Genomic DNA, 135,669 nt, shown 5'->3' on the forward strand with positions numbered 1-135,669 from the left:
ACCCCAGAGCTTAGGGACAGACATATCCCTGGAGTCCACACTGGCAACTGCTGATGTAGTCTGTAATTCCCCATCTGTTTGTAATCCTTCCCCAGATTCCACACTGGGAACTGCTGGTGGCAGGTGCAGTTCCCCTTCTGTTTGGAATCAGTCCTCAGTTCCCATTCTCTGGGACCTACAGGTTCAGTGCATTCCTCACTGTAGCTCCGGGGAGGAAGCGTGTTCCCAGCCCAGGGCTAATAAACCAGGGTGACCGAAAACAGCCAAGGGAAAGGTCAGTTTGGGAAGAAACCCTTTTATTGCTCACAGCGTGACCCGGCTCCATCCGTCCCCTCTGGCTGCGGCTCTCGCTCTGCCCCCACGGCGCGCTTTCTCCTTTCTCCCGGGTCCCAGCTAGCTTAAAGTCCTCTTGGCGCTCTCCGTTCCCTGCAGCCACGGCAGTCAAGGCGCCCGCTGGCCTCTCCACGGGCGCGGGTCCCAGCGAATGACAGGCGCCAGACCAATTATGCAACAGAGGGGAAGAGTGGCAGCCTCTCTCCATCCATTGCCCCGAGGCTGCTGGAAGCAGCGGTAAATGGAAATGGACTAAGGCCAGGTGGGACATTCTGGAAAGTTACTCCGCACCCACTCCTCAGATTATTAGTGTACGTTTGGGAAACTGAAAGGCCTAGCTAAACAAACAAAAACCGGGATCCTTTATATCCAGGGAGTTGAACGTGCCACCTTCCAACATACCTGCTTATTTAATGTATATAAACTATAATACTGGAAGTTGCAGGTGTCTAGAAAGATGGCAAGATTTTACTAAAACCAAGCTGGAGTCCAATGGCTACTAAGGGAAATGTTCCAAGTAAATAAAATCATTTTAAAAGTGTACTTAAAAGCAAGGGCTCCCAAATCAAACAAACAGAATGGGATGCCTATTTTAATTAGTACGGAGAAGCTTCCCAAAGGTTTGGAATTCCAAAATACCTTCATTGAATGATTCATTGCAAAAGGCTAATGAAAAATTAATGAGATAAAAGGTACCTAAAACAAAAGCTACAACAACTGGGGATTTGGAAACAACTGTCTTTGTCTTGCAAATCTCTGCAAGTCTGAAGGTGTGGCTCCAGGAGTTCAAAGTTTACCTGCCCTTTTTGCCAATCCCCCAAATCTCACGTGTTCTTTACAAAATGCTTGGAAAGATCAGGGCATTGGAAACAGAACTGTCTTGCACTTAATCTGTGCCTTGATGTAAATTTTCTGTCTTCATCATCTCTAGAATCTAAGAGCCATTCTTTGAAATGCAAACTTCAGGGAGATAAAAGTAATACCAGGCCTTCTTTATGTTATGTTTGTGTAGGTATCTAAGTGTCCTAGAAATTATATGAAATTCCTAGAAATTGGAAATGTCCTGGTATATTTCTAGTTATTATCTTAAAACAATATCTTAATATCTTTAATGTCTTCAAACTGTGTGACATCCTCTGGGATCCCAATTAAATATGAGCAACAAGTACATGATTTTCTTACTGCTATTCTCTTACCTTCTGAAATTGCTGACATCACAATCAAGGCCCACGCTAAAAGGACTGAACTTGAGCCTCAGGGAAAGACCCCTGCTGACGTTCATGCAAAAGCATGAAATCCTTTCAAGCAGTAGAATCTGTAAAGTCTGGGGCACATCTGGATGAAGTCCATTCTGAAAAAAAATGGCCCCTCATTGCCAGTCTTCTGTCATCCTGATGGCCTAGTAACATGGCAACCATCTGCTCCTAAATCAGAGAATTAGGATAGGTAAACAATGGCTGTAAGTAAAAGAACAGTCTGGGCTATGGCAAACCCAGGATGGCTACTTGGTTCTTCCCAGCTGCCTGGTAAACCCCATTCTGTGGTTTTTGCATGCCTTTTGACTACCACAGTGCATTTAAGATGACTCAAATTATGAGCAGACATTGGTGGGGAAACTTCTGTAAGATTGCAGAAACAGTCTACCAGTAGTGTCTGACCTAGTGGGTCCATAATCCTGGAAAAATAATTTTTGTCCCCAGAGACCTCAGACCTCCTTCCTCTGGACCCTTTGAACATCTGCAGTTTGGACTTCATTCACCTACTGCTTAGTGTGGATTATCACCATGTTCTTGTTACTGTATGTGTGTGTTTTCCAGATGGATTGGTGCTTCCTCCACCCCAAGGCTGATGCCCTCACAATGGCACAGGAATTATTAGAAAATGTGTTTCCCACTGGGGTATACCTTCCATAATCTCCAGTGATTCTGGCACCCATTTCACTGGGCAGATCACATAAGCCTTAACAAAAACCTTATAAACTTCTTGGAATTATTACTGTCCCTATCACCCTCAATCATCAGACAAGGTTAAAAAATCAGTGGGATCCTTAAACTTGCCAAAACTACTGGACTTCCTAGACCTAAGATACTGCCATTCATTTTGTGGTACTCCCTTTGGGAAGCATAAACTCACTCCACACTAGATAGTCACTGACAGACCATTGTCTGTTGGTGTACAACCTTCTGCTGATGCTTCATTGTCTTATGCTCGTATGACCAGGTACTGTAAGTCCGTAATATTTTATGATCAAGCCTATCCTCAGCAGGTTAAAGCCTAATTTAAAGGATCCTCTTGGTCACAGCCAAGAGCCTGGTGACTAGGTATTCTGGAAACATCAGAGGAGAACAGTTTTTGAGCCCTGCTGATAGGACTTTACCAAATGCTCCTGACCACTGACACTACTGCAAAACTAGAAGGAAAGCTAAAGAAAACTCCATCTGAGACCTGGTCCTGTATAGATGCTGGAAACCTCCAAATGAAACTGGCAAGGAAGACAAGTAGCTGACAGCAAGATGGACTGCTTCCACCCAAAACAATGGATTAAGACTTCATACTTTAATTAAACATGAAACCCTTTCTCCTGCTTTTCCTTTCCTTTACTCTGACACTGATATTTACACAAATGAGTTGAAAACATATCCACACAAAAAGCTGCCCACAGATGTTTATAGAAGGTTTATTTATAACTGCTAAAATTTGGAAACAGCCAAGAAGTTCTTCAGTAAGTGAATGGATAAATAAACTGTAGTACATCCAGGTACCAAACCATATAAAGACATGAAGGAACCTTACATGACTATTACTAGTGAAAGAAGTCAGTCTGAAAAGGCTATCTGCTATATGATTCCTACATTATTATATTTGGAAAAGGCAGAACTATGGAAACAGGAAAAACATTAATGGTTCCCAGAGGTTAGAGGGAAAGAAGGGAGGAAAGACAGAACATGGAGGATATTTAGGGCAGTGGAAGTATTCTGTATGATACCATGATGGCAGATACATGTCATTATACCTTTTCCAAAACCCATAGAATGTACAACACCAAGAGTGAAACCTACTACAAACTGTGGACTTACAGTGAAAATGACGTGTCAGTGCAGGTTCATAGATTATAACACATATACCCCTTTGGTGGGAATGTGGATAGTGGGGGAGTCTGTGCATGTACGGAATCAGAGGGTATGTGAGAACTCTCTGTACTTTCTGCTCAGCTTTGCTGTGAACCTAAAACTGCTCTAAAAAATAGAGTCGATTTGTTTTATATACTTTTAGTTCTTTATTTTTGAAAAAAATTCACTAGTCATAGAATTCTAGGTTAACAGCTTTTTCTAGCACTTGAAAAATAACATTCTGCTGTGACCAGACTTCCATATTTTGCTGTTGAGAAATCTGCTCTCAGTCTAAGTGAATTTTCTTTGTAACCAATCTGTCTTTTCTCTCTGGCTGCTCTTAAGATTTTTTCTTTGGTGTTCCTCATTTTTACTATGCTATATCTAGGTATGGGTTTCTATTACTTTATCCTACTTGGAGTTCACTAGATGTCCTGAATCCACGGATTAGTGTTTTCATCAATATTGGAAAATTCTCAGCCATTATCTCCTCAACTATTGCCTCTTCCCCATTCTCTTCGCTCTCTCTAGAACTCTGACTAGATTCCTGTTAGATGTTCTTGTTTTATCCTCTGTATATCTTACGGATTTTTCCTATGGGATTGCGGAGCCAGAAAAGATTTTGCAGAAGAATGACATGCTTAGCTCTATTTTAGTAAAATCACCCTAACAGGAACACTGAGGGTGGGTTCGGGCACAGAAGGATGGGAAGACCCATCCGGAAGTGGTCTGGCATTTCCCTTGGCCTTTGTTTGGGGTCACCTATAACAGGGAGTTTTCTCGGTGAGGAATATTCACCCAGGGCTTGGGCTCTCCCTGATGGGCCTGTGCAGGAGTGGTGCTGCTGGCTTCGGGTCAGACATGCACCAGGATCCCAGGAGGTCCAAGGACCTGCCTAAGTGGTCGTGGCCGAGGCCACTTTGTGTGAATATCCATGCTGTGCTATGGAAGAAAAGCCCCAAGGCCTTCCATATTGGTTGTTCCACATATGCCCGCATTTTATTTTCCAGATATTCAGCCTATTGTTTCGATCTCTGGTGGGTTCCTAAAATGGAGGGGAAACGTGATCTGTCTGCTCCTGATGGAGGGGGGCCCCCCTGCATCATTACAGATGCCAGAAGAAAATGCTTCCTTTCAGTGTGTATAGTGGACGGAATTATCTTCTCCCCAAATTCATGTAATGAAGCCCTTCCCCCTGGTTCCTCAGAAAGGGACTGTATTTGGGGATAGAGTTTTTAAATAGGCAAATAAGTTAAAATGAGGATATTAGGGCAAACCCTAATCCAATCTGACTTGTGTCCTTATAAGAAAAGGTTAGTCCTTATAGAGAGATACAAGGCTGCGTGCACAGGGGGATGACCAAGTGAGGACACAACAAGGAGACAACTGTCTGCAAGCCAAGGAGAGAGACTCCAGAGGAAACCAGCACTGCTGGCACCTTGGTCTTGGACTTCCAGCTTCCCAAACGGTGAGAAAATAAATTTCTGTTGTTAAAGCTATCCAATCTGTAGTATTTCATCGTGACAGCCCTAACAAATTAATACAACGTGCACCGTACTTCAGCCCTGGGCGTGAAGCAATTTGCTCTTTGAAGGCCCTGGAGGGACTTTTGCAGTCACACAATGGTGCTGAGTGACGGGGTCTTTCCCATGCGAAAGTGACCCAGTCAAATGGCTCCATCTCACTGTTTGTTCAGATTTCAGAGGCTCCTGAGCCATTTCCTTCTGGGGCTCTGAGCATGATTTCTCTGCTCAGAGGTAGCTAGGCACACAGAAATCTTTGGCTTCTATATCTGACTGTACAAAAGTGTTTGGAGGAAGATTGCTTAATAAACACCTGCCTGGTTGCCTGAGTATCTGTGGTGTATCATTTGGGTCTAATTTATTAAGGACCAGTTGTCAGTACTCTGGCCACAGCCCTGAACATTTCATGTTGAAGACGTTGATTGTGTTGGCTCTTCCTGGCTGAGGTCAGGAAGGGGCAGGGTCTGTCCGTAAGGAAAGCAAGCTTTCTTGGTTCCGGACAAAGCCACAGCACTGGCTACAGAGGTAAGTAAAATATAGGTGCAGCGTCTGTGGGTGAACTGGATGAGGTTCCTGTCTCTGCCGGTCTATTCTTATGCACCCGGAGTAGCCTCCTCTTACTTCCTGGGTCAGGTGGACAGGTTGGAAGAAAACAGACCCCATGATTTAGTGAACTGATAAGACAAGGTCAAAACCAAGGAAACATGCCTGTGCTTCCTCTAACTCACAGTGGAATGTGAAAATAGGCAACAAAGACAGACTTCTACCAAGAAGTACACTCTATCTTCCTCCACCCTTGCTCACCCTCCTTTCCTCTTATCTACTTACCTGATTTCTTAAAGCCAAGAAAGTGAGACTGACTCAGAGATTATGGGAGGTTAGGGATAAGACATACCAAGGATTCAATCCCAGCTGTATCATGTATTAGCTGTGTGAACTTGGCCAATAATTTAAACTCTTTGAGTCTTTGATTCTGTATTATAAAAAAGAATAGTATCTCACATTAGCTTGTGATGAGAATTAATTGAGATAGCGATATAAAGTGTGCAGGAAATCCTAACCTGGAGTAGATAGTAAACAGGGAGCAGTTTGCTCCGCTCTTTTGGCAAAACACTGGAACATTGTGAATGTTTGTTGAAAGTCTATTGTGCCAGATATTTAGTGTCATATGCAATGTGTCTGATTCTCCTCTTTTCCCGAGCACATGGGATAACTGTATTTCCCTGCCCCTTCAAGTTATTCATAGCAGTGTGCCTGGCTCTAACCAACGTGCTGTGAGTGGAAGGAACTGATGTGTGGTTCTCCATGCCTGTTGTTCTCTGCCAAGGGAATTACAAAAGCAACCGTTGGAGGCACCATGAGATGGTACAATTACCCAACACACGGAGGACAGCTGCTCTGAAGGGTTCCCCCACAACCACACCTACACCCACAGTAGACTCTATGTGATTAAGAAGTAAAGTTTTGTTGTGGCCTGCCACTGGCATTCCTGGATGATTTATTACCGCAGCATCACACTGACTCTTTTGACTGATACATATACAGACATGTGTCAAAGGATCTGAAAATGCTGCCACATAAGAACAAGAACTCAGAGAAATGCTCAAAGTAATGTAGGACACTGGGAAGGGAGCAACTAATACTGCTGGGCTAGGCAGGGAAAGAATCAAAGAAGGGGTAGCATTTGAGCTACACTGGGAGAGCCAAGAGAGAACAATGAATGAAGACATCTAAAGGACAATTACGTATGCTCTTCATGGGATAAGACAGATGCACTGAGGCAGTGTGGGCAAAGGCCCAGAGATGTGAAGGTGCATGGGGTATTCTGGGAAGAATAAGAGATACTATTCTCTATAGAACATCTGGCTAATTTATGTTTTCTACATAGAACATATGTGCTTTTCAACATGATGCTTTTCTACCAATAATTATATAGGAAAATAATTATATTTATGTCCCCCCAAATTGATACATTTTTAACAAAATAATGGTGGTGGGGGTGAACAGAGAAAGTCATTACACTCACTCCAATTACAATTGGTAGCACCAGATAATCGGAAAGTCTCTGAATGTCAACTGAGGGGACAGGTAGTATGTTATACAGACAAAGCAGCTGTATTAGTGTTATAGTGACCAGAACATATGGTTTTAAATATTTTATATTCTTATTTTCCTACAACTTGTTCAATAAATACAAAGATAAGTTTAAAAATATTTTACCACCTGACCTGTTAGCTTGTTGCTTATGTGCAGGCATTTTACTATGTTTTATGTTTTTGAAAAGAGGTTGACAATTTGGATTGAGATGGAATGCGCTAAAATTTTTCCCATTTAAAATAATGGGAATGAGGCTTCTGGTTAGAGTTTTCTTGCAAATAATGTTAAAGGACAGAGGCCTGTTTCTGCATGGCAGGGCTTAGAGTGGGCTGAGGTCTGACCTGTAAAGTAGCCTGGACCTGAAATAGTAGTAAGCCTGAGGTTTTTATGCGCAGTAGTGACATGTGAACGTGAATGTTTTCATCAGCAGCCCTGATGAAAGGCCCAGGAGAGCCTGTAGTAGGGAGCTGGTGATGGTTGAGTCTAGGTGAGAGGCACTGGCCTCAGCTGGGGAGTCGGGGTGGGGAGGGGGAGGCAGAGATACACTTCAGAGGCTGAATGGCAGGTGGAAGGTACAGTCAGTGGACATCAGGGAGTTGTCCAGAGAGGTGATGAGGAGGTCGTCCTGGTTGTATTAGTTCGAGCAGAGAGCCTCTAAGAAGAGAAAAGAGGGCCAGGAAGAGCAGCAGCCGCAGGGTTCAGGGGATGAGGAGAGCTGACCAAACGGCTAGTTTTGAGTGCGTTATGTCGAGGTGCTCTCTGGGAAGGTTCCCTGTGACCCTCCCAAAGCCAGCCTAACAGCTCCACTGGCTCTTCCCATTGCACAGTAACAGTGACGTTACTAAGACAGAGGGAAAATAGATGCTCTGTTTGGTAATATGTTTTGAGAGGAAAAGAAAGGTTCACAAAAGCATTCCTATAATCTGGAGTCTGCCAAACACCCCTCCCCTGATGCCCTGGATTTGGGGTCCCACAGTGGGGAGGCCTGGGTGAGGTGGCAGTTGATGTGACTTCCAGGAACCCTACTTCCTCTGGCCAGGGGCCATCCGAATGACTTTGCTTCTACAGGGAAAGTAGAATCATAATCTGGAGAATCATAGTCTGTATCTTAAAAATCCGTGACACATCTAAGAAGTCCTATTTTGGGTCACTGCATACAGCTCTGATTGCTTTTAGCTTTTCTGAGACCTGGTTAATTGGTAAGAGCTCACTAGTGGGTCTTTAGATAGGACATTCCAGTCCTAAAGCCACACATTAACTATATTGAAACTTGATAAAGAAGCGGGGAAAGGATCTTTTTTGAGAGATAATATAAGACTATGAGGTAGGAATTTTTGTCTGTTTTATTCCCTGTTGGATCCTAGTCCCTAGAACAATCCTGGAACATATGGCAGATGAATAAATATTTGCTGAATTGAATTAAACTGATAGTCAGTCTCCTCGAAAATTGAGTTTCCCGTGAGTTTCCATGTCAGCATGGTGCTGTAATGATCCATTTTCCTCATCATTGGCTCAGCTCCAGCCCTTAGGCCTTGGTGCCCAAGTTGGAGGCCTGAGCCACAGCAGAGTGCTGACCACCGTACCTGGGGTTGTGCTTGGAAGGATAACACTTCTTATACAGAAGGTCTTGCATTGTCCCTCCTGGGAATCTGGATTCCCTGGCCCCTGTCCCATGCCCAGGAGCAGCAGGAGTGCAGATTATCCACACAGATAATGCCCAGAGTAATGGCCCCCATCTGTAAGGGCCTCCAGCACAACAGCCTGAACACATGCAGTGGAAAGCCTAGATCAGTAAATGAATGAAGGAATCAATGGCGTAGATGATATTGCTACTGGGTCTCTTCTCCAAATCTATCTCAGTTTTAAAATATATTTTAAAGAACATACACCATGGGTCCCTGAGGAATTTTCTCAAGCAGAGCAGCTTCCAATTAAGGTACTGATAGTCATAGCAGGCAGGCTGGAGCAGGGTTCTGCCCAATGCTGTTGTGCCCCTGGAACCCAGCCTTCTGAGCATAACCGCCTACCAGCTCCTCTGCCTCCTTTGTTACCCACAGTGACAGGTGAGGTAAGGGGGGACTCGCCCAGGCCACAGTGCTCTGGCTCCGCAAGGAAGGTTCTTGGCTCCTTCCCTGAAGCGGCAGTGGGATTGGTCGGTGAATGCTTCTCAGAGGCTGGGAACAGACCGAGTTACAGATTCCTTCATTGCCCTCCTCCCAGGAGGAGACTTGAAACTCTTGAAATTCATTTTAATTGTGTGGCCAGTTCTCAAGACTCCTTCTTCCCTCCCTCCCTCCCTCTGTCCTTCCCTCCTCCTGTCTTCCTTTCTTCCATTTACCCTTCACAAGCCATTAAGCATCCTAGGTGTTGGGTATACCATGGGGAGTCAGCCAGGCTGAGCCCCTGCCCACCTCCTGGATCACTTCCACATTGATATGCCCAGCAACCCCGTGGCTTCTGCTACCAGAGTAATGGGCATGCTCAGCCAGCACAGACGCACACCTCCTCTAACTCAGCACGTTCTCAGACAGGGCTCACTTCAAGCCTAAGGCAGAGGCCGCAACAAACTGAATCAGAGTTGTCTATTTTTGTTTTATTGGAACATAGCCTAACATGAAATAAATATTAATTTACCAAATTCTTAATCATTTCATAAATAATATTAACGGACATTTTACAGAATGTTACATGAATTAAGAGAAAAGTACATATTTATTTTGTCTGGAGCATACTGGAGGAATATACTTCATTGATTCTGATCTCTCAGATATATCTCAAATATTTATTTTTATGCCTTCTGCCCATGTGAGGTGGTAAAGTATCAGTATGCCTGGAATGTTTACTTTACCTCTTAAGTTTAATTACACTGAGTTTAATTATTAGGCCCCACTCTTGGTTGGCCCTAAATCTCACTGCAATAAAACATCCTCTTCTCCTCCAAATTCTTCCACTCCAATAAGCCAATTTAGTCTCAACTTTCCGTTATCCACTCAGTATTTATTACCCCGAGGAACACTTGCAGGTAGTCTAGGAATTGTTTTACTCTCCATCTTTCTCCTCCACACTTGTTCTGTGAAAACAACAGACAACAGATATTGGAGGAGCCTGTCGATTCCTGTAAAAAGATTCACAGCCAGACAAATATACTTAAGTTTCCACTAAATGTCTGTAACTTACTTTTTGGAGCTCAATGTATTCTTTTATTAAAGACAAGTTTTGGAATAATTTTTCCACAGCATCTCCTTGTGCAGTTTGATTCTTCAGTGTGTCTATTCCCCGAAACACTTCATCAATGCACAGTTGGTGCTAAATGAGGAAGATTTTAAAAAGAGAAATAATCAACACAAAGAATAAAGATGTGGTTCAAAAAAGTAGACTTTGTTTTGTTGTATACATGAGTTTCCTTCTTCAAAGAGCTTTTAACTTGTTCTTTTTCCAGGTGCAAACCGCCTCTTACTGAGGTAGTAGAAAGTAGAGGAAGTTTAGGTAATTACTGAGATGTACAAATGGTATAAATTAAGTACTTAACCAAAAATAAAATGTTTACACTACTGATTGACCTTGTATCAGAGTTTTCTTATATAGTTCTAGCTGGTAACTTTATCTATTTAGACTATTGAAATCACATATTTTATATTTTAATATGACCATGACATACATCTTATACAGTTCCATTATGTAGTCATAATCCTTTAAATATGTGGAAATGACCATCAATATAGGGCATTCATTGTATATTTTAATGTCTACTGACCATGATTTTAAAACTATGACTCTAAGTTGCTAATACTTTCAGAGAAACATTAATGTAAGGAAAGCCATAGATGATCAGAATTGGGTGGAGACTAGGAGGCATCTCTCTCACTCAGTGTGGAATTCTTCTAGAAAGAATGCCTGATATGAGGCTCTTTGAGATTAAGAACTGACATCACCAAGGGCCTGCTCCACCTGTTTAATAGATTCTACTTGTTGTAGTCATTCCTAATATTATAAGTACATACATTCACAGCCACAGACATAAAAATGAAAGAGAGAAAATTGCATAGTTCCAATGATAACTAATGCTTTATGGGTTAAAATACAAAATTTACTTATCTATGCATGATTTTACCAAATCATAATTTAACTTACATTTTGATGTTCAGGAGTAGGGATCATCAGATTCTGAAAAGGAAAGGAAATACATTAATTTGTAAGGCACTCTCAGATTCCTAACTTTTAATGTAAGGTTTGCTAATGAGAGGTTGTCAGTTATGTATTACTAACACTCTCAAATTTCATTATTAATAACAGATCTTTAAAACTTAACCACCACCAATGATTGCCTATGCACTTCAAAGACTGCAGAAATCAAAAAGAAAATTACCCCGTCGCCTATAAGCAGAGTTCGATGAGTAGAGAGCAACGTCAAGGTTTCTGCTACCAGTCTATTCATGGGACTTTCTCCTGCAATAGCACAAATAGAGGCTGCTGCAAAAGTTAGAAAATACAAATGCAGAAGCATTCTCATGGCTCTGAAATGTTCAGTTTTGCCTTGGGCAAAGAAAATGCATAGAACAAGATTGTATCCCCAACCAATATATTCTCTCCCTTTGAGGAAATGAATAATTTCTAACAATCAGATAGAGATGCCTAACAATGGCATATCATAAAACTAAATATTTCCAATGCCTTGTAGCTTAAAAAAATAATTTTACTTTATCTTTCAATAATTATAAAAATACCTTTTTTCCCCCTTTAAAAACATTTTCTGTTACAAAAGAAAATCTTGGGGTTGATATGTCATTGCCCCACACTGCCCACATTTGCATTTCTTAAAAATCAGAAGACGGAATATCCTCTTAAAAGATGTGTGCAGGAAGGAGAAGCATAATGGAAATTACTAAATGGAATTTTATCCAAAAATACATAAATATTGGGAATTTTTTTTCAGGTCAACTGAATTCTATCATGGTTGTAGCTAGGTTGATCTGTCTTAAGAGGAACTGGAAAGACTGCTGAGAAGATGGTGATTAGAGCAAAGGCCTTCAAAATTTAGCAAAGTCAGTGTGTTCCCTGGGGGCTTGGTTAGGATCCTTTTCTGTTGCCAGAGACGAAAACCTAACCCAAACTGGCTGAAGCCAGAAAGGGAATTTATTAGCTCATGTAACCAAATGGTCTGATGTGGTAGCTCCTTTGTGTCTTGCTTGCCTCAGGGACTCCGCCCTGGCTCCATTCCCAGGCAGCTCTCCCACTGTGCTCCCAAGATGATGCCAAAACTCCTGGATCTGTATATATCCTATTCAAGAGCAGCAGAAAGCAACTTGTGCACCCAATCAAAAATCCTAGCATTCAGCTTCCTTGTGACAAGAGATCACATGTTCATCCTTGAACTGTGGCAAGCGGTTTGGGATGGGCTCTCCTTGTAGCTGAAAGTGGCTTTCATGCCACTGGAATTGCAAACCTGAGGAATTCGCGGCCCCAGGTAGTAGGAAGAGGGACACGGTTGTTAGGAAGGCAACCAATAAATATCATCATAGCCATGTGACATATGGGCATGGCCTCTCCTTTATGCCCCATAAAGGTGAGGGTTCCTTTTGCACCCTGGGTGGGCCATGTATGAATATGTGTGATCATGTATGAATATGTGTGATCAGGGCAATCAGCCTTTGTGCTCCTTAGACTCAGACCTGTAATCCCCAGAAGGGGCAAATAAAGCCCCTTCCAGATCACACACTTCTTTTTTTCTTGGCCTCAGCACACATAACAGAGGTGTAAATCATTGTCCTTAAGAGGGTTCAGTGAGCATCCCAAAATGATTCTGACTATTGATGGCCTGGAAGCCTGATTTTGGGACTATCTTTAGCATCTAGGACAAATGGTATCAAACACTGATTGCTACCCAGACCTATTTTCCAAAGCTGGATAGAGTTCATATGTGTAGTGGAGGGCTCCAGTGGCGTTCTTCCTGTACCATGTCTAGTTTTGTTTGTGCTGGGGTTTTGGACTCTTAGACATGATTTGAACCCTTAAAGACCTTTTCCTTGAGACTGCAAGAGATATACTGGGTGAGTTCAGGGGTGAGATAGGAATCACAGTAGACTTAGATCAAGATACCCCTAAAATGGTGCTTTCAAACCAGAACTGACTTCTGGCAGGTGCCTCCTCTCCCTAGAGGATTTCATCTGAGAGTATTTACTCTGGTTCTCCTTGGACCCCTTTGGGCTACAGTAAGGAAATGTGGACTTAGATGAAGATTTCAGAGGAACTGACAAGTGACGGGTTATTTTAGTACCTTAACTACACAAGGTTCTGAGTTTTTAACTCTTCTCTATTAATTTTTCTCTATGATAGGGCTATTAGAGGTTATCTAGCTGATGGAGGATAGAGATACCACTGTGTTAGCCTTCACTAAGCAGGAGAAAACTCACCAATCATTCACTATTTTTAGGGGAGTCATATTGGCTGGCTATGAAAATGAATGAAATGTGCCAGGTGTAATACAACAGATGTGATGGGGTTACAGTAAGCTGCAGCATGCATGACATATGCAAAATTGTCAGATGCTGCTCAGCTTTCAGCTGACTGTCACCATGGGACATACTTGGACTTATGTTGCCAGATCATCCAATTATCCAAAGAAGCCAGGAGTCCTCATTATTATGTATAGTCTCCTGATTTTCAAATGCTGACAATTCATTTTTTTAAAAACCATAAGTGGGGGTCATTTTGCAGCCCATGGTTTATGGCAGAACTGTGGGTCCCTGTTGGAGGGCTGGCTATAAAAGAATTCCTCCTATTCAAAACTGTATTTCTTGAAGAAATTTTCTTTTAATTATGGCAAAATACACATAAAACTTAACATCCTAACCATTTTTAAGTGTTTGGTTCAGTAGTGATAAGCACATTCACATTGTTGGAATTCTTTTCACCTTGCAAAACTGAAATTCTGTATCTATTAAACAACTCTTCATTGCCCCCTCAACATAGCCCCTGGCAACCACACATCTACTTTGTCTCTGAATTTGACTAGTCTAGGTAACTCATATAAATGGAGTCATATGGCATTTGTCTTTTTGTAACTGGCTTATTTCACTTAGTATAGTTTCTTGGAGGTTCTTCCATGTTGTAGCATGTGACAGAATTTCTTTCCTTTTTAAAGTGGAGTAATATTCCATTGTATGAATATACCACATTTTGTCTAACGCTAATCTGTCAAGGGACATCTGGGTTGCTTCCATTTTTTGGCTCTTGTGAATAATGCCACCTATGAATGTGGGTGCACAAAATTGTATTTCTTATAACGTTGTAAGTCATTAACTTTTCCTCTGAGGCTGATCTCTCAAATCTGATTACAAACTCTCTCAAGACAGAAACTATAAAATAATGTTCTTGAAAGAGCTTTAGTAATGCAAAACTCCAAAAAAAAGTTGATGATTTTCATCTCTTTTGTAGAAGAATTCCAAGTAATTCATATAGATATTGCATACTTAAGGAAGTGGAACATAATCTCCCTTAAGTTACTTCATTTTAAAGAGTACCATATGGAAAGGTGATTAATAGAAGAGTAACTTTGCAATGGAGAAAACTGACAAACCTCAGCCAGGTGATCCTAGCTAGCCTCAACAATGATAAGTCATTTTAATAGCGTGTATCCCTAATATGACGTGATGAGAATGGCATTTTTTTTCTGTGCTCTTCCTCTCCCAAACCCAAACCTCTAACCATGAGAAAAACATCACCCATATCCCAATGAAAGGACAAAATACCTAACCAGGACTCCTTAAAACTGTCAAAGCAGCCAAAAACAAGCAGAGTCTGAGAAACTGTCATAGCCCAGTAGAATCTAAGAAGACATGACTAATTGCAATGTGGTGTCCTGGATGAAATCCAGGAGTAGGAAAGCGACAATGGGTAAAATTAAGGAAACCCACAAAAAACCGTGGAGTCTAATAGCAAGCCCATGTTGTTTCCTCAGTTGTGACAAACATACCAGAGTAACGTGAATAGAGGACACTGGGGCAGGGTACATAGGAACTCTCCATGATTTTCAGGCAACTTTCCTGCAAATCTGGTATTATTTAAAATGAAAAGTTCATTTAAAATAAGATTGCAAATTGAAAGTTCACGCTTGTTTTTACTGTTATCATTAAAAAGACTTTGTAGCCCATAAATGTCATGCACTTTGGGAACTTTCCACTTCACCACTAGACTGGGAGCTCCTTGAGAATGAGGGCTTTATTTAATCGACCTCTTTATCCTCAAGGACTAGCTTATTATAGGCACTAAATGTTTGTTGAATAAATAACTGAACGAAGAAGCAGGTACTTGGTTCTATTAGTTGAACAAATTAATGTGAATACTGTGCAAACCTAGGCCCCGAGGTTTCTTGGGAGCCCAAAGTAAGAGAAACAACTGTGACAGGACTCCTGGAAGAGAGAGAGCAAAGCTTTAAGGCTCAGCTACAGAGAACAAGCCAATGTGAACTACCACAGCATTTTTAAAAATCTACCTTATTTTAGGAGAATAGAAAGAAATTAGCAATTGACATATGAATTTTTAAGAATTATTAATTACGTAATTTAGAAAAAAGACCTTGAATAGTGTTGAAAAGTTGGATTAGTGGGTAACATCCATCCTTTTGCCCTAAAATCTTTATCTGTATTAATGGCTTCCAAATAGGCAACATATTTTTTAAAACTGATAATTGTGGTTTTTACTGTGTAGTCATTTAAGGTCAAATGACTTTTCTGTGAACTGATTCTAATCAATCAACTGGGCAAATGCCACAATTTTTTTTCGGTGACTAAATGTAAAATGATAGCATCTCTTTCTTCTCCTGACTCTATTCTTACCTCCATCCTTTCAATCCCCAAGTATTGCTTTAAAATAATTCTTTTTATTGAATAAATAACATTGTAGGAAATTAAACACAGAATTTCTTCCCCTTTGCATAGCAACTACCCATTTTTGATGACCTCTTCCAATCTTTATTAATATAGACAGCTTTATAGAGTTGTAATCATGAATATGATTTGTGTTTATGTTTTTTGCTTATTAATACTTGTTCACGTATTTACTATTTTAAAGGTTACCTGCTATTTGATGAAATTGATGTACCGCAGGCTACTCCACCATTTGAGTTGTTTCTAGTATTCCACAATAATAAACAATGCTACCAGAAAGCTTTGTATAATTTTAAAAATTTTGCATAATTTCTTAAAATGTGTATAACTTAAAAAGTATTTCCTTATTCTAATATTAAATGCATAAAATTAACATATTTTTAGAATGTACAATTTATAAATTACTTTCACAAAAATAATTTTAGTGCTAACATCAGCACTATGGGATAGATGTCTTTCCCTGAAGGTTCTTTGGCACCATGGTTTAATAGTTTTGCTAACATAAAGAGTGAAATGAACCCTGAAGGAAGGAACATGTAATGCAAGAAGCAGTGGAAATCAAAGAGGCTGATAAATATGTTGGTAAATCTAAATAAGTCATGCTGGTTTAAAAAATAACTTATTTAGGGATTTCAAGACAAGGAGGAACAAAAATACTAAGCATGATAATGTGGGAGATGGAAGTACTGATCAGTTGGTGCATTTTATGGCTCTTATACTGTTTGGAAGATGCTAAATATACTCACTCTAGACTTCAAAATAAGCACTTGAAAAATTTAAGAGTAACCACTAAAAGAACAGAAATAGAATGTGCAACTTCCAAATCACCAGAATAAACAAGAGAATAAAGAAACTTACATCAATCTTGAAACCAGGAAAGGAGAAAAAGAAGCAAAGAAAAGATATGAGAAATACACCTAAATTATCAGAAATTACAATGAGTGAAAACAGATTAAAGTCACTTATTAAGAGGCAGATACTATAAAATTATGTCAAAAATCATGTAACAGTTATTTTAAAGAGAGACATTTCACACAAAATGACATTAAAAGGTTGATAATCAAGGGATACAAAGATGCACTGGACAAATATTTATCAAAAGAAAGCTGATGTATAAGATAGTATGTCATAGTAGTTTAAAGTGAAACAAAACACTTTCATTAATGATTTACTGAGAAATGGGGTCTTGACTAATTTGCTGGTGTAGTCCTATTTTATTATAAGGATTAATAATTTTTATTGGAAATCTTTTCTACATCCTTCCTTGAATCATTATTTTAGTTTTTAATTTCCTATTGTTATAAAGTTGAACATTTTTGTAATGGAATCTGGCTATCCTGTCATGTCCATTTTTCCCTTCAACTTACTATTTTTTTCTGAAGTATTCTGAAGTAAATTACACAAAGCATGACATTCTATCTTAACACGTCCATCCGTTTCTCAAAAAAAAGGATCATTTTCTTATATATTACACATCTAATATAACAAAATTAACAATTACTTTTTTAGCATTTAGTTTCCAGGCTTCATTCAAATTTCCCCATCTGTAAGCAAAATTTCCTTCACATCACTATGTCCAAACTGGGATCCAATTTAAGACTATGTGTTGCATCTAGGTGACATGAAACTCAAACCTCCTAATTTGCAACAGTCCTTTAAACCAAGTTTTTTAGACTCTACAACGGTCCTTGTTTTACTGACACTTATCTGAGAACTTGGGCCAATGTCTTGTTGACACATCCCACCTTCCAGATTTGCCTTTTCCTTTTTTGTGGTGCTATTATCGTAATCATGAATTCCTGTTAACTGGAATTTAAATCCAAAGGTGTGATTAGATTCAGATTAAACTTTTTTTTTAAAGTAAACTGAATAAGAGAGAAATGCTGGGTACTTTGTGTTAACATCACAGCAGGAGACATATGTCTGGTTGTCCCAGTCATTGCTAATTTCTTATGCTACTTTGAGTCATAAAAATCTCCTTTAAAAGAAGGGTAATTACATTTCTGGACTTTTCTTTTATTGCTTTCAGAAATATCTAGGTCTTCATCCACCTAGAATTTAAGAGTGTTGGGTGAAATAAGGTACGGATTTGCTTTTTTCTTCCTACTGATAATCAAGTACCCAAGCATTTATTTAAGCGGTGGTGGTGGGAAAAAAATGGTCTTGGTGGTTACATACTTGTTTACATTTATCGAAACTCATTGAACTGTACCCTGGAAAAGGGTTAATTTTATGTTTGTAAATTATGCTTTAATAAACCTGACTTTAAAAAATGGGCTTTAATTTTTAAAATATTTGGTTTGTCACATAAGGTCTTACTGTATAATTTCAATCTGTTTTGTTCCATTGGTAATTTTTAAAATGTATTGTAAATTGACACTTTCATGTTTCTTAACTTGGTACGGCAGAGACTACTCACTGGTCTCCTCCACTTGCATCCTTTGACATGTGAATTTTAGTTTAGGTATTAAATTCTGTAAATGATTATCTTGGTATTGTGTGACTGGAGGGCATTTCCTACATTTTTCTACCTCAGTAATCCAAAGTTTTTGTTTTGATTTTAATGTCTTCCACTATTGTTTGTAATTTTTCATGTAGGTCCTTGTATGTGATATTAAGTTGGTGTCCAAAAATCAGTATTTTAAGTAATTTTCCGTAATTTCTCTTTTCCTTGTTTTATTACTTTCTCTTAACATACAGACAGCTGTATGTACTTGAAGTATAGAACCTGATTACTTTGGAGGTGAGTACACACCAGTGAAACCATGACCACAATCAGTGCCATTGCATATTCCATCGCCTCCAAGTTTCCTCTTACCGTTTTTATTACTTTTGGGTGTGTGTGGTAAGAACACAATGATAACGGGGTTCTTGTTCATAAACACTCAAGATAGGGGAATAAGGTACAGGCTTTTATTTAGAGATAAAGTGAAAGGTCACGCCAGGAGGGGACAAAAGAGTCCAGGGTGGTGCATTGTCTAGGGATTTTATAGGCAGTTGAGGATTTTGGTGAACATGAAAAAAGCTTAGGGGTGTGTACTTATTAAGTGGTTCCTGAATATTTAGAATTAACTTAGCACATGCAACTTCCTGCTCTAATGATTTCTCCCTGAGATACCAGCATCCTGGTCTGGGAGCATATCAAACAAGGCCACCTGCCCAGCCCTCAAGGTGGGCTGAGGTATTGTTTGCTAAAGAGTTAAGTTAAAAATTTCTAACTTCTTAACTTCTTGGGTATTAAAATGCAATCTTATCTTTAAGGTGGAATCCTTCTTGCCTTTTACTATGTTATTTATGCCTGGGCTTGCTAAATTAGTTGCCCAGTTTGCAAAATCACCTCATCAGATCTGAAGGAGGGAAGACTGCACATAGGCTTGGGCCTTTTAGCAAGCTAAAGTGAATCTTACACATGATTACAAATGATTAGCATAATAAAAGCATGTGCTACTCTTCTTTATCTGGGGAATATTAATTGATCTCACTGAAGAATGACTCTATAGCTGAATGTTCAACACAGTTTTGGCAGGGGGTTTCCTTGCATGTAGTTACATTGCTCTGACTGCAAATATCCTGCCTTTCTTTTTCCGCAGGCCCTCACTCTACTCTGACTACACCCAAGATCCCTGTCTCAACAAGATGTACCGTTTAGGAAATTTTTAAGAACATAAAATAGTGTTAACTATAGGCACCATGGTGTACCGTAGGTCTCTATCTTGCATAACTGAACCTTTGTTATTTTAAAGGTACCTATTGGTATATTGTGGTAGTACTTATAGGAGTGGATTTCCTTCACACATTTGCGTAACATTTTATAGTTTTATAAAAGCAGCTCCTAAACTTTTGGTCCTAAATACCTCTCTACAGTCTTAAAAATTGCTGAGGACCCCAAAAGAGCTTTTATTTGAATTATAACTCAATATGTACTCAATTAGAAATTAAAACAGATTTTTAAAAATATACAAGCATACATCCATTAGCCGTCACTGAGACGCCGTCATCATGTCATGTGACCACTAGAAAACACTACCTCAGGGAGCGATTAAAAGTGAAAAAGGCAAATAATGTATTAGTATTGTTAGAAAGTAGTTTCGACATCAGCGGATACCGCACCCCTCTCCATTCCAGGAGTCCCGAGGTGCCACTCTGAGAATCGCTGTCCGTCACAATTCTTTGTAATTCCTTACTGCAATTCGTTCCTCTCGGCGCCGCCCTACCCCCAGCTGGATCCGCTACCCAACAGTCTCCGGTGATACTGCTCCCGGAAGCCGGAGATGCGCGCGCACCGCGAGCCTCCGCCTTCCCGGCGTGCCCCGGGCCTGCGGCGTAAACGCGCGCGGGCCGTAGTGGCCCACTTGACCCGTGGGGCCGCCGAGGCGGGAATCTGTGAGTGTGCGCGGGCGCGGGGTGCCGCGGTCGGCGTTCCGCGGGCAGCCCCGGGCCGGTCCCCACCCCCGCTCTCGCCCGCCAGCCGGGAAGGAAGTTGGTGTAGGAGGAAGGGTTCCAGCCAGAGCCTTCGCTCCCACCTGGAGACTCCCGACCGCGAGACCCGCGAGTCCTCACGTCCCGCGCTCGCCTTGCGCTCCTAACCCTTGCTGGGCCTCGGGCTCTGGGTCCCTGGTGTTGAGAAAAGAAACATTTGCAAATATGTCCCGGATCGAAAAGATGAGCATTCTGGGCGTGCGGAGTTTTGGCATAGAGGACAAAGATAAGCAAATTATCACTTTTTTCAGTCCTCTCACAATTTTGGTTGGACCCAATGGGGCGGGGAAGACGGTAAGTCCTGAGTAGCCGCCTTCAGTTTCCGGGTCGCCACATATTACGCATCTGGAGAATAACACATCTGGGGAGTTTAGAACGCTGGTTAGAACGAGAGGCGTCTCTATGGCTTTTAGGACCCCAGGAAGTGCATGGGCCTCCGGGTGGCTCCCCAGCCCCGGGGCATGGCTCGGTGTGACCTTCAGGTCACAGCGACTTTAGATGTCGACCCGTTTTCAGCCTCGGAAGGGTATCCATACCTGTCCGGTGGAAAACGATTTCCCTGAGAATTCCAAGAGCTACCAATGCGTATGCGGAGGGTGCTCAGGTCCTTCGTACAAGAAGCCTTTTTGTCTGCGTTGATGTTTTCTTTTAATGTTCTTGTTCCCAAAGCATAGCGTTCACTTCCTCGTACTTGTCCAATACAGGAATTTCTATAAAAGTTGTAAAGTATAAACATGTAGTCTAAGAAGAATTCTGAGTATGCCGACTGTCCAAGCATAATAAATGGGAAATAATTTATTATTTTTAAGTAATTATTAAAATGAGACTTAATTTTCAAATGAAACTGTTGGGTGGGGCTTTAAATGGAAAGCTTTTGTTGTTAGGATGCTCTTACCTAGACAAGATAAAAAATTGGAGCACAATATAGTTACCGTGACTTTTTAAAACCCTAAGAATGAAACTTGAGCCCTTAAATGATACGCAGTTACAGGAAAAGCATAGCAGCGAAGAGACTGTCTAGTCTGAAAGAGATTGAGAAAAAGCAATGCAATGATACCAGTGTAACAGGGGAGAAGAGTAAATTAAATGAAAAAGGTAGAGAAAGAGATAAGGTTTAACGTTGCGAGTTGAATGCTAGATCCTTGCCTACTTTTATTTGTTAATGAAAAAATGCAATTTATTGAATGCCTATTCTGTACCTAGCATGTATTAAGTGCCCTACTGGGAGACCAGTATCATTTTTTTTTAGTGCTATCTGCCTGAATTTTTTGCTTCACCATTAGTTAGCTGTGTGACTGGGCAAGAGTAACCTAAATGCTTTCGTCTTAGCATTCTCATTTATAAAGTGGAGGTAAAAATAGTTTCTACAGCTTAGGACTAATTTGAAAATTAACTTTAATATATGTAAAAGTGATTAATACAATACCTGGCACATAGTAAGATAGGCACATTAGCATTGTTTTTTAAAATTAAATCTAATTTAATTTAATTTTTTATTTTGCTATCATTAATATACAATTACATGAGCAACATTGTGGTTACTAGATACCCCCCATTTTCAAGTCCCCACCACATACCCCATTACAGTCACTGTCTACCAGTGTAGTAAGATACATTAGTGTTTTTTGCTAACTTTTTAACTTCTTAAAAAATGTAAGCTTTATTGAAGTATATAATTAACATACAATTGTAAGATATTTGAAGTATACATCGTGGTGATTATAAAAGCATTCCCCCATCTAGGTCACACACCCATAAGCTCACAAATTTATCTTTTTTTTTTTTTTTTAGAGGGCATCTCTCATATTTGTTGATCAAATGGTTCTTAACAACAATAAAATTCTGTATAGGGGACTCAATGCTCAATGCACAATCATTAATCCATCTCAAGCCTAATTCTCATCAGTCTCCAATCTTCTGAAGCATAAGGAACAAGTTCTTACATGGTGAACAAATTCTTACATAGTGAATAAGTTCTTACATGGTGAACAGTGCAAGGGCAGTCATCACAAACTTTCGGTTTTGATCACGCATTATGAACTATAAACAATCAGGTCAAATATGAATATCTGTTTGATTTTTATACTTGATTTATATGTGGATCCCACATTTCTCCCTTTATTATTATTATTTTTATTTTTAATAAAATGCTGAAGTGGTAGGTAGACGCAAGATAAAGGTAGAAAACATAGTTTAGTGTTGTAAGAGAGCAATTGTAGATGATCAGGTGTGTGCCTGTAGACTATGTGTTAATCCAGGCTTGACAAGGGCATTAAAACATCCACGGATGCAGAAGATTTCTCTCAAAACAGGGGGGGTGAGGTTCTAAGCTTCACCACTGTTGATCCCCAATTTCTCACCTGATGGCCCCCCTGTGACTGTGCCTGTCTTAGGTTGTTCCTCCCTTGAGGAATCTTACCCGTCTCTGGCTAACCAGTCATCTTCCAGGGCCATACAGGGAGATGTAAAGTTGGTAAGTGAGAGAGAAGCCATATTGTTTGAAAAGGTTAGCTTTTTACTTTGCAGATTTATGCCCTGTGGCTTCTATGCCCAGCATTTGTCTTGAGGTATCTTTACCACTTGGAAGAATTATGATACTCAGTAAATTCAATATGAGGCACGAATTCTATTTAAGGGTTGTAGTTAGGAAGGAAGAAGAAAAGCTATAGAGGTAGCAGATGGAAGAAAACATGGGAGGATTGATTATTTCTTTGAGATATCTTCTTGTAGAGTAACTTAAGCATGTATAGATTTTAAACTACTAACTAAATTGGTGCACACACATTAACATAATAGAAATACAGTTACATAACCAAAGCAGATCTATAGTTACCAGCCATCTCCAGTGAAGCCAAGAAAACTAGTTAGGCACCCTAGGCATTTGTGAAAATTTGTCTATGATATGATGGATATTGTCCAACTGTACTTGAACAGTCTGAGAGAAATCAGACAAATTAAAACAACCCATTCCTGGGAACTGTTCACATCCCATATGTTCTTTTAACCGTAAATACTCTGTAGTCGTAAGATTTTGGAGGGCTACAACTTGCACTTCTCCTAATTCTTGGCTGAGTTCCAACAGTATAGATCCAGTCAAATTTGTTGTTTTACTGTATGCACCAGCCAGCTTAGATATTTCCTTCTTCATTCCAATGGCAAGTCCAGGAAATGGTGGGATGGATGCAGCTACAACTGCCATATCGCCTGGATCTTTGTGGAGGTTTTTTGATGATCATCTTCTGGTATGAGTCTTCCAGAGAGTGCTGATGTTGGAAGTTCTTCTTCATATCGTATCTTGGTTCATTTTCTGGGTAGCCAAATTAGGCTTTGATCTTCTGTATAAACACAAACAGACCCTTTGCCCACACTTTGATATGCCCTTTATACCATTGTGTAGAACTCGTTGGAGGTCTGTTAGTCCATTTTTGGGTTCTGTAATTCCGCTGCTGTTTTGTTCCTTCAGTTTTTCCTTTGTTCTTATACTCCACAGATGAGTGAAATCATTTGGTATTTCTCTTTCTCCGCTTGGCTTATTTCACTGAGCATAAGACCCTCCAGCTCCATCCATGTTGCTGCAAATGGTAGGATTTTTCCTCTTCTTATGGCTGAGTAGTATTCCATTGTGTATATGTACCACATCTTCTTTATCCATTCATCTACCGATGGACATTTAGGTTGCTTCCAATTCTTGGCTATTGTAAATAGTGCTGCAATAAACATAGGGGTGCTCTGTCTTTCTCAAACTTGATTGCTGCGTTCTTAGGGTAAATTCCTAGGAGTGGAATTCCTGGGTCAAATAGTAGGTCTGTTTTGAGCATTTTGATGAACCTCCATACTGCTTTCCACAATGGTTGAACTAATTTACATTCCCACCAGCAGTGTAGGAGGGTTCCCCTTTCTCCACAGCCTCACCAACATTTGTTGTTGTTTGTCTTTTGGATGGCAGCCATCCTTACTGCTGTGAGGTGATATCTCGTAGTTTTAATTTGCATTTCTCTGATAATTAGCAATGTGGAACATCTTTTCATGTGTCTGTTGGCCATCTGTATTTCTTTTTTGGAGAACTGTCTGTTCAGTTCCTCTGCCCATTTTTTAATTGGATTATTTGATTTTTGTTGAGGCGTGTGAGCTCTTTATATATTTTGGACGTCAAGCCTTTATCGGATCTGTCATTTACAAATATATTCTCCCATACTGTAGGGTCCCTTTTTGTTCTATTGATGGTGTCTTGCTACAGAAGCTTTTCAGCTTAATATAGTCCCACTTGTTCATCTTTGCTGTTGTTTTCCTTGCCTGGGGAGATATGTTCAAGAAGACGTCGCTCCTGTTTATGTCTAAAAGGTTTTTGCCTATGTTTTTTTCTAAGAGTTTTATGGTTTCATGACTTACATTCAGGTCTTTGATCCATTTTGAATTTACTTTTGTGTATGGGGTTAGACAATGGTCCAGTTTCATTCTCCTACATGTAGCTGTCCAGTTTTGCCAGCACCATCTGTTGAAGAGACTGTCATTTCACCATTGTATGTCCATGGCTCCTTTATCAAATATTAATTGACCATATATGTTTGGGTTAATTTCTGGAGTCTCTAATAATCTGTTCCACTGGTCTGTGGCTCTGTTCTTGTGCCAGTACCAAATTGTCTTGATTGCTATGGCTTTGTAGTAGAGCTTGAAGTTGGGGAGTGAGACCCTCCCTACTTTATTCTTCTTTTTCTGGATTCCTTTGGCTATTCGGGGTCTTTGGTGTTTCCATATGAATTTTTGAATTATTTGCTCCAGTTCATTGAAGAATGTTGCTGGTAATTTGAGAGGGATTGCATCAAATCTGTATATTGCTTTGGGCAGGATGGCCATTTTGACGATATTAATTCTTCCTAGCCATGAGCATGGGATGAGTTTCCATTTCAAATTAATCTTTTATGTGTGTGAAAACATTTAAAATGTGTGAGCAAATTTTAGTTATACAATACAGTATTACCAACAATGGTAACCATATTTTACATTAGCCATTGTTGTTATTAACTTAGTTTAGGGGTTTTATTTGAAAACAGATTTTAAAAATAAATTATAATTAATTTTAGTCCACTTTTTAAATTATGTAGCTTTTCTATGAACTTACAACAAATTATCCTTTAATATTGCAGATTTCATAATGTCAAATTTTATCTGATGGTTTCTTTTATAGTCCGTATGGTAAACAGTATTTTTATTTTATTTTATTTTATTTATTTTATTTTATTTTATTTTATTTTATTTTATTTTATTTTATTTTATTTTATTTTATTTTATTATTTTGTTATCATTAATCTACAGTTACATGAAGAACATTATGTTTACTAGGGTCCCCCCTTCACCAAGTCCCCCCCACAAACCCCATCAGTCACTGCCCATCAGTGTAGTAAGATGTTGTAGAATCACTACTTGTCTTCTCTGTGTTGCACAGCCCTCCCGTGCCCCCCACCACATTATACCTGCTAATCATAATATCCCCTTTCTTTTTACCTGCCCTTATGCTCCCTTCCCTCCCATTTTCCCCAGTCCCTTTCCCTTTGGTAACTGTTAGTCCATTCTTGGGTTCTGTGATTCTGCTACTGTTTTGTTCCTTCAGTTTTTCTTTGTTCTTATACTCCACATATGAGTGAAATCATTTGGCATTTGTCTTTCTCTGCATGGCTTATTTCACTGAGCATAATACCCGCCAGCTCCATCCATGTTGTTGCAAATGGTAGGATTTGTTTTCTTATAGCTGAATAATATTCCATTGTGTATATTACCACATCTTCTTCATCCATTCATCTACAGTAAACAGTATTTTTTAAATGAATTAACATTTCATGGTAAACGTCTGCAGTTCTCCTACAACTAAATAATATAATTTTCTGTTTCTTTAGACCATTATTGAATGTCTGAAATATGTTTGTACTGGAGATTTCCCTCCTGGAACCAAAGGAAATACATTTGTTCACGATCCTAAGGTAATGGTACTAGTAAAACTTTGTATTTTTATAATCATAAAAGTGACAATAATTTACTATAGAAAACCTGGCAAAGTATAAAGCATTTCCAAAAACGTTGGAAAAGTATAAAGAAATGTGAATGGTCACCCACACAGTCTTAGCACCCAGTGACAACCATTGGACATTTTCATGTATTTTTGTATTGTCTTACATAACTGAAGTCATACTCTAATTTTGTATCCTGTGGTTTCTTCCCCATTTAATATTATCATAAAGTCCCATATCATATAAAACTGTATTAAATTCTTAATCTGGGTGTTTAGTACAAGGGTGCTTCTTTTAATCTTTATGCTTTTTTGTACATCAAATATTTCCTACTTAAAATGTAGCCTTTTATGAACAGTTTTAATAATTGCATGATTTTCTCAATGTTTATATTGGTTTTAGTTTTTCATTAAAATGTACCATGATTTAAATCTTTTTGCGGGAATCTTTGAATCATGGTATTTATACTCTTAGTTTGTGCAAAGGGCATAGAACTTTGTATACGGGTATTGTCCACTGTTTGAATGTTCCCATTGCACCACTTTCCTTTTATGAAAGACCTGTGTCAGTACCTGTTTTCGCTAACTGAAAATTCCAAAGAGGATTTTTGCTTTTACCAAAAAAGGTCAAAAGTGAAAATAGCACCTTCAGCATTTGTTTTGTAGAAGCTGTTGTAGAGGCAGCATGCACCCTGAGCAACAAGAGTAGCACTGCCGTGCTCCTTCCCGGGAACCACACTCAGCATCTAAATATAAAAGCAGCCATAGCTTTGAACTGTTTGTGAGCATCTGTGCTTTATCTTGACTTCTGTGTGCATCTGTTAGCAAGATGTGCCCTCAATTATCAGATAAAACTAAGATGATTTTTTGGCTCTGGGAAAGCTCAGAAAGTTTTCCATGTAAATAAATGGTAATTGCTTCTTTGATTTACTCCATTTTAGTTTATAAAGGTTTTTATAAGAATGCTCTACTTTGGATAGTGGGGGAATCCTGTACACATTTCAGCCTATAGGTTTTCTTGTTTCATATATGTATATACAGTGGTATCATGTGCCTCTCTGAATTATTCCCCACGTCCCCCCAGAATTTGTTGTATATGTTTTCCAGGCTTTTTTCTGTGTTCATAAAAACATACCTGTGTGTGTATATAAGTACACTCACATAAATATTTTAACACATCAAAAGAATTTTATTATACCACTGTACAAATCAAATACTCAGTGACATACTGCAGATATGCTTTTATATATATATATATATACCTACCTTTATATATATATACCTACCTTTATTGTTTTTAATAACTAAGTAGTAGTCCATTGAGTTTATATTCTGTGGTTAATTTAACTGACCCTCTATTGATACTCATTTAAGTTGCTTCCACTTTTATGTGACTAAAGAAAATTCTGTAATTATGAAAGTATTTATTTTTCTCTTAGAAGTAGTGAAATCTTTTAGTACATTTACTGAGCTCTCTTTACAATGACTGTCACACCTCTCTCTTTAAACCTATAATCTCTGCTCAGTTGATGACCTTGCCTTGTATTTTATTGAGGAAACAGGTCCCTCATTTTCCAGTCATAATATCAACCAAACTACCCTGCATATGTACCCATACTATGTTTTCTTTCCTGTATTAAGGGTAAATTGTTTATTGTTTTACCTAAAAATCAACCAACTCCTCTTGGAGACTGGATCCAGTCAGTCCCCTTTATCAATTCCAGCATTAGCTTTTTTGCTTGTTCCTTCTTGCTGCTGCATTAACAGTTTCCCCCTCTTTATAGGATCATTCACATTAGCATATGAACAAGTTTCTGGGTAGGTTCCATCTACAAACAAAAAACTTCCTTACTGCAGATCACCCTCTGGCTACTCCCTCTTTGTCTCAGTTTATAGCAAAACTCACAGGAGTTTTACATACTCATGGCCTTCACCTCCTTTTCTCTCATTTTCACCTCAGCCAACTCTGTTCAGATTTTCTTCTTTTTCCGCACTAAAATTGCTCTTGTGAGGTCACCAGTAATCTCTTTGTTGCCAGATAAAGAGGCCATTTTCTAATTCTCAGTAACTTCTCTGCAGATTTGATGTAGTTGGTGTAGGATAAATTCTAACCAAAATAAGTAGGCAATGAGAGGCAACAAAGGGCCAGGCAGTTTATTTGAGCACAATCCCAGGCGATGTTCCCCGGTCTGGCTAGTCACAGGCTGGGGAAGTCACACTCAGCAGGGCAGGCAGCGAGTTTTTAAAGAAGGTAGGGGGAGGCAGAGCTTAGATTTACCGTGGTGTGAGGATCGGCTAGCCTAAGGCACATTTTTCAGGTTGGGAGGGGGCAGCAGACGGGGACTTTGGCGTGTCATCAGTGTCTGATGTGCTCACCCCTCCCTCCAGTGCCTCCAACCTTACAGTTGGTTTTCCCCTTTTCAGAAAACATTGCTGTCTGCTTCTATGACACCGTAATATCATACCTCCTTTCTCACTGGCCATACCTTAGTCTCCTTTGCTTAGTCTGCTTTTGCTTGACTCTTCTTGGGTGATCTTATTCACAGTCTCTTGGCTTTAAGTTCTGGTTACATGTTGATGACTCCCAAGTTTATATATTTAACCCAAATTTCTTTCCTAAATTCTAGACACATAGGTCCAGCTGTTCATATATTTAATGGGCATCTCAAAAAAAATGTTCAAAACAGAACTCATGGTCCTCTGTCTTCCTCATCCCCCTTGCACATCCCCAAGGCTGTTACTACCTCAGTATTCTCCAATTGAATAAATGATGTCATTTTCCACACATATGTTCATGCCAAAACCTTAGTTTCATCCTTTGATTCCTTCATCTCACCCTGTTCCCAATTCTTAAGTAATTATTAGCTACTCTTTTAAAACATATCCAGAATTTTTCCCTTCATTCCATCTTCATTGCTCCTTTTCTGGTTCGAGCTACCATCCTGTTCCTTTTGAACTATTCTAGTAGTCTCCAAACTTGTTTTCCTGCCCTCATTCTTGAAGTTCTCTCTTTTTCACACAGCAGTGAGTTATATTTTAAACATTTAATCATTCAGTGAGGGAGTGGGTCATTCAGAATCTCGGGCAAGAACATTCCAGTCAGTTTTAATCCCCCAAGTGCAGAGTTCCTGAGGGGGGAGCATGCTTGGTGTGTCCAAAGAATTACAAAGAGCAGCAAAGTGGTGGGGGAAAAAATGGTAGAAAATTAAGTCAGAGAGATAGAAGGGACTAGTTCCTGTAGGCCCTTGCGTTCTACTGTTACTCAAGTAGGAATCTACCGGAAATTTTTAAGCAGGAAAAGGGCATGTTATACATTTTAAAGCAATCAGTTTGGTTGCTCAGACAAGACTACCTGTAACTGGCAAGGATAGAAGGGTGGAGGTAGAAATGATGAGAAAAGCTTGGATTTAAGATGTGTTTTAAAACCAACAGATTAGCTAGTGATTTAGATAATGGTGTGTAAGAGAAGTAGGAGCATCAAGCATAACTCCAAGGTTATTGATTTGGGCAACTAGATAAAGTAGTGTTGTCTTTACTGTAATTAGGAAAATCAGGAAAAGGGGACTTGGGTGGCTCTGGTTTAAGTATGTAAATTTGGGATGCATGTTCAGTATCCAAAGGAGATGTCCAGTAGGCAAATAGAAATATGTCTGGGGGAGAGGTTCAAGCTCAAGAAAGGAAAATTGGGAATCATTTCTATACAGTTAGTTTTACATATAGTTAGTTTTAAAGCCTGATGGAATTGTGCAGATGCGAATATATGTGTGAATATGAGGAACAGATCCAAGACCTGAACCTAAAGCACATTAACATTTAGAAGTAGGTGAAAGAGGGGCCAACAAAAGATGCTAAAAGAACAGTTAGTAAAATGAAGAAAACTGGGAAAGTGGTGTCTGGGAGGACAAGTGAATAAAGTATTACAAGAAGGAAGGTGTCATCAACTGTGTCAAATATGTCGATAGCTCAGTTAAGAGGAAGGTTTGGCTGTGTGGAAACCATTGGTGATCTTGACAAAACCACTTGGAGTAATCTGAGAAAACAGGAGGTAAGGAAGTGAAACAGAATTGTTATGAATTTGCTGTAAGTGGAGAAAGAAGACAGTTGCTAAAAAGGTTTGCAGGATCAAGGAGAGTTTTGTTGGTTATTCTTGTTTTGTTTTCAGTTTTTTCTGGATGTTTCCATGTTGGTTGATGATCTAGTATCTCTCTCAGTCTATCACCCACTCCCCCCTTCAAATGGTTTCATTCATGTATAGCTGTTTTTCTGAGCTGTCTGCTCATGTTCTCCCTGTAGTTCTTGCATTTGTGGTTTGGCTCTCTTCATTTACTACCCACTTTTAGGCTGCTCTCATTTCCCAGGTTTAAGCTCCCACCCACAGTGTTTTATCCATTAACTTTTTCCTGAGTTGCTCACGCCTCCTTCTGTGGTTGGAGACATTCCCTTCATCTTATGGTCCACATCCCCTTAGTTTTCCCAGTCTGCTATGTTCTCATCATTTCAGTTCCCCCCACCCTCTTGTACCTTCAGCTTTTGTCTTTCCTTTTCCCTGTTTTAATTTGTCCCTGTATCTAGTAGTATTTACCTTGACTTAAACACGTGAGTTTCTCTGCTGCTCCTCACCGATCTTTGTTACCTATCTTAGATAGTTGTTTCTATCTTAGGAATTTTAATTTTCATGTTGTTCCATTTGCCTAACGTTCCCCCTTTCTCCCCTACCTCTTTAAAATTTCAGGCTACTTCAGTCCTTCCCATTCTTCCTCTGACTTTACTTGCATTGCCTCAGTCGACCTGAACCCTCAGAAGCGTTTTTCCCTGTTGTCCACAACTCATCAGTTTTGTCTTGCTTCTTGCTGATACTGTAAATGACCTGGGTGCTGATTTCCTCAGTTTTTCTTATCTCACATTGCTCCCATACGTTGTTTTTTTAAACATTATTTAAACTGTGGGGTAAGTATGAGATAAAGCACATATATATATATATATATATATATATATGGGTATCTCGCCTGAGGGTTTCAGCAACAGGCTAGTCACTCAGGACTTGGTGAGACTGAAAAATAACTGAATGTTATGGGTTAAAGGGTTTATACCCAGCTTTATTCTTGTGGTGGCAGGTCAGGAGCTAGAATCCCATCCGCCTCAAGGTCAGTTTACATGCAGCAAGCAGATCTCCGCCTCTGGACCTCTCCAATGTCTCATAGCCCCAGATCACTGGGCAGAGCTCCTTATATAGAGTCAGTAGTAGCTCACTGCCAATACATGTGCAAGCATGCACTTGCGAGCATTACATGTATGCAGTGGGCAAGTAATCGGGCAGGTGAGGATCCTGGCCATAGGAACTTCCATTTTCCCTACAATGGGATAAAGCATTTACAGACTGATAGGAATGACCTTGGAGAGAGGGCAGAGTTGATTAAAGAGCAAGGATAATTGTGGAGCAAAATCCTTGAGTAGGCAAGAAGAGATAGGCTCCATCTACTGAGTTAAAAAGCGTGCCCTATTTATGTCCTATTTATATATAAGAGTATGGCAGAATATGTAATTGGTAAATTTAGTGGTGAGAGAATAAGTTTTATTTTTATTGTTTCTATATTCTCAGAGGAAAAAGGAAGTGAAATTATTAGCTGATGGTGAGAGAAGGAGTTGATAGAGGGCTAGAAAAAGTGTAAAGTAGTTTCTACCTCAGAGAGTAAGTTGATTAGGGAAGTGTTGTAGGGTTATATGACAATGTCATGGGGTCACTTGAGGTTTGTGGGTTAAAATTTTTTTGGGTGCCAGTCATCATGGTTGTGTTTCTTTAGTGTTGTTCAGCTGTTCATTGGGTAGGCACTGAGTAAGTTGGGAAGTTGGATGTAATCAAGGTTGGGGGTTTGCCTAGTAATACACAGTGAAGGGAATGAGAAGCAAGGAACTGACTGTATTCTTAATATATTTATTTGACCAATACCCTTTGTATGTAATGAATCTCCCATCACTGCACTGGGGCTTCACTATCTCACATTGGACTGACTCCATTCCCATGTGCAAACCCTTCTCACCCTTCTTGGGCTCTGACTCCTCATGATGGTTTCCTCACATGGATGTTGTCCCATTCTGTTTGTGCTCTGACTTCCATGCGGGACCACCTCCCCATTCCCTACCCAGGATCACCTGAGTCAGCCTGCTCAGTCTGATGCTCTTTATCAGATGGCCTCTTGTATGGATGCCCTCCCTAATCTGGGGATCTGAATTCCCCTGGTAGACTTCCCCCTCATGTGATTTCCTCCTCCTGAGTTGGGTCATCCCTGCTGCCAGATGCCTTTTCATCCTCTTTGAACTCTTAACACTTTTGGATGCTTGAAACCCTGTGCCAAGCTGTCTCCCTACCCTCCTCAGCCTACTGAGCTCAGGTTTTCTACTCTAGGCTGAGCTTCCACATACTCCCACCTCCAGCCATCATGAACATGTACGTTCTTCTCCATCTAAAGGTTTTATGACTAGATTGTTTGGAAAGGGAAAGGCTTATTTTATTTTTTATTGTTTTATTCTTCTGAATAGAAACTGTTCTAAAGTATACTATGTATTTCTCTGCCTTAATAAATTAATGCAATCTAGATTACTCTTTGAAATGATTTTTTCTCAATAAGAGCATCAACAACAATGTTGTTATTGAAATGCTACAACATATACCCTGTGCTTGAGCTCCATTTACTAATTTGGTATTTGCTGACTAGCTAAGTCCTGCAAAAGTAGATGCCATGGAGAATGAATATGTGTATTTGGCCTGGTAGTTAGGCATATTGTGAACAAGTTAATTCATTTTCTGGTACATACATGTATAACTCCTTTGTTTAACTACTGTGGATTAAGACCTCAGCAGTTGCTTTCCTTGGGGTAAATGATAAAATCAAGTCCCTGAGCTTTCAAAGCTGAATATCAGTATCTAGCCACCTCCTCCCTGAGAAGTCTATTTAATCTTCAGAGGCTACTTCTGAGCAACCAGTACAACTTTTCCCTCTTTAGCTCCGTCTTCAGTGCTAAACTGCTTGTGCAGGCTTTCTGACTGTTTCCCTGGATTACTCCCTGCTTGCTATTTTGCCTCATTCAGTTTGTGTACCCTAAAGACAAAATACTCTTCTAAAATGCATATCTGGTGCATGCCTTTCCCCTGGATTAAACCCTTTAGTGGCTTTCTGTTCCCTTAAGTCCAAAACTCTTACCATGTTTCAAAAGGCTCTTAATTACCAGAACCATTTTTTATCTTCATTCCCCTTTCCCCTACTTTTTGCACCAAACATTCTGAAATTACTTTAGCCATTCAGTGACTCAGATCTTTTTATCTGGTTAACACCTGCTCATTGTCAGGTCTCAGTTTAAACATTCACTTCCTGTAGAAAACTTTCCCAGAGCTCTCCTAGACAGGTTAGATGCCCTTACTTTGTGCTTCCAGAGCACCCTGTACTTCTCTATGATGATGTTTAATACCTTTCTCTACTCTTTTGTTTAAACTATCTTCCATGCTCCAAAGGAAAAAAGTTATCAGTTATTTTCAAACTAAAGCAACACATGAATGCTATAAGTGCTTAATAAATATTTGTTGAACAAGTTGATGAATTAATATCAAAGCTAAATTTATGCCAAAAAGTCATTAAAAGGTGTTCTATGATTTTTAAAAAAACAACAGAATCCAGGACTTGTGATTTTGGAACAGCAGGGTAATGAGTAACAGCTTCAAATATCAAGTTCAACTTGTGTTCCCAAGATGAATAACTATAAAACTGGAAAAAAATATTTGAAGCAACTGTTTTTGGGCATTGTGCAACAGATGATACAGGGCTGTGATCTTTGAGAAAAAAAATACATGAGGTGATTATACATTCACTCTAGTTTTACACCTAGGAACATTTTGTAGACTTTGGTATGTGGAATTAGAACCCAATAGAGAACAGTGGCATCAGTAGGTAGATAAAAACAAAGATAGAAGTTTGGGTTTGCTGAGGCGCCAATAAATTGTGGGGCAGGGTATAGGAGTGGAGTTGCTGCTGTACAGAGATGGGGCACCGGAAATCCACATATGGAACTCTTGAGTCTTTGGCCAATTACTAGGTGACATGTGTCCAGGATGAGATTCATTGAGGGCTAGGGGAGAACAACTACTGGGGTACAAGAGTGGAACCATGAACTGAATGGAGATGCTTGAGCTTACACAATGCTCGGAGACATGAGTCCTGACATTCGAGAGTAGGGAGACCTTGTGAGACCCATCAGCATTCTGTTGAGACCTTGGAAGAACCGTACTCGGCTTTGAGACAATCAAGCTGAGTTTCTAGTGAATTAACTCCTCCTAGAACAAAACTCAATACTTTTTAATGAAAGTCAACACAATCCAAACTTTCAGTCTAGCACCTACAATGGCCAGGATATAATAAAAAATTCATGGATGCGTAAAGAAACAAATGTGACCCATAATGAGAAGGAAAAAGGTGACTAGAAACAGATCCAGAGATGATATATTTTAGAGTTAGAAGATAAGGATCTTAAAAGTTCAAGAATTTAAAGGAAAAGATGGCAATAGTGGGTGGCAAAAGATCTCAACAGACAAATAAAATTTAAAAAATACCCAAAAAGCTCAACGCTTCCCAAGTAGTACAAATACACTTTTGTTGGACATTGTATTTAAATTGCTGAAAGCCAAAGACAAAAATCTCAGAAGCAGACTGAGGAAAAAGTAACACATTCTGCAGAGAGGAAAATAATGACTGCTGACCTCTCGTCAAGAACCATCCAAGCCAGAAGATAGTGAGATGACATCTTCTGAAAGTGCCAGGGAATTAAAGGTAACCTGAAATTCTGTATCCAGGAAATAATATCCTTCAGCAATTGATGATGAAATGGAGAACATCAGATATTTTTTAAAGACAGGTATTTGTCACCAGCAGACTTGCATGAAAGAAAATATAAAGGAGGTTCTTGAGGCTAAGGGGGAATAGTAATAAGTCCTTGAGCAAAGGTTGTTTTGACCCCTCTTTCACAAACCTTAAAAACGAAGGTTCAAAAGGAGTATATCTCAAGAAACCTGTAATGCCTGAGCCAAGTTCCTCATTTGTTAAAGGAGTAAAACAAAATTCTTTACTCAACAATGTAACATTCACACTCAAAAGTTACCAGCCATGCAAAAAGCAGGGAACTAGGAGAAAACAGTCAAAGAAAGATCCAAAATGAAAGAAGTGATGAAGTAGCAGACAACCTTAAAACATTAAAAATCTTATAAATGTGGAAAGATGTAAAGGAAAACATAAGCATGATAAGAGAAATGGAAAATTCTTACAAAAAAAGTACCCAAATAAAGCAAAAGGAATAACAGTGTTTTTAAATGTAAAACAGGTTAAAACTGAATGAATGGAAAAATATGCTAAAATATGCCAACTATAAAAATAAAGTGGAGGTGGCTGTATTAATATCAGTATACTTCAGAACTAGGATTATTACTGGGATAAAAGGAGATATAATGAAGATAAAGGGGTCAATTGACCAAGAGGATCTACAATTCTAAAAGTAGAGCTTCAAGATAGAAGAGGCAAAAATCTGTGAAGTGGAAAGGAGAAATATGCAAATTTACAGCTACAGTTAGAGAGGTCTTAAACCTCTCTCAGTAGAGACAAGATACCAGTAAGGATATGGAAAACTTTAACACTGCTAACCAAATCAAATTAACCCAGTTGACACTTACATGAAATTGCACCAGTGAACAGATTACACATTATTTTCAAGTACCTTTGGAATGCCCACAAATATTATGACCATAAATCTAGTGTAAATCAATTTTAAAGGATTAAAGACATACCGTGTGTTCTCTGACCACACCAGAATAAAACTAGCAATCAGTAACAGGAAAACAACCAGAAAATCTCCAGATATTTTAAAATTAAGCATCACACTTCTAAATCCATGGATCAAAAAAATGAAAAGGGAAATTAGAAAAATATTTAAATTAAATAAAAGCATAGCATATGAAAATTTGCAGGCAGGTGGCAGAGGAACAGATGACAGAGTAGTAAGGCAAGGCAGAAGTCTTCTCCCAAAAACACACAAAACACAAAAGTACAGCAAATACAACTAAACCTGAAGACTGAAGAACTGACTAACTACATCTGGGGAAGAAGAGAAGACCTTATAGAAAGGGGTAAAGTGGCAAAGCTGAGATCCAGTGGTACTGAAGCCACCCCCTCCAACCCACCGTGCAGCCCACAGGCAGGAGAAAAAGGAATGGAGTGGGGAGGGGGTCAGAGTCCTGGACCACTGCACACCTGGCCCTGGCCATCTGCTCCGGGAGCATGAGCCCCCATGACATGGCGCTCTGGTCATTAGTGGGCCTGGAATACAAAGACAGGTGGAACACTCAGCGAGGCTGAGATTCCAGCTGCTTGTGGAGAACAGGCACACTCTACCAGTCCGCCTGAGACAAAAGCAAAGTGGGCAGTTTAAAAGGCTTCCCAGCAGCAGAAGGGGCACCAGAGGGGCAAGTGTTGGACAGAGCTCTCTTCTCAGGAGAAAGAGCAGGTGGATGATACCTACCCAGCTGCCCTCGGCCCAACAGGTTGGAAACTCTTGGGAGCCCCAGATGCTCTATCTGCCTTGCTGACAATGCAGCCCCAAGGCTTCTCCCTGTATGCGTGGCTGACAGACAACCCTCTTAGCCTGGTGGTAGTGTCAGACTTTGCTGCTGGGTAGGCAAAGGGAGCCCTCCCAGCTTTCTCAGCTCCTTTTTGGCCCAGCCAGGTAGGTGCCTGCTGGAGCCAGACCTGGGAGCTCCTTCCACCCCGTGGGTGCCAGGACCTGCCCACCTGCAGCTCCTGCCTTTGCTGTAGGCCAGGCGGAGGGCAGCCCCATCCCCAGCAGTTCCACTGGCCCAGACACAAGGCTTCTCCTTGTACGCCCATGACCAGGGGACAGCCTACTTGGTCTGGCAGTGGTGTCAGACTTTGCTGACGGGTAGACAGAGGGAGACCCTCCCAGCTTTCTCACCTCCATTTCAGCCCAGTTGGGGAAGTGCCTGCGGGACCCAGCCCCAGGAACGCCTTTCCCACCACCAGTACTGGGACCTAAGTACCTGCAGCCCCCACCATTGCTGGAGGACCGGCAGAGGGTGCCCCCACTCCAGCAGAGACTTCTGCGCTGATCACAAAGGCACAGTAAAAAGTCTTGGAGCTTCTGAACGCTAGAGGGCAACCCCTTCATAAAGCTATTACTCCATACAAAAACAAAGAAGAACTGACAAATAAGGAATGAGAGGAATATATTCCAAACAGAACTACAAGGCAAAACACCAGAAAGAAGGCTGAATGAAACAAATCACCAATCTTGATAAAGGCTTCAAAGTAAAAGTCATAAACATCCTCATGGATCTACTGAAAAATATTCAAGATCTCGTGGAGGACCTCAACAAAATGAGAGAAGACCTGCAAAAGAGCCAGAGTTGAAGAATACAGTATCTGAAATGGAAAATACAATGGAAGGATTTAATAGCAGATTATTACAGGTTGAAGAAGTTGTAAATGACGTGGAAATTAGGGAACAAGAAAACAAGCCAAAAAACAGAGACAAAAGGATCTCTAGGAATGAAAGAATAATAAGAAAGCTGTGTGACTGATCCAAATGGAATAATATTTGCATAATAGGGATCCTGGAAGGAGAAGGGGGAGACAAAGGGATAGAAAGTCTCTTTGATAAAATAATTGTGAAAACTTCCCCAGTCTAGGGAAGGAAATAGACACTCAAGTCATGGAAACGTGGAGAGCCCCTAACAAAAGGAACCCCAGGAAGGCAACACCAAGACATACAATAATTAAAATGGCAAAGATCAAGGATAAGGAGAGAATACTGAAGGCAGCCAGAGAGAGAAAAAACATTACTTTTAAAGGAAACCCCATCAGGCTATCAGCAGACTTCTTTTGTGTGTGTGTGTGTGTATGTGTGGACTTATTTTTACTTTATTTTTTAAAATTTTGGTATCATTAATCTACAATTACATGAAGAACATTATGTTTACTAGGCTCCCCCCTTCCCCAAGTCCCCCCCACATACCCCTTCACAGTCACTGTCCATCTGCGTAGTAAGATGCTGTAAAATCACTACTTGTCTTCTCTCTGTTGCACAGCCCTCCCCGTGCCTCCTACGCACTATACACGCTAATCATAATGTGCCCTCTTTCTTTTTCCCCGCCCTTATCCCTCCCTTCCCACCCATCCTCCCCAGTCCCTTTCCCTTTGGTAACTGTTAGTCCATTCTTGGGTTCTGTGATTCTGCTGCTGTTTTGTTTCTTCAGTTTTCCTTTGTTCTTATACTCCACATATGAGTGAGACCATTTGGTACTTGTCTTTCTCCGCCTGGCTTATTTCACTGAGCATAATACCCTCTAGCTCCATCCATGTTGTTGCGAATGGTAGGATTTGTTTTCTTATTATGGCTGCGTAATATTCCATTGTGTATATGTACCACATCTTCTTTATCCACTCATCTACTGATGGCCATTTAGGTTGCTTCCATATCTTGGCTATTGTAAATAGTGCAGCAATAAACATAGGGGTGCATCTGTCTTTTTCAAACTGGAGTGCTGCATTCTTAGGGTAAATCCCTAGAAGTGGAATTCCTGGGTCAAATGGTATTTCTATTTTGAGCATTCTGAGGAACCTCCATACTATCAGCAGACTTCTTAGCTGAAACTCTACAGGTCAGAAGGGAGTGGCATGATATATTTAATGTAATGAAACAGAAGGCCCTCCAACCAAGATTCCTCTACCTGGCAAGATTATCATTTAAATTTGAAGCAGGAATTAAACAGTTTTCAGATAAACAAAAGTTGAAGGAATTCACCACCACACATATGTTAAAAGGACTGTTGTAGATGGAGGTGTTCCTAAGGCTAAATAGCTTTCACCAGTGAAAATAAACCCATAGTAAAGGTAGTAAACCAATTAATTACCAAGCAAATATGAAATTAAAACAAAAGAAGCAAAATCAACTACTCACAAAATCATTCAAGGGATACATAAAAAGTGCAGATTATGACATCTAATACCTAAAGTATGGAGGAAGAAGAAATAGAGTAATCAGCAATTTAAGATAGACTTATAGTGTAAGGAACCTATCCTTGGACCTTTGGTAACCACAAAACTAAAGCCCACAATAGATACACTGGAAGAAAAAGGAAGGAAGGCAGGGAAGGAGGAAGGAAGAAAAGAGGGAAGGAAGGATTGAGCCAATTACAACACTAAAGAAATCTATCAAAAAACAGAGTATAAGAGAGGAAAAAAGGAACAGAGAGGAGATATAAAAACACTGGAAAACAATTACTAAAATGGCAGTAAGTACATATCTATCAATATTCACATTGAATGTAAATGGACTGAATGCACCAATCAAAACACATACATTGGCAGAATAGATTAAAAAAACAAGACCCATCTGTATGCTGCCTACAAGAGACTCATTTCAGACCCAAAGACATGCACAGACTAAAAGTGAAGGGATGGAGACAGATATTCATGCAAATAATAGGAGAAAAAAGCAGGAGTAGTGGTACTTATATTAGACAAAACTGATTGCAAAACAAAGAAAGTAACAAGAGACAAAGAAGGACATTACATAATGATACAGGGGGCAGTTCAACAAGAGGATACAACCATTATAAATGTCAATGTACCCAATATAGAAGCACCTAAATATGTAAAGCAAATACAGAATAAAACAGGGAAATAGTTTGCAGCACATTACTTTTAGGAGACTTACAGACCACTCAGATCAGCAGATGAACCAATCAGAAAAGTAATGAAACAGACATTGAACAATACATTAAATAAGGTGGACCTAGCACATGCCAACAGAACATTCCACACAAAAGCAGCAGGATACACATTTTTCTCAAGTGTACATGAAATGTTCTCCAGAAAAGATCACATACTAGGCCACAAAAAGAGCCTCAGTAAATTTAAAAAGGTTGAAATTGTATGAATCAGCTTCTCAGACCACACCGGTATGAAACAAGAAATAAGTTACACAAAGAAAACAAAAAAACCTACAAACACATGGAGGTTAACAAACATGCTTCTAAATAATCAGTGGGTCAGTGACCAAATAAAAACAAAAATTAAGCAATACATGGAGACAAATGAAAATAACTCAACAGCCCAAATCCTGTGGGATGCAGCAAAGGCAGTTCTAAGAGGAAAGTACATAGCAATACAGGCTCACCTCAAGAAACAAAAACAATCCCAAATGAACAGTTTAAACACACAGTTTAAAAAATTAGAAAAAGAGCAAATGAAGCCTAAAGTCACTAGAAGAAGGGACATAATAAAGATCAGAGCAGAAATAAAATACAGAATAAAACGGTTGAAAGAATCAATGAAACCAGAGCTGGTTCTTTGAGAAAATAAACAAAATAGGTAAACCCCTACCCAGACTTACCAAGAAAAATAATGTACACAAACAGAATCAGAAATAAAAAAGGAATAATTACAACGATACCACAGAAGTGCAAAGAATTATTAGAAAATACTATGGAAGATTATATGCTACTAAATTGGGCTACCTAAAAGAAATGGACAACTTTCTAGAAAAAATACAAACTTCCAAGACTGACCCAGTAAGAAACAGAAAATCTGGACAGACCAATTACCAGCAATGAAATTGAACTGGTAATAAAAAAACTACCTAAAAACAAAATTCCCGGTCCAGATGGCTTCACAGCTGAATTTTACCAAATATTTAAAGAAGAGCTAATACCCATCTTTCTTAAAGTATTCCAAAAAAGTAGAAGAGGAGGGAATACTTCCAAAATCATTCTATGAGGCCAGCATCACTCTAATGCCAAAATAGAGAAAGACACCACAAAAAAAGAAAATTTTATAGAGTAATATCCCTGATGAACATAGATGCAAATATCTTCAACAAATTATTAGCAAATCAAATTCAAAAATACACTAAAAAGATCATCCATTGTGACCAAGTGGGATTTATTCCAGGGGTGCAAGGATGGTACAATATTCATAATACCATACATCACATCAACAAAAGGACAAAAATCACGATTATCTCAAGAGATGCTGAAAAAGCATTGGACAAAATTCAACATCCATTCATTATAAAAAGTTAACAAAATAGGTATAGAGGGTTGCATACCTCAACATAATGAAGGCTATATGTGACAAATCCACAGCCAACATCATAGTTAATAGTGAAAGCTGAAAGATTTTCTTCTAAGATTGGGAACAAGACAAGGATGCCCACTCTCAACACTTTTATTCAACATGGTACCATGGCAGTCAGACAACAGAAGGAGATAAAAAGGCATCCAAATTGGTAAGGAAGAACTTAAACTGTCACTGTTTGCAGATGACATGATACTGTACATAGAAAACCCTAAAGACTCCACCAAAAAACTACTAGAACTAATAACTGAATGCAGCAAAGATGTAGGATGCAAAATTTATATCTGTCACATTCCTGTATACTAACCACAAATTAGCAGAAAGAGAAATCAGGAAAACAATTCCATTTATAATTGCATCAAAAAGAATAAAATACCTAGGAATAAACCTAACCAAGGAGGTAAAAGACCTTTACCCTGAAAACTACAAGACACTCATGAGACAATTCAAAAAAGATGCCAGCCACTAAGTGAAATCTATTCCATGTTCATGAATAGAAAGAATTAATATTGTCAAAATGGCCATCCTGCCTAAAGCAGTCTAGAAATTAAGTGCAGTCCTATCAAAATGCCAACAGCATTCTTCAATAAACCAGAACAAATAGTTCTAAAATTCATATGGAACCACAAAAGATCCCAAATAGCCAAAGCAACCCTGTGAAAGAAAAACAAAGCTGGGGGAATTATGCTCCCTGACTTCAAGCTCTACTACAAAGCCACAGTAATAAAAACAATTTGGTACTGGCAAAAGAACAAACTCATAGATCAATGGAACATAATAGAGAGCCCAGATATAAAGCCATGCATATTGGTCAATTAATATATGATAAAGAAGCCATGAATATACAACAGGGAAAAGACAGCCTTTTCAATGACTGGTGTTGGCAAGACTTAACAGTTACATGTAAGAGAATGAAACTAGCTCATTGTCCTATTCCATACACAAAATGTTAACTCGAAATGGATCAAAGACCTGAATGTAAGTAAAACTCTTAAAAGAAAACGTAGGCAAAAATCTCTTGAATATAAATGTGAGTAACTTTTTTCTGGACAAATCTCCTTGGGGAAGGGAAACAAATTAAAAAATGAACAAATGGACTACATCATCAAACTAAAAAGCTATACATCAAAGGACACCATCAGCAGAACAAAAAGGCATCCTACAGTATGGGAGAATATATTCATAAATGATTTATCCAATGAGGGGTTAACATCCACAATGTATAAAGAACTCATATGCCTCAATACCCAAGAAACAAATAACCCGATTGAAAAATGGGTAGAGGAACAGACACTTCTCCAAAGAAGAACTAGAGATGGCCAACAGGCACATGAAAAGATGCTCCATATCACTAATCAGGGAAATGCAAATTAAAGCCACAGTAAGATACCACCTCATACACATTGGATAGAATGGCCACTACCCAAAAGACAAGAAACAACAAATGCTGGTGAGGGTGCAGAGAAATGGGAACCCACCTACACTATTGGTGGGAATGTAAATTGGTGCAACCATTGTGGAAAGCAATATGGAGTTTCCTCAAAAAACTAAAAATAGAAATACCATTTGACCCAGTAATTCCACTTCTAGGAATCTACCTGAAGAAAACAAGATCCCTGATTCAAAAAGACATATGCACCCCTATGTTTATTGCAGCACGGTTTGCAGTAGCCAAGATACGGAAGCAACCTAAGTGTCCAGTAAGAGATGAATGAATCAAGAAGATGTACATATATACAATCAAATATTCAGCCATAAAAGGAAAAGAAATCCTGCCATTTGCAACAACATGGATGGATCTAGAGGGTATTATGCTCAGTGAAATAAGCCAGGCAGAGAAAGACAAATACCAAGTGATTTCACTCATTTGTGGAGTATAAAATCAAGGTGAAACAGAAGGAATAAAGCAGTAGACTCATACTTACCAAGAAGGGACTAGTGGTTACTAAAGGGGAGTGGTTGGGAAGGTTAGTGGGAGAGGGAGGTGATTAACGGGCATAATATTTCACAGTCACAATATAGATTCGTCATGGGGATGGTAGTACAGCACAGAAAATATAGTTAATGATTCTGTGACATCTTACTATGTTGATGGACAGTGACTGCACTGAAGGGGGTGAGGACTTTATAACATGGGTAAATGTTGAACCATTGTGTTGTGTATTTGAAACCAACATAAGATAGTGTATCAGTGGTACTTAAAAAAAAAATTGACAACTTAGATGAAATGGACAAATTCTTTTAAGGCCTGAGCTAACAAAGCTTACTCAAGAAGAAATATATCTATTAACGAAATTGAGTCATAGTTAAAAACCTCACAATGAGAACTGAAGGCCCTGATGATTTTAGTGAATTCTACCAAACATTTTAGGAAGAAGAATGTCAGATCTACACAAACCCTTTCAGAAAAGCAAGGAAATACATCACAACTCACTTTAGGAAGATGACATTCACAAAACCAGACCAAGACATTACAAAGAAATTACAGATGGATACTTCTCATGAAAATAAATGCAAAAATCCTTAGCAAAATATTAGCAAATCAAATTCAGCAATATACAGATGAAGATAATACACCATTGCTAAATTGTATTTATCTCAGGAATGCAAGGTTTTTTTAATTAAAAAACCAATCGCTGTAGTTTGGCACATTAGTGAATAAAGAAGAAAAATTATATAAGCATCAGTATGTACAGAAAAAGCATTTAAATTCAATATTCATGTATAATAACTCACCACCTTCCTGTGAAATTCAATCCAAAAGCTAACAGGTGAGGCTGAGGGTGGAAAGCATTCATAAAAGCTAGCTGTGACAACCAGATTGGGAATTGGAGCCCAGATGAGGAATGTGTGAGTCCACAGTGATATGTAAAGAATGGATAAAATAAATACATAAATAAATGGGGAAAGGACAAAGCCCTTCCTTAACTAATAAAAGTGGATGGAACAATGGAACTAGAAAATTACTATTTGGTAGCTCTCATAGTAATAATTCAAAATAGAAACATTAATAAGTTGCTAAAACGGTAGAGGAAAACTAGATGAGGTCTGAGATATTTATGTGGCCTCAATGTATCTCTCCCCCAATTATTTATTAATAACAAAGCAGAAAAAGTAGCTCTATGGTAGAGAAACCTGGCAGATACCATCTTTGTCAAGAGATTGAAGTTAACATCCCCAGTAATAAGATAAATTGCCATCATGTCCCATCTCATAAGTTGCAATGAAAGGAGCACATCCCTTCTGTAATATTCCTGCCAAAAAAGATACATAATATTATTCTAGTCATGAGGAAATATTAGACAAACCCAAAATTTGGACAGTCTTTAACATTCTGTAATTTTCAAAATAATCAGTTAGGAAAGTCTGAGGAACTGTTCCATACTAAAACTGAAGAGACATGACAATATATCATTCTGAACTGGATCCTTTTGTTGTTAAGGACATAGGAACAATTGACAGAGATTGAATGGATCTGAGGACCATATGGTAGTAATATATTACTCTCAATTCCCCGGTTTTTATGACTGAAAATGTCTTTATTTTATAGGAAATATTGACAATGAGACATCAGATCAGCAACTTTTGTTTCAGGGAGAAAAAGTTACATAAACTGTATTTCTATTTTGCTGTAAGCTTGTGAGTGATTTATAAAATACATTTTAAAACCCTTTGGTACTTAAAAAGATAAAATTCATTTATTTGAAAAATCCACATTCCTGATCTCCTAATGATGCCAAATAATAGAGGTGGATAAGATAAAATTTCAGTAAATCAATTAAGCAGTATTTTTCCTCCTATATTTTTAATAACATATGGAAATGTCACCCATTTTGGATATTTATGTTTTTCTATTTTCTCTCATGTTCAGTAAGATTGCTTATATCTTTTTTTTCCGAACTAATGTTCTGATGCTTATTAAGGTAGCATAATTTTTCTCTATTTACTTTCAAAGGTTGCTCAAGAAACAGATGTTAGAGCCCAGATTCGTCTGCAGTTTCGTGATGTCAATGGAGAACTTATAGCTGTTCAGAGGTCTATGGTTTGTACTCAGAAAAGCAAAAAGACAGAATTTAAAACGTTGGAAGGAGTCATTACTAGAACGAAGTAGGTGTTTGTTTTATACTTCTTTATTTTCTAGTTTTTAGGTCTGTAAGACTATGGTTTTTTCCTACTACTTTTTTACTTCAGTGGAACATATCATTTTTTTTAACAGGCTTTATTTTTAGAGCAGTTTTAGGTTTTTAGGAAAATTGAGCAGAAAGTAGAGTTCCTTCATACTTCCTGCCCCTACACATACACAGCCTCACCCATCTATCAACATTAAATTTTATATTTGATCTATTTGTTAGTTAAACAGAATGATCCCATTAGTGGTCTAGTGATAGTACTCCATTCCTTTGAGTAATTTATGAACAGTTGCTGACCTGAAGGTACGTAATCTGTCAAATATAGATGGAATAAATGAAAAATGCTAGTTTCGAGTGTGGTGATGGGTGAAATGAGAAGTAGACAAATAGGAAAGAGTTTCCCTTTCAACTGTTATTATTCTGTTAGAGGCAGGTATCATCTTGTAATGGATATGGATTTTGGAATTAGGCTGCCTTAGATTTAAGGCAGAATTGGGCTGCCCTGGATTTAAGGCTTTATTCTTGTTCAGCAAATTACTTTAGCTATCACCTTACTCCTTCCTTTTTAAATGTATTTATTTATCAAACTAATAATTCCTTTATTAAGCTAATGAAATCCTTTATTTAATTAGCAATGTTTAATGTCTATTTTAAATGTGCTTCAGGCACTCTACTAGCTACTGGCTTCCATGCACGTTCTTCTCACAGCTTTTAAAAAAGCTCAGGTCACTCCACATCTCAGATTTCATTCCACTCCCGTTACTGTATGTCTCCATCTTTCCCTTTACAGCCAATTTTCCCAAAAGAGTTGTAGATACTCATTGTCTCTGTTTCTTCACTGCCTCCTCACTCCTCTAGTCCCACTTCCCCCACTGCAACAGTTCCAACTAAGGTCACAAATAGCCTTGGAATAATTTGGATAATGCTATTGTTATATGCTGTACAAAACAGAATTCATAGTGAGCCTCTCTTTTTTTCATTTATAAAGTAGAGGTTCATTATCACTGCACATATCTTAGAAAGATGTTAAGGTTTGAGCTCTGCATATAAAATGTTAAATATATAGTTAGAGCTCATGTATTAGTCTTCTATGACTGCTACAACAAACAAGAAACTTAGTGACTTAAAACAATACAAATTCAAAAAAATATTTTTTATTAGGGTATGATTGATATACACTCTTATGAAGTTTTCACAGGAAAAAACAATGTGGCTACTACATTCACCCATATCATCAAGTCCCCACCCATACCCCAATGTATTCACTGACCATCAGTGTAGTAAGATGCCACAGATCCACTATGTCCCTTCTCTGTGCTATGCTGTCTTCCCCGTGATCACCCACACCATGTGTACTAAACATAATACCCCTCAATCCCCTTCTCCCTCCCTCCCTACCCGACCTCCCACACCCCTCCCCTTTGGTAACCACTAGTCCCTTCTTGGAGTCTCTGAGTCTGCTGCTATTTTGTTCCTTCAGTTTTGCTTCATTGTTATGCTCCACAAATGAGAAAAATCATTTGGCATTTGTCTTTCTCTGCCTGGCTTATTTCACTCAGCATAATGTCCTCCAGCTCCATCCACGTTGTTCAACACAAATTTTTTAACTTATAATTTTGTAGTTTAAAGTCCAAATTGGATCTCACTGGCTTAAAATCAAGGTGTTGGCAGGGCTGCATTCCTTTGTGGAAGCTGTAGGGGAGAATCTTTTTCCTTGCCCTTTCCGTCTTTTAGAAGCCATCCGCATTCCTTGGCTTATGGCCTTCTTCATCCATCTTAAAAGCCAGCAACAGTGGGCAGAGTTTTAACATTGCCTCACTCTGACCTCCTCTTCTGCCTCCCTGTCCCACATCTAAGGACCCCTGTGATCACTTGGCTTTATCCAGATAATCCAGGATAATCTCTCTACTTCGAGTTAGGTTATGAGCAAGCTTAATTCCATCTGTAATCTTAATTCCCTTTGCTCTGTAACCTAACAAATTCGAGGGATTAGAACGTAGGTATCTTTGGAGGGCCATTTTCTATGTACTATAACCTAGTAAATGGTAACTGTTAGTAACTTTTTACTTAAAACTTTATTTTCTAGACTTTCATGACTGTTCCTTCACAGCCACATCAGACCCAGGCAGTAAATGTTAGGATTACATAGGCTTAGTCCTAGATTGTCTCCCGTTTCTGCTCTGTATTTTCTTCCTAAATAATCTTATTCATGTCCATTGCTCAAATTGCTGTGTATTCGTAGATAACTCACAGCTTTACGTCTCTAAACCAGAACTCTTTTTCCAGACCCATGTACCCAAGTGTCTTTCACATTTTCTGCCAACTGTTTCAAAGACTCCTCAGATTCAGTATGTTCAAAATCAAGCTCATGAACCTTTACCCCTGAGTCCCCTTAAAAACCCTCCTGTACCCCGATCCTCTTGCAGTGCTCCTCATCTCAGTGAATGACACCCTCATGTGTCCAGTGACACAAGCTGAGAACCTAAATCCATCTTGATACCTTCCTCGCCCTCCGTATTCGCTCCACTACCAAGTCTTATGGATTTAACCTAAATGTCTCTTGAGTTGATTTCTCTTCATCTCTACAACCACCATTGTAGATCAAGTTACCATCATCTATCCCTGGTCTAATGTGATAACCTCCTGGTCTATATGTATTCATTTGGTCACCCTACATTACATTCTCAGTACATTGTGTGTAATATTTTCAAAATATGTACTGAAATATATAAGTGACAATAAAGACAGATGCTGCCTCTGCCCACCTAATCTAGTTAATTCACAGATACCGGGCAGAAGATAGGAAAGAAAATGGAGAATTTGTCATTCTCATGAAGGATATTGAGTGATCTCTTGGAATTCAGGGGCAGAGATGTTCCTTGGTATAGTGATGTAGTGAACATTAAAAAGACCCTGAAGCAGTTCTCTCTGTTGGATTCCATTGTCACTGTGACCCTAGAATTTGAGGTCTACTGATTAAGAATTCTCCCTGGATTTGCATAGTTGGGTACCACCAAGGTTTGCCTTTACTCTTATTTTACTGTGTGCTGTTACTGAGTAACTCCATATCTAAGCTACACAGTCTTCAGATGTTTTCATTTAAGACATCTTTGCCTATCTGCTGTGGATCTTGTGTTGTTTTATTAAGTCTCTTATTTTCCTTATTTTTAACTTGTGGGGATGGAACGTAGTTTGTTTTCCTCTGTGTGTTACTTATAAGTATTTTAAATATTATATTTAAAGGTATAAATATGTAAAAAAATTTCTCGTCTCTTGCATCACCCTGTTTCACATACTTGCTCATCAGTGAACTGTCTACTCATTTAGGGGTATACATTTTAGCATGAGGAACCATTGTAATGGGTTGGATTAGGGGGCTTTTTTTTTATTACAAGTACAGCATGAAGGATTGATTAGTAGAACAGGTACAACTGGAGGTTATTTTATGTACATGCTTTTCATTTTCTGTAGGCATGGTGAAAAGGTCAGTCTCAGCAGTAAGTGTGCAGAAATCGACCGAGAGATGATAAGCTCCCTTGGGGTTTCCAAGTCTGTGCTAAATAATGTCATTTTCTGTCACCAAGAAGAGTCTAATTGGCCTTTAAGTGAAGGAAAGGCTTTGAAGCAAAAATTTGATGAGATTTTTTCAGCAACAAGGTTTGTAACCTTTAATTAGACTTCAGCTTATTAAGTTATTGAGCCATGTTTGCAGTTTGGATGTTGCTTTTTTTAAAAGCAAGCAAGTTGTGAATTATTACCTCTTTGTCCAGTAGCAGCCAGTGGGCATACTTCCTTTCAGTTTTCTTTCTGTATGTATTTGCCTGGTTGATAGTATGTAACTATTATATCATAAACATTTTCTAGGTTATTAAAATCTCTGTTACTTTAATCTTAATGATTGCATAATATCCTTTTGTTTGAATGTACTATAATATACTTAGCTAGGAATTTGTTTTTTATTTAATATCTTCAAAGGTACATTAAAGCCTTGGAAACACTTCGGCAGGTGCGGCAGACACAAGCTCAAAAAGTAAAGGAATGTCAGACAGAACTAAAATATTTGAAACAAAATAAGGAAAAGGCTTGTGAAATTCGTGATCAGATAACTAGTAAGGAAGCCCAGTTAACATCATCAAAGGAAATTGTCAAATCCTATGAGAATGAACTTGATCCACTGAAGGTAATTTGATTTCTTGTATGCTAAGGAGGTCACATTTACCAGGGTAGCACTGACTCCTCAAACACTTTATTTTTATATGAATTTGAATGGTGCATATATTGAAAAAATTATCAGAGACTATATAATGTTATGGTTAATGTCTTAGGTCTATTTCAGGTGGTTAATCTCAAAGTTCCCAAAGAGCTTGGATTTGAGAGTAAAGAAATCTGTAATATTATACTAAGTTAGTAATGGAGATCACTAGTTGTTAAATAAAGTGAGTGTAATGACTCAACCTTACTTTCCTGTATTTCTAAGGAGTTTTTTTTTAATTGACAGATCTTTCTAGGGAATTTTTATAATTTCCAGGATGTTCTTTACATTGCACAAAATTTGGAATTGATGCATGGAATGTTGATATATTTGCAAATGAGTACAGCTTTCTAAACTCTTTGATTTTAAAGAAATCCCATTTGTTCATTTCACAAGCATATTATTTCCTATTTGCCAGGGTATACTATACTTAGGGCTACAAGTACAGGGAGGACTACAGCCGTGTTCTTGCCCATTTGGGATTCTTAGTCTAAACAAATAAGAACAGTCTTGAAAATGTCATTTTATAGGTTTCAGCTAGTAGATTTTTTTTTAGAAAATTTAAAAATTATTGATTGGGCTTTCAAAAATTCACCTAGAAATACTGGTATAGATCTTTGAATTGTAAACTCTAAAAGCCTTGGTCTTGGTTTAGTTTAAATGCCCACTGTCATTAGTACATCCTTTAGTAAATATCTATTGTTTTGTGCATAGCACTGTGCCAGGTGCTCTTGGAGATAAGGAAGTTAGTCAGACCTTCCTTTCAAAGAACTTAAAATCTGGGTGAAGAAACAAGGAAACTCGTTTAAAGATAGGATTGTAAAGTAAATTAAAGAGCTACACAAATGAAATAGTTTAGAACATAGATTCTTAAGGTGCTAAAATACAGTGGCTGTAGCACAAGTGAGAAGAGGAAAAAGATATAAATTGGACTTCATCAAAATAAAAAACTCTTGTTCTACAAACTGTACCATCAAGAAAGCAAAAACACAGGTGGTAGAAAATATTTGCAAGTCATAAATGTGGTAAGGGACTTCTATCTGGAATATGTAAAGAACTCATAACTTTTTTGGTATTCTTTTTTTTTTATTACAGTATTACTGACATACAATCTTATGAACATTTCACATGAGCAACATTGTGGTTACTACATTCACCCATATTATCAGGTTCCCCCAACATACCCCATTGCAGTCACTGTCCATCAGCGTAGTAAGATGTTACAGTTACTACTTGTCTTCTCTGTGCTATACTGCCTTCCCCGTGCCCCTCCTGCATTATGTGTGCTGATGATAATAGCCCTTAATCCCCTTCTCCCTCCCTCCCCGCCTGTTCTCCCCATGCCCTTTCCCTTTGGTAACCACTAGTCCCTTCTTGGGGTCTGTGAGTCTGCTGCTGCTTTGTTCCTTCAGTTTTGCTTTGTTGTTAGACTCCACAAATGAGGGAAATCACTTGGTACTTGTCTTTCTCCGCCTGGCTTATTTCACTGAGCATAATACCCTCTAGCTCCATCCATGTTGTTACAAATGGTAGGATTTGTTTTCTTCTTACAGCTGAATAATATTCCATTGTGTATATGTACCACATCTTCTTTATCCATTCATCTACTGATGGTCACTTAGGCTGCTTCCATGTCTTGGGTATTATAAATAGTGCTGCAGTATACATAGGGGTGCATATGGTTTTTGGAATCTGTGATCTTGTTTTCTTCAAGTAAATTCTTAGGAGTGGAATTCATGGGTCAAATGGTATTTCTATTTTTAGTTTTTTGGGGAACCTCCGTATTGCTTTCCACAGTGGTTGAACTAATTTACGTTCCCACCAGCAGTGTAGGAGGGTTGCTCTTTCTACACATCCTCACCAGCATTTGTTGTTCCCTGTCATTTGGATATTCGCCATCCTAACTGGTGTGAGGTGATATCTCATCATGGTTTTAATTTGCATTTCCCTGATGATTAGGGATATGGAGCATCTTTTCATGTGCCTATTGGCCATTTGAATTTCTTTTTTGGAGAAGTGTCTGTTCAGATCCTGTGCGCATTTTTTAATTGGGTTATTTGCTTTTTGGATGTTGAGGCATGTGAGTTCTTTATATATTTTGGATGTTAATGCCTTATTGGATATGTCTTTTACAAATATATTCTCCCATACTGTAGGATGCCTTTTTGTTCTACAGATAGTGTCCTTTGCTGTACAAAAGCTTTTTAGTTTGATGTAGCCCCATTTGAAAAACTCTTGTAACTCTTATAAAAATATATAAAGAACTCATAACTCATAAAAATGTATAAAGAACTCTTATAACTTACAAAATAAATCACATATTTTGAAAATGGAGAAAGGATCTGAATAGATATTTCTCCAAAGAAGATAATATGTGTCCAGTAAGCACATGAAAAGATGCTTAATATCATTATTCGTCAAGAAAATGGAAGTGTAAACCACAAGTACTACTTGACATTCACGAACATGGCTATAAATCAAAAGGACAGATAATAAGTGTTGATGAGAATGTGGAGAAATTGGAACCCTGATATTTGTTGGTGGGACTGTAAAATATTGTAGTCACTTTGGAAAACAGTTCAGCAGTTCTTCAAAATGTTTAATAGAGGCATCTTATTACCCAGCATTTTACTCCTAGGTATCTTATACCCAAGAGAAATTTACACAAAAACTTGAAAAGAAATTAAATAACATTATTCATTCATAGTAGCCAGAAAGTGGATACAACTCCAGTGTCCATGAACTGATCAGTAAAATTTGATCTATCCATACTTTGGAGTATATTCAGCCATGAAAAGGAATGAAGTTCTGGTACATGCTAAACAGGCAAGAACCTTGAAAACATGCTAAGTGAAAGGAGCCAATCACAAAAGATCACATACTGTATGATTCCATTTATTCAAAATGTCCAGAATAAGTAAATCTATATATAGAGAAAATGCTCTAGTGATTGCTGAGGCTAAGCAGTAGAGAGCAATGAATAATGTCTGCTGATGAGTACAGGTTTCTTTTTGGAAGTTCAAAATGTCGTATGATTAGATTATAGTGATGGTTGCACAACTCTGTGAATATTCTAAAAAATGTTGAAATGTGTATTTTAAACAGGTGAATTGTATAGTATGTGAATGATATCTCAGTAAAACTTTTTTAAAAATGATGGCCTGAGTAGAAGTCTATCACCAGGCCTTCATGGAAGAAGGCAGGGCTGACCTGTGCCTTAAAGAATGGGAAAAAATCAAGTTGACAGCTAAATGGTATTTTGTGTATGTTTGTATTTATTTTTCATTTTTCTTTTAAAAGTTGATAGATACTCAGTGAAAAAAATTATAGAAGAATATTATTTGAAAAGTAAAATACACTCTTCTCACTCATCTCTGAGGTCCCAGATATATCCTACCAGTAGGGTTTTTGTTTGTTTGTTTGCATATATACAACACATACATGTATACAAATACTCACATGTATATATATTCACACTATGAGTGTATCAAAACAGGATTGTGTGAGGAAGAACTTGGGTTAAAGGAGGGATAAGAAGTGCAGTCAGATTTTTGGAGAGCTAATGGACTTAGAATTTAGTTCAATAGAAGAATAACAAAGTATTTTATTTTTAGGATAAGATGTCCTGATAATGGTGTGTAGGTCCTGTAGTAATTACCAAGATATTGGAACACATTTGATTTTCTTCAAGAATGGCCTGGTTTGGTGTCCATCAGTAGATGAATGGATAAAGAAGATGTGGTACATACATACAATGGAATATTATTCAGCCATAAGACGAAAACAAATCCTACCATTTGTGGCATCCTGGATGGAGCTGGAGGGTGTTGTGCCCAGTGAGGTGGGCTGGGCAGAGAGGGATGGGTACCAGATGATTTCACTCATCTGTGGAGCATAAGAACAAAGCAAAAACTGAAGGAACAAAACAGCAGCAGACTCACAGAACCCAAGAATGGACTAACAGTTGCCAAAGGGAAAGGGACTGGGGAGGGTGGGAAGGGAGGGAGAAGGGGAATAAGGGGAATTATGATTAGCACACATATCATGGGGGAGGTACAAGGGGAAGGCATTATCACACAGAGAAGACAGGTAGTAACTCTATAGCATCCTACTGTAATGCTGATGGACAGTGACTGTAATGAAGTATGTGGTGGGGACTTGATAATGGGGAGAATCTGGTAACCACAGTGTTGCTCATGTGATTGTATATTAATGATACTGAAAAAAAAATGCTCTACATCGTTAATCACTAGGGAAATGGAAATCAAAACCACTATGAGGTATCACCTCACACCAGTTAGGATGGCTTCTATCCAAAAGATAAGAAATAAGTGTTGCTAAGGATGTGGAGAAAAGAGAACCCTCCTACACTGTTGGTGGGAATGTCAGTTTGTGCAGTCACTGTTGAAGGCAGTGTGGAGGTTCTTCAAAAAACTCCAAATAGAAATACCATATAACCCAGTACCTCTGCTTCTAGGAATTTACCCAAAGGAAAAAAATCTCTGACTCAAAAAGATACATGCACTATGTTTATTGCCACATTATTTACAGTAGCCCAGACATGGAAGCAACAGTAGTGTCCTTCAATAGATGAATGGATAAAGAAGAAGTGATACATATACACAATGGAATATTATTCAGCTATACAAAAGAAAGAAATCTTACCTTTTGCAACAACGTGGATGGACCTAAAGGGTATTATGCCATATGAAAAAGCCAGGTGGAGAAAGACAAATACCCTATGATTTTACTTACATGTGCATTCAAAAAAGATAAAATAAAACGGAACAAAATGAACAAAACAGCAGTAGACTCATAGACATTGAGAAGTTACTGATGGTTCTGGATATGTTGGATTGTGTGGTTAGGTTGGATGAGGGGGATAAAGAGATACAAGATCTCTATCATAATATGTTATAGGAATGGAAATACAGCATGGAGAATATAGTCAGTGGTTCGGTAACATCTTTCTATGTTGACAGATAGTAACTGCACTAGTGGGGGCAAAGATTTAATAATGTGTGTAACTTTTGAATCAATGTATACTTGAAACCAATATATAGTATATCAACTATACTTCAATAAAAAAAGAATTAGATTGAATGTTGAGCACTTTGTACAATGTCTGCAATACAGTAGGCATTCAATGATAGCTATGACTTAATGTTGGTAAAATTACTTTTCTGAAATCTTTCATTCAGGTAACATACTGAATACCTATTACATGCTGAGGGATACATTAGTGAAAAAAGTTCCTACTTTTGCAGTGATCATGTGCTATTAATGTACAAATCACAAGATATGGTATCAGTATAATTTTATTAAATGACATTAAAATTGATGCATTTTGATGCAGCTATACAAGCTTGCAGTTGATATCTAAGCACTCTGTTACTATGTTAGTTTAAAAGTTAGGTTCTAAAATTGTTTTAGAGCAATTGGTCAGCCTTGGAATCATAAAGGCAAACCCTAGAAAACTATCCCCAACATCATTCAAGGACAGAGTACTCTTTCTAGACATACGCAACCAGCTGTCCCTGAAAGCAGGCCACTGAGATCATTTGTCATATTTCACTTGTGCAAAGTCCTCTATGCTTGAGCAAATTTTTAATCAAAGTATAGCTTTACATATAAATTTGCCCATAGGCTCATAATGTACTGGTGACTCACCATGAGTTTCTAGCCCACTCAGTAGTTGTAATTTTTTTTATAAATTAAATAGACTTTTAAGTATTAAGTTCTTAGAATGTTGTATTTTACATAATGTGGCTTCAAGTCCCCAGTGAATGAATGACTTCTGTGGTAGGTGATGAGAGGAGGGCATAAGTTTGGAGTTAGAGGTGGAGTTTTATTCATGCTTTTCTTTACAGAGTTGGGTGAGTAATTGTCTTTGATCTCCCTTTTATAACATTGTTAGCATTAAATGAAATCACTTCTAAGTGTCTGGCCTGGGATATCTTATTTCTGTTCATTCATCTGCAGTGTAAATTATAGTGAATTTTATTTATGGAGAGTATTTATTTTCAGAATCGTCTAAAAGAAATTGAACAAAATCTCTCTAAAATAATGAGACTTGACAATGAAATTAAAGCTTTGGAGAGCCGAAAGAAGCAAATGGAGAAAGATAATAGTGAACTGGAACAGAAAATGGAAAAGGTCTGTGGTGGTAGAATTTTGTTTTACTTCAAAAATTTGAAATTATTTAAATGAACCTCATTAGAATCCATTTTACCACTCATATTTTGAAAAAACATACAAATCTCAATGTTTGTGTTATTTCCATGTATATTATAAGAAAGTATATCTGAATAAGCTTTCATATTTTGTACCTCAGAGTGATACCTTCTTACATGTATTCAGTAAAGCTCTTTTTTTTCTACACAGGTTTTTCAAGGGACTGATGAGCAACTAAATGATTTATATCACAATCACCAGAGAACAGTAAGGGAGAAAGAAAGGAGATTAGTAGACTGTCAGCGTGAACTGGAAAAATTAAATAAAGAATCTAGGCTTCTCAATCAAGAAAAATCAGAACTACTTGTTGAACAGGGTAGGACAAAGCGTTATTAGGTCTTTTTTTCCTATTACATTATTAAGCATTTTCTGTGTGAATGATTAATATCCAGGGAATTATGCTGAGTGAAAAAAAACAATTTCATAATATTATATACAGTATGTTTCTAATTATATAACATTTTTGAAATGCCAAAATTTTAGAAATGGAGGAAAGATTAGAGGTTGCCAGGGTTACTGAGTCGGAAGAGGAACAGGAGGAAGTTTAGTGTGGTTATGGTTGTAAAAGCAACGAAAGAATTCTTGTGCTATTCGATGTGTTTGGCATCTTGAATGTTGTGGTTGATATATGAACCTACACATTTGATAAAATTATACAGAACTTAATACACACAAATGGGTACAAGTAAAACTGGGGAAATCTGCAGAAGATTGATGGATTTATCAATGTTAATATCTTGGTTGTGATATCACACTAGTTTTGCAGAATGTCACTAAAAGAAAACACTGTTTTTCGATTCACAATAATTCTGACAGCAGGTGTGGTGGGTTTTTCCATGCCCAGCAATTCTCTAATTCTCAGTGGACATCTACTGGGTGTCCTGTAATTTTTCTGACACTAGCTGGCCAGAGTTAGTGCAGACCCCACAGAATCCCACAAGACTACCCCCAACTTCAGATGCCAGTATCAAGTCCCAAGTTGTCACCTGTACTTCTGACCAACTGGCTATAAATCAGGTTCCCACAACTCCTTCTTCAGATTCAATAATTGCTATAATGGCTCATAGAACTCATGGGAACATTTACTATTACCAGTTCATTCTAAAGGATGCAGCTCAGGAACAGCCAAATGGAAGAGAGGCACAGGACGAGGTATCAGAAAAGGGCAGTGAATTTACATGCCATCTCCATGTGCAGCACTCGCCCAGCACCTCCATGTGTTCACCATCCTGGCAGCTCTCTGAATACCAGTGTTTAGGGTTTTTATGGAAATTCTGTTATTTAGGCCTGAATAGTTAAATCATTGGCCTTTAGTGGCCAATCCTCAGCACCTCCCAGAGTTGCAGGGGTGAGGGTACTGAAATCTATTCTAATTCCACAGTTGGTGCTTCTCACTGCCAGCTCCCATCCTCTTAAGAGCCACCTCATTAGAAGAAACTCACACGTGGTTGAAAGGGACTTAGAATGAATAACAAAAGGTGCTTCTCTCACCCCTCTTACTCAGAAATTCTGAGTTTTAGGAACTCTGCCAGGAACCGGGGACAAAGACCAAATATGTATTTCTTATTACATCACAATATATAGTTACCACTGGGAGAAGTTAGACAAAGGATGTAAGAGATCTTGCTCTATTATTTTTGGAACTGCTGAAAAAACAGTGGGCTGAAAAAAGAATTAATTATGGATGTGTTTTTTTAAAGGTCGTCTACAGCTACAAGCAGATCGCCATCAAGAACATATCCGAGCCAGAGATTCATTAATTCAGTCTTTGGCAACACAGCTGGAATTGGATGGCTTTGAGCGTGGCCCATTCAGTGAAAGACATATTAAAAATTTTCACAAACTTGTGAGAGAGAGGCAAGAAAGGGAAGCTGAAATTGCCAGCCAGCTGATGGTGAATGTTGTTGTTTTCTTTTGTTTAAGATTCTCTAGTTGAATTATTTTTTAATTTTTGGATGGACATTATTTTGTTATAGTTTGGGATTAATGTTTGGAAGAATCTTACAAGGTGGAAAAAACCTTTACTGAAGCAAATTTTTTAAAGTTTTAAGAACAAAAATATGAAGAAAATATAGACGTATGTTTTTTATTAGATTATAAGTAAAATTTGTTTTTTTTTCAGTTTTATTGAAAACAGCATACATCACTGTAAGTGTAAGGTGTACAGCATAATGATTTGATTGACATACACTGTGAATTGATCACCACAGTAGGTTCGCTAACATCTGTCTTTGCATGTAGATGCAGCAACAGGAAAAGGAAAAAAGCTTTTTTCTTGTGATGAGAACTCTTTGGATTTATGCTTTTAACAGTCTTCCTGTATATGGTAGTAGTGTTAGCTATAGTCATGTTGTATGTTACACCCCTGGAACTTATTTATCTTATTACTAGAAATTTGTACCTTTTGACTACCTTCCTTCAACTCCCTTTCCCCCCATTCTCCACCTCTAGTAACCACAAGTTTGATCTCTTTTTCTGAGTTTTGTCTTTTTGTTTTATATGTTTCACATATAGGTGAGATATACAGTATTTGTCTTTCGAAAATTTTTTTTTCTAATAAGGAATAATTGATACACAATCTTATGCTCAAGTTTCGCATGAACAGCATTGTGGTTGCTACCTTCCCCCCTGTTATCAAGTCCCCACCACAAACCCTGTAACAGTCACTGTCCATCAGCATAGTAAGATGTTATAGAGTCACTACTTATCTTCTCTGTGCTATACTGCCTTCCCTGTGCCTCCCTACTTATGTGTGCTAAGCCTAATACCCCTTATTCCCCTTATCCCTCCCTTCCCACCCACCCTCCCCAACTTGAAATTTATTTTTAAAGCTAATCAAGAAGAAAAAGTTTTGTCAAACTCAATGATTATCTTTAGGTGCTGGTCATTACATTTTTTAATACTTTCCTATATTTCCCTCATTGTATATGTGTTACTTTTGCAGTGAAGAAGCTTTTTCTTAGTGGATTATTTTGTGAAAAAATTGTTAATGCTCATTTGTCTCATATTTGTTTAGAATGACTTTGCAGAAAAAGAGAATATGAAGCAAAAACAAATAGATGAGATAAGGGATAAGAAGATTGGACTGGGAAGAATAATTGAGCTAAAATCAGAAATCCTAAATAAGAAGGAGAATGAGATGAAAAATGTAAAGTATGAATTACAGCAGTTGGAAGGATCTTCAGACAGGATTCTTGAACTGGACCGGGAACTCACAAAAGCTGTAAGATACTACTTGAGTAAATTAATAAATTTAAGGTATAAGACATTTATAATCTTGTATTCTAAAATATTTTATCTGTTGATAATTCTAAGATTATGGCATTTTCGTTAAAATGTCAACCTTGTCTACCAATCTCCTATAAAATGAATTCATCTGAATATTGTAATCACCCAACTTTTGGGTTCTGCAATCTGGTAGATTGAAAATTAGAATCACCTAGGAAGCTTTTTAAAAATACTTGTATTTAGACCTTACCTCAGATTTTCCTAATCAAAATCTCAAATAATGGTCATGGAAATGTGTGTTCCAAACAAAACTAGGTGATTCTTACGAACACCTTGGTTAAGAACCTCTTACTAAGGTAAAAAAGGAATTTTTTTTCTCTCTAGGTATCAAACACCATAGATTTTATATAATTTTTTGCCGTGTTTACCACATTTTCTATGGTAGAAGCTTTCTTATCCCATCTCTTCTTTTCATGAATTTCCACATTTTCTTCCTTGTTCCTATATGTTCCTTTCCTTTATATCTCCGTAACAAAAGCATCCCAGACTTGGTGAATCACCCTCTCAGATCCCATCTTGGTAATTTAAACACTTTTTTTTGCTCCCTAACTCACCATGTAGTATACATTTTTGTCAATTTAGCACTTTATCACAGTACCGCTGTGTTGTGATTGGGGAGACACTGGTCTGGGACCATATCACAGGATTTTATAGTTTCCATGTACCAGGCATTGTAGTGAATTACATGGGTACTTGATAAATTAATACTTAATTCTTGACTAAAGAGTCACTAAACTGTATGCTTAGACATAGTTCTCTTAATTTTTCACTAATTCTCGTTTTTCCCTCCTCTAAGGTAACTATGTAAGATCTTCCTTAAGCAAACAGTAGTATTTCGACCATTCTGAGAAGCTGTTGATTTCTAATACACTCATTATTTTTTAACCTATGCATTTGTTTTGAACTATTGATAAGGAACATGAGCTAAGTAAAGCTGAGAAAAACAGCAGTGTAGAAACTCTAAAAACGGAAGTAATAAGCCTTCAAAATGAGAAAGCAGACCTAGACAGGACCCTGCGTAAATTGGACCAGGAGATGGAACAATTAAACCATCATACAACAGCACGCACCCAGATGGAGATGCTGACCAAAGATAAAGTATGGCCTTTCTTTTTGTTCCAATTATACTTCCTAGTATTTAAACAGCTTATCTTACATTCATAATTAATAAACAGTGATATATCTATCAGTATTTGCATTATATTTAGGGATTAAGTGTTTATAAAAACTTTCAAGCTTAAAAACTTTTCTAATTACAAAAACTAATGAAACAGACATACATATGCACATATCTGACATATCTGACAAGGGGTTACCAGACTTGTTCCTCTTTTCTCTTAAGTGTAGAATTTTAATTAGTCTAGAATTTGTCTTCGTTCTTGATGTAGTGTGGAGATATTGAACATTATTTTTAAAAGTTTTTTTTTCCTTTAGGCTGACAAAGATGAACAAATCAGAAAAATAAAATCCAGGCACAGTGATGAATTAACTTCATTGTTAGGGTATTTTCCCAACAAAAAACAGCTTGAAGACTGGCTTCATAGTAAATCAAAAGAAATTAATCATACCAGGGACAGACTTGCCAAACTGAAGTAAGTAGTTGCAGCATTTGGAGGTGTAACAGAAATCTCTTTATTTTTAATTAAAAAATAATAATTTGTTGTTCTGAAATGGTATGTTGTATTAATTGACCTTGGTTCTATATTTTACAAATTAAGTAAAATAATAACAGAGTGATTTGGGGCTCTCATTCCCTGGAATTTTGAATAACTTAGTGAGAGGATTAAAATTGTCCTTATAAAAAAGGAGACTTGGAAACTATAAAACTCCTAGAAGAAAACTTAGTTGAAAAGCTTCATTAAATTGAAATTGGCAATGATTTCTTGGGTATAACCACAAAAGCAAAAACAGACAAATGAGACTATATCAATGTTAAAAACTTTTACACAGCATGAACACATCTACTCGGGCAAGGGAAACAATATAAAAAATGAACAAATGGGACTACATCATGCTAAAAAGCTTCTGTACAGCAAAGAACACCATCAGCAAAACAAAAGGCATACTACAGTATGGGAGAATATATTTGTAAATGACATATCTGACAAGGGGTTAACATCCAAAATACATAAAGAACTCACACACCTCAACACCCAAAAAGCAAATAAGCCAATTAAAAAATGGGCACAGAACCAAGCCAGAGCCATGGCCAGTACAGTGGTAGCAGTGGGACTGACCATTGCTGCTGCAGGATTTGCAGGCTGTTGTGTTTTGCAAGCCATGAAGCATATGGAGCCTCAAGTAAAATAAGTTTTTCAAAGTCTGCCAAAATCTGCCTTCAGTGATGCCTATTACAGAGGTGGATTTGAACCCAAAATGACAAAAAGAGAAGCAGCATTAATACTAGGTGTAAGCCCTACTGCCAATAAAGAAAAAATAAGAGATGCTCATCAACGAATTATGCTTCTGAATCACCCAGACAAGGGAGAATCTCCTTATATAGCAGCCAAAATCAATGAAGCTAAAGATTTACTAGAAGGTCAAGCTAAAAAATGAGGTAAATTTGTGAATTTTAAGTTCTTACTAGTTAATGTGTATGAGTACCAGCTTTTTGTAATAAATACTCAAAGCTATGAGTTTTAAAAATGATTTAGCACAGGCTAAATCAAAACCTTCATTTTCTTATAAATCAGATTATAGAATATTTGGCAATTAATACTCCCTGGATAAATACCATTTAAATAGAAAAAAAAATGGGCACAGGATCTGAACAGACACTTCTCCAAAAAAAATTCAGATGACCAACAGGCACATGAAAAGATTCTCCACATCGCTAATTATCAAGGAAATGCAAATTAAAACCACAATGAGATATCATCTCACACCAGTTAGGATGGCCAACATAGAAAAGACTAGGAACAACAAATGCTGGCGAGGATTTGGAGAAAGGGGAGCCCTCCTACACTGCTGGTGGGAATGTAAACTAGTTCAACCATTGTGGAAAGCAGTATGGAAGTTCCTCAAAAAATCAAAATACCACTTGACCCAGGAATTCCACTCCTAGGAATTTACCCTAAGAATGCAGGATCCCAGTTTGAAAAAGACATACGCACCCCTATGTCTCTCGCAGCACTATTTACAATAGCCAAGAAATGGAAGCAACCTAAGTGTCCATCAGTAGATGAATGGATAAAGAAGATGTGGTACATACACACAATGGAATATTACTCAGCTATAAGAAGAAAACAAATCCTACCATTTGCAACAACGTGGATGGAGCTGGAGGGTATTATGCTCAGTGAAATAAGCCAGATGGAGAAATACAAGAACCAAATGATTTTACTCATCTGTGTAATATAAGAACAAAGGAAAAACTGAAGGAACAAAACAGCAGTAGACTCACAAAACCCAAGAATGGACTAACAGTTACCAAAGGGAAAGGGACTGGAGAGGGTGGGTAGGAAGAGAGGGAGAAGGAGAATAAGGGGCATTACAATTAGCACACATAACATAGGAGGGTCATGGAAAAGGCAGTATAGCACAGAAAAGACAAGTAGTGACTCTATAGCATCTTACTGTAACCCTAATGGACAGTGATTGTAATGGGGTATGTGGTGGGGACTTGATAATGGGGGGAATCTAGTAACCACAGTGTTGCTCATGTGATTGTATATCAATGATACCAAAATAAAAAAATTAAAAAACTTTTACACAGCAAAGGAAACAATCCACAGAGGGAAAACCCCATGAAGAGAAAGTATTTATATGGGAGAAAATATCTATAAACCATATATTTGTAAGGGGTAATAGCCAGAATATATAAAGAACTAGAATTCAACAATAGAAAAATAACCAGATTTAAAAGAGGACAAAAGACTTGAATAGACACTTCTCCAAGTAAGTTATACAAATGTCCAACAAACAAAAGATGCTCAACATTACTTACTAATCATCAGGAAAATGTAAATCAAAACCACAATGATACTATCACTTTACACAGGTAAGAATGGCCACTATCAACAAAAGAAAATCACAAGTGTTGGTGAGGTTGTTGAGAAGTTGGAACCCATGTGGCGCTGTTAGTGGGAATGTGAAATGGTACAGCTGCTATAGAAAACACTATGGAGGTTCTTCAACAAATGAAAACTAGAATTGCCAGATGATCCTGAAATTCCACTTGAGTATGTATTCAAAAGAATTGAAAACATGATCTCAGAGATTTGCAATCCATGTTCATTGCAGTATTGCTTTGAATAGCCAAGAGGTGGAAGCAACCTAAATATTTTTTTAAATCACTTTTGGATCAACCTGGAGGATATGCTGAGTGAAATAAGCTAGTCACAAAAAGACAAACACTGCCTGATTTCACTTGTATTTTTACCCGTCAGAATGCTATTTTTTTCCCAGGATCATGTCTTGGGGGCAACAAAGAATGGAACCAGCAGATGAGAGTATGGAGCAACCAACAAAGCTCTTTTAATAAGTGAAAAGAGAAAGCAAGAACTACGAGCCATGAGGAACTCCAAGAGAGGAGGCTGTCAGGGCTCAGTGCCTGGGGTTTATATTGCCTCCTGAGAGGATAAAGTCCCACCCCCTAATGACATCACAACACACTCCTGATTGGCTGAAAGTAAATGCCTCATCTGCATACAGCATAACCCATCAGAGCCGCTGAGGTCTATCTAATTAAGTGTACTTTTAAATGGTTGAGCTTCATTTGCTTAGGACACAACCAGAGAGCAGCTGAGGTCTAAGTGGCTGAATTTGGACTGGGACTTTTTACAAGGGTCCTGAACTTTTATCTGCCTGCATCCCCCACCACCTGCCTCAGTATGAAGTAGCCAAAGTAGTCACAATTGTAGAAACAGAAAATAGAATGGTGGTTGCAGGAGAGAAAGAGAAAGGCATTTGCCGTTCAATGGTTATAGAGTTTAGAGTCTTGCAAAATAAAAAAGTTTTGGAGATAGGTTAAACAACAGTGTGCATATAGTTAACACTACTGTACTGCATACTTAGAAATGGTTAAGATGGTAAATTTTTTGTTACTTTTACCACAATAAAAAGGGGATCACTTTTTTCTAATGTCACCTTGAGTAGTGGTTGGGTAAGAGTCAAAAAATCCACACTAATTTTCGGGGACAATAATGGATTTGGTTTTGGCTGTGTTAAATTTGTGTGTCTTGTGGAAGTGTGGTAGGGAATATAATATTGGTGTTTGAAATTTAGAAGACAAAGTTGTTGCTCTGTGTAAGTGATAATTGGCGTCATTAGTATGGCCATATCACCTTATGCAAAGAAAAGAGAAAACGTTATAGTCAGATTCCTGGGAAACACCATTTAAACTGTTGGCAGGCGAAGGAAGAGTTGCAAGTGAAGGAAACTGTAACATGTCCGGAACCAGGGTGAGAGCCACACAGGAGTGGTATCTGCGATGCCTTGAGAAAATAGCCCGTCCACAGTGTTTGGTGTTACTAGGATGGTGATCTTGATGAGAAGTGCTCAGGGGGCAGGAAAATGAAAGCATCTTCTATACCAGTTATTTTTTTCCAGATTATTACTGTGATTCAAAATGGGAACTATCAAGATGAAGTACATGTGTGCTCATGTATATCTGAAAAAAATTTCTCAAAATAGTACCTGTTGTAACTATGCACAATCTATTCCAATATATTCTCCTCCGTTTCATTTTCTTAAATATGCTGAATATAATGCATTAAATAGGTTACATGACTTACCTAGTGCATCATAATGTGCAAATTGAAAAATCTTGATCTTTGAGGGCACAGAGGTTAGCTAGGATACTTAAGAGTTGGAATAGAGATAAATTGTACTAGTGAGCAAATTCTTTGATGCATGAGAGCAAGTGAATGATCAGGACTTTAGTAGATAATATCAACAGGGAGAGGACCAAGAAGTTTTTAGAGGAGGAGAGGGAAGTGATACTGTGAAAGGTCCAAATGGAATTAGGAGAATGTTCTCCTTTGTTCTTCTCTTTCTCCAGTAGAAGCTCCAGCAGGCATGTTCTCCTTGCTGAGGCTCTTGAGCCAAGGTCTAAGACCATGAACCCCACAACACTAGGCAGAATTTTGCCTATACAGATTTTTCTGGGAGTAGGCCTGTGACCAGGGTTGGCAGGTGAGTCAGTGTCCTAGGGGGAAAGTTCAAGTAGAGGTGGACTACTGCCAAGACTTCTAAAAGAAGTACTTGGTCACAGCAAACCTTTGTAACATTTGTTGGCAGAATTTGTCTTTTATGTACCTACTCAAATTCTTCAAACTCAATTCTCATGTTTTAAAATTGTAATCTGTATTTGTCCTTATTTTAGCAAGGAACTAGCTTCAGCTGAGCAAAATAAAAATCATATAAATAATGAGCTAAAAAGGAAGGAAGAGCAGTTGTCCAGTTATGAAGACAAACTGTTTGATGTTTGTGGTAGCCAAGATTTTGAAAGTGATTTAGACAGGCTTAAAGAAGAAATTGAAAAATCCTCAAAACAACGAGGTAAGTTACCTACTTTATATTATCAAGGTGCTTTGACAGTTTTAAATTCTCATTCACAGTACACTTGTAAGGATGGGAGATTTTGAAAACTTGGTCCTAGAGCTAGATGGCTTAAGTTTTTCAGTTTTAGTTCTACAACTTAATTGCTGTGTGACTTAAGGGAAATTATTAAAACCTTCCTATACTTCAGATTCATTATCTGAGGACATAATTACCCACCACCTAGGATGTTAGGAAAGAGTAAGCGAGATCATAGGTGTAAAGCTCTTAGAATGGTTTCTGGCACATAATAAGCTTTAAAATTTTGTTAAACTTCCTGTGTGTTACCAGAAAATAATGTATTGTGCCCTTTGAAAGAAGATTTAAATATCAGATAATTTTTATTTCTTTCATAATGTGTTTATAAAGCAAGAATTATATTTACAGAAAAAGAATATAACCATATTGATGAACTTTTTGTTTTATATTCTTCTCACTGGAAATATATGTGTTTTCTTAACATAGCCATGCTCGCTGGAGCCACAGCAGTTTATTCCCAGTTCATTACTCAGCTAACAGATGAAAACCAGTCATGTTGCCCCGTCTGTCAGAGAGTTTTTCAGACAGAAGCTGAATTACAAGAAGTCATCAGTGATTTGCAGTCGAAATTGCGGCTTGCTCCTGATAAACTCAAGTCAACAGAATCAGAGCTAAAGAAAAAAGAAAAGCGGCGTGATGAAATGCTGGGCCTTGTGCCCATGAGGTGAGACTAGGGATTTGCAGTTGCTGTGCATGTAGCAGCAGCCCTGGAAAGGTGCTCATCCAGTGCCTGGCCTCTAGTAGGTACTCAGTAAGCATGTGTTGAATGAATAAAAGTTAAAAGTCAGGATTCTGAGCCAGTGTGCCCCATCTCATGTTATTTATATGGTAAGAAAAAACAGTTACTTTGTTTAAAGGTAAGCTTGCTTCTTAAACCAGTCACAGGGCAGAAATAATCTTTCCCTTTTTTTATTTGTGTGTTTATTAATTCCTGAGGCTTGGTTTGAGGGCAGAAATTTTGGCAGATTTAGAACTGTTTGCTGGTGTGTTACTTTCTAAATACACCCTAAGAAGTAAAGTACTAAAAAGTCTCCCAAGAAATTTCAAACTATATTTTCATGTCTTTCCTACTTTCAAAAAGAATGAATCATAGTGATTTCTGTTGCTTATTTTTCCCCTCACTTGTATGAGAAATTTAAATGATCGTCTGTCTGTAAATAAAATTGTGTCAGAAAGTATGTGATGCTTGCATAGGTGTTTCCCAGAATATAGAGCACAAAGCTGGTCAATGAGACTAGTAAAACAGTATCTAAGTAAGGGGACAAGCTCTCAAAATTGGACATTTAGGAAGTTGGGCTTAATAAAGTACTTAATTCATTTTAAAATGCATTAATTAAGAAGAGAGAAGCCGTAAATTACAGAATAATAAGGATTTTGAGAATAAGGTAGGAGGGGGAATGTAAGATATAGGGAAATTGATTCTGCCCAGTTAAGAGAAGAAAAGGGGAGAGGGGAACTCGAACTGTGTGAAAAGGGAAGGAGAGTATGACCTTTGCTTCAGTAAAAGGGATCTGGAGTTCAGGGAATTACTTGTAGGCGTTGATTCCCATTAAGTTGGAAATACAGGGCTATATTATGTTCAAGCCTAGTTACAACTCTCTCTGGTAGGCAAATGAGGGATTTAATGAAAGGTGTATTTTAGGAAAATTAATGTTAGTATAGTGAATGGATGACACGAAAACTCTGGAAGCAGAAAGAACCAGGACCAAAGAGGAGTTTTAGGAAAAGAAGAGGAAAAGTTTAAGAAGATGTGCTTTGTGGGAGCCAGCCTCCATGATGGTCCCCAGTGATCCTGCCTCCTGGTATTCACACTCTTGTACGGTCTTCGCTCATGTTTCAGGATTGGTCTGTGTAACCAATAAAACAGGACAGAGGAGACAGCATGTCCCTTCCGGCATTAGGTTAAATAAGGCTCTGTACTTTCCTGTTCTCCTTTCTCCCTTGGATCTAGGGGAAGCCAGCTGCCATGTTGTGAGCAGCCCTGTGGAGGGACTCACTTGGTGAGAACCTGAGGCTTCTTGAACACCCATGTGAGTGAGCATGCCACTTGGAAACAGAGTCTTCAGCAGTCAAGCCTTGAGGTGATTGCAGCCCTGGCTGACAATCTGACTGCAACTCCAGTGAGACACCCTGAGTCAGAAGTACTATGCAGAAAGCTGTTCCTCATCCTGAAATAAATGCTGTTGCTTTAAGTTACTGTGTTTTGGAGTGTTTAATAGGCAACAGTACAGAACTACTGTAATCATCAAGGGTGAAAACCAGATAATTGGGGGCTACCAAGAGTGATAAGGAAACATAAGCAGTTTGAGAAGGAAAAGGAAGGAGAGGAATAAGGAAGTATCTTGAAAAAAATCAAGTGAAAGATAAAATCTGAAGTTGGTGGAAAGTACATGTAGAGGAAAAAGGAAAAATAAGCTTAGTTTTGTGGCATACTGATATAAATAGCAGAAATCAACATTGTATTATATTTTAGGACCCTTTCCATCACAGGTTCCCTTCTCTGAGTGAAGTACATGCCTTATTCATTGTTTTACCTCCATAATTCCTTGTGTATTGTAACTTTGGTAACTACTTGCTGAATGAACAGAACTGTATGAGTTCCAGTCATTTATTCTTAAAACTTAGTGCCTTCTAACGATTTATTATTTCCGGGTTCTGTGTGGTGATTGGCTTTAGTGGGGTGACCCTCCTATGGGGTCTTGCATGTGGTGGCATTCAGAGGTTGGCTGCAGTCATCTCAAGGCTTTTCTGTGCTAGATGTTCAAAATAGCTCACTCCTGTGACTAGCAGTGGCACTGACTGCTGGCTGCGAGCTCAGCTAGGCTGTAAGCAGAATGCCTTCACATGGCCCCCACGTGCGTTTCGGGCTCATGGCAGTAGAGTGTGGCTGGATTACCAAAGGAAGTGTCCTAAAACCAAGAATTCCAAGAGGTAAGAAGTAGAAGCTGCAGGTCTCTTAAAGCGTAGGCTGGAAGGCTGGCGCTGTGCTACTTGTGCTGTTTTCTATTTGTCAGCATAGTCACAGAGCCTGCCAGTATTCAGTGAGAGAACAGACTCTGCCTCTTTATGGGGGGGAATGTTAAAGTATTTGTAGCCACCTTTAGTGCAGATAGTAACCCCAGTATCTGGAATGGCCCCTGTGTTCCATCCTGGTCACCACACATGAAGTAAAATAGCCTGGCTCTAGAAAAGTCAAGTGTGCAGTCTGACAGGTGGTGATCAGTACTGTGCTGTAGGGAAATACACAGGAGGGTAATGAAACAGAGTACCTAGGGGGCGGCGGCAGCGCAACTGCTGATGAACGTGGCATTTGAGCAGAGATCTGAGAGAAGTAAGGGAGCTCACCATGCAGCTGTCCAGGAGAAGGGCATTCCAGACAGAACAAAACCCCTCAGGCATATTTGACGTGAAGGCCAAAGGGGAAAGTGAGTGAAGATGAGCCCAGAGAGGTAGTAAGGAGCCAGAAAATAATTGCTTATCCCCTTTAAGGAAAATAATACTTTCATTGGAAGCCTTGAACTCACCAACACTTAATATTAAGACCACCACTGTGAATGAAATGTCAGATGAAAATATACCTGTTTATCACTTTGCTTAGTAATGACTCAGGTTCATTTATTATAACACCTTATTTAAATAAAAACTCAGTCTTTTCCCCTATTTCTCCCAAAAGTTTTTTCAGTACCACATCTGTGTTGGTTTCTTTTACATAAAATCCCCTTGGAAAAGGAATGCTGTCACAAAAATAGGTGAATTGAGTTTCTGAAATTTTTAAAAAACAAGACAGAGTATCCTAATAGATTTAATAGCCCATTCTCTCAGGAAATACCATTTCATTTTCAGAGTACTTATTTTAGCATCTTAGGTAATCATCAAAAAAGATAGCACCAAAACCTGGACCTTGTCAGTGAAGCTGTTATGTATGTATGTGAAAATGTAGAAATGGTATTGGAATGGAATGGTTGCAGTGTTCTCCACCAAGATGTACCCAGTCAAATGAATGCTTGACTGACTGGCTTTAGGCCAGCATATCTGGGTCACTTTTTAATTACTTGGCACATAATTTGAGATCAATTTTTGGTCTATGTCCACAACATTCAGGAAGTAACATGAGCATGAAATTATTCACAATATGCATACCTCCATATTTAGTAAGAATTTTTTCATCTCTGTGGTACAAAAAAATTACAGGTTTTCTATTGCCACAAGTCAGTTCAGCTTGGCATTTCTTGGTCATGTGTGGACTTTTAAAAAATCATTAAATAATAACGGTATACAAGAGCTAACCCTTGAGTTTCTAGTTTTGCCCTTAGAAGACTCCCATTAAAAACTAATTTATTGTACTACTTTCATTTTAATTAAGAATATGGAATTTTCTTAAATAAGCTTGATAGCTTTTTTTTTAAGATTACATGTTTTATTGATTCAGAGGTGTCAACGAAAACAGGTGTGGGGCTACTATCTGATACAGGGGCAGTAATTCATTAGCTATAGTAGCTGCAGTAAACTAGTCAATAGTTTTTGTGCCATAACCCGCATAGCATTTGGCTGAGCTGTATGCTTCCATCATTTCTTTTAATGTTTTATTTTGAAATAAGTTTAGACTTACAGAAAATTTTCAAATATAGTATAGAGAACTCACCCATATCTTCATTCCAGCTTCTGAAGTTCACAATTTATGTAACCATAATGTAGTTATCAAAACCAAGAAATTAACATTGGTATAATGCTATAAACCTAAACTTCAAAAAATACTCAAATTTCAGCAGTTTTCCCATTTATGTCCTGTTTCTGTTTCAGGATCCAACTGAAAATTCCATGTTTTATCCAGCTGTTATTTCTTCTTACGCTCTGCAGTCTATAACATTTCTTCAGTCTTACTATGTCTTCCATGATTTTGACTTTTGATGAGTGTGGTCAGTTAGTTTGTAAAACTCTCGCAGTTTGGGAAACAGCACAGTAGTGTGGTAGCCCCCTTACCCACATTTTTGCTTTCCATGGTTTCCCGAGGTCAGCCTCGTTCTGGAAGCAGATGATCTTGCTCCTGACATGCAGTCACATCAGTTGTAGCCTCGTGCTACGTCACAAAGCCTATGTCATTTCCCTCACTTCATCTCATCGCATAGGCATTTTATCATCTCACATCACAAGGAGTGAGTACCGTACAATATTTGGAGAGAGACTATATTCACATCACTTATTACAGTGTATTGTTGTAATTTTCTACTCTGTGCCTAATTTGTAAATCAAACAAGTAGACTTTATTATAGGTACTTATGTATAGGAAAAACAGTATCTATAGGGTTCAGTATTATCTGCAGTTTCAAGCATCCACTGGGGAGGTCTTGGAACATATTCCCTGTGGATAAGGGGGCAATTCCTGTAATTGGTGTAAGCAAGGTCTGCTAATGGGCATTAAATGAGTGGGCAAAAGTTTGAGGAGAAACAGGATATTTACTTAATCTCAAAGTATCTCTCCGAAGATACTTATTAATTACAAAGAGAAAAATAGTAACTTTACAATGGATAAATCTGGCTGACACCAATTTAGCCAAGTGAATAAGATTAACATCTCCAGTAATAAGACAGACTGACTTCATGGTACCCACTAATATGATGCCCTAAGAAGAGGATATGTCACTTCTGTATTTTTGCCAAAAGTACATAATCTGTCTCGTTATGAGAAAACACTAGGTGACTTATTGTTAACTGTGTTATCTGTTAAGGCAAAACATAGTTGATTTGAAGGAGAAGGAAATACCAGAATTACGGAACAAACTGCAGAATGTCAATAGAGAGATACAGCACCTCAAGAATGATATAGAAGAACAGGACACACTCTTGGGTACGATAATGCCTGAAGAGGAAAGTGCTAAAGCGTGTCTGACAGATGTTACAATTATGGAGAGGTTCCAGGTAAGTTTATTGTAGTTTAAAACAGAATAAGTTTGTTTCATATTAGTTTAAATGTGACAGGTGAAAATAGTAGCTAAGTATTCAGATAGAGATTGTGTTTAGAGTTCCCCATACTGAATTCCAGGTAGTCTCAGAGTTTACATTCCTGGGTTTAGATTTTTTATTCATAAATTATAGGAATTAAGAACTAGTTCTGTTTTTCATTTTTAGTTGCTTTCTCTTATTTATGCAATTTACTGAAAATTAATTTCATTTTACCCAATTAAAATTATATCTAAAAGTAGTTACAAATACAGATTTTAAAAAATAATAGAAATTAGTTTTAAAGATTTTTGAATAATGATAATGCAGTAAGTTTCTTACAGAAAATAACTTTGTTTTATTCTTTAGATGGAACTTAAAGATGTTGAAAGAAAAATTGCACAACAAGCAGCTAAGCTACAAGGACTAGACTTGGATAGAACTGTTCAACAAGTAAACCAAGAAAAACAAGAAAAACAACACAAATTAGATACAGGTAATATAGTCTATTTCCTCATGTTCACATAAAGACTGTGACATTCCCAGCATGTGCTTTTTACCATGAATTTTATACCTATAATGTGGACAGAGACTGTCTTTCTGCTTTCCAATCCACAGTATATTCCTTCTCTTTTCTCAAAAGCCTCACTTCTCTGTTTCCTTGCTTTGCACAACGTATTTTGAGTAATGGGAAATTTTGAATGATGAGTATCAGCTGAGCTCTATTCTTTGTTGGCCATACCAGTCCTGTGAGCCTCACCTATAGGTGACCAGGAGGGGACAGCAAGCAGGTTTGGGGGCTGGAGGAGTTCTTGTGGCACTTGTGTTGCAGTGGGTGGAACTCACAGAAACTCAGCCTCTGTGAATTCCATAGACTATAAAACTGGAAAGATGCTTGGTCATAGTATTTTCTGTCTTATATTAATTACTGTGTCAATATATTTTTGTGTAGTTTCCAGTAAAATTGAATTGAATCGTAAGCTTATACAGGACCAGCAGGAAGAGATTCAACACCTAAAAAGTACAACAAATGAACTTAAATCAGAGAAATTTCAGATATCTACTAATTTACAACGTCGTCAGCAACTGGAGGAGCAGACTGTGGAATTATCCACTGAAGTTCAATCCTTAAGCAGAGAGATAAACGTAAGAACATTCACATACATTTGTTTTTTAAATGAGTTTAAATATATGAAGTGCTGTTTATTGGTATAGTGGCTAAACTGGTTATTGTGAGGATCAAATGAAAATGGTATAATTCTTTGTGTGGCTCCTGGGTGACAGAACTTGTACTAATAGGTAAAATTTTATGGGAGAATGATTTTGGCCATAATAAGAACTGGCTGCCTGGTTAAGTAATACTTAAAAGTGGTCAGGTTGTCAGGTGGTGACTAGCTGACTCCATAAAGATTCCTGTAAGAGGTTTGTCTTATCTCCAGATCCTGTATTCATGGCAGACACTGCCTTTCATTCAATCACTTTTTCTGTTTGATTCCAGTTGTAGCCTTGGAGGCCTTCACAATATAGTAACCAGGTACTGAGTTGCTAGAGGGAATGGAACTCATTTTACATCCCTTATCCAGATTAATCAAATCTAAGACCCAAGCAATTAAATTTTTGAACAATTTTAGAAACAGTCCTATCTAAATTTTCATAATTATACACATTCAGTAAGTACTAAATATATTACTGAATCTATCATTAACTACTATAGTATATCTATAAAATAAATACTATAAAAATATTTTTGGATTACAAATGCTCAGAGGCTTAGATATGGTATAAAATAGTACCACCTTATATTTATATAGTTTTACTATTTATAAAAGAACTTTGACATTAAACCATTCAGTGTCTCAGTAACCCTGTTGAGATATGTAACTAAATGCCCTTTTCATAGAAAAAGAAATCGAGACTTACAGATGTCCCGTGACTTGCCCAAGTTCAGACAGTAGGAGACCAGGTTAATTCTCAGTAGGTCTTCTGATGTTAAAGACATTTGACTTCCCCCACACCATACCACATCCCAATATAAAATACACCTATATTGAAGTAATAGTAAATAATTGTTTCTACCTTTATAAATTTATTAGATATTTTATTCAGGATCTTAAAATGCTTGAGGATCATTATTTTGAACAGTGGTTATCATATAATTACACTGTAGACATATTACAAAGCCAAAATAATGTGGACTTCTAATTAGTAAAATCATTGCTTGAAAGCCCCTTTCCTTCCAACATAGGTATCAGCACAGCAGTATCAATGTACCAGTATACTTTTTGTTTGTTTGTTTTTATTTTGCTATCATTAATGTACACAGTATACTTTTATTACCATAAAATATCTACTTAGCCTTAGTAAACTAAGTGTTAAGGACAAAGTGTCCTTTATAATCATATTCCCATCTGTAAAAAAGAGCCTTGGACTGAATGAGCTTTCCTATTCTTTGGTCATACAGAGCTGACATGTGCCCCTACATATTCTTAAAAACTTATACCTGAAGCTACACACGCATATAATTGAGAGCACATGGTGTAGATTAAGAATCAAGTCAGTGGTGGAGGCAAGATAGCATAGTGGTTGAAAGAGAGATCTGGAGCTGGGTGGGATTCGAATACTGGCTTCTTCATTTACTATTGTGACTCTGGACAAATCATTTCTGTGCTTGTTTACTCATCTGAAATATGAAATGAGAATAACAGTACCTTCCTCACAGGGTTGTTGGAAGGAGCAAATGAATCTATTTTTAAAGCACACAGAAAGTGCTCTTATTATGACAGTAAAGTCTGATGACTGAAATAAGATAATGGAATTTTATATAAGACTATATGATTTTTATATTTTTAGGATGCTAAAGAGCAGGTCAGCCCTTTGGAAACAACATTTAAAAAGTTCCAGCAGGAAAAAGAAGAATTAATCAACAAAAAAAATACAAACAGCAAAATAGCACATGATAAAGTAAGATTTCATTTATATATTAAACTTACTATGTCAGAGTACCATGTTGGACACTAGTATTTCACATGAAATAAAAACATCATAAATATTTTCAGATTTGTAACATCTTGTTAAAAAGAGGACTAAACTTAATTATTGTGCTTCTTGATCTAAAATAGAAGTTGGGAATTGAGACTATTTAATCCGTTCCCCTAGGTAATAAAGGAAAGTGTCTGAGATCATGAAATTTGCTGGTGCTAGAAACTGGAACCCATGTCTTCTTCCAAACCAGTATTCCATTGTACTCTCCTTTTAAGTTTTTGTTACCTTAATTTAAGATGTTTCCTTGGAATTAAATCTTAAATGCGCTGGTCCCAAGCACTGTATATATAATAAATATTTTTCCACAGATCAGTGATATCAAAGAGAAGGTTAAAAATATTCATGGTTATGTGAAAGACATTGAGAATTATATTCAAGATGGGAAAGATGATTATAAGAAGGTAATTTAAAAATTAATATTATTTATTTATATTTTTATTTCTTGTGCTTAAAGACTTTTCCTTTTTGTAGCAAAAAGAAACTGAACTTAATAAAGTAATGGTTCAACTAAGTGAATGCGAGAAACACAAAGAAAAGATAAATAAAGAAATGGGGATCATGAGACAAGATATTGATACACAGAAGGTAAGTCTTCTTTGTTGATGGCTGATGGCAGCTTATGGTATCACTTATACCACTTTTAATTTCTTAATTTAAAAATTTTATCTTTATTTTCAATACATCTGTTGTACACTAGAGAAAAGCAATCCCAATAACATAAGTCATTTTTCTTCTTTCCCTTTTTTCATTTTTATTTCCAATAAAAGACCCACCTGCTAAAAGTTTAAACATGAAAGCCATAAAATTGAAAGTTCCCTCCCCTTCTGTCAATTCTCAGTCTCACTCCTAAATGTCATTATTGTTAATAATTTATTTGTTCTTAAAGGAGTTTCTTTGTCATATTCCAGCAGATTACACAATATATCTGTTTGTGTGTGGTGTGTGTGCCTATGTGTGTGTGTATATTTTTACAGATGGGACCCTGCCATTCATATTCACCTTTTTTCACTTAATGCAATTTAATCTTACATATCAACTCAACTCCCAGATCCACCACATTCTTATGGGATATTCCATTTTATGTATGTACCATAACTTGTTTACTTTTTTCCATATTGCAAACTGTGGCAGTGAACATCCTGCATATATCTCTTTTTCCTTGCTTATTCTAATGTATCTTTATATATGATAAATTCACATAAAACAGGGACTGAGGTGTAATAATGCATTCTTAAAAGTTGAAAGCCATAAAACTTAAAGTCTCCATCCCCTTCTGTTTCATATAGAGTGAAATATCTATATATTAACTCATTTTTCAGTTGATTTCTATATCACTTATTTTCTCTATTAAAGAATTATCTTCACCATGCCTGTATAAGCATGATAGTTAATACCTTTAAAAACTACAACATTTTTCTGTGCCTGCTGTTTTAAACAAAACTTGATATTTGAATGCTTTAATCACTTGGCTATAAGTGGTTGTTAAAAATCTCTTTGAAGAGTAGTCATTAGCTTTCTTCCAGGTCTCTGGCATTAGTGCCAAGAATTTCAAATACCCAAATGTCTGTCAAAGATAAATAAAATCTCTGTCATGTAATAAATTCTGAATAACTATATAAATTTATGATGCATTTATACCAAACTACTTATTTATCACTAGCTTATATGTAGATTGCCTGTTTAAAATTGCAATCTATAAATCAGTAATGTCCCTCCATACACGAGATCATTAATGTTTACCAACCTGTGACCCTTTTCAAGTTGATGCTCTAAACTTAGTGGATCTGACTGTATTTGTTTACTTTTATAACCTTGTTCCAAAAATTATTTATACTGTATTAGTTTATTTTTGTAACCTTCCTTGCTCTAGAAATTATTTACTATGTTATATATATAGAACAATGCCAAATAACATTTTAAGTTAATGGGAAAATGAGATAATGTGGAAATAAGGACAAGAAGGTAATGAAACCAGGAAAGTAGTAAGTCTATAAAATGTAGGCCGTGAAATCTGATATGCTTGCTAAATATTCTAGTAGTTACATGAAGAGAGGAAGTCACAATTATTTAAGATTGACATTATCTCAGAGCTCAAAGGAAACCAGTTCCCTATAACCAAAACCAGAGAAAAATGTCTCCACAGGCATTCCTGGAAAGGAGGACCCTATATAGACATGGTTTAATAAAAATCATGTCATCAGCAAACTTCATGGGACTTTTTTTTTTAAGTGTGTTTCAGCATCTTTATCCTCCCTTGATAAGGTTCTGTAGAGGGTGGTATGATTGAAGCCCAAAATAAATGTTACTGTTAGAGAACAAAGGTTAGCTAGGTGAACCTATTAAAATCACCTGGGTTTTTCCATGTCTAGATACATAACCAAAAAAATATAAAACATGTTCACATGAAAACTTGTATTAGAATATTCCTAGCAGCATTATTCATAATAGTCAAGATACGGTAACAGTTTAAATGGTTATCAGCTACTTAATGAATAAATGTGATTATCCATATGTATTAGGGTTCTCCAGAGAAACAGAACAAACAGGATGTGTGTGTGTGTGTGTGTGTGTATACAAAAATATGTATATAAAGAAATTTATTATAAGGAATTGGCTTACTCGATTATGGAGGCTGAGATCTGCAGTTGGCAAACTGTAGACCCAGAAGAGCTAATGGTGTAATTCCAGTCTGAGTGTAAAGGCCTGAGAACTAGGAAAACAAACAAGCTCGAGATCCAAGAAGAGCTAAGGGTTCAGTTCAAGTGCAAAGGCAGGAAAAGACCACTGTCCTAACTAATACAGTCAGGCAGGAAAAGTTGTATCTTACTCAACCATTTTGCTTTATTCAGGTTTTCCCACATGGTAACCCACATTAGGGAAAGAAATTTGCTTTACTCAGTCTACCAGTTCAAATGTTAATGTCATCCAGAAATACCCTCAGAAACACACTTAGAATAATGTTTGGCCAAATATCTGGGCACCCCATCGACTAGTCAAGTTGACATACAAAATTAACCATCATATCATACAATGGGATATTATTCAGCCATAAAAAGGAATGAAATGTTGATATATGCTATGACATGCACATACCTTAAAAATATTATGCTGAGTGAAAGAATTGCATCAGAAAAGACCACATACTGTATGGTTTCATTTATATTAAATGTCTAGAACAGGTAAATCCATAGAGACAGAGCAGATTAACATTGCAAGGGGTTGGGGTGAAAGAGAAGGAAATAGAGAGTGACTGCTAATAGGTATGCAATATCTTTCTGGGGTGATAAAAAGTTCTGAAGTTAGTCACGACAGTTATACAACCTTGTGAATATACTAAAACTATTGAAATGTACTAAAATGGTGAGTTTTATGGTATATGAATTACATCTTAATTATTTTTAAAGATCACCTGGGGTTATTAAAAATACACTTTTTTGTGTCTCCATTCCAGACAGTAAATCTGAATCTCTGGGGTATGGGCAGAGGCATGTATGTTTTGTTAAAGTTCCCCAGGGGCTCTAATATATCCCCTGAACTATTAATCACTGAGCCAGAGCTCTGCATAGCTTTCAAGCAGTCCTTTAGAAATGACATTTTTCCCAACCAGAGTTTTGGTGGATATTATACTGTGTTCTGTTCGGCATATTACTGTCACAGGTACCTTGAAGGTACATGTGTGTGTATTAACCATCATCTGAGCTTGGTAACTGGGGTTAATATTAGGAGTTGAGGGGCCTAACAGCAGCTTATTTATATGTTCAAGCTCTACTAAATTTAGTTCACAGATTTTAAATATTTGAAAATTTAACAATCTGTCTCCATTTTTCAGATGAAGGGATAGAGATGGCCTGGCTTGCCCAGGGTCACAAAAGTAGTGAGTAACAAAGGTAGAACTTGACTCTACATTGTAAAGCTGCTTAATACAATAGAAAAACAATTCTGATGTACTATAAGTGCATCTGGTTTTCTTTCCTCCCTGTCTCTGACACTTTTATTTTATAAACTATGATTGGAACTGTCTCTGCTTAAAGTACAAGGACAAATTTGACTCAAAAGGCAATTACTGAGTCAGGTACCACGTTGATTACTTTATATGTATTCACTAATTTTATCTTCCCAATAGTGCTGTATGACTGGTGGTGTTAACACATTATACAAGTAAACTGAGGCTCAGAATTTAAATTAATTTGCCCAAAGTCATTCAGTTTGACAGTTGTAATGCTGAGATTTGAGTCTAGGTGTACCTGACTCCAAAGCCTATATCTGCTCTTTTAACTACTGTGTTGTATACTGTCTTTCAGAATGAAAGTAAAGAGCAATTAGAAGCTGACCTAAAACAAAGAAATGCCTACCTTTCTGGTGACCATGAAGTAAACAGACCAGGACAGTATTTCGTGCCAGAAATCAATTGCACCTAAAAATATGATAGCCCTTAAAGAGTTCTTCCATGCAGTCATGAAAGTAAATCCCAGTGTTGTTATTACATGAAAGCAACGGCACGTTCTCTTGTTCCCATAAGGAAAAAGTGCAAGCATATTCCCCCATGGAGGAATCTGGGAGAGTCACTGCAGCTACAGTAGTACATTAGGTTGGCTTGGCAGCAAAAGGACATTTACAACCATATCATATTAGCCACCTTTAACTGCTTATAGTAATGTCTTTAGTAGATATGTTTATATTATTATTTCCAGGAAAACTGAAAATAGCTTTAATGACAGTTTTAAAAAAAACCCTCAAAATAGTGATTCATAGATGGGCAGGTTAGATGTGAACATTAAGCACATGAGAGAGGTCCTTGGCTTCCCTTCTCGCCCACCTCCCAAATCCTTTTTCCCTGGTGATTCCTCTGCCATTACTGTCGGCACGAAGATCCTGCTGAAGACCAGCCTCTCTCCCAGTGCCGTCACTGAGTCTACCTCAGGCACAGGGGTCACTGCAGAAGGGTCGTAGCTCCTTGAGAGTCCTGATGCCAAAGTTGGGATCAGGTTTCTATATTCAGGCTTTTATGGGTCAGACCCCCATTGTTTCTGCAGGAAAACTTCTTTTCCAAATTCCAAGAGTCTCTTGACAACATAATTCATTATAATCACCAGGAAAGTTACTGAAATAATTGTGTTGGTATTGCTGGTACTGCTAAGTGATCAGGCCTCTAAGGACAAAACTACTCAATAAGAAGAGCTAACTTTAAAAATTTTCAATCCAGTACAGTGGTCAGGAAAAGTGTCACTAAGTACATAGATACATACTATTTTTGTGAAACTTCTTATGCTTCATACGATTATTATTTGTCTACTTAAAGGTAAAGATTATCTGATATACCCAACAGATAGTGTCTAACAGTGTTGGCACGTTAGGAGTCAAATACAAGTGGAGAAAAACAATTGAGGGACACTTTGATAGTAATATTGCTCTCTTGTGATCCTTTAGACCAGTAGGCGCTATTGTGGGCTTCCTACGCAAGATCATCCAATAGAGTGTAGGTATAAAATACTAAAACATCCAGTTATATTTTTGTTTCATCATTTAAATGTTTGCTTGGTGTGCATATGGACCACCCAGATTAGTCCAAGCCTGGAGATGCCTTCACACTGGTTTATTTTCCCTCTTGTTGAGTTTAACATGTTTCTAAGTAAAGCAGAATTAGCAATATCTGTCAGCATAACTACTTCTCTGTTACTGTATCACGTGTTGGTAACTTGATTATTTTTGTTATCCATTTAATACTTACATTTAGATACAAGAAAGATGGTTACAGGATAACCTTACTTTAAGAAAAAGAAACGAGGAACTAAAAGAAGTTGAAGAAGAAAGAAAACAACATTTGAAGGAAATGGGTCAAATGCAGGTTTTACAAATGAAAAAGTATGTTTTTAAAAATAGTCTTTAAAGAAAAGTCTTACTGAATGTGAGGAATATTCAATCCTTGTTGTCTTGTTTTTTTTTAATTTAAGCCTTTAGCCTAAATATCCCTTGAGATTTAAAGGATGGTAGACAGAGTTTTTATGCAAATGTACTTCATGGCCTTATGAATTGAGTTACTCAAGAAGTGATACAGAATTTATAGTCATACTGTAGTGATGGGCAGGATTAAAAGTGCCAAATCCCCAGATTTCTGCCAGTCTTCATCACAAGAAAATGGTACCGAGCATAAAGCATATTATGGCTTATGGACCCTGCCTGTGTCAGAGCTTCTGCTTATATATGTCTATAATATTGCCAGTGGAGTTATTGCTGAAGCAATTTGTTAGTGGAGACCCATTCTAGATGGTCCCTGTTGTAATTACGTGATAACTGGAGCATTGTATTTTTAAAGATCAGTCTGGTTCTTTCATTTGGCTTTACTGGTAATGACTGTGTTGCTGCCTTTCTGCTTCAGCAGAAAAGATTGTGTTCTTGCCATGTCTGCCTTAGAGTTGCCTCAAGATTACTTCTGTAGGAACCTGAAGGACCTGGTGTTATGCTATGGCACTAGACTGGCATAAAAGGTTGTACTAGACAAAGAGATTCTTGAGCCTTCTCAGCTAGTTAAATATAGTCCTCTCATTCATTCAGCCATTCCTTGTAAATTTCTCAACTGTTTTCTTGACTTAGCACAGAAATCTGACTCAGAATGCTTCAATTTTTCTAAAAGAGGTAACAATGGAATTTTTATTTCATAGAACCTAACAAATAGTTAATCTGTGTTTTTGTAAGTACTCTTTTTTCTTTTAGCTATTTAAAATCTTTCATATGATAAGAAAATCAGATTTTAAAACTGGAAGAGCTTTTCATCTTCAGCCTCTTCATTTGAATTAAAACTGAGACCCAGAAAAAAGGAAATTATGAAAGTCAGGAATGTGGCCCAGACACCCTAGTTCTCTCAAGCCTCAGCTCTGTAACACTGTAATGTTAGTGCTCCTGGTGGTAAAAGTAAAGCTTTTAGAAGAAATTTTTAAATGAAACAATTTATTCTTTGCGACTAAAGAACAAAACCATATATTTTGTAATTCCTTCAGTGATTGGTACATAACAGCGCTTTTTACATTCATTCAGACTACTAAATACAGCTGCTGTTTTTCAAACCTTTCTTCAATTAGGATACAGCAGACATGTCAACAAAACAGATAAAATCAGACCAATTTTGTAAGAATGTCCATAATCTAGAGAGCAATGCCTGGCATAAGAGGGTGTTTGATAAGTAATTGTTAAATGAGTGAATATTTTTAAACTATACATTAAAATCTATGTTATCTACAGTTATCAAAAAAGTTTGGGTATTTTACTATTTTGGGTCAGTGTTACGCCTGTTACATTTGTGTGAGAGAAATTTTGTTCTCAGAATAATACAAACTTTTAGTATTACTGCAGAAATTAATATTGTGATAATATTTTGTATTTGACATACGTGAACAAGATGATATCTATTACTCAGTAACTTCTCAGTGTTGGTAATCATGCATTCTCAATTCACAGTCAGAAGTTTTGAATTTGTAATGTTAATCACCCAAGAGTATTTTACTTAGGTTAGTAACTGTCTAAAAAGTGAGGAGCTTTCTCAGTGCTCATATATTATGAGAGTTTTTTATTTAGCATACAAAAATCAGCTGTTTAGAAACCTGGATACTTCAGAGATTTGAAAGGAAGAAAATTTTCTTTTAGTACTGAAGCCTTAAATAAAAAGCAAAGAGAGACTTCTGTTACCATAAGCTGTTTGCTAAGGAGAATGATAAATGATATTTATCTAAAGAGATCTGGTTTTTATACTTAAGGTTACTAAAAGTTAAAAGTGGTCCTCATTTGTCATTTTTCCCTTTTATAGTGAGCATCAGAAGTTGGAAGAAAAAATAGAAAATATGAAAAGAAATCATAGTTTGGCAATAGGGCGACAGAAAGGTTATGAGGAAGAAATTCTTCATTTTAAGAAAGAACTTCGAGAACCTCAATTTCGGGATGCTGAGGAAAAGTATAGGGAAATGATGATTGTTATGAGAACAACAGAGCTTGTGAACAAGGATCTGGACATCTATTACAAGACCCTTGACCAGTAAGTATTAGACTGGTCCCCACTGGTTCCCACTGCAGTTAGTATCAATGATCATATTTTAGTCGTTTTTCCCTTTCTTACTTTTTAAATAAATGTAATACATTCCAATGAATAGAAAAATATATGTATGTATATACCACATGTGTTTACTTAAGTTATGAAGTTATAAAGCAAATTAATATTAAGGAGTGCTCATGAAACAACCCCCCATGTCCAGTCCAAGAACTCCACCATTATCACTAACTGGCATCCACTTAGATGCTCCACCCTATCTTCACCTCCTGTCATTCTTGCTCCTTGTGACCATTGACACAGATTATTGCTTTCTCTGCTTTTTAAAAAAATAATTTTATCATGTATATTGGTTTTAAAAAATTTTTTTTAAGAATGATAGAATATTCGGTATACTCTTGTAGGATTTGCCTTTTTTGTTTAGTTTTTATTTGTTCATGTTGCTTATAGCTGTAGCATTTTCACTGATTTACAGAATTCTGTTTTAGAAATACACCACAATGTATCCATTCCAGGGTCTTTACTAATATAATCCTTGCAGGTAGGAACATTGCTGTCATGTCTTCTGGAGCAGATATAAGGGATTCTCTAGGATATAAGTGGGAGTAAAATCTGTGTTGCAGGGTATGCTCAGTTTTACAAAGTAATGTTAAATTGTTTTCCAAGTAGTTTTACTAATTTCCACCACTAGCAGAATATAAGGGTTTTCTTTCATGCATTATGTGATGTTGATTTTTGTCAGTTTCTTAATTTTTGCCAGTCTAATAGGTTTAAAGTGGTAAATCATGTGGACTTCATTTTCAGTCCCAATTTCTAATATTGCTCAACATCTTTTCATGTACAATCTTGTTGTTTCCTCTTTGAAATGTTTGTGACTTTTACCCAGTTTTTTTATTAAGGTATCATTGATACACAATCTTATGAATGTTTCACATGAGCAACATTGTGGTTCCTACATTCACCCCTATTATCAAGTCCCCCCACATACCCCATTACAGTCACTGTCCATCAGCATAGTAAGATGCTGTAGAGTCACTACTTGTCTTCTCTGTGCTGTACTGCCTTCCCCACATTATGTGTGTTAATCGTAATGCCCCTTAGTCCCCTTCTCTCTCTCTTCCTGCCAGCCCTCCTCATCCCCCTTCCCTTTGGTAACCACAGGTCCCTTCTTGGGGTCTGTAAGTCTGCTGCTGTTTTGTTCCTTCAGTTTTTGCTTTGTTCTTATACTCCACATATGAGGGAAATCATTTGGTACTTGTCTTTCTCTGCCTGGCTTATTTCACTGAGCATAATACCCTCCAGCTCCATCCATGTTTGTTGCAAATGGTAGGATTTGATTTCTTCTTATGGCTGAATAATATTCCATTGTGTCTATGTACCACATCTTTATCCCTTCATCTACTAATGGACACTTAGGTTGCTTCCATGTCGTCTTGGGTATTATAAGTAGTGCTGCAGTATACATAGGGGTGCATGTATCTGTGATCTTGTTTTCTTCAAGTAAATTCCTAGGAGTGGAATTTCTGGGTCACATGGTATATCTGTTTTTAGTTTTATGAGGAACCTCCATATTGCTTTCTGCAATATTTGGAACTACATTCTCACCAACAGTGTAGGGGGATTCTCCCCCATCCTCACCAGCATTTGTTGTTCCTTGTATTTTGGATGATGGCTATCCTTACTGGTGTGAGGTAATATCTCATTGTGGTTTTAATTTGCATTTCCTTGATGATTAGTGATGTGGAGCATCTTTTCATGTGCCTGTTGGCCATCTGAATTTCTTCTTTGGAAAAGTGTCTGTTCGGATCCTCTGCCTATTTTTTAATCAGTTTATTTGCTTTTTGGTTGTTGAAGCATGAGCTCTTTATATATTTTGGATGTTAACGCCTTATCAGATATGTCATTTACGAATATATTCTCCCACACTGTAGGATGCATTTTGTTCTGCTGATGGTGTCCTTTGTTGTACAGAAGCATGTTAGTTTGATATAGTCCTACATGTTCATTTTTGCTTTTGTTTCCCTTGCCCAAGGAGATATGTGCAGGAAAAAGTTGCTTATGTTTATATTCAAGAGATTTCTGCCTTTATTTTCTTCTAAGAGTTTTATGGTTTCATGATTTACGTTTAGATCTTTGATCCATTTCAAGTGTACTTTTGTGTATGGAGTTAGACAGCAGTCTAGTTTCATTCTCTTACATGTAGCTGTCCAGTTTTCCCAGAACCAGTTGTTGTTGAGGAGGCTATCATTTCCCCACTATATATTGACCATATATGCTTGGGTTTGTATCTGGACTCTATTCTATTCCATTGATCTATGGGTCTGTTCTTGTTCCAGTACTGAATTGTCTTGATTACTGTGGCTTTGTAGTAGAGCTTGAAAGTTGGGGAGTGTAATACACACACACACACACACACACACACACACACACACACACACACACTCTTTATTCTCCCTTCTCAGGATTGCTTTGGCTGTTCGGGGTCTTTTGTGGTTCCGTATGAATTTTAGAACTATTTGTTCTAGTTAGTTGAAGAATGCTGTTGGTATTTAGATAGATTTCATTGAATCTGTAGATTGCTCTAGGCAGGATGGCCATTTTGACAATATTAATTCTTCCTATCCATGAGCATGGGATGTATTTCCATTTATTGGTGTCTTCTTTAATTTCTCTCAAGAGTGTCTTGTAGTTTTCAGGGTATAGGTCTTTCACTTCCTTGGTTAGGTTTATTCCTAGGTATTTTATTCTTTTATATGCAATTGTAAATGGAGTTGTTTTCCTGATTTCTCTTTCTGTTAGTTCATTGTTAGTATACAGGAATGCAACAGATTGCTGGGTATTAATTTTGTATCCTGCAACATTGCTGAATTCAGTTATTAGACCTAGGCCTGGTAGTTTTGGAGTGTATTCTTTAGGGTTTTTTATGTTCAATATCACGTCCTCTTCAAACAGTGACAGTTCTTCCTTACCAGTGTGGATGCCTTTAATTTCTTTGTGTTGTCTGATTGCCGTGGCTAGGACCTCCAGTACTATGTTGAATAGAAGTAATGAGAGTGGGCATCCTTGTCTTGTTACTGATCTTAGAGGAAAAGCTTTTAGCTTTTCACTGTTAAGTATGATGTTGGCTGTGGGTTTGTCATATATGGCCTTTATTATGTTGAGGTACCTCTCCTCTATACCCATTTTTGTTGAGAATTTTTATCATGAATGGATATTGAATTTTGTCAAATGTGTTTTAAGCTCTATGGAAATGATCATGTGATTTTAGTCCTTTTTGTTGATGTAGTGGATGATGTTGATAGATTTCCAAATACTGTACCATCCATGCATCCCTGGGATAAATCCCACTTGATCATGGTGTATGATCTTTTCTGTGTATTTTTGAATTTGGTTTACTAGTATTTTGTTGAGTATTTTTGCATCTCTGTTCATTAGGAATATTGGTCTGTAATTTTCCTTTTTTATGGTGCCTTTGGTTTTGGTATTAGAGTGATGCTGGCCTCATAGAATGAGTTTGGAAGTATTCCCACCTCTAATACTTTTTGGAAACATTTAAGCAGGATAGATATTAGGTCTTCTCTAAATGTCTGATAAAATGCAATGGTGAAGCCATCTGGTTCAGGGGTTTTGTTCTTAGGTAGTTTTTTTATTACCAGTTCAGTTTCATTGCTGGTAATTGGTCTGTTCAGATTTTCTTTTTCTTCCTGGGTCAGTCTTGGAAGGTTGTATTTTTCTAAAAAGTTGTCCATTTCTTCTAGATTATCCAGTTTGTTAGCATGTAATTTTTCATAGTATTCTCTAAGAATTCTTTGTATTTCTGTGATGTCCGTAGTGATTTTTCCTTTCTCATTTCTGATTCCCCAGTCCCTTTCCCTTTGGCAACTGTTAGTCCCTTCTTGGGTTCTGTGAGTCTGCTGCTGCTCTGTTCCTTCAGTTTTTGCTTCATTCTTATGCTCCACAAGTGAGAGAAATCATTTGGTACTTGTCTTTCTCCACCTGGCTTATTTCATTGAGCATAATACCCTCTAGCTCCATCCATGTTGTTGCAAATAGTAGGATTTGTCCTCTTGTGGCTGAACAATTTTCCATTGTGTATATGTACCATATCTTCTTCATCCATTCATCTACTGGTGGACACTTAGGTTGCATCCATTTCCTGGCTATTGTAAACAGTGCTTCGATAAACATACGGTTGCATATACCTTTCTGAAACTGGGATCCTACACTCTCAGGGTAAATTCCTAGGAATGGAATTCCTGGGTCAAATGGTATCTCCATTTATAGTCTTTTGAGGAACCTCCATACTGCTTTCCATAGTGGCTGAACTAGTTTACATTCCCACCAGCAGTGTAGGAGGGCTCCCCATTCTCTGCATCCTCGCCAACATTTGTTGTTCCAAGTCTTCTCTATGTTGGGCATCCTAACTAGTGAGGTTATATCTCATTGTGGTTTTAATACCAATTTCTTATAAATGCCACTCCTTCTCTAGGTTCAGTTTCCCTTTTTTTTTTAAGTACATCTGTTGCCTGGCAGTTGCATCTGGGGAAGTCTCTCCCTGCACATTAGGTAAGACCTCAAACCAGACTGGAGAGGGTTCTTAACTCTGACAGAGAAAGAATTTGAAAATTCTGACGAGTGTAGGTAAGGAAGAACTTCATTAAAGTGAGAGTAGTAGTGAATGGCAGCAGCCATGCACGGAGTAAAGAACAGAGAAGAACAGAGGCAGGAAAGGAAAGTCCATTGAACTCCTGCTCAGCACAGGGCAGATCCCTCACCAACTCCTGAAGGCAGAGCACCTGGGGTCCAGCGTCTGCTTGAATCTGCACAGTGTGGGAACTAAGCCCCTACCATCCCGGGATCTGGGGGAGCCACAGAGTGCTGGATGGAATGAGATTATGCTCTGAGAACTATTCAAAGCAAAGAAAGGAGAGGCTTTTCAGGCAGGCTACTGAAGAGTGTGATTGTACAACTGCGGTCCTGCCCAGGTCACCCACAACAGAGATCTTAGTAGCCCTTCCCTAAATAAACCTCCTCATTCTCTCCTCCACAGCACTTAAACCCTCTCATACACACTGGTAATACACTGGGTAACTTCCTCACAGATACCTTCCAATGCACAGGTTTTTTAGCTGCTGCTTATATTGCCTATTGTCTTTTTTTTCTTTTACTTTTCATTTCTATATTTCAATGTATTTTTCACTTCTCTAAGTTCTGTTTTGGTCTTTTTTAGAAATTCTTAATTCCTTTTCCATAACATATTTTTTCCTAGTGTTTTGATTCCTTAATGTGTATTTACTCATTTAACATATATATTTTTTATATTCTCTTTCACATTATCATTTTTTATTTCACATTTTAGAAGTCTATTTCTGCTATTTGTGTGCTGATTCTAGCCCCTAATTGAAGTATTTTGTACTTTATGTAATGTTTTTTGTAACTTTATCTTTAATAGTGCTTTTTGCTCTATGAGACTCCCTTGTGTCCTTTTGTGTAGATGTCCTACTACACAGCAGTTTTGGTTTTGTATCTGCTGGGAGCTCCCGGGATAGACAATACTGGCCTGGGTCTAGTTTTTATGTTAATTTTTCAGTTTGTGAGTTACTCAGCTACACTGGTGGTATAACACTGAACCTTAAGCTCATGTAAGGCATTTGCTCAGGACTTTGAACTCTCAAGGTTGATGATACAGCTTTTAAGTCTCATCCTTTATGTCGGGAGTCACTTCTGTCTGCCTCACTCTGCCTGCCTGATCTTCTGTCCTGGGTGAGAATGCCCAATCCCTAGGTTATAAAAATAATAACCAACTTCATCTGCAGTATCAGATATGCACCGACCATTAGGTTTTCAGTTCCTTTTTTTGTTTCCATCACGTAAGATTTCCTTTTCTTTCTTATGAACTCAGCTATGAATATAAAATACTTTTTATTATAAATCTTCCTAGCATTTCTGGGCATTTGTGCCAGGAGAATTAACAGTAAACTTAGATTTTGTTTGTTGTTTTCTGAAAAGGAAAATATCCTCCTCGGTGCTAGAACTACACAGACAGGGTCTCTTCTCTTTTATGGCTTCCTCTGGTCAGAAAGAGCATGGTCAGCAGACCAGCCTCAGCAGTGGCATTCAGACCACAAGGCCTGGGAGGACTCTGCTTTCAGTGTGAAGATTCACAGCCAGTGACAACAAAGGTGGCCCCCAAATCACTGAGCCATCATAACTGTGGCATATACAAGTTTTGTACATGTACTTAACCTTTTAACACAGTCAGAGCAGAGCCATTTACTGTGAAAATTAGGAGTGAGCCAATTATCTTAGGTGTTTTTTTTTTAAATAAACACTAAGATTGTTGTTAGATTAAGTTTGACTTCTGAAGTGACTCTTAAGAGAGTTATTCTGTAGACACATCTTCTATCCTCTTTTTTATAAGTAATAGGTTAACATTACAAAGCCCGTTGGTCCAGAAAGACTTGTGGAAATGTATGCGTGCATCAAGTGTGAACTTTTGTTTTTATCTTCTTTGAATGTTGAAACCTAGATTTTAGATCCATCAGGTTAAAGTGTTGAAATTTAGAGTTTTGAAACAAGAGCAATAAGCAAGGCATTAAAGAGTCTTTGCCCAGTAGACTATATATATATATACACATCTGTCCTCTTTTTTATTTCTTGCCTTCATAATTCTTTCTGATCTTTCCAGCTACCTCATATATGCTCTTAGGAAGCTTTTTACTTTTTTAGCTCTTTAGCAACAGATACTATGACCCCAGTCCAAACACTTGTTGAACACCAAGGAATAGAAGACCCAGTCCATACTGGAGTGTTTATTTGAAAAGATAAGAATTACAACAGATTTTTATTATTAGAAACCTACCATATAAATTAGGATAATTTAAACTGGGTGTGATGACAAAATAAAACTGAGTCTTAAAAAACGGGAACTGTTTGTGTAAAAGTTGATAAATTTTACCTTTTTGAGGCCTCAAAAGTTATCTCTTAAGACTACCTAAATTCAAATCCTGACTGTTGATATTTAGCAAATTGTTTTAATGCCCTGGGCTTCAGTTTCCTTATCTATATGATGGAAATCTTTTTCTAAAGTCCATTATAATATTCAGTGTGGAATCAGAGTTAAAAGGGAAACTCAGAGGCTGTTTAGTAAAGCCTTCTTGTTATGTTCTGTTCTTTAAGATAAATTCTTAACCTCCGTATTCCTTAATAGCACTAAAGAACTTTACTACAAAAATGTAGGTTTCTGTTGTTCCTATTTAAACATTCTTGAGACTAAATTTCTCAAGGGTACAGGCTGTATAGAGGAGATGTTGATATTAATTGAAGACTTACTATGTGTTAGCCATAATCTAATTGAATTCTTAAATACCCCCTATAAGGGGCAAGTATCAGAGAGATTAAGTAGCCTAAGATTACCCAGTGAAAATCAACAATAGTGATGAAAGTAATTGAGGGGCTACTTTAGGTGATTTCTAAGGCAGGATCTTTTCTGAGAATATGACATTTAAGCTGGGACTTTATAGATGAGAGAAAGCAAGTTATGCAAAAAGCAGAGATACAAAGATTCCCTGTAAAGAAAACAGCTGATGCAGATGCAGAGACCCCAAGACCATATGAACAGGAGGGTTCAAGAAACAGGAAGAAGGGAACTATGACTGGAATACAGTGAGCATGGAAATGAGGGGCATGAGGTCAGAGACAGTTCCCAGAGTAGGCTGTGCCCTTTAGCCTGGTAAACAGTTTGGTTTTATTCTAAGTGTGATGGGAAGTTACTGGATGGCTTGAAGCAGGGACGTAATATAATCTGATTCATAGTTTGAAGAAATCACATTGGCTGCTAGGTGGAGATTGGATTGTGGGAGTAGGGGACAAGATCGGAAAAAAGGAAACCAGTGAGGAGACTGTTGTAATCACCCAGAAGGTGGTGGTGAACTGAACCAGATGGTAGCAGTGCAATGAGGTTGGTGGGTTCAAGGCGTGTTTGGGGGATAGAGTTGACAGGCCTTGCTTCTGAATTGAGTGTCAGGAAGACTGCTCCTACCTATTTTTACTTGAGCCATAGGATATTGGAGCAGATTGCCATTCTCTGAAATGGGCAGGATTTGGGAGAGGAAAATCTAGAGTTCTTTTTCAGACATTAGAGATGTCAATCAGGCAGTTCGATGTATAACCTAGAGTCTAGAGTTCCAGGGAAAGGTATAAATTTGGGATTCATCAGCACAGATTGCAGCATTTAAAGCCATGGAATGAGATGGCATATGGAGTAGCTGTAGATGGAGAGGGGAAGGGTCCCAAGACTCATGATGTTTACAAATCCAGTAGAGAAGAAGGAGGAAAATTTTAAAGGTTGTGCTGTCTTGAAAACCAAGTGATTAAAGTATTTCAGGGATCTAACATTATTGAGAAGTCAAATGAGATGAGGACTAAGAAATGACCCTTGAATTTGACAAAATGAAAGTTGTTAATGACTTTGAGAACCACTGTCAATGGTATAGTTGAAACTGAAGTCTGAGGAGAGAATGAGTGGTCAGTGGTGTCAATGAGTAGAACTAAGTCTCAGAAGTTCTGCTAGAAGTGGGGTGATAGCTAGAGGGGCTTGAGCGGTCAAACTAGGTAGGTGGGTTGGCTTTGTTCTAAATTTTACTTGCATGTGTTCTGCTACAGGAAGCTCTGAGTACATTGACCTGCAGACCTGGGATTTCATATACTATACGTAGGAGGCCTCCAACTATCCCTGCATGCTCTAAGAGCCAGTGATAGCAGAAAAATAATTCCCTCAATAAGGTATATGTTCATTTGGAAATCCATTCTGTCCTTTCTCGTCAGATTCTGGGAAGACAGGACTATTGCACCCTGTCCCCCCTGCAAGCCGCTCTCAGTCTAGTAGGGGAGACCATGGTAGGTGCCTCAGAGTCTGTATGTGACCTGGGCCTTGGATAATGAAGGAAGGGCATCTCAGTAGAGAAAAGTGCCTCAGGCACATCACACACACACAGAATGAGGGTGTGAGGGGGCTCAATGGGGCTGGTCAGGAGCTTGCAGGCACACGGAGGTGCAGGGGTGCTTTCCAGCAATATTGGCGCGCCTGAGGAAAAGAGGCAGGCTGTGAGTCCTCTTATCTGGTGATCAGATGGATTCTTCTAAGTGAGAAGAAAGGAAGTGATACAGATTCCTCAAAAATTCAGTCTGTGGTTTTGTGCTTGCCTTAAGGTTTATAAGCCTTTTAAATAAGGTTTATGAGCCTTAAATTTGCCTTCTCACTTAGAAGTAAGGTCTGAAATTTCCCTCATTGTTTCACCTCCTAGAACTAAGTATCAGTCACTGCAATTCAGCTGTCTATTTAAGGTAACACAGGAAATTAGCAGTGCACTTTCAAGAAAAGCTGATTACCATCTGTTATTAGTAATCATCTAAAAACATCACTGATTATAAGCACTTCCAATGGTCAGAGACACACTAGATGAGAAGGGGGAAAGCATCAATTACTTCGTATTACACCTTACTCCCTTAATACAAGATAGCAATTAAAATTAAGTGATTTTGGAGTATATTTCTCAAACTACAGTGTTCCCTAAATATTCCACCATCAATTTTCTCCAAATGTGGAATGTTGCATATATAAAGTCATACTTCTGAAACTTAGTGGAAACGTAGCTTTTAGTTTCGCATCCAAGACAGCCAGCACTCTTGTGAGTCTGTTCGGAGCCTGGCTGCTAGCACTCACGGAGAACATGGGCTGATAGCTTTAGCCAGCGCTCACCTTCAGCCCCCATTCTTGTCCTGTGTTAAGGGTTTCAGTTAGAAAAAGAGGTCATTTTCTTTTTAATGTGCAACTTAAGTTTGGCAAATTAAGGATTTTGAGTTTTGCTAAGTAATGAAAATCAGCTCATATTTTGCGTAATGGTAGCTAACCTTCCTCAGTACCTTGAGTCCTGAAGATGGTTTAAATAATGAAAGAAGCAAGAACTGGAAAGGTCTTTTCCTTGGCAGGTGAGATTTTGGTCTATTTTCGGTGATATTTTTCCACCCCTCAGAGAGCTCTCAAGTGACTCCATTTTAGCCGTTTGGCTCTCTGCTAATGGCTAAATCCTGAGATGGTTACAAGAATGGCCTCAGAGCAGTTGCACAGTCCCCGAACAGTAGTAGTTCCTGGGGAGGCCTGACAGGCTTCATTTGTGATCTCAGCTAGACCCCAAGGACACTTAGGAAGAAGATGGCTCAGAGGCTTACAGAAGCTTTTCATTAAAGGTCCAAGTGTGGGAGGCAGTTGGACCACTTGGAACAAAAATGAAAATATTTGCTAGGACAGAAGGTACAAAGAGGTGCTGAAAGAGAGCTCTGTTTCTCTCTCTCTCTCTCTCTCTCTCTCCCCTCCCTCCGCCCCTCCCCACCCATTTTGGAACTGATAGTATGTATGTCTCTGCTATTTAATCAGTTTTTTCCTATTGTAAAGTTTTATAGCTTTTTCCTCTGGATCCTGCATCTTTTGTTAGGTTTCTTCCTAGGTATTTCATAGTTTCTATTGCCACTGTGAATGGGATCCTTTTTCTCTCCTATTGGATTTTGCTACAATAAACTATTAATTTGGTGTGTTTACTTATGACCATTTTATTAGTCTTGATAGTTTTCAGTTGCTATCTTAGATTTTTCTAAGTGCACAGTTACATCATCTGTAGAAGCAATGACAAGTTGCATTTTTCCCTCATTTATTCTTCATTTCTTTTTATTGTCTTACTGAATTGGTAGGTATCCCCTAGACATTATTTTAGAGTAGCCAGACTAAGAGATATCGTTCTTCGGTTCTTACATGTTAGGAAGAAAATACTGTATATTTTATTTTTATTTTTTATTAAGGTATTATTGATATATAATCCATGAGCAACATTGTGGTTACTACATCCCCCCTATTATCAAGTGTCCCTCCCCACACCCCATTGCAGTCACTGTCCATCAGTGTAGTAAGATGCTCTAGAGTCACTACTTGTCTTCTCTGTGCTGTACTGCCTTCCCCGTGACCCCCCTACATTATGTGTGCTAATCGTAATGCCTCTTAATCCCCTTCTCCCTCCATCCCCACCCAGCCTCCCTAACCCCTTCCCCACTTCTATATATTTCAACATTAAATTTGATGCTTGCTGAAGATATTTGATAGTCATTTTGTCAAATTAAGAAAATTTTCTTCTATGTGGTACATATACACAATGGAATACTATTCAGCCATAAGAAAGAAACAAATCGTACCATTTGCAACAACATGGATGGAGCTGGAGGACATTACGCTCAGTGAGATTAGCCAGGCGGAGAAAGACAAATGCCAAATGATTTCCCTCATTTGTGGAGTATAACAATGAAGCAAAACTGAAGGAACAAAATAGCAGCAGACTCAGAGACTCCAAGAATGAACTAGTGGTTACCAAAGGGGAGGGGTGTGGGAGGGCAGGTGGGGAGGGAGGGAGAAGGGGACTGAGGGGTATTATGTTTAGTACACATGGAGTGGGGGATCACAGGGAGAACAGGGTATCACAGAGAAGGGACATAGTGGATCTGTGGCATTTTACTACACTGATGGACAGTGACTGCACTGGGGTATAGGTGGGGACTTAATAATATGGGTAAATGTAGTAACCACATTGTTTTTTCATGTGAAACCTTCATAAGAGTGTATATCAATAATACCTTAATAAAAAAATTTTTCTTCTATTTTTCATTTACTGAGGATTTTTATCAATACTCAGTGTTAAATCAAATACTTTTTTGACATCTATTGAGATAATCTTTTTTCTTTTACTCTCTTAATGCAGTGAATATCTTAATTCTTTTTGCCTGCTGTACTATTTTTGCTTTCTTGGGATAAACACTACTTGGTCATGATACATTCTTTTTACTACTCTCACTACTAAATTTGATTTTATTTAGAATGTTTCTATCTACATTCATAACCAACAGGCCTCTACTTTTTTTTTCTCTTTTTTTTACTTACGTTTTTCCTTGCTGTGTCATATTTTATATACTTGGGAGCTAGGTGTACCTTGAAGATTTAGTAACATTCACTCATAAAAATGTATGAGCCTGGTGACTTTAAAGATAATATTTTGACTGCCTTTTTAATTTTAATTATCATATTCAAGGGCTGTTAATATCCTAAACACTTTTCTCTGATCTTAAGTAAGTTACTGACTTCATCAAATCTCAGTTTTTTCCCCCTCAGTTTTATTGAGAAATAATTGACATAAATCACTGTATAAAGTTTAAGGTATACAGTATGATAATCTGATTTACATATATTATGAAATGATAGTACAGTAGGTTTTGTTAACATCCATCTTCACATATACAATAAAAAGAAGGGGGGGGTTTCTCCTTATAATGAGAACTCTTAGGATTTACTCATTTAACTTTCCTATATGATACATACATATCATATGATATATAATATAGCAGTGTTCACTATAGTCCTCATGTTGTACATTACATCCTAGGCCTTATTTATCTTATAACTGGAAGTCTGTACATTTTGAGCACTTGCCCTAATTCTCCCTCCTCTCAGCCCTCACCTTTGGTAACCATAAGTCTGATCTCTTTTCTATGAGTTTGTCGTTTTGGTTTGTTTTGTTAAATTCTACATATAAGTGAGATCATACAATATTTGTCTTTCTCTGATTTATTTCACTTAACATAATGCCCTCAAGGTTCATCCTTGTTGTCACAAATGGTAAGATTTAGTTTTTTTATGTCTAAGTAATAAATATTCTACTGTACATATATGTGCCACATCTTTATCCATTCCTCTGTCAATGGACTCCTAGGGTGCTTTCATGTCTTGGCTATTGTAAATAATGCTACAGTGGACATGGAGGTACAGATACCTCTTTGACATAGTATTTTCATTTCCTTGGCTATATTCCCAGAAGTGGAATTGCTGGATCATACAGTACTCCTATTTTTAATTTTTTTGAGGAATCTTCAAAGTGGCTGCACCAATTTATATTCCCACCAACAGTGCACAGGGTTCCCTTTTCTCCAGCGTTTGTCATATCTTGTCTTTTTCCTGATGAACATACTAATGGGTATGAAATGATATCTCATTGTGCTTTTAATTTGTATTTTCCTAGTGACTAGTGATGTTGAGCATCTTTCAAGTACCTGTTGTCCACTCATATATCTTCTTTTGAAAAATGTCTAGTCAAATCCTTTCCCCATTTTTTAATTGGATTATTTGGGTTTTTTGTGCTATGAGTTGTATGAGTTATGTATATTTTGGATATTGATCCCATATCAGATGCGTGGTTTGTATTTCTTCCCATTCTATAGGTTGTCTTTTCACTTTGTTGATGGTTTCTTTTGCTGTGCAGAAGCTTTTTAGTTTGATGTAGTGCCACTTATTTTTTGTTTTGTTGCTTGCTTGTATTCTAGGTGTGATTTCAAAAAAATTATTAACAAGACCCATTTCAAGGAGTTTTTTCAAAACTATGTTTTCTTATTAAGAGTTTCATGGTTCTAGGTCTTACATTTAAGTTTTTAATCCATTTCAAGTTATTTCTGTGAGTGATGTACAATAGGGATCCACCTTCATTCTTTACATGTGAATATCCAATTTTCCTAGCACATGTTTGGGTTTGTTTCTGGGCTCTGGTTTTTATGTTCCATTGGTCTTTCTATTTTACGCCAGTACCGTACTGTTTGGATGACTGAAGCCTTACGATATCCCTTGAAATCAAGAAACATGATGCACTGTTCTTCTTTCTCAGGAATTTCTTTGATTATTTGGAGTCTTGTGTGGTCCCATATAAATTTTTTGGAATTTTTTTTTCTATTTCTGTAAAAAATACCATTGGAATCTTGATAGGAATTGCATTGACTCTGTAGATGCCTTTTGATAATATTAACATTTTAACAATAGTAATTCTTCCAGTCCATGAACATAGGTACCTTTCCATTTATTTGTCTTCATTGATTTCTTTCATCAGTGTGTTGTAGTTTTCAGATAACAGATCTTTGACCTTCTTGGTTAAATTTAAATACTTAAATTTTTAAGATAGATGTATAAAATAGAAAACAGAGAGTTGTTACATTCTCACAAACTAGCAGAATATGATTTTTTTCCAGTCATTATTACTTCAAAATTCTTCATCTGATATTTAAAATGTATTTATGTTGAGTCATTTCTTTCTTTTTTTGCTGGTGAACCAGAAGATCATGAAATGATTCTGCAGAGACAGTAGCATTACGTTCAGTTTCTTTTTTGTATATATCAGATAAGAGGCTTGCAAATGGAAGTGAGTCCACCTCACATCCTCTGTATGGTAATGGCAGAGATGTTTGCCTTTATGTCACTAGTACAACACTCATTAGTTCATTACCCACTTCCAAAGAATCTACGTGCTTTTTGGTGAAAGGTAACTGTAGTAAGAACAACTAGATTTTGACAGGCTACTTTGGTTTTTAGAAACATTTCTTTCCTTCTTTTTAGTGTTTAAAAACTACCAGTTTTTTTAAGAGTGTTGCAGGGGTGGGGTTGGAGGTTGCCGTGACCAAATGGCAGTTAATGCATATATTTAGAGTTACGATTTCTGAATTTTCAACTAGAAAGGGAAAATAAAAGTGAGGTGCAGCTCAGCTTAAGCCTCAAAATCGCCCTTTCTGAACCAAAGTGTCTTGTTGGTGAAACCTTCACAATCTGAATAAAAGCAACTTAAGAAGCTGACTTTTGTTAAGCCTTGCAGTAATAGAAGAGAAAAAAGGCATCAGCCTCAGAGATTCCCGTTTCCTCATAGACTGAGGGACCACCCCCCCCACCAAACTCACTGTCACCCACTCATTCAGCACGTCTCCCTGTAGCCGGTGGGCATCAGTGGGAGTGGTCCTTCCCCTGAGTCTAAAAAAGGCTACTAAAAAATTGTTTTCTGAAATGCTCACAGTATTTAAGTATTTATTTAAGAAAAGTTTATTATATCAGATAGTGAAAATGGAGAAGGGACCTGGAAATATGTCTGGCAGTTTCCATTACTAGTCAAGCAGAAAAGTTTTGGTTCGGTTTATTTTTCTAGCTCTTACTATATTCTACTTTGATCACTGAAAATATTAGGGACATTAATACATGATATGTTACTTAAATTATTATAAAATTATTATGTATTTCATACATTTTTAATATATATAACATATAATATTATCACTGTATTAGCTTTCCTTTAAAGTACCAATGGCTTTTTTTTTCCAGAGCGATAATGAAATTCCACAGTATGAAAATGGAAGAAATCAACAAAATCATTCGTGACCTTTGGCGAAGTACCTATCGTGGACAAGGTCATGTACACGGTGTATCACAAATGCTCTTTTGAAAGCCCTGTCCCCAGCTGTGCCCCGTGACCTCTCATCATGCCAGTACTACCTCCTGGGCTCCTTTCTGAACATCATTTCGAGATTTTCTAAAAATTCTTATCTTGACAACATCTTGTAGCAAGAAAAAAATGTGAAGTTTTCTATTCTAAAGCCTGATGGGACTTACATATTTGGCTGTGGTGCACATTACATCAGGCTGATGACATAATAGGCTCTGCTGAAGTGCAGATAGGGGATAAGCCAAATCGTGGTAAGAAGAGAACCATCAGGAGGAAAACTCCTGATAGGGGAGCTAAGAAAGAGCTGAGGCTGGGGGTCGGGGCATCGGGTTGCTTCTGGTCGGGAATCCTCATGCGTCCTTTCAGCCAGAGAATAAGATTCCAGTGCCACCAGATTAAGGGTGATGTCAGCCTTGCTCCTTAGGCTTTTTTTGGTATAATGTTTGTAAAGGGCAAAAGGCAACAGAGTGTAGGCTCCTCTGAAATCTTCTTTCTGTGACAGATATTGAATACATAGAAATTCGGTCTGATGCTGATGAAAATGTATCCGCCTCTGATAAAAGGCGGAATTACAACTACCGAGTGGTGATGCTAAAGGGAGACACAGCCTTGGATATGCGAGGACGATGCAGTGCCGGACAAAAGGCAAGTGTCTTAAGAGCCTAGGGAGCCACGTGTACACAGAGAAATAAATGTTAGTGCAGTGGAAGCCCACATGGCTGCCCGTGAATGGTGGGAAGCTCCTTACAGCTCTCCTTGCTGCCCCGTAAGGTGGATCTGGCTCAGCTACCCTCATTATGTTCTGCCAGTTCTGACCAGCATTTCTTGCAAAATTAGGTGAAGTAGGCTTTTAGGAAAAAGGCCTGGAACATTCTCACAGGATAGGCTAAATAGAGAGCAAGATGCTGAAGACCATTCATTGTTTCACACCACTCCTTAGGAGAACAAAGTTACCAGTTAAGAAACACACCACTATTTTATGTGCCACCAAGAAAGAAAAAATGCAGCTGTAATTGTAAGATGTATCCTGATTTTAGAGAAGTCAGAGGTGGGAGGAGGGGTATGTTAGGATCAATGCCGTACAGGTCGAGCAAACTGGATCCTAGTTGAGGCAGATGAGGCATTACAATATATGAGGGTTTCGTTGAGAAAGCGGCCCCATCACAGGACTGAGACCCACCCCAGCCCAGCCTATGGGCCTGCAGCCCATCTGACCTAAGGGCCCGTGGGTGCCTGTCCCCCACCCCCACACCCATGACTCAGAGTCTGGGCCAAGCCACCTGGCTCTACATGAGGCTCTGGGAAGGCAGCCTAGGTTGTACATAGAGCGTGCAGTCAAGTTCTCAAGTCAGGAAGGTGGAACCTGCGTCCTGGAGACACAGGCCAGTCCGTTCACTGCCTAGACCAGTGTCCAGGTGCCCCAGGTGCTTGAGCTTCATTCTTTCAGGTGAGAAGCAGAAGACTACTTGATAACACTTCCGGGCCCCTGATTTTAACAAAAGTTTAAAATGGTAGAAATGAGTGCTCACATCATCTGATTTATTTTCATAAATAGTTCTGAATTTTTGCTTAAAGACACACCATGCATATATGTGTCAGCCCAGACAGCTGATACTGATTTAAGGCATCTGCAGATTATTATCTTACCCATATTCTGCAAAAATGACAAATTTGTGATACATAGTCAGTATTCCCTACTGCTTTGGTGATTTTTAGTGGTAATTATGAATGAGAAAATGCCGAGTTTTAAACATGTCTCTTTGGATTAAAAATACTTTCGAAAAGACAGAACAAAAGTAGATTTTCTATAGTTACTCTAAATATAAAAACTAATTAGCAGTAATTCCTTCCTTGGAGTTGGGGAAGAAGATACACAAATGGTTTGCTAGACATGGTCGAGGAACTCCATTCAGACTCTGCTCTGAGTTGGTGGGGAGGGGAGGGGCAGCAGTGGGGATCAAGTCAGGAAGAACGTGCCTGTCCACAAGGCCAAGCTGTGCCCCTGACTTCTACAGTGCTGGCCTGTCCCTGCCAGTACAGAGAAGCTGTGAACTACTCTCAAATCACTCACCCACCCACTCACTCTCTCACTCATACCCCTCCTCTCACACACTCAGGAGGGGAGATATACAGCTCATACAAAAAGAGTTTATACTTCCTAGAATAAGCCTTAACTTTTAATCCTGTGTCCCTTATACACTTGGCTTCAGCATGCTCTCTTTCTCCCCGAAATTATAGACACAAACTAGTTAAGTGTGGGTTACAGCACTATACTGGTGCCTCTTAGGAACCTAGAACTTAGAGATGGAAAGATGACTCTTAAGAGAGGAAAGGTGTCATGATGCTCTGGAAAATGTAATGGGTTCAGGTTTTCTAACAAATCTCATTATCAGGAAAATAAAATAGGTCATGAATTTTTAAGATTGTTAGCATCACACTGTTATTAAAATTACTAGTTTGAGAAAAATGGTAGTGCATTTCTGACTTAAACCTGTGATTGCAAGGGTTTTTTTTGTTTTTCTATTTTGGTATTATTAATACACAATCACATGAGCAACATTGTGGATACTAGATTCCCCCCATTATCAAGTCCCCACCACATACCCCATTACAGTCACTGTCCATCAGCGTAGTAAGATGCTATAGAGTCACTATTTGTCTTCTCTGTGTTGTACAGTCCTCCCCGTACCGCCCACCCCCTACATTATGTGTGCTAATTGTAATACCACCTTTTTATACCCCTTATCCCTCCCTTCCCACCCATCCTCCCCAGTCCCTTTCCCTTTGGTAACTGTTGGTCCATTCTTGGGTTCTGTGAGTCTGCTGCTGTTTTGTTCCTTCAGTTTTCCTTTTTCTTATACTCCACAAATGAGTGAAATCTGGTACTTGTCTTTCTCTGCCTGGCTTATTTCACTGAGCATAATACCCTCTAGCTCCATCCATGTTGTTGCAAATGGTAGGATTTGTTTTCATCTGATGGATGCTTAGGTTGCTTCCATTTCTTGACTATTGTAAATAGTGCTGCAATAAACATAGGGGGGCATATTCTTTTTCAAACTGGGCTGCTGCTTTCTTAGGGTAAATTCCTAGGAGTGAAATTCCTGGGTCAAATGGTATTTCTATTTTTAGTTTTTTGAGGAACCTCCATGCTGTTTTCCACAATGGTTGAACTAATTTACATTCCCACCAGCAGTGTAGGAGGGTTCCCCTTTCTCCACAACCTCGCCAACATTTGTTGTTGTCTGTCTTTTGGATGGTGGCTGTCCTGACTGGTGTGCGGTGATATCTCACTGCAGTTTTAATTTGCATTTCTCTGATGATTAGCGATGTGGAACATCTTTTCATGTGCCTGTTGGCCATCTGAATTTCTTCTTTGGAGAAGTGTCTCTTCAGACCCTCTACCCATTTTTTAATTGGATTATTTGCTTTTTGTTGTTGAGATGTGTGAGCTCTGTATATTTTGGATGTCAACCCCTTATCGGATCTGTCATTTATGAATATATTCTCCCATACTGTAGGATGCCTTTTTGTTCTACTGATGGTGTCCTTTGCTGTATGGAAGCTTTTTAGTTTGATATAGTCCCACTTGTTCATTTTAGCTTTTGTTTCCCTTGCCCATGGAGATATGTTCATGAAGAAGTTGCTCATGTTTATGTTCAAGAGAGTTTTGCCTATGTTTTCTTCTAAGAGTTTTATGGTTTCATGACTTACATTCAGGTCTTTGATCCATTTCAAGTTTACTTTGTGTATGGGGTTAGACAGTGATCCAGTTTCATTCTCTTACATGTAGCTGTCTGGTTTTGCCAACACTGGCTGTTGAAGAGGCTGTCATTTCCCAATTGTATGTCCATGGCTCCTTTATTGTATATTAATTGACCATATATGCTTGGGTCAATATCTGGACTCTCTGTTCCACTGGTCTATGGATCTGTTGTGCCAGTACCAACTTGTCTTGATTACTGTGGCTTTGTAGTAGAGCTTGAAGTTGGGAAGCAAGATTCCCCCTGATTTATTCTTCCTCCTCAGGATTGCTTTGGCTATTCTGGGTCTTTTCTGGTTTCATATGAATTTTATAACTATTTGTTCCAGTTCATTGAAGAATGCTATCAGTATTTTGATATTGATTGCATTGAATCTGTAGATTGCTTTAGGCAGGATGGCCATTTTGACAATATTAATTCTTCCTACCCAAGAGCATGGGATGAATTTCCATTTAGTAGTGTCCTCTTTAATTTCTCTTCAGAGTGTCTTATAATTTTCAGGGTATAGGTCTTTCACTTCCTTGATTAGGTTTATTCCTAGGTATTTTATTCTTTTTGGTGCAATTGTGAATGGAATTGTTTTCCTGATTTCTCTTTCTGCTAGTTCATCATTAGTGTATAGGAATGCAACAGATATCTGTGTATTAATTTTTTGTCCTACAACTTTGCTGAATTCCAGTATTAGTTCTAGTAGTTTTGGAGTGGATTCTTTAGGGTTTTTTTATGTACAATATCATGTCATCTGCAAACAGTGACAGTTTAACTTCTTCCTTACCAGTGTGGATGCCTTTTATTTCTTTGTATTGTCTGATTGCCATGGCCAGAACCTCCAGTACTATGCTGAATAAAAGCAGGGAGAGTGGGCATCCTTGTCTTGTTCCTGATCTTAGAGGAAAAGCTTTCAGCTTCTTGCTGTTAAGTATGATGTTGGCTGTGGGTTTGTTATATATGGCCTTTATTATGTTGAGGTACTTGCCATCTATACCCATTTTGTTGAGAGAGTTTTTATCCTGAATGGATGTTGAATTTTCTTGAATGCTTTTTCAGCATCTATGGAGATGATCATGTGATTTTTGTCCTACTTTTTGTCGATGTGGTGGATGATGTTGATGGATTTTCGAAAATTGTATCATCCTTGCATCCCTGGGATGAATCCCACTTGGTCATGGTGTATGATCCTCTTGATGTATTCTGAATTCAGTTTGCTAATATTTTATTGAGTATTTTTGCATCTGTGTTCATCAGGGATATTGTTTTCTTTTTTTGTTATGTCTTTGCCTGGTTTTGGTATTAAAGTAATGCTGGCTTCATAGAATGAGTTTGGAAGTATTCTCTCCTCTTCTATTTTTGGAAAACTTTAAGGAGAATGGGTATTATGTCTTCTCTAAATGTATGATGAAATTCAGCTGTGAATCCATCTGGTTCTTGGGTAGTTTTTTGATTACCGATTCAATTTCATTGCTGGTACTTGGTCTGTTCAGATTTTCTGTTTCTACCTGGGTCAGTCTTGGAAGGTTTTATTTTTCTAGAAAGTTGTCCATTTCTTCTAGGTTATCCAGTTTGTTAGCATATAGTTTTTCATAGTATTCTCTAATAATTCTTTGTATTTCTGTGGTGTCTATAGTGATTTTCCTTTCTCATTTCTGATTCTGTTCATGTGTGTAGCATCTCTTTTTTCCTTAATAAATCTGGCTAGGGGTTATCTATTTTGTTTTATTTTCTCAAAGAACCAATTCTTGGTTTCATTAATTTTTTTCTATTGTTTTATTCCTCTCAATTTTATTTATTTCTTCTTTGATCTGTATTATGTCCCTCCTTCTGCTGACTTTGGGTCTCATTTGTTGTTCTTTTTCCAGTTTCAATAATTGTGAATTTAGACTTCATTTGGGATTGTTCCTCCTTCTTTAAATAGACCTGGAGTGCTATATACTTTCCTCTTAGAACTGCTTTCACTGTGTCCCACAGAAGTTGGGGCTTTGTGCTGTTATTGTCATTTGTCTCCATATATTGCTTGATCTCTATTTTAATTTGGTCATTGATTATTTAGGAGTATGTTGTTAAGCCTCCATGTGTTTGTGAGCCTTTTTGTTTTCTTTGTACAATTTATTTCTGGTTTTTACCTTTGTGATCTGTGAAGTTGGTTGGTACAATTTCAATCTTTTTTGATTTACTAAGGCTCTTTTTGTGGCCTAGTATGTGGTTTATTCTGGAAAATGTTCCATGTGCACTTGAGAAGATTGTTGATCCTGCTGCTTTTGGGTGTTAGAGCTCTGTAGATGTCTGTTAGGTCCATCTGTTCTAATGTGTTGTTCAGTGCCTCTGTGGCCTTACTTGTTTTCTGTCTGGTTCATCTGTCCTTTGGAGTGAGTGGTGTGTTGAAGTCTCCTAAAATGAGTGCATTGCATTCAGTTTCCTCCTTTGATTCTGTTAGTATTTGTTTCACATATGTGGGTGCTCCTGTGTTGGGTACATACATATTTATAATGGTTATATCCTCTTATTGGTCGGACCCCTTTATCGTTATGTAATGTCCTTCTTTATCTCTTGTTAGTTTCTTTGTTTTGAGTTCTATTTTGTGTGATACAAGTACTGCAACACCTGCTTTTTTCTCCCTATTGTTTGCATGGAGTATCTTTTTCAATCCCTTCGCTTTTAGTCTATGTATGTCTTTGGGTTTGAAATGAGTCTCTTGTAGGCAGCATATAGATGGATCTTGCTTTTTTATCCATTCTATTACTCTGTGTCTTTTGATTGGTGCATTCAGTCCATTCACATTTAGGCTGATTATCGATAGATATGTACTTATTGCCATTGCAGACTTTGGATTCGTGGTTACCAAAGGTTCAAGGGCAGCTTTTTTACTATCTAACTGTCTAACTTAATTCACTTACTTATGCTATTATAAACACTGTCTGATGATTCTTTATTTCTCTCCCTTCTTTTTCTTCCTCCTCCGTTCTTCATATGTTAGGTGTTTTATTCTGTACTCTTTGTGTTTCCCTTGACTGATTTTTTGCATAGCTGATTTTATTTTGCATTTAGCTAGTATTTAGTTGGTCTACTTTCTTTACTGTGGTTTCATTTTCTCTGGTGACAGCTATTTAACGTTAAGCATACTTCCATCTAGAGCAGTCCTTTTAAAATACATTGTAGAGATAGTTTGTGGGAGGTAAATTCCCTCAACTTTTGCTTATCTGGGAATTCTTTAATCCCTCCTTCAGATTTAAATGATAATCGTGCTGGATACAGTATTCTTGGTTCAAGGCCCTTCTGTTTCATTGCATTAACTATATCATGCCATTCCCTTCTGGCCTGTAAAGTTTCTGCTGAGAAGTCTGATGATAGCCTGATGGGTTTTCCTTTGTAGGTGATCTTTTTTCTCTCTTTGGCTGCTTTTATACTCTGTCCTTGTCTTTGATCTTTGCCATTTTAATTATTATATATCTTGGTGTTGTCTTCCTTGGGTCCTTGTGTTGGAAGATCTGTGGACTTCCATGGCCTGAGAGACTATTTTCTTCCCCAGATTGGGGAAGTTTTCAGCAATTATTTCTTCAAAGACTCTTTCTATCCCTTTTTATCTCTTCTTCTTCTGGTACCCCTCTAATGTGAATACAGTGCCGGCAGGGAGGAAGGAACAGTTCTCTTAATATTTTTTCATTCCTAGACATCCTTCTATCTCTCTCTGACCCGGCTTCTCTGTATTTCTGTTCTCTGATTTCTGTTCCATTAACAGTCTCTTCCACCTTATCTAGTCTGCTCTTAAATCCTTCATTGTTTGTTTCATATGTTATCTCCCTCCTGAATTCATCCCTTAGCTCTTGAATATTTCTCTGTAGCTCCATCAGCATGCTTATGACCTTTATTTTGAATTCTTTTTCAGGAAGATTGGTGATTTCAGTCTCACCAAGGCCTCTCTCTGGTGTTTGAGGAATTTTGGACTGAACAAGATTCTTCTGCCTTTTCATGGCAATGGGAGTGGTCGCCAGTGAGTGGCGCATGTGTCAGCCTGGAGAACAAAGTCCCTTCCTGCTTGCTGGTCGCCTTGCCTGTCTCCACTGTCTGTGCCAGTTAACCACACACAGGGAGCAGCCTCTGGGTTAATCCCCTGAGCTGCCATGGGCTGGGTATTGGCGGGGGTTGCAGGCAAGTGGCGCATGTTCTGCCATGAGAACAAAGTCCCTTCATGCTTTCCGTACTCTGCGCCTGTGTCCTCTGTCTATGCCAGTCAACCGTGCGCAGGGAGCAGCCTCTGGGTCTGCGCCAGTTAGCCGTGCGCAGGGAGAAGCCTGTGTGTTAAGCTGTGTGGTTGCTGTAGGCGGGGCTGCTACCCAGCTGTTCCACAGCAATGGCAGGTCAGCCAATTTGCTTACAGTGCCAGTGGGGAGGAAGGAACAGCATGCTGTTTATCGTGGTGAGGGGCCTCAGAGCTGCATTGCCAAACAGAGTTAGGGCGCCTGAAGTTCCTTAAAGTTCCCAGCTTGCTGGGCTGAGTGTGCCAGGACAGTTTTGTCCATCTGTTAAACCCTTGTCCCTTTAAGACTTTAAAAGCACCTGCTTTTCTTTTGTCCCAGGGCAGCTGGCTGTGGGAACCGTTCGCAGTCTTAGGCTCAGATTTTGCTTTTCCGCTCCTCTAATATCCAGAGCACCCTGCAATGTGTGTCTGTGCGCCCGGGGCAGATTACTTGGGCTGGGTATTTAGCAGTCCTGTGCTTCCAGTCCCTCCCCACTCTGATTCTTTTCTTCCTGCTGGTGAGCTGGGTGGGGGGAGTGCTTGGGTCCCCCTGGGTCAACAGCTTTGTATCTTACCCTTTTCCATGAGATGTTGGGTTCTCGCAGATGTAGCCTGGCTTGTGTACTATATCTTCTGGTCACTCTTTTAGGAATAGTTGTATTTGCTGTATTTTCAAAATAGATTGGTTTTGGGAGATTTCCGCCACCCTACTCACGCCGCCATCTTTTCCTCCTCTGATTGCAAGTTTTATAGCTGATGTGATTTGTGTGTCAAGGGGAGTCAGCCTTGCTTTCAGCATTTGATTTCATTGCAAATGATAGACCAAGATAATGTACCTGATGGTTCATCTTCTGAAAGGGGGTGAGTGGGCACCATGCCAGGCTCCCCAAACAAAAGAGTAGTGGTTTGTCTGAGGTCAGACCCTGTGTCTTTTCCCCACCTTTCCCTTCTACAGACATTCTGCCAGGTCTGCATGAATGAGAAAAAGGTCTATGCAGTGCAGCTCAGCTCTGGTGTTTCTTTGCAGGTGTTAGCCTCCCTCATCATCCGCCTGGCCCTGGCCGAGACGTTCTGCTTGAACTGTGGCATCCTTGCTCTGGATGAGCCAACAACGAATCTTGACCGAGAAAACATTGAGTCTCTTGCACATGCTCTCGTTGAGTAAGTATCTCAAATTTGGTGGCAGGTGATGATAATTTTTAAAGTAAGAATAAGAGTTCTCTGGTGGAAACCCTCTCTAGATGTGTCTTCCTTGGGGAAGCTAGTTGGTGTCAGACCTTAGGCTTCACCTTTTGATAGTAATTCTTCAGATGCTTAGGAAAAAACTGGATGGTGAACAGCAGCCCCAGATACATCCTGCATCTCGCCAAGTGTGTTCGTAGGGAAACTCACAGTGTGAGTTTCCTGTAAACCCCACAAAGACCCACATGCCCTGCTAAGAACTTCCTAGGAGGTGAGAGTGGGTTTTGGACTGTGTGTCTCCCTAGCTTTTCACATGTGTCAGACAGCATCTCTGAGGAATGAAAGCTTATTTAAAAAGTATATTAGTGGTTAAGAATCCAGAGAGTCAAATTGCACATACCTTTGAGCATATTCACCTGTGATAGACAGGCTCCAGGGCTGGGCAGCTATTGCTGAAGGATTGTGCTGGCAGTGGAAAAGCGCTTCTATAGAGAAGCTGTTCTAGGTACTCCTGGCTTCAGATAGACTCTTTCTGGCAGACATAACGTCTCCTATCTGATCGCAAGGATGGGACTGGGAGAATCAAGCGACCATAGAGCCACCTTCCTCCAGCCATCTGTCAGTTGTCCTGCACAACCAGTAAATAAGGGTTAGTGCTCTTGAAACCTAAGTGCATCCATGTCAGACAAGGGGCAAGTAAGTGGTTAGTTAAAAGAAAAAGTCTCTCAGGTCTGTCTCATAGCTAGTACCTCGGCATATAGATAATGAGCAAAAATGTTCTCAGAACACCCACTCAGGCCTTCTCGGTGTTGTCCTAATGATGCATCTAGTGACTGACAGTGGCAGAATTCTAAGTAGACTTGACTCCTAAGAAGGCAACAAGGCTTGTATATGTTATTTCCCTTACCTGTAATGTTGTTTTTTTTTAAATTTTCTTCCAGAGAAAATTAGTAACAGGTCAGGAAAACCCCAGGCAGAAGAATACGTCAAACTCCTAAAGTTGAACAGCACAGATACTAAGGAAAATTAGTAAAACTTTTCCTCCTGCTTTAGTAAGAAGAACCTTGTATTCTGGAAGAAAGTAGATCATGCATTCTTACCAGTCCCTAAGCTAGACCTAGGAGAAGAGTCACACCCGGCGGCCCCGCTGTCTGCAGAGGATCTGGACTCCTGCCTGGGTCTCCGCCATCCCTCCCCCACTTCCTGCTGGGCTGTCAGAGGCCCCGACAGGCACGTGGCACAGGAAAAGCCTGGTCAGCACACTCAGCACACATTCGTGTGTCTGACAGGGTTCTCAGTAGCTTCTTCAAAGAAACGCAATGGTTATTTATGCTCTTTAGTAATAACATCTTCTAAATATATTGTTTCAGGATAATAAAAAGTCGCTCACAGCAGCGTAACTTCCAGCTTCTGGTAATCACTCATGATGAAGATTTTGTGGAACTCTTAGGGCGTTCTGAATATGTGGAGAAATTCTACAGAATTAAGAAGAACTTTGATCAGTGCTCAGAAATCGTGAAATGCAGTGTTAGCTCCCTCGGATCTTATGTCCATTAAAAATTGTCAAGATTTAAATGTCTTAAAAACACACTTCCTTGGGCAACTGCTTATTTCTGGTGCCAGCTGAATCAATAAAAAAATATATTCTATCAAAGGAGCTTCATGTCTAGGACTATGAATGTCTGAGAAGTTCTAAAATAATTAAAGTTGTTTCACATGCAGTTTGGACCGACTCCCTGACCTGCATCCCCCCAGACAGCCGGGAGGGGCCTGTGGGCTCTTTGCAGCAGCTCAGCGGGGCGGCTTCTTGGCTTTCCTCCCCAGGACCTGAAGCTGCAGGTTTACCTTTCACTTCTCAAAGTACTGTCAAGAGGTAGGATCTCACTGCCTTGACAAATCTCAGTTTGAGAATTTTTTAAAAATCATCATTAAGTGTTACCTCCGAACTTATTTCTTTAGCTGTAGTTTTTAAAAAATTAGTTATCAGTAAGTATTACTATCTGAAGATGACCAGAAATGATATTTTCAATATTTGGCTCTGCTTTTAACTTGATAAATCCAGGCAAGATCTCCCTCTCTGGGTCTCAGTTTCCCCAACTAAAATTAGAAGTAGTCAAATGAGGTTTCAGGGTTTGAAAGGAACCTTAAGTAATCATCGAATTCAGTACCCACCATCTTCTCTGCCAGTTGTCATCCAGACTTCGGGGTACAGGGGGCGCGTTCCCTGCTGTGACACCCACGTTTAGAAAGCTGGGCCAAGTGCAAGGCCTCCTTTCACTTGGGGCTTCATCTGCCATCATGAACGAGTCTGTGGCTGTCCTGTCTGTCTGCCCCACCATCAGTCCTGGTCTCCAAGTGGAAGGAGGCAGAACTCACAGAGTCATGACCTTCTCCCAGTGGGGTCCAACCATACCTGGAAGAGCAGGCCTCTCATTTTCATTCCACATGTCATTTCTAATAAAAGCCCAAATACACCTTTCTGGAATTGTCACTCAGCATCTTGATGCCTTTCACGAGCATTCAACGCAGAGTGCTACCAAGTCACACAATTCTGAATGGGCCTAGAGTTTTATCATTCAGAGTCCATTGGCCTCTTGATTGGTTTTGTGCCAACTGCAAATCTAATGAGTGTCTGGTGCAGACAGCCTTTCCCAGCCAGAGTCTAGAAGAGAATTAAGCCCTAAGGTCCTAAGGTACCTGTGGTAAGTTAAATACCAGCTTCCAGAGAGATGGAGGTCCTGATCCCTGTGCCTGTTACTCAGTGGCAGAGGGAACTTTGAAGATGTGATTAAAGCTAAGGATCTTGAGGTGGGAGATTATCCTGGCTTACCTTCAGTATAATCACAAATATCCTAATAAGGAGGCAGAGAGAGACTGGACTGCAGAAAAGAAGGTGATGTGTTGGCAGATAACAGATCCTGGAGCAGTGCCCGCAAAGGTGAAGGAAGGGCTGTGCGCCCAGGGATGCAGGTGGCCACGAGAGGCTGGCAACGGGAAGCGGGCTTTCCTCTCAGAGCCTCCAAAAGGAACAGCCCTGCTGACACCTTGGCTTTGAGCACTGATTTTGTATTTCTGATCTCCAGAATTAGGTAAGAGAATATAGCTTTGGTTTTAAACTGTTGAATTTATGCTAATTGTGTGTTACAGTAGTAGTACAGTAACACAGGTCCACTGGATGTGGTCAGTTTCTGTGCATCTAAAATGATTCTCCCTACTACTGTCCTTGAGAGAACTGGAAAAGTTACTCAAATCATTTTCTGTGTTCACATGAAGAACCCTGGGCTGGCCCAGACCCTCACCCATTCCCTGGATGAGAGGGACAAGCTGCTACTTTAACCATCTGCTTCCTGTCCCCTGATGATGTTCAGTCATCCTGAGTAGCTACAAAATACTAGTTACCCATATTTACTAAACTGGCGTGATCTCAACAAGGATACCATGAAAAAAAAACAGCAGACCAATTTCAGAGCATAGATCCAGGAATTCATAAATTAAGAGCAAATCAATTCCAGTCATATATTAAACATACATGATAACAAATATTTGTATCCCAAGGATACAAGAATATTTCAGAAAATGATAGATCTGTTTATAAATCACAAGCTAAAGGGAAAAAAGTCTGATACCTAACACCATTATTTAATAAAATCCAGTATCTCCTAGTACTAGCAAACTTTTATTTACTTTTGTAAATAAAAGTATTTTCTTAATGTTTGTCACCAAGTCAAAATTAAACTAATACTGATCTTAGTAGCAAAAGATGAAATTCTTACTGTTAAGGAAACCAGGTACCTTCTGTCAGCATGTTTCTGAAAGCTCTACCCATTGCAGAGAGGAATGACAGACAAGGCAATACAAGATCAAGATAGGCGATGAAACAGTTACTTATAAACAAATCTCCCAGTTTAGAATCTGATTTTTCCCTTGCTGCCCTTCTGAGAGGGGCTGTTGTCTCTCCCGGTCCTGTGTCACTGGGCTTGGAGGTGGAGCAGATGCCCCCGCTTTTCACTGCTACTTCCACGCCATTCTCCAAGACATGCCCACCCCAGCACGTGCACTTGCGGTGGGCCCACATCCCAGGTGGAGGTTAGTCAACACGAGCCTCCCGGGCTCCGGTCCCAGCGCCGCTCGCTAGCCGGTCACTTACCCTCTTTGCTTCTGTTGCCTTGTCTGTGAAAGCAGTGAAATGGGACCCATCTCGCTGGGTTGTTAGGAGAATTAAGTGACCTCATAAACTGCTTAGAACTGCCGGTACGTAGCAAGTACTGGGGAAGTCTGTCCGAGACAGCTCCTCTCCTCGGTTTCCCCTGCTGTTGCCGCCGGCCCACAGCGCGGTTGACTCCCCGTGTTCACTGAGTTTTATCTCAGTTCACCGTCATTCTCCAGACTAGCCTCCTAGTCATTGGCGATCTTAGCGTCCAAATGATGATCTAAAACAACCCGTCGCCCTCACAGCTCCTTGTTGCTTCCTCCGGCGAGAAGACCCTCACTTCACAGCCTTACTCCAGAGTCCAGGCCTTTTCATAACAACCGCAGCCCCTTCAGCCTCAGCTTTAAGCACCTCACTCCCCACAATACTGAGAGCTTCAAGTTCACTCCGGGGGTGCCGACCCCAGCAATTCTCTGAGCGCACCGGGATTCCAGTCCGTGGAGTCCACCACTTGGCAGTCCTTCACTTCCCTCCAGCCTCTACGTCTCTCCTGGTACAGCGTAAATTCCATGGTTCTCTCACTGTCATAGGCCCTCCGCTGTCCCCAGACTCAGACGACCCCCAGCCCCCAGCGCGTCACTCTGCTTCTCCCTGCACACGCCGGGTCCCCACCTCCCTGGCCTTCGGATGTTGCGGTGCTTTAGTGCTCAGTCTTGACTCTGCAACCTCTTCTCTATACTCGCTTAGTGATCTCATCTAGTCTCATAGCTTTAAGTTATTACATTAGTTTGAGTGCCCACAGAAGCAGACCCTGAAACAGTGATTCAAGCAAAAGGAACCTAGGAGACTGGGGAAACTACATGAAGGCAGCCACTGAAGAGTGTCCTCAGCCAGCTACCATAGTAGGCAACTGTAGCTTAGTCCAACAGGGACACTTTGGAAATTTTGGCAAAATATATACTTCAGAATATCCCACATGAAGGACAAGAGAGCTGGGGTGTTTATATAACACCTCCTGAGAGTTCCTAATAGGGCTGTTCCAGGGCCTGTTAGCTACCAGCTTGCCATTTGCACCTTCTACTGAGCTGTCTTCACGATGGGTTCGGTGACACAGAAATGACAACAGAATGCTGTTGGGATAAAAGGCTTTACACTTGGCTTTATTCACAAGGTGGTAGGGTAGGTTGAGCACTAGAATCATGTCTGCATCCAGAAGTCTGCAGGGCTGTAATCCACCTCCAGCACTGGGCAGAGTTCTTTATATAGTGACTCAGTCAATAATTGCTATTTGCCTACGGGTGTGGAAGCAGTAGCCCTGCAGCAGGCCAGTTACACCATCAAGTAGTTTAGGGTCACGTGAGGATCCCGGCCATAGGAACTTTCATTTTCCCCATAGCTGCTTTTACATAGTTAGAAAAAAAAGTCCCTTTAAGAGAGGTACCAACAACAGGCAGAAGTGGCTGAAGTGCACTGGAAGTTCTTAGGATAAAAGACAGGGCACTGACTCCTACTTTAACGATCATCTAGATGCTGATTCTTCAGTGTATCTCCAGTCTAGATCTCATCTCAACTCCTGACTCATGTGGTGCTGCCTGAGGGACATCAAGCTGCACTTGAATATCTAGTAAACATCTGAAACTTAACCAAAACCAATCTTTCCTCCAGAACCTGCACCTGCCATAGGCTTTCAATTAACAGCAACTACATTCTTCCAACTGCCAGTTCCAGTTGGCATCATCTTTCATTCTATGTATCTCATATCCCATATCCAGTCCATCAGTTTGCTACAATGGGTTCAACTTTCAAATATATCCAGAATCTGACCATGCCTCACCTTCTAAACCACCACTACCCTGGTCCAAGCCACCATCTCTAACCTGAATAATCTAAGTAACCACCTAATGCATCACCAGTTTGGTCCAGCACCCCACCCCCACCAAAGTTTGTTTTCAACAGTGGTAGTCAGTCATCTTTTTAAAAGTAAATCAAATAAATATGTTCCTCACATGGGTTGTAGGTTAGCAATTCTGAGACCAGTTTACATACTAAAGTCAAATACATACATGTAGATAATAAGAACCACATATCTCATTGTTGAAGAAAGATGTTTGCATATCAGGAAAGGGGAAAGGCTAGAAAGAGAACCCTGTAGTATTAGATTGAATCCAAAGTATCAGTGTAAATATACGGTTTTAGTGTATAAAAGATTTCTACGTCCTTAGGGAAGTAAGAGAAAGGCAGGGAGCCAAAACTCTGCTCCCCCATAAAAGCAATGAGAGCTCTGGCAGAAATCATCAAAATCAGCTTCTTCAGAATCTGGGAAATTAAAGGCTTGCAACAAGCCAAGGAGTATTTATTCAAGGAAGACAGCTGAATCTCAGCAAGAAAAGCCAGTAGTGTTTTAACTTATCTGACACACTCCCCTCTGTGAGAGTTTTGCAAACCCAAAGCCCTGTAACTACAGTACCTGTGAAAACCAGCAGCCAGTGGAAGGAGCAGAATGGATTTGGAGCTCCCCAAAATCCTTAGCCGCAGAGAAATGCTACTATTTGACCTTTCTGGCAACTCACTAAAAAGCTCTTTATCTTCAGGGCCACTCTTCATTGGACCTGACTGGAGCTCCCTCAGCCCTAACTGCTTAGGCAATCCCTGGCAATTGGTTAGCCTTGCAGCTGCCTGTGGCGGCATTACTAATGGGGCCAAGAAGAGGGTGATCAAAAATCTTAAAAGGTAAAACTGGAGATGTCCATGGGAGCTTTGACAAGCTTGCACATATTCCTGGAAATCTTGAAGTTCATGTGTGAGTCAGAGCTTTGTGCATATGCAGGAAAGACCTGAAAAGGCCCCGAGATCTGACCTCTGGCTGACCTTGAAACTCTAGTCATGCAAGAAGTGAAGGCTAAGGCACAGTTATAAATTGCCTGGGGAGCACTGAAGACATGACAACAAATTCTCAACCCCCCACCACATACAGAGTGTGGGGAAGATGTAAGTTCCTATGGCCAGGATACTCACCTGACCCTAAACTACTTGAAGATGTAATTGGCCTACTGCTAGGCTGCTGCTTCCACACCCTAGGCAAATAGCAATTATTGACTGAGTCACTCACTATATAAAGAACTCTGCCCAGTGCTCTGGGTGGAGGCAGAGATGGAGGTGGATTACAGACCTGCACACTATTGGATGCAGACATGATTCTAGTGCTTGACCTACTACCATGAAAATAAAGCCAGATGTAAACCCTTTTACCCCAAGAACGTTTCACTGTCATTTCTCGGTCTCACTAAATGCATAGTGAACTTGCCCAGGGCTGAAATCTTCAGGCAAGACACTCAGCCCTTCAACAAAGGCTTAGAAATTGTATTAGTTCAAGGCATTAAAAGAAATCTATGTCCAATCATTAATTTGCCATTGAGTAGAAACCTCAGAGACCACACACAACAAAGAATATGGCTTCACAAAATTAGTCCAGGAAAGTCACTAAACAAACAACAAACAGCAACAATTACAGCCCTGTAATTGTGGAGGGAGTAATCTGATTTTCAGAGTTGATATATTATTTAAAACGACTAGCTTCCAATAAGAAATTAAGAGGCATGCAAAGAAAGAGGACTATATAGTCCATGCACAGAAAGAGAAAAAGGAAATTAGAAAAGCAGTGAATAGAAACTGTCCCTGAGGAAGCCCAGGAAAAGATTCTAAATCAGCTATTATATGTTGAGGAACTAAAGGAAACTATAAAAAGAACTGAAGGTATGAGACTGTCTCACCAAATAGAGACTATCATTAAGGAGATAGAAATTATTTTTAAAAGAACCAAATTATGGAGTTCAAAGATACAATAACAAAAATTCACTAGAGTTCAACAGTAGCTTTAACTTCAACTGACAGAAGAAGCAATCAGTGAACTTGAAAACAGTTCAATTAAGATTATCCAGTCTGAGAAACAGAAAGAATGAAGAAAAATGAACAGAGACCTGTGAGACATTGTCAAGTACACCAACATACCGTGCATGATGGGAATCCCAGAAGGAGCACAGAGAAAGAGGCAGAAAGAAAATTTGAAGAAGTAATGGCCAAAAACTTCTCATATTTTATGAAAAACATTAATCTTCATATTCTAAGAAACAAACTCCAAGTGGAATAAATTCAAAGTCCAGCTAACATCATACTCAACTGCAAAAAGCTGAAAGCTTTTCCTCTAAGATCAGGAACACTATCTTTATTGCCCACTTTGCACCATTTTCACTCAACATAGTATTGGAAATCCCAGCCAGAAGAGTTAGGCAAGAAAAAGAAATAAAAGGGATCCAGGTTGGAGAGGAAGAAGTGAGAGTGTCACTATTTATAGGTGACATATTATATATATACAATCTGAAAGACTCCACCGAAAAACCGTTAGAGCTAATAAATTCAGCAAAGTTGCACAATACAAAATCAGTGTACAAAAATTGTTGCATTGGCATACACTAATAATGAAATACCAGGAAGAGAAATTAAGAAAACAATGCCACTAGCAATTACACCAAAAAGAATAAATTACCTAGGAATAAAATTAACTAAGGAGGTCAAAGACCTGTACTCTGGAAGTTATGACATTGATGAAAGAAAACTGAAGAAGAAACAAATAAATAGAAATCCCATGCTCATGGATTGGAAGAATTAATATTGTTTAAATGTCTATACTACCACAGATCAATGCAATCTCTAACAAATATTCAATGTCATTTTTCACAGAAAAAGGACAAACAATCCTAAAATTTGTATGGAACCACAGGAACCCTGAGTAACCAAAGCAATTTTGAGAAAGAACAAAGCTGGAGGCATCACACTCTCTGGTTTCAAACTCTATTACAAAGCTATACTAACCAAAACACTATGATACTGGCACAAAAACAAACATATAGATCAGCAGAACAGAGTGGAGAGCCCAGAAATAAATTCACATATACATGGCCAATTAACGTGTGACAAAGGAGCCAAGAATGTACAAATGGGGAAAGGAGAGCCTCTTCAATAAATTGTGCTGGGAAAAAATTGGGCAGCCACATGCAAAAGAATGAAACTGGACCACTATCTCACACTTTACACAAAAATTAACTTAAAATGAATTAAAAAATTGAACCTAAGGCCTGAAACCATAAAACTCCTAGAAACATAGGTGGTATAAGCTCTTTGACAATGATTTTTTAAAATTTGATACCAAAAGCAAAGGCAACAAAAGCAAAAATCAAGTGGGGCTACATTAAAAAGCTTTTGCACAGCCAAGGACACTGTCAGCACCATGAAAAGGCAGCCTGCCAAATGGGAGAAAATATTTGCAAATCATATTTGATAAAGGGTTATTATCCAAAAAATACATAGAACTCATAAAACTCAATAGCAAAAAAAATTTGATTTTTAAATTTGGAGAAGATCAATAGATGAATGGATGAAGAATGGACAGGGAGAAAAGTGTGTGTGTGTGTAGACATATACAGATATATCCTACACACACACACACACACACACACACACACAGACACACAATAGAATGCTAGCCTTAAAAAAGAATGAGATCTTGCCATTTGCAACAACATAGATGGACCAAGAGGGTATTATGCTAACTGAAATAAGTCAGAGAAAGACAAATACCATATGATTTTACTTATATGTGGAATCTAAAAAATCAGAAATAGACTCATAAATACAGAATAGAACATTGTAGGGCAGAGGGTTCAGGGGTTGGGGAGAGGGGATGGATGAAATATGTGAAGGGGAGAAAAATAAATAAATAAATAAAATGTCAGTTTTTGAGTAAAAAAAAAAATTCTCAGATTGCTAAGCTATCCTATCAATGAAACAAGAACATAGTGCTATTATATATATATATATATATATATATATATATATATATATATATATATATATATGTTTAAATACCTTTGGGATGAAAAATAATGTCATAGAAATATCCCAGAGAAGAAAATTTTTTAACGGAAACTAAGAGAAAAAGATAAAATAAGAGCACCAGTCCAGGAGGTATATAACCAAAACCTGATAGTTCCAATAAGAGAGAAAATGGAGAGGAAAATTTTGTAAAACAATTAAAAAATGGCCCAAGTTCTCTAAGGTGGGACAGATTCTTTTAATATAGAAATATAAAGATAAGTGAGAAAAAGCTAGGTGCAAAAGGCATATAGGATACTGTCATGCAGGAATGAGAGGAAAGTAAGACCATATATTTATAGCTGTTTATACAAACTCAAGACACACCAAAAAACTAATAAAAATAGTTATTGATGAGGGGGGTTAAACCATTCCACTGAATGTTTTTGTACATATAGTTTTGATTTTTGACCCATATGAATTGAAAATCTATTCAAAATTAGAAGCAAAAATAATTTCTGTGGGAACCAGTGTTGAGGTGTGGAAATTTGAACTATAACTGATAAAGTGTTGGTGACTCAGCACGGACAAGTCTGAGAGAGAAAAACTCGATGGACCTGGTCATCAGGGGGCCTCGACACTTTTGTGCATTTTGCTTCCAGGAACTCGCCAGCTCCTCACAGTGAATATCAAGGAAAATCTCCTCATTCTTCAGACAGGGGGAAGGAAATGAAACATTTTGAAATATGCCAAAGAATTCTGTTCTTAACAAGGCCTGTCCTCAGAAGAAACTGTTTAATCAGTGCCTGACCTGCTAGGGTTTTATCAGAGCCTAACTGAGCTGGGAGAGGAGAAGTACCCAGCTCCGGCAGGCTAGAGCCTTCCCAGGGGAAGGAGGTGAGTACCAACCGCAGCCCGCTCTCGCCGTCCTGTCTCGCTGGAGGCCCGGGGGGACTGAGGAGCATGTGTGAAGTTCATAGTCCAGAGGTACAGCCTAACTAAAAGGTGAATATCTCTACTCACAGGACTATGCAATAGTCTCCCTCCCCCGTACACCTTGCCATCCCATTACTTAAGGCCTATTTACAGCTGTTGTTTTTACCCAGTATACCATGTCTGGCTGTCAAAAAGTTACAAGACACAATAAAAGAGAAAAAACGCAAGTGGAAGAGTCAGAGCAAGCATGAGAACCAAACCCAGATATGGAAGCGATGCTGGGATCATCAGACCAGGAATTTAAAACAACTATGATTAAGGTAAGGATTCTAAGTGAATACAGTAGACAGAATACAAGAATGAATTGGCAATGTAAGCAGAGAGATGAGAATTCTAAGAAACGTAAGAGACCAAAACACTGTAAAAGAAATGAAAATGCCTTTGATGGGCTTATTGGTAGGCTGGACACAGCTGAGGAAAGGAAATAAAGACTTTCTGAGATAAACAAAAATTAAGGGAATCCTGCCTTGCAAGAAATGTTAAAAGAAATGCTTTAGAAAGAAGGAAAATGATAAAAGTCAGACCTACAAAAAGGAAGAGCATCAGAGAAGGAATAAGTGGAGGTAAAATAGAAACATATTTTTCTTATTCTGAATTGATCTAACATAATTTATTCAAAACAGTAATAGCAACAATGTTTTTAATTACATATGCTTATATTTATGTAAATATATATGCATAGATAAATAAAAGTGAAATGACAATGAAATAGATGGAAGAGAGGAATTTGGATTATTTTGTTCTTATAAGGTACTCATACTGCCCATGAAGAGGTACATTTGAAAGTGAACTTGGATTAGTTGTAAATGTATATTGCCAACTCTAGGGCAACCACTAAGAAAAGTAAAACTAATATACTAATAAAGGACAGAGAATAAAATCATATAAAATGCTCAATTGAATCATAAAAGGCAGAAAAAGAATGTAAGACAAGAGAAACAAAGAATAAGAGTAACAAATAGGATCAGTAATGATATGGTAGATATTAATTCAACTATATCAATAATCACTGTGAACATCAATGGCCTAAATGCATCAATTATTTATAGATTGTCAGAGTGGGTCAAGAAACAGGCCCAACTATAAACACCATAACCAAGTAGAATTTGTCCCAGATATGTAAGGCCGATTCAATATTTTTAAATCAATTGATGTTATCCATCATATCAATAGGCTAAAGAAGAAAAACCACATGATCATATTAATAGATACAGAAAAGCATCTGACAAAATCCATCACCCATTCATGATACAAAATCTCAGTAAACTAAGAACAGAGGGGAGCTTCCTCAATTTGATTAAAGATATCTACAAAAAACCTACAGCTAACATCATACTTCATGGTGAGAAGCTCAAAGCTTTCCCACAAAGATCAGGAATAAGGCAAGGATATTCACCTCTTACCAATGCTTTTCAATATCACACTGGAAGTTCTAGCTAAGGCAATAAGACAAGAAAAGGAAATAAAAGGTATTAGGAAGGGAAAAGTAAAATTGTCTTTGCAGATGATATGCTCACCTAAGTACAAAATCCAAAAAAATCAACAAAAATCTCCTGGAACTAATAAGTGATTAGAATAGGGTTGCTGGATACAAGGTTAATACACAAAAGTTGATCACTTTCCTATATACCAACAATGAACAAATGGAATTTGAAATTTAAAACACAGTATTATTTACATTAGCATCCCAAAAATGAAATACTTAGGTATAAGCCTGACAAAATATGTACAAGATCTACATGAGGAAAGCTACAAAACACAGATGAAAGAAATCAAAGAACTGAAATGGAGAGGTAGTCCATGTTCATGGACAGGAAGGCTCAATGTTGTCACGATGTCAGCTCTTCCCAACTTGAGTTTTAGATTCAGTGCGATCCTCATCAAAATCCCAGCAAGTTATTTGGTAGATATCAATAAACCGATGCTAAAGTTTATCCAGGGAGGCAAAAGAACCAGAAAAGCCAACATAAAACTGAAGGAGAAGAAGAAAGTTGGAGGACCGACACTACCCGATCTCAAGACTTACTATGAAACTACACTAATCAAGAAAGTGTGACATTGGTAAGAAAGTAGACAAATATATCAACAAACAGAACAGAGTCCTGAAATAGACCCCCATAAATACAGTCAACTGATCTTTGACAAAGGAGCAAAGGCAGTGCAATGGAGCAAAGATCACCTTCAACAAATGGAGCTAGAACCAGACATCCACATGCAAAAACACGAATATAGACACCTTACAGTCTTCACAGAAATTAACTCAAAATGGATCCCAGACCTAAATGTAAAACACAAAACTATAAAACTTATAAAAGACAACATAGGAAAAAATGTAGATGACTTTGGGTTTGGTGATGACTTCTTATGTGCAACACCAGAGGCATGATCCAAGAAATAATTGGTAAGTTGGGCTTCCTTAAAATTAAAATTTTCCGTTCTGCAAAAATCAGTCAAGAGAATGAAGACAAGCCACAGAATGGGAGAAACTATTTGGAAAAGATATTTCATATGAGGGACTGTTATCTAATATAAAAAAACTCTTAAAACTCAACAATAAGAAAACAAACAAACCAATTTTAAAAAGCACCAAAGACCTTAACAGACACCTCCCCAAAAAAGATATACAGGTGGCAGTAAGCACATGAATAGATGGCTGCACCTCATGTCATCAGGGAAATACAAATTGAAGCAACTGTGGGATACCATTACTATTAGAATAGTAAAAATCCAAAACACTGGCAATACCAAATTCTCCTGAGGATGTGGAGCAGGAACTCTCATTCATTGCTGGTGGGATGCAAAACAATACAGTCACTTCGGGAGACACTCTGGCACTTTCTCCCCGAACTAAACATCTTCTTACCATACAATCTGGTAATTATCACATACCTTGGCATTTATGCAAATGAATTGGAAACTTATGCCCATACAAAAACCCGCACATAGATATTTATAGCAACTTTATAACTGCCAAAACTTGAAAGCAACCAACATGTCCTTTAGTAGGTAAGTGGATAAATCAACTTGGTACATCCAGAGAACAGACTATTATTCAAGGCAAAAAAGAAATGAGCTATCAAGTCACGAAATCACATGGAAGAATCTTAAATAAATATTACTAAGTGAGAGAGCCCATCAGAAAAGGCAAAATACTGTATTATTCCAGCTATATGATGTTCTGTAAAATGCAACACTGTAGAGACAGTAATAAGATCAGTGGATGTCAGGCATCAGGAGGGAAGGAAGGATGAGTAGATGGCGTGCAGAAGACTTTTAGGGCAGCGAAACTACACTGTGTGATATTATGACAGTGAATACATGTGAATATATACTTGTTGAAATCCATGGCATGTACACCATCAAGAGTGAACCTGAAAGTAAATTATGGACTCTGGGTGATACTGATGTGTCAGTGTAGACTCATCAATTGTAACAAATGTACTATTTTGGTGAGGGGTGTTGATTATGGGGAAGACTGTGCATGTGTTGGGGAGGGAGTACCTGGAAACTTTCTGTACTTTCTGCTCAACTTTGCTGTGAATCTAAAAGTGCTCTTAAAAAATAACATCTATTTTTTAAAAAAGCAATGGTTTTACAAAAAAAAATGTAAAAATAAACAGAATGATAACAGAGGTTTTAAGTTTAAAGAATGGATATGTCCCAAAACTAATTGATATGTTTTCAGTTTAAAAGGTTTCAGTGGCATCAGAGATGAAAACAGAACTATACCAAAGTAGATCATTGTAGAATTTAGAACTCGGGAACCCAGAAAATTTTCTACAGATTTCCAGAAAAAGTGTTAGAAAATACGTGGTTTCAAAATGCTTTTGGATTTCTGAACAGCAGATAGGAGGTAATAATGATGCAGGCATTGAAAATTACAAAAGAAAATTATTTCCTGCCTGAAATTCAGTTTATTAGGATGTGTTCTCCCAAGAAAGAGGAAGACCTGGGATGCAAAGAAAAGGAAAGTCACAAAGAAGAGAGATGAAGGCATCCAAAAGACAAACAACAAATATTAGTGAGGTTGTGGAGAAAGGGGGACCCTCCTACACTACTGGTGGGAATAGAAATTAGTTCAACCATTGTGGAAAGCAGTAGGTTCCTCAAAAAGCTCAAAATAGAAATACCATTTGACCCAGGAATTCCACCCCTAGGGATTTACCCTAAGAATGCAGCAGCCCAGTTTGAAAAAGACAGATGCACCCCTACATTTATCGCAGCACTATTTACAATAGCCGAGAAATGGAAGCAACCTAAGTGTCTATCAGTAGATGAATGCATAAAGAAGATGTGGTACATATACACAATGGAATATTATTCAGACATAAGAAGAAAACAAATTCTACCATTTGCAACAACATGGATGGAGCTAGAGGGTATTATTCTCAGTGAAATAAGCCAGGCAGAGAAAGACAAGTACCAAATGATTTCACTCATCTGTGGAGTATAAGAACAAAGGAAAAACTGAAGGAGCAAAACAGCAGCAGAATCACAGAACCCAAGAATGGACTAACAGTTACCAAAGGGAAAGGGACTGGGGAGGATGGGTGGGAAGGGAGGGATAAGGGGTAAAAAAAGGGGGTACTACAATTAGCACACATAATGTAGGGGGTGGGAGGTAAGGGGAGGGCTGGACAACACAGAGAAGACAAGTAGTGATTCTACAGCATCTTACTACGCTGATGGACAGTGACTGTAATGGGGTATGTGGTGGGGGGACTTGATGATGGGGGGAGTCTAGTAAACATAATGTTCCTCATACAATTGTAGATTAATGATACCAATACAACAAAATAAAAAAATAAAAGAAGAGAGGTGAAGGGAAGTCTCAGATGGGCAAGTACAGACCTCAGGACGACAGCTGTGCAGGACGTGTCAGAGGACAGCTGGCCATGTCGGAGCAAGTCAGCAGGCTCCAGGGCGGACTTTCTTGGGAAGATGAAATTGTGAGAATAAGTTATTGAAAACTCTTAAGAGGAAATGCATGTAAATGACCAAGAATGTAGGATTAAATCATTGAGAGGAGTAGAGAAAATTAAGCAAATGCAAAAACAAGACAATATTAACTCCAGAGGAAAATAATAAATCTTGGTTAACTATGTGTTTCAGCTTTGAATATATTAGTATAATTATGTAAATGGAAACAAGGCTTTTTAACTGACCCAAATTATGATCCAAGTATACCGGTAGGATGGGGGAAAAAAGGAGGGATACAAGTAGAAAGAGGACAGCAAGTAGAAAAGAGAATTAAATACTCATCATAGAGCAGAGATAATGCCTATATCTGAAAATCAAGAAATTTAGAAACACGGAGGAGGCAAATATCAAAAGAAACTGTTTGGTTCCTCTGGAGCTTAAGAGGCTGCCTGTCAGCAGCTGGAGGCTCTGAGATTTTACCCTACTTGCATACTAACGCGTTGGCTTGCCAGTTTCACAGATGCTGGCAGAAGACACACGGCTCTTGGATCAGAGGCAATGAACAGTTTATTCTGCACAGCAGGGGCATCAGAGTATTTATTTTGTTTTGTGAACCCAATTCTCACAGCGTGGTGCCAAGCATGCCAGACAGCACGTGTACACACAGTGGGCTGCACCACAGGAAGCAAACCCTGAGCTTAGGGAGCCGGAATTGTTAATGATGGACAGTAGGTAAGACTTATTCTGCTTCCCATGAAGATGGTGTCTCTTCCAAGGCTCTTTGCCATGCAAAATCCTTAAAAAGATAGTAGGGAACAAAGCACAGCTGTGTGCGTAAGTGCAAGAGACCCATGGAGAGCTGATTCTCAAAACTGCCGTCTTTCATCACCTCCTTGAATTATTTTTTAGGATTGCATGAAAATACAATTTTCACAAAAATTAAAATCTAGTAGATTAGCTATTTCAAACTATTAAAACAAGTCGCCTACCCGCCTGCCCCTAACTCCTACTGACTGGGCATCTTTTCTTTCCAACGGGACCCAAGAGAGAAGAAAATTGGAAAAGGAGGTTTTCCGAAACTTCGAACGGGAAGCACTGGTCGGGAAGAGGGTGGTCTCGAGCGCAGCGACCGGCGTGGCGCTAAGGCCGCGCGGGCCCCGCCCTGCCCTGCCCTGGCCTGCGGCGCCCCCGAGTGCCGCGTTCGGCACCCGTAAGGCCGGCCCGAGCGCCCCACCGCGGGGCTGCGGGAGAGTCGCCGGCCACGTGTGTCAAGGGCCCGGAGCAGCCCTTTTGTAGTTTGTGTCGATTACAAGCATTCGGGGTGTGAATAAGCCCCGCTGAAAATCAAGAAATGGGAACCCGCGCCGAGGGACCTGGCCAGCGGGCCTCGTCCCGGGGCCGAGGGCCAGGGCAGGTCTCCCGAGGCGAGACCGGACGGCGCTGTCCCGCTGTCCCGCGGGTCCTGCGCCAGGTGCGCCCGCCCTCGGAGGGCTGGGGGGCCTCTGCCCGGCCCGGCCTGGCGCCCGCCCGCACCGCTCCGACCCTTGCCGCGCCCTCGCCAGGCCTGCGGCCCGCAGCTTTGCGGCCGCGGAGGAGGGCCGGGCTGCGCGGTCCCGGTTATCAGCCATCGCCCGTTACATAAGGCTGCTTCCCTATCTCCGCGAGCATCGCCGCGGCCGCAGGCCCGCGCCTTCTCCCCCGCGCGGAGGCGCGCCTGCCCACCGCTCCCCTCCTCGGTTCTGCCGGTCCTGGGACGGGGGGCACTCTGACTCATCTGCGCTTAGGGCTCCGGGACTTAGGCACCCCACGGTGTTCCCCCTCTCCTTTCCCCCGCGCGAAGATCCCGCGGAAGATGCCATTGGTCCTGTTCTCAGATGAAGAAACTAAGGCCCACAGGGGGGCCACACAGCCAGAAGGCAGCGCTCCAGGCACTAAGGGACCACGAGGGACGGGCTGGCTTCCAGGCATCAGGGATGAGCTAGGAAACAGGGTTTGGACGGAAAAGAAGGTGGGAATCATGGTACCCGTGGGAAGAGAGCGCAGACAAGACTGGAAAGCTTCCCAGCGGAGGGACAGTTGCAGCAGCCCTTGGAAGAGCCCCACTGGGAGTGCACAGAGAGTGCACAGAGAGTGCCCGGGCGGGCAGAGAGGCGGCTGGGCAGGGGAGGCGCTGGCTTAGAGGAGGAAGTGGGTGAGGGAGAGAGCCTGGCATCTGCCCTTGATGGTTGCAGGAGGTTCTGGAGGACTTCTAGAGAAATGGGGGGAAAGCAGGGACATGGCTGCATCCAGTGTCCCTGCAGGGAGTGGGGGCAGGCCCAGGAGCTGTCCTCCACGGCCTTCCTTCTGCAGAAGGGAAACGAGTTCCCCCGAGGGCCTAAGTTGGTCCTACAGATGCTGGTGGTCACCCCAGGTCACAGTAGCCCTGGAAACAGTTGTACTCTCGCCCCTGGGCTGAGGCTGGGCCTGTTAAGGGATTCCCAGTGGGAGGGGCTCGTGCTGCAGGCCTATGGAGGGTGCCCAGCGTCTCAGCTGCCCATGCTCAGGGTTATCATCACAGCAACTTTCAAAAGGAAAAGTCCCAGGAAGACCCCTGAATCTGGCTGGATCTTTCAGCAGAAACCAGGAGATCTGAACTTTCGTAATCCTTCCCACAGTGGGGCCAACAGCGTATCAGCTGGGCCAAAAGAAGTGAACTTCACTCTTCAGCATTTATCTTGTTTTAATTTTGTATCCAAAGCCAGTATTACTTCAGTAATGTAAGACACCAGTTCACTGGCAAAATGAAACCCCCAAATTGCCATATCTGGTAGACTGTGACCATAGCCCTGTCTGCCCAGCATTTCTGATGGACCCAAAGGGGTCTGAGGACAGGAGCTGGGCAGACATTCAGGGCAGTCACCAAGCAAGACCGCTGGAATTCCAGCTGGCACAGCTGATGCCAGGCCGCCCTCAGAGCCCTGTCGCCTATGGCTGGAGTCAGCCCATCCAGATCTTGGAAACTGCCTCAGCCCCCTCTCAATGATAAGTCCACAAAAAAAAAAATCAAACTCTTTCCTTTATGAGATGCTGGATTTTCCACAAAGTAAAATCAAGATGAGTAAAGATGTGGTTTCTAGATAGTGCCCGACAAAGCGGAGACCAGGGTATAAGGCGTCATCACTTGGGCCTATAAAAACTGCTGCAAGAGGCCAAGGCCACAAGCCATTCAGCTTAGGCCAGCTTGTGTGGCTGCTCCTCGCACCTCCTGTGTTACTCTAGGCTCCATGGCACTCTGGTTGACCGTGGTCATTGCCCTCACCTGCCTTGGTGGCCTCGCCACCCCAGGCCCCGTGCCTCACTCCAGAGCCCTCAAGGAGCTCATTGAGGAGCTAGTCAACATCACCAGGAACCAGGTAAGTGCGTGTGGTCAGGGTCCCGCTGGGGAGGGTGACTCTCAGGGAGGGTGCTGGTCATGGTCTTGGCCAGGAAGGCTGAGCCTGGTCCTAAGGTGACTGTGGGTCACAAAGAAGTCACAGGGACCAGGAGATGGGCCTGATCACCAGGGAGAGGAGCCAGGCTGTTGGGGGTGGGGGGGTGGATGAACCCAGAGAGGGACTCGGCAGAGACCCCAGGGACTAGCTGTTCCCTGGCCTGGCCCTCCCTACCGTGGCCAGATCCTACTCAGTCATTCCTGAGCAAAGGAAAGCAGAAAAGGCCAGCACCCTCGCAGATTATTTGGCATTTGCCAACTTGATTTGAATGCAATCATGGGGCCCTTATTACAGCACCTTAGGCCCCATTCATTAGTAGTGTCAGCTCCCCTCCCTGGTGGTGACAGCTCACACTCTCTGAGCACTAAGTGTGTGCCAGGCCTGGTGCTGGGTTCTTTATATCTCATGTCATCACTGCCAACCACCTCAAGAAGCAGGTGCAATGACCTCATTTTACCAAGCTTCAGTGAGGTCGGCTGACAAAAGCCTATTCAAACCCAGCTGAGCCGACATCAGAGCGTCTGCACTCTGAACTGCAGTGTCCCCCCATTCAGAAGGCAGGGTTCTTTATGCCCTAAACCCCCACTGCCTCCCGTCTGATTGACCTGGTCACCCTTCCCTCACCTGCCCTGTCATCACCCTTCCCTGCTGGCCCCCTACTGACCAACCTGGTGCCTTCTGTCCCGCCCTGGCTACGGCAAGCTTTGCACCAGCCTTGTCCCTTTCTGATTGTGTCAGTCAGTGTTTCTCTCTTAGCTCCAAGACACTGTACAGTGGGTCTGCCCTGCTGTGCAGAAAAGGAATGGAACTCAGGAACATTGAGGGGTCCCAGGCCCACTCTGTGCAACACTGGGGATGCTTGAGGGTCCTGATCCCTGTGGGGACCTGGCCTGGGCTGGCCGGGCAGGCCTTGGACCCTGCCAGCATGTGGCTCACTGTCTCTTTGCCCCCTAGGCATCCCTCTGCAACGGCAGCATGGTGTGGGAAGTTAACATGACAGCCGGCAAGGTAAGGATGGTGGGAGGGAGGTGGCCGAGGCTACAGGCTTCAGGCCTGTCTTCTCTGAGCCTTGCACACATGGCTGGGGGGCCCCACGAAAGCTTCAGGAGCTACTCTCTGCCCTTCATCAGTTGGGCCTTTCCACCACCCAGACGGATCTCTGCCAGACCTCCAGCCCCCTCTTCCTGTAAACTCACTGAAGGTGCAACCTGAGCCAGATGGTTGGGGGCCCCCAGCAGGGCCTAACCCCAGTGTTCTCCTCCTAGCAGTACTGTGCAGCCCTGGACTCCCTGACCAACGTCTCTGACTGCAGTGCCATCGGAAAGACCCAGAGGCTATTGAAATTACTCTGCCCTGTCAAGGCCTCACCTGTGGTAAGGCCCCCTGCCCCACACCCCCAACCCTGCACCCACTCCTGCCAGCCCTAGACTCACCCTGGGAGCTTCAGGGGGACCTAGCTTAGCATCTGAGGTGTGCGTACACCTAAGGGTGGGTCCAATGTGGCAGTAGGGAGGGACATGGCCCTTGGGATGGGAAATAACAATAACCACCTCAGCGGGGCTTATGTGGGGATTGAACCAGCCAGTCCCTGGAAAGCCTCTGGATGCTGGTTGTCTTGGCTGTGGGTCCCACTAAAACTGTGGTCTCTTTGTCCTGCACAAGGATTCCAGTGAGCCTATCCGAGACACCAAAGTTGAAGTGACCCAGCTGATAAAAGACCTGCTCAAGCATTTAAGGGAAATCTTTCGCCATGGAGAACTCAACTGAAGCACATTGCTGTTTGCAGAGGCAGAACCTGACCACTTAAGTTGCAGGTTCACTTCTCTTTCAGATGTCAGGAATTTCTTGGGGAGATAGGAAGGAGGGCGAGGGAGGGGGGGATTTTTTCTTAGCTTAGCCCTTAGTCGTCTGCCTTCAGCCTAGCTGCCCCCAGCTGCCACTTGGTGCCTGGGGCTCGGCCTGGTGGATGCCTTCCATCTGGGTCTCTGAGCTCGGTGGGCGAGGCTAAAAACATTGCCCCACATGACCTCCGCCTCCTTAGAGCAAACTGTAGCGTCACAGTGGGTGCCAACCTTGCCAGACACATGGTGGGAGAGAGACCTGCTTTACACAGGGGCAACTGAGGCAGAAGGCAGCTCAGGCATATTTCTTCTTGGCCTTATTTATTATTGTGTGTTATTTAAACAAGTGTGTTCGTCTGTACCGGGGAAAGGGAGGGATTGTCACTGCCAGGACTTGGAGCCGAGGGCCCAGAGACTTGGAGCTCCAGCACTAAAGCCGTGGGCATTAGGAATCTTCTGTGAATAAGTGCTGTGTGCAAAAATCTGCTACCTCACTGGGGGTCCTGGGGCTGAGGCGGGGGCCGGGAGAGAGGGCTGGAGCGCCGCTCTTACCTGCCAGCCAGCAGTAGGCCCTCCACCAAGGAGTAATTTATTGATCTTCCTTGTATTTAAAGTATTAAAATATGTTATCAAAGAGTTAATAATATATACAAGAGCAGCCTAGAACACTGTGTATGGTGTGTGTGGATTGCGGGGAAGGGTCATTGAATAAGTTGTTTCATTGACTTTCCCAGCCTGGAAGCCAGAAATAAAGATGGTGACAAGAGACCTGATGGTGTCATCCTTGTATTTTGGCCTTTGGGGACACTGATCTGTTTTTAAGACTCTGAGTAGCTCTTTGGGCAGCAGGCCAGTTGGAGGAGGGGGCCTAGGATGAAGTGGAGGGGAGTGGGGGACAAGACCTGGGCTGAAAGAAAGAAAGCCCCCCCACCCCCACCTACCAACCCCCAGGGAGGGCTGGGGAAGCTTGGGCCAGGATGGCAGAGTTCAAGGGGGACATCTGGAGCAGGCAGAGAGCCCGGAAGTCATCTCATGATCTTGATGAGTGGCCAGCCTGTGCCTAATGCCACTGACACCCCTCTGGTTTCTCCCTCACAAGCTCTCTGAGGCTCAGAGAGGAGAAGGTGACTTGCCCGAAGTCATACAGCTGGTAAGAAGCAAAGCCAGCATTTGAACCCAAAACTCTCTCCAACTCCAAATCCCACACATCTAACCACCCCGCCTCTCCCTGTCCAATTGTCATCTGGCCTGAATGCACTACTTTTATAATATTGTCATCCACCTGTTCAGGCACCTCTCTTGATGGGGAGCTCGCTATGTACTTTCCAGGGACAGCCCATCCCACTTCTGGGCCCCTCTCATTATTAGGAAGTGCACACTCATCACTTCTGTGAGCGAACGTGCACCAACGGTGGGCAGACAGCCAAGGCGGTGGAGCCCTTGCCCAGCTGTTTCTCCGGGAAAGCCCTTTTGCTCATCCTGGGGCCCAGCCAGTGGCTGGGTGGCAGAAGCAGCAGGCTGCGGCCCACCTCAGCTAACGGGCTAACGGCCGTGCCTGTCTCCAGGTTTATACCAGGAATCTCTGGGAGGGGCCCTGAGCAGAGGGCTGCCGTAGAGGACAGGAAGTATTTGCAGTGGCGGCGGGTCATCAGACCAGTCTCACATGCTGAGTGGCAGCAGATGCCCTCCCTGCATTGCCCAGAGCTCCGTGGTACCATCTACAGTGATGCTCGGAAGTCGGAGGAGGCAGCCACCCAGGGGCAGTGGGAGCCCAGGCTGCACGTGATTCAGGCAACAGAGGCCATGGCAGGACCTGTCCAGGGGGTGGATGACCCAGTGGACTGCTCCAGGGCCACTCCAAATAGAGTGGACCTCTTGCCTGCACCCAGAGACAAGAAGCCACAAGGCAGCGCAGAGCTGGGGGTGCCCAGCTGGAGAGACAAGACCTGGGGAGGGGCACGGAAGCTGAGGGCCCCACAGGCTGCCCCAGGCAGGGGCTGGGTTGTCTAGGTGGTCTCCAGAGGACTCAGAACCCGTGAAGCCCCACCGCACTCACTGAGGACACCCTGGGGCCTGCACACACCGGCCTTCTGGGCCAACAGTGACCTCACAGCACATGCACCTGAGGCTTAGCACCAGAACGAAGTCTGTAAACAATGGAGTCCGAGAGGGGTGCTCTACATTAGGAGGACAAGGAGGCCTGCAGGGGGGCGGTTAGAGGCGAGATCTCCAGTGCCCTGCGCCATCCAAAGATTTGAGGAATTTAAAACCAGCAGGATATTTATGAAGACTGATTCTTTTTAAAGTAAAAACTTAGAAATCCAGTCTCTGGTAGCATCACCTTTGATCCATGTCCTGTCTGCCCAACCAGAGAGTTGGCCTGTCTATTCAGAGGAAGGTACAAAATTCCAGTGAAAATCCACATGCATCTCCCAAGAAGAGAGACCGGGACTGAGGCTGGCACGGGCAGGGCCCTCATGTTAGCCAGGGCTACATGCCAAGCCATGCAGACTGAGGGCCCTGCTGTGGAGGCACAGTGCCAATAGGGCCACCTAGGCCCCACCACTAGGGGTCTGCAGTGTGCCACATCCTCGCCACCCACTGCAGCCTGCATGCCAGCACCTCCAGGACTGTCTGCCGGCCAGGGGACTGGTGGTCACGAGCTCACAGAGGCACAGAACCAAGCCACGGCTGGTAGCAGCAGGGAGGTGGGCCCAGCCAGGAAGAAGAGAGGAGAGAAAGAGCCGTACGTGTCAGTGGCTGGGACGCTGCTGCCTGGGGACTGACCCCAGGGTGTTTTCTCTAACCGGGTCTCCCTTCTTTCCTGCCCGAGGCAAACCCTGAGCAAGGAAGGCCCAGAGAAGAAGGGGGGCCAGGGAGACAGAGAGTGCTTGGTGAGTGGGAGGTGGGTACTGGTCATGGGGCCCAGGGCGGGGAGCCCCTTGGCACCCCAGGAACCCCAGGCCCTGGGGGTTTCACTGGAAGAGGGGCTGGGGCTCAAGTGAGAAGTGAGACATGTACTCAAATTTCCGGTAAACTTGGCACGAAACTCCTCTGTTTGCTGCTCAGATGAGGTGTCAGAAAACACTCCAAGTCACCTCAGGGGTTTCTGTGCGGCCAGCCTCGGAGCCGCCCAGGACCCTGGAGGACAAAGACCTGCACCTTGTTTCCTGTGCCAGGAGGCTTTGAGGCCGGGGTTTGAAGTCCATCAGTTCATCACTTCCCGTTATGATCAACGGGGAAGTGCCTTCTGCTCATTACCTTAATTCAGTTGGTCAGTTTGAGCAAACAAAAGCTGCTCCCCCCTGAGCTGGCGCCCTTCTAGGAAGGCCCGCGTGAGTCCAGGCTAACCGTGTCCCATCAAGGCGGCCTGGCCTGGGACACACTGGCCATTACCTGGCCTCTCTTAAAGGGCCAGGCTGGTGTCAGAACCGGTGGCTGTCCCCACGGTCACCACTCCCGCACAGGCTGCCCACTCCTACTCTGAAAAACACAAGTCATAAGGCATCATTATCTTCACTCATTTTGTGGCTCCACCCAAAAGCAACAGAGCAAAGGGTTTGCAGAGAAATTTCCCAGATCAACTGCTTTCTCAGCAGCAAGGAGGGCCCCATGACGAAGCCATTTGAAATCCCAGAAGCGATTTTCTACTTACAATCTCACTTTCTGTTGCGCTCTCTGCCCCCCCCTTCATGAGGCCTTCTCTCATGGAAAGTGATTCTCTCAAAGCGCCCTTCAGAAACGCCCCCAGCTCATGCCCTGCCTGAGATGCTGCTGTGTGGTCACCAGTGACGCAGACGCCAGAATTAAATATAGTAACGCTTGTCAGCTCTGCTCTCTGCCTCCATGGACAAGGGTGTGGCCCCACGACTCTTGCTGAAACCCACGGTGGCAGGAGAGCCGGCTGGCTGCGGCGCGCTGGGGACTGCGGACCCACATCCCATGGCCCGGCGACAGCCGGGGGGCCCAAGCCCAGGCGAGCCCGGGGCCCCAGGCCCAAAGAAGCTGCGGTGACATCACACACAAGTGAAATGTCTCATTCATTGTCTCTTCTTTCTTCTATAAATCTTTCTCACATTTTTAAAATACTGAGTATATATCCATTTCCCACTGTGGGATAAAGACAAATTAAAAGAAAAGAACATGGAATTGATGTGTGGTCCAGGAGGGAGCTGGAAAGGGGCCAGCAGAGCGGGGGCAGGGGAACCAGAAGCAGGTGAGACGGGAAGGGGTGGGCCACCGGTCCAGCTCTGAGGCTGACGTGACGCCCATCCCTGAGGACAGATGAAGAGGCCCTGCAGACTCCCCAGCCAGCTCCCCTTCTCAGGAGAAGGGCCTTCTACCTGCTTCTCAAAGAAGAGACAGCCAGCAGCCTACAGAGATTCTTCACCGTCAGCTCAGACAGGCTGGGCACCCCCCTTGGCACCCTGACAGGGCTCTGCCTTGCGTCTGTGCCCATGATCCTATTCCCAGCTGCCTTCTCCAGGGCTTTGGAGCAAGAACTTAAGGGCTAACGCAGCCCTGGCTGCAGGTCCCAGCTGTGCCTCTGGCTTCCTCTGTCGCTACTTAGGCCAAGTCTCAGCTTTCCCACTGTGAAATAGAGCTCCGCCCCTCAAGGACCTGTTGCGGCCTTTACGAGGTGTCAGGCACTATTCTAGGTTCTGGACATCCACCGTGGACAAAACAGTTACTTCTAGTGGGGTAAGGAGGGGCAGAATCCACAAACCAGAGAACACAAAGTGCCGGGTGGTGGGGAGTGTCACGGAAAGCGAGGAAGCAGTCCACGCTGCGGGACAGGTGGGGGCTGCCATGCTGTGAGGGGGGTCAGAGACATCCTCCCTGGCGAGGTAACAGAGATCTGGATGAAGAGGAGGGGGGAGAAAGCCACTCCCCTAACAGAGGAACACACCCAGAGGGGCCAGCAGGTGCCGGTGCTGCCCGCCACGGTGCTTCGGCCAGAGCGAGGCGTGGGCTGGAGCCCTGGGAGGTGAGGGCAGGCTTTGCTCGGACCGGGGTGGGGCCGCACAGTATGGCTCACGTTTAACAGAATCATTCTGGCTGCTGCAGGAGGCGCAGAACGGGGGTGGGGGCGAGGGCAGAGTGGGAGGACTCACCAGGAGGCTCCTGTGGGGGCCCAGTGGGAAACAACGGGCGGGAAGGGGCAGGGAATTTGACAGTGGAGGGATGGGATGTGACAGGGTCAGATTCCGGAGTGTGTGTGGTGTGTGTGTGTGTGTGTACGTACGCTACATGCATAACATCCACTATACTTACATGAACATTACATATGGTATAGAAAAACTATCTATGCATTTGTTTTGTGATATAAATATATGTTTAAGTTTTCTAACCATGTGAAGTCTTAAAAACCTTTTACTGTGGGAAATTTCAAGCCCATACAAAAGTAGCAGCCATGTATCCATTGCCCAACCTCAGCAGTCAGCCACTCATGGCATTTAGCTTCATCACTGTCCCACATGCTCCCCATGCCCCCAGCCCAAACATTTTATTACCTCTTAAAATCTTTCCACATCCGTATTATTAGCCCCGCTTGACAGAGAAGGCTTGACAGGGTAGCTTTTCCAAGGTCATCCTGAGAGTGAACAGCAGAGCTGGGACTCAGAACTACCAGGGCTTGCTGACTGCAGCACATACGGCCTTGACTCTGACACCCTACTGCTGCCAAGTGACCCCCCGCCCACAGCTCTCAGCACCCCACCAGCACAGCACTGCAGTGCTCCAGCTGGCTTCCCCTCCAAGGCCCACTGGCTTTCTTCCAGGGACCCTCCCAACATTTTTATAAACACCTACTTTCCTGAATTCAACGCCTTCTGCATAAGTTACCACAGCAGGATCTGTGCCCAGCAGTGACTCCACACACATAGCAGTGGTAGAGGGCTGCAGTGGGGCAAGGGGACACATCCAGGAGGGACACATATGGGACATGTCCACTGGAAAAACCTCTGCAGGCCCTGTCCAGACTCAGGTTCAACTGACAGTTTAAGTACCACAATCATTCAACCAACCAGAGGTATGAAGAACAATGATAATGTTATCACTTCCAGAACACCCACTACGTACTCTAATCTAAAAACGTTAACTGATGTCTTCCTCAGGAACCACCTCATGAGGTGGGCATCCCCTCACCCCCACTTCATGCCCAGAGAGAAAGCAGAGCAGCCGAGACACACATGCTGCCTGGGCCCACTGTGCGCTACGGTGGCCTCCAGAAAGATGCACACTGTGGGGGGCTGTGCACCGAGCATTTCCCGTGGAGTCTCTCACTTGGTCTTCACAGGAATCTCATGAGAAGCAGCTACATTATTCCCACGCACAGGTGAGGAAACTGAGGCCGTGTGTGACCTGCCCACAGTCACAGAGTTGGCACGTGGCTTGTTTGCAGGATTCCAAAGCCCAGTGCTCCTAACTGCTAGGTTCCAGGGCCTGAAAGGAAAGCTCTGTGGCTGCCCAGGAGCCAGGACTGGTTCTCATAACCGCCCCCCCGGGTGAAGGGGAAGGGGACCTGTGACTGACATGGCCAAGATCCAGCAGGGTCTTCAGCTTCCCTCTGAGCTTTGGTTCCTGCCAACCCCAAACCCTCCACTGGCTGGTGTAGCTGCTGCCTGTGACTCTTGCAGGACGGAAGAGGCTCCTTTGAGGGTGGCGGCTGCCACTGTCCCCGAGTGCAAGCCCTCGTCTTCCTAGCCTCTGCCCAGCCAGTCGCATTAGAGCGGCCTCAGTGCAAGAAGCATGGCCCATTTCCTCCTCCTGCCTTCGGAGCGGGCCTTCTGGTCAC

At 39.9% G+C, this 135,669-nt stretch overlaps 3 protein-coding genes and 1 pseudogene across 7 annotated transcripts; 3 read left to right on the top strand and 1 right to left on the bottom strand.

Moving 5' to 3' along the window:
* Nucleotides 1-9,653: 9,653 nt before the first annotated feature.
* Nucleotides 9,654-20,169, bottom strand: IL5 (interleukin 5). 2 transcript variants are annotated; one of them, XM_017671474.3, is made up of 5 exons: nt 20,059-20,169; nt 11,430-11,509; nt 11,195-11,227; nt 10,241-10,369; nt 9,654-10,133 (listed from the first exon to the last, which is right to left on the bottom strand). In XM_017671474.3, exons 1-5 carry the CDS (start codon nt 20,066-20,068, stop codon nt 10,035-10,037), a joined length of 351 nt encoding a protein of 116 aa, XP_017526963.1. In that variant the 5' UTR covers nt 20,069-20,169; the 3' UTR covers nt 9,654-10,034. The 2 variants fall into 2 exon arrangements, with proteins under 2 accessions (XP_017526963.1, XP_017526961.1); XM_017671472.3 differs by lacking the exon at nt 20,059-20,169 and having other exon boundaries at nt 11,430-11,573.
* A 128-nt stretch (nt 20,170-20,297) lies between these two features.
* On the top strand, nt 20,298-109,285 carry RAD50 (RAD50 double strand break repair protein). Of its 4 annotated transcripts, none has more exons than XR_012124865.1 (26): nt 20,298-20,721; nt 26,319-26,402; nt 45,572-45,723; nt 49,218-49,403; nt 49,722-49,926; nt 56,026-56,154; nt 56,383-56,548; nt 57,933-58,126; nt 59,249-59,455; nt 60,436-60,618; nt 60,955-61,112; nt 65,846-66,021; nt 66,526-66,763; nt 71,826-72,015; nt 72,406-72,532; nt 72,989-73,182; nt 74,887-74,997; nt 75,387-75,479; nt 75,550-75,663; nt 80,813-80,940; nt 82,877-83,101; nt 98,334-98,419; nt 98,957-99,103; nt 106,100-106,200; nt 107,474-107,607; nt 108,999-109,078. XR_012124865.1 is itself a non-coding variant. In XM_073221265.1 (26 exons), exons 2-26 carry the CDS (start codon nt 23,994-23,996, stop codon nt 109,183-109,185), a joined length of 3,825 nt encoding a protein of 1,274 aa, XP_073077366.1. In that variant the 5' UTR covers nt 20,298-20,725; nt 23,923-23,993; the 3' UTR covers nt 109,186-109,285. The 4 variants fall into 4 exon arrangements, 2 of the variants coding, with proteins under 2 accessions (XP_073077366.1, XP_073077365.1); XM_073221265.1 differs by lacking the exon at nt 106,100-106,200 and adding an exon at nt 23,923-24,008 and having other exon boundaries at nt 20,298-20,725; nt 98,957-99,099; nt 108,999-109,285; XM_073221264.1 differs by lacking the exon at nt 106,100-106,200 and having other exon boundaries at nt 98,957-99,099; nt 108,999-109,285.
* LOC140845947 (mitochondrial import inner membrane translocase subunit TIM14 pseudogene) lies at nt 61,119-63,511 on the top strand (annotated as a pseudogene).
* Nucleotides 109,286-126,586: 17,301 nt separating the features above from the next.
* On the top strand, nt 126,587-128,810 carry IL13 (interleukin 13). Its single transcript, XM_073221673.1, is given in 6 exon segments — nt 126,587-126,719; nt 126,722-126,812; nt 126,815-126,954; nt 127,987-128,040; nt 128,298-128,405; nt 128,695-128,810. Coding segments are annotated over 6 exon segments (552 nt in total). The 5' UTR covers nt 126,587-126,665; the 3' UTR covers nt 128,800-128,810.
* Nucleotides 128,811-135,669: the final 6,859 nt, after the last annotated feature.

This window comes from Manis javanica, chromosome 14 (genome assembly GCF_040802235.1).
Source record: "Manis javanica isolate MJ-LG chromosome 14, MJ_LKY, whole genome shotgun sequence".
Taxonomy (NCBI): domain Eukaryota; kingdom Metazoa; phylum Chordata; class Mammalia; order Pholidota; family Manidae; genus Manis; species Manis javanica.

What these genes read in the sequence shown, in the direction of transcription:
- RAD50 (XM_073221264.1), top strand. Translation starts at nt 20,593, where the DNA reads ATGTCCCGGATCGAAAAGATGAGCATTCTGGGCGTGCGGAGTTTTGGC. An exon ending in CAGGTTTTACAAATGAAAAA is followed by an intron (nt 80,941 to 82,876) that starts GTATGTTTTTAA and finishes TCCCTTTTATAG; the next exon opens with TGAGCATCAGAAGTTGGAAG. An exon ending in CTTGCACATGCTCTCGTTGA is followed by an intron (nt 107,608 to 108,998) that starts GTAAGTATCTCA and finishes ATATTGTTTCAG; the next exon opens with GATAATAAAAAGTCGCTCAC.
- IL5 (XM_017671472.3), bottom strand. Translation starts at nt 11,573, where the DNA reads ATGAGAATGCTTCTGCATTTGTATTTTCTAACTTTTGCAGCAGCCTCT. An exon ending in CTCTGCTTATAGGCGACGGG is followed by an intron (nt 11,228 to 11,429) that starts GTAATTTTCTTT and finishes TTTCCTTTTCAG; the next exon opens with AATCTGATGATCCCTACTCC. An exon ending in AATACATTGAGCTCCAAAAA is followed by an intron (nt 10,134 to 10,240) that starts GTAAGTTACAGA and finishes TTGTTTTCACAG; the next exon opens with AACAAGTGTGGAGGAGAAAG.